Source organism: Lygodium microphyllum, unplaced genomic scaffold (assembly GCF_053477565.2).
Source record: "Lygodium microphyllum isolate KBCC unplaced genomic scaffold, Lygodium_microphyllum_v1.1.10 scaffold_31, whole genome shotgun sequence".
Lineage (NCBI taxonomy): Eukaryota > Viridiplantae > Streptophyta > Polypodiopsida > Schizaeales > Lygodiaceae > Lygodium > Lygodium microphyllum.
Genome location: NW_028229514.1, coordinates 1528389 through 1672567, shown reverse-complemented (window position 1 = coordinate 1672567; position 144179 = coordinate 1528389).

Here is a 144179-nt window from a genome sequence, read left to right as displayed (position 1 = left end):
TGTTTATTGTTGTTTAGTTTTCTTGTTTGTTAGTAGTTTTTTTTTCTTTTCTTGTTTGTTGTTATTGTAGTAGTAGTAGTAATTGTTATTGTTATTATTGTTTTTTCTTCTTTTCTTGTTTATCGTAGTCGTAGTCGTAGTCATGGTTGTAGTAGTAATAGCAGCAGTAGTAGTAGTGGTGGTTTTCTTGTTTGTTGTTGTTGTTGTTGTTGTTGTTGTTATAGTAGTAGTAGTAGTTTTGTTTCTTTTCTTATTTATTGTTGTGTAGTTTTCTTGTTTGTTGTTGTTGTAGTAGTGGTAGTAGTAGTTTTTTTTTTCTTGTTTGTTGTTGTTGTAGTAGTAGTAGTAGTAGTTGTTGTTGTTGTTGTTGATTTTTCTTTTATTCTTGTTTATTGTAGTGGTAGTGGTAGTAGAGAGAGAGAGTTGTTGTGGTGGTCGTAGTCATGGTCGTAGTCATCATAGTCGTGATTGTAGTACTAGTACTAGTAGTAGTAATAGTAGTTTTTTTTTTTGTTTTTGTTGTAGTAGTAGTAGTTTTTTTTCTTTTATTGTTTATTGTTGTCTAGTTTTCCTTATTTTTTGTTGTTGTTATAGTAGCAGTAGTAGTATTTTTTTCTTCTTTTATTGTTATTGTTATTGTAGTAGTAGTAGTAGTTATTGTTGTTGTTTTTTTTTCTTCTTTTCTTGTTTATTATAGTGGTAGTGGTAGTGGTAGTGGTGGTTGTAAATGTAGTCGTAGTCGTCATAGTCGTGGTTGTAGTAGTAGTAGTGGTTTTCTTATTTGTTGTTATTGTTGTTGTTATTGTAGTAGTTTTTTTTGTTTTCTTTTTTATTGTTGTCTAGTTTTCTTATTTGTTGTTGTTGTTGTTGTAGTAGTGGTAGTAGTAGTAGTTTTTTCTTCTTTTCTTGTTTTTTGTAGTAGTAGTAGTAGTAGTAGTAGTAGTTGTTGTTGTTGTTGTTGTTGTTGTTGTTGTAGAGAGGGATATATGTTTTGTTAAAGGAAATGAGAGAGGGGGAGGAAGAGAAAAAGAAAGAAGGAACGAGAGAGAGGGAATAAACATACAACATAATAAAGAAAGAGAAAAAGAGAGAGAGATGGAAGAAGAGGAGATAATGAATGGATAAAAAACAAAGAGAGAGTGGTGGTGAGGTCTGGTGCAATACCATGAGACGGGAAACACTTCGACATACATTAATTTGTGGGTGGGTGGGTGGAGACTTTACATACGTTAGTTTTTATTGAGTTACAAGAGAAGAAATCCCTTCTCAAACAATTTAAGAAAGAAAAAAAGAATGATAACAAAAACAAATTGTTTGTCATAACATAGAAAAAATGGAAAACGATGAAGGTCATGATATTCAACATCGCAAGGCGTATCTTAATCAACATGTCCCATGTTTGCTCTAAATGTAAGCTGGAAATTAGATGAAAACATGGATTGTCTATAGAACACGTACGATGCTTCGACGAGTTTCAATCTGAGATCATTGAACATGCGATCTTTGATTTTGAGAAAATGGTAAGAAAAGTTAATATCAATTATGCATTATACTCGCAAGCCAATTGAATACCATATGCAAAAAGATTGGGCATGGCTGGAAAATTTTCTATCTAGGGAGGTGACGTCTCATCCCAAGGAGAAGTCCACCCTTTGCGGCCAATCAAAAGAGAAAGTGGGTGTGCGATGGATGGAGTGCCTGAGCCAATCGACCACTTGGAAGGTACTACCCAATCTATACCATCAATACCAGAGGAGACAGACAGCCTTCGAGACTTACCTACAATCCTTGAGCCTGAGATGGAGGCAATGATCGATGCATTGATTCCCATGGATGTTGAGACTTCTGATCTACTTAGAGAGAAAGCATCCATACCATTATATGATGGATGCCAAGTATCTCGCCTGAAGACACTGCTTGCACTCCTAAGTATGCAAGCAAAATATGGGTGGAGTGATGCGAGTGTGACCGAGTTGATTAGGTACCTTGTACGTACGCTTTGTTGATTTCTTTTTGGCACTATCATTAAAAAATTTATGCTTTTTCAAGGTGTTTTATAAATTTTTTCAGGTTACTGAAGTATCATATATTACCACTTGCAAATACCATGCCTGAATCTCGTGATGATGCACGACATGTTTTACGAAAGCTTGGCATGGACTACAACAGCTTCCATGCATATATCAACGATTGCATACTGTTTTGAGGAGAATACAAGATTATGGAGACATGTCCAAAGTGTGGTTCTCACAGGTATCGACAGGACTTGCAAGGGCAAACCATCCCTCAAAAAGTTCTTAGAAACTTTCCGCTTATTCCCCGCATAAATCACATGTTTCGTACGTCCGACATGGCGAGCTTGACAACGTGCATGCGTAGAATAGGTCCAAAGATGCACTTCAACGAATATCAGCGGATTTATGCGCATGGAGACACATTGACTCTACCTTCCGAGGCTTTGCCCAAGAGCCAATGAATCTTCGGCTCGGTCTTGCAATGGATGGCGTGAACCCATTCGGTCTGCGCTCAACTTCTTACAGTGTGTGGCCTATAGTCCTTGTCAACTATAATATCCCTCCATGGATTTCTATGAAGAAAGTGTGGGGAGCTTTCGCTCAACCGCCAAGACCCACAGACCGCTTATTGTTTCAAGTGTTCCAACCGAGCACTAATGGCTACCTCTCACATAGCCGACGCGCTATCCATATCTACAGGTGTAGTGAGCTTACCTCCATGCCGATCGAGTTACCTCCTCTCCCACGCACTCCAGTAGCTCCACGATCCAAGTGCAAGCTTCAAGCAAGCTCCATCCTCAAGCTCCATGCTCCAAGCTCCATTGCCGCGAGCAAGAGAAGAGAAGAGAAGAGAACAGAAGAGAAGAGGAGAAGATGGAGAGCTTCTCCTCCTCGGTCCCTCACCCTCACACTCTCACTCCCTCACACTCTCACGCTCCCTCTCTCAAGCACAAGCTCAAGCAACCAAGAAGAAGAAGAAGAAGAATAAGAGGAGAGCCACTTTTGGCCATACACAAGAATGAGCTTCTCATTCACTTTTCAACTTATATACAAAACCCTAAATCCCTTTTGGGTGGTCATCCCCTTTTCCCCTTTTTTACATGGCCGGTCATGGCCTAGGCCCTTTTTTCCATTGTCCTTCTACCTTCCTAGCTTCCTTTCCACCACCCGTCTACATTTACAAATTGCACGGGTGAGAGCCCGATGCCCCTTGAATTAAACCATGATGCGCTTGCGCTCTTTTATAAAAGTATTGACTTGTGTTTTTTCTTGCGCGCCTTTCTCCCTTATTTAGGACTTTTCTCCTTGTGCGTCTTTGTCTTCCATTTCACTTTTCCTTGGCCTTTGTCTTCTGCTTTAGCTTTTCTAGATTTTCTACCTTCATTTGTTTGAGGGTTAATATTACCCCCTCCTAGACGAGTGCCAGTCCCATGGCACTCACCGGCGTAGATAGCAGGCTTTAGCATGCACAAAAGACGTGGGTGGCAAGGACGTCTGTGGTTGCCATGGATGAGTTTTGTTAGTGGTGGGGAGGAAGGTCATTGGGGGCACGTTGGTGGTTGAGGTGGCTGGTGGTAGGGCTATTGGAGTTGGTGGTAGGGCTGTGCTTTGCGGGGATTGCACGGATGGAGTACAAGTGGTTGTGTGTTGGGGATTCTGCACATGACGATTCTTGGCGGGCTTGTAGGATGATAAAGGATAGGAATTCAGAGTCGAGTTTTGATGAAGAGCGAATGACACTTTCGTTGGAGTTTGGTCTCTCCCTAGGGGTAGTGTTAGTCTTCTCTATCGTGCACAAGACATAGTTTAATTAGTTTGGGAGACAGGTGGCACTCTAAGCAAGCTGAGAGTATTGTCCTGCACTTGAGGACCCAAATTGTGTATATATTTTGGTGCAGATATTATGTGAGTGCTCATGCATACTTAGATATTACGTAGTTAGAAGACCACGGGCTAGTTTCTCATAATGATGTGTGGATGAAGCAAAGTTGTCCATGTTGAGAAGAAGTACATGTGAAGGTGTATGCGACATCCTTTGCATTGTGATTGCACGACATAAGATAATTGAACACAGGGACACTGCACTATCGGTAGTTAGCTGGTAGCTATTGGACCTGTGTGATGAGAGGACAGTGTACTTTTCATGGTCATTTATGCAGTGCCTACCACAATTGATTGCAATGGTATTAAGGCAGAGTGCAAGAGGGAATCATGTGAATGGGTTAGGGTGACAGGTCTAACCATAGGCGGGACAAGCTCTCTAGGTATGTCCTACCCTTGATGTGCCTTGAACTATTGTGGGTGATGCTAGGGGGCTAGGGGACTAGGGATGGAGCCAGCCGACCGAGGTCACTGGACGCACCTAATTTGAGGACCCCTAGGTACTGTGCTGTGATCGTGGGTGCTTCTTATCTTTTCGTTCTTTTCTTTTCTCTTTTTTTTTTCTTTTTTTGTTTTGTTTTGTTTTGGTTTTGTTTTGTTTCTTTTTCTTATGCTTTTTTTTCTTTCTTTATATATATATATATATATATATTGACTTGCTTGAGTACAACCATTGCAATATGTTGAGACAGCCTTTCAATGGGTTGGGAAATGTCAAGCTTTGAAGGCTCAGGAAATGGATATTACAGTGATGATTGTGCCCTAGCCTTGTCGTAGAGAAGCAATTGTTAAGATGGGAAGATACACTTGAGATACTGCAAACCTCTTTGTGACATGCGATGTTGATACAATTGAGGTAACAATCATCGTGAGCCCACTATAGAGCTTGACCCAGGAAGAGAGCGTAGCCCATGACTATGCTTTGGTTCATGCGATGTGGCACTTGCAAGGGTGATTTTTACGCTCGGCAGGGTGGCTTTGTTGCAGTTCTTTATGAGGTTGGCGGTCTTGTGGTGGCTTGGGCATTAAACATGTTTGCATGAAGACTTGTGTCATCCTACATCCACTTATCACTTCATGAGGGTATATGCAAGTCACATGCGTCAAGTACAACGAACAAATGCAATCATGTCAAGATATAACTTTTTCAAAATCCTATGATGCTGATTGTGATGCCTATTCCAGTGCTTGTTAAAGACGTGGCATATATTAGCAATAGGTAAGGGAAGTGTGTACAAGTGGGGAGCCTGTCCCTTTAACCATCAAAAGATAAAAAGTTATGGCAAGATGGCTTGTTAAGTTGCTTGTATATCATAGGGGCTACTTGATTTTTACGAGGCAGGGTGAGTCCGGGTAGTCAGGCGACTAAGGCTTTGCTGGTGAGGGGCTCTTGTGAGGTTGGGCAGGGAAGATGTTGGCCGGGACCTGAATGGTGTAGTCTCTGGCCGCAACCGTTCCAAAATGCTTTTGAACAATGCATCAAATTCTTCCTTGTCTTGAGCTACCCTTTCTGCCTTTGAGCACCTGGTGCCCGAGCCTCTGTTGTTGGGGGTTTGCACAATCAGTGTTACCACACCTTGTGTGCTTCTCTGAGCTTCTACTCCCCTGACCTAGGGATTCTTCAGCCTATGTCCGGGGTGGTGTCGCTTGGGACCTCGTTTCTTTGCATACCTTTCGAGGCTAGGCATGCAGCACACCGGCGGAGGAGCTTGTGCTGCATGTTCCCTTTGGCGGGCGGAGAGAGTCTTTGCAAGCCAACTGCCCTAGGTGCTCCATGTCTTCCATGTAGGGGGACCTACAAAATGCAAACCAAGGATTAGGCCTTGATATAGGATAAAACCATTCGCATGGAAGGGATTATAGTATGGGTTATCAAGCATATATGACGAGAAGGGGAGGGGTGAGGCATGCAGTGTTTGTTGTAGAGGAATGGCCCCCACGATGATGTTCATTTGGCATACTCATGGTAGCTTACTCAATATCGATAGATATTTTGCAACATCGAGTAGCATGGAACCTTGTCCGAGTCTACTAGCAACATGTAACTCCTCCTCAGTGAGAACCTTATCAAATAGAGAGTTGTCTTGGCTAGGTTCAGCTAAGTCCACTCCTCGAATGACAATTAGCACTCGAAGGGAAGTTAGTGCCATATAGGTTGGGTCTCTTTGAGACCGTCATTTAGCCAATCGCTCCTCTGAGACTGTCATGATCTGGGCTCTTAGTTTGGCCATTGCAACACGGTTTTCACATCAACATTGTTCAAATTGACTTCGACCCTCTGACAGTCGCTTTAGTTTCTCTATCTCTAAGAGATTTGGTTGGTAGAGCACATCATTGAATGTTACAGTTAAGCGTAGTTCATCGGCTTCCTCGTCAGAGATGAGTCGCATGCATTCATACAGGAGCCTATTATAGTGCTCGTCAAGATGTTCTTGCTCTTCCCAGGATAAGGAAAATGGCAAGTATTCTTCAAGCTACTCTTTAGGGAATGCGCCCATGTCTGCTAGGACATAGACACGTGCGAACACTTTGAGCTTAGCATCCAACTCGGTTAAGCATTCTGTGACACTTCTATGTTCAATGAGGGTTTGCTCTGTTGCTATCTCATGCAAGGTTCTAGGATTTTGCCTGGGCTTTAGCATAGGTGGGGGCTCAGTCCTAGACAAGTAAGTTTGTCCAACGCTAGGATTTCTTATGCTCTTGGAGTTTCCATGTTTCTCCTATTGAGGCTTTGTCATTGCATCATGTTTCTCCTGTTGAGGCTTTGTCATTGCGTCATGGTTCTCCTTGGATGTGACTGGTATAAATTTGTCACCCTATTGTGACAGCGTTGTATCCACTCTTGATTGGTCAATGCGAGTTCTATTGTGAGTGGATTGAGTGTTGCAAGTAGCCGATTGATGGTAACGACTACTTTGATTTTTCGGAGCACACGAATGTGTCTGAGGTTTCACCACTATTAGGAGAGGCATCAATGGGGTCATTGGTGGATGGACTCGATGCTTTATTCCTGAGCTCTTCGGCGCTCTTGGTGTCAATGTTCTTGGGATCCCCAACCACCTGTGACTGCTGTTGTCTTCATTGTTTTCTCCTCTTTTTCTTGGTCAATGAAGGTGCATCTCTAAACTACTCAGGACCCTGGACTAGGTCAATCGTTGATGTGCTTGGTTGGACCTCAGCATTCTCTTTCTCTAGTGTGTCCTCATGGGACATAGGCAAGGCCTACTGAATAGCCTCACTAGGTTGTGGGGGTACAACTGCCTCCCTTTTTGGAGAGTCTATCTCTTCAGTCGATTCCCTTGTGTTTAACACATTCAGCCTAGGCTTTAGGCACTTTGGAAGTGCTGGAGTTGTCAAGGTAGTTGGTTGCGACACCTCCTCCACAGGTAAACTACTAAGGACACGTTCCACAAGGGGCATTGTCACGACCAAGGGCTGTGATTGTTGTGATCCCTCATTGGAAGTAGTAGCAGCTAGTCCTGTGGGTTGGCTACCCTTGGTGGATTGCGGTGTCAAGTCCTTCGAGCGATCGGGAGTGGTCGTGTCTTTTGTTGCCCTTTCAGCATTCATCTGTGTAGATCGAGCATGAGTTGATCTAGTCACATTAGGTTTCTCAGGCATATCTTTGGGCCAAGAGCTATGGATGGTGTCATGTCCCACCTCTTGGACATTTGGAAGCTTAGATGGAGATAGAGATTGGGATTGAGCAGTCGCCCTTGACAATTGCTATAGTGCTTCCTGTGTCCGTTTGGAAAAAGAGGTTGTAGGAGATCTAGGACTCTTAGGTGGACTTGGCACTGGCTAAATGATTTGCTCGAGGCTTTTAGACGATTGTGCTATTTGCTTTGTTGGGCAATCAGCCTTCTTACAAGCAGTGTTGTGCCACTGTGCTCATTATCTTCTTGGGAAGCCAAAAGCTCCTTGAGCACTAATGGTCTTTGTGCACACTCAATGGTTACATATGATATCTTCTTACTAAGCATACTAGGCCGAGGCTCTTTCTTTCGAACACTCATGCTTGGTTTCTTAACTCGAGACCTAGAGTTTCTCTTAGGTTTCCTCCTGTTCTTCATTGCTTCTGATGCAACTTGGCCTTCAGCTTGGTAGAGGTGGTTTAGCAGGGGATTTTGGTACCCAAATCCATCACTTACCTACGTAATACCCTTGAGCACGTAGCAACGCTTTGGATATCCATCATGGCATTGTGCTAACCCTCCATCGATGCCTTTGTCTATAAGGCTTGGGATTCTTTTGGGGTCTTCTACGGTATTTGTAAGTCCAAAGCCCGTCCTTGGCATTGTCTCTTGACCTTCTTGTTTCAGGCATGGCCTCACTCACTAGTTCTCGTTGTTCGACCTGTGCTTGTCTTAGCTCTTCCAAAAAGTCCTTGCTCTTGTTAGTAGGCTTGACTGTTATGTATGCACCCTCCTTGCCTTTCCCTCGAGGTTTGATGAGGTCACCCTTGCTAAAGGTTGTGACTATCCTCACACCCGGTAGTGTCAGATGTATCCTCTGTGCTGCATAGTTAGCCTCACACTTGGTCGCCCTTTTGAAGGGTCTTCCTAGGAGGGTTTCCTTTCCGTAATTAGCACTATTTGGAAGAACATGAAATAGGATAGGCAAGCTTTCAGTTTCAATTTTCGCAAGGATTTTGGACTTCCTTATGAGTGCTTGTGGGTGTCCCCCGTAAGGGCTAAGAGTTGTGTTAGTCGGTGTGAGCTCTGGTTGGCCTAGTAGGGTCCATGATTCATAGGTCAAGATATTAAAATCTGCTCCTTCATCAATCAAAGCATCGATAGTATGCTCTCTTTTAGCGGTGAGTTTGACCCTAAGATAAGCACGCGGTACTATGTCTTCATCTTTTGGGTCTTGACTTGTAAATTTAAGCCTTCTAACAAATGCCCTTGAGTCCCCAATTGCACGACCAGATGTGGATTCTCCACCGATGTCTTGGGTCGTCTGTGCAGTACTGCTCATGGTACATTTGTCGTCAAGAGTGTCATGTCTAGTCATCTTCGCATTTGTAGCTTGCTGATGTTGCATTTTGGTCTGATTAGACACGGTCTGAACACAATATCTTTGTGTTCTCATGGTATGGCCTTTTTTCCCTTGATGGCTAGTTTGCCCCATTGATGTTCTAGGGTCTCTATTTCTCTCTAATCGAGTATGGGCTTTTGGTTGCTCTTTTACAAGTGAGGATCCATGCTCGTGTAGAGCCATTACTACAAACTAGGGTCCAATTTGGAGGACCTTTCATGGCGCGCATTTTCTCTCCAACCTACTTGGGGGAGGTGCGGAGGGGGCAGAGCCCCCTCTGCAGGGGTCCGAGGGGGGGGGGGAGGGCAATCCCCCCGGCCTGCAGGGCCATTACGATAAATGCCATGCACAATTTGGAGGACCGTTTATAGCCAAATTTTAAACTACTTGCTCTAAATTTCAGTCCATTGATGGATCTGTGATGTGCCTTTAGCTCTACGTAGCCTTTGGGGTCAATCTCGGGGTTTAGATGCATCAAAATTTGTGTTCTAGATGCCTGTCCGATTTTGATAGTTTTTGTCCAATTCTCAGATGTCCGATTTTTAGGAGTCCGATTATCAGAATTGGACGTCCAATTTTGGGTTGGTTTGATCGGCTCGGTGGTCCGATTTTGGTCATGCTTGATTTCTAGAATCGGACGCTCGATCTTGACAGGCGTCCGATTCTGAGTGGCCCGATTCTCAGATGTCTGATTTCCAAGGTTCGAGTGTCTGATTCTCAAAATTGGACAGTCGAGTGTTCTATCCAAAAAACAAAGGTGGTCCGATTCTGGGATTGGTCCGATTTTGGGATTGGTTCGATTTTGGGATTGGTCCGATTTTGGGAATCGGATTGGAAGGATGGTCCGATTTTCGGAATCGGACGGTTTTCGGAGAGGTCCGATTTTCAGAGTTGGACAGTTCGATTCCAGAGATAGGGCAATCCTATTCTAGGACTCGGACGAATTGGTTCGACTTCGCGGCCAACAGCCCGCGAGTTGTACGCGATGCCTCTAGGCTGACGTCTACTTCATCGAATCGTGCCATGCCACCAAATTAGATGCAAAGCAACAGAGGAAAATACCTGATGTACTTGAAAACGGTGTGGCGCTCGAATCGATCAGCACCTCCATGATCTCCCTATAGCTCTCTCTCTCTCCTTGGCTCTCAAGCTCACTCTCTTCTCAGAGGGCAAGATGTCAAATGTGGCCTTTCTTGGTTCCCTCGGCCTCTCATTACCCCATCCCAACCTGTTGTGACCTTAGAGGTTAGCTCCTCACACTCTTCCAACTAGAATTTTGAACCTGTGCCTCTATTTCCTTGTTTCAGCCTGTTATATAGCAACAGAAAACCCTACTATTTTCCTTCTTTTTTCCTATCCTAACCTTAATCTAATGCAACAAAAATCAAAACCAAAGATGGAGATGGATGGTCCTACTCTAACATTCAACAACAAATCAAAAACCTACTTACTAAGGAGACCAAATACCTCTTCAAACTCCCTCGCTTCCTACCTATCTACCTCAAGAATCGGTTCGGGAAAAATCCTACTCCAATGCTCGATTCGAAGCACGCAAGCCCTCAAGGCTTGAATCCGTTGGTTCTGGCAATAGAACCAAAATGTGGGGAGCTTTCGCTCAACCGCCAAGACCCATGGACCGCTTATTGTTTCAAGCGTTCCAAGCCGAGCACTAATGGCTACCTCTCACATAGCCGATGCCCCATCCATATCTATGGGTGTAGTGATCTTACCTCCATGCCGATCAAGTTACCTCCTCTCACGTGCACTCCGGTAGCTCCACGATCCAAGTGCAAGCTTTAAGCAAGCTCCATCCTCAAGCTCCACGCTCCAAGCTCCATTGCTGCGAGAGGAAGAGAAGAGAAGAGAAGAGAAGAGAAGAGAAGAGAAGAGAAGAGAAGAGAAGAAGAGAGGAGAAGATGGAGAGCTTCTCCTCCCCAGTCCTTCACCCTCACACACTCACTCCCTCACACTCTCACACTCCCTCTCTCAAGCACAAGCTCAAGCAAGCAAGAAGAAGAACAAGACAAAGAAGAAGAAGAGGAGAGCCACTTTTGGCCATACACAAGAATGAGCTTCTCATTCACCTTTCAACTTTATATACAAAACCCTAAATCCCTTTTGGGCGGTCATCCCCTTTTCCCATTTTTTACATGGCCGGCCGTGGCCTAGGCCCTTTTTCTCATTGTCCTTTTATCTTCCTAGCTTCCTTTCCACCGCCCGTCTACATTTACAAATTGCACAGACGCTCCTTGAATTAAACCATGATGCGCTTGTCCTCTTTTACAAAAGTATTGACTTGCACTTTTTCTTGCGTGCCTTTCTCACTTATTTAGGGCTTTTCTCATTGTGCGACTTTGTCTTCCATTTCACTTTGCCTTGGCCTTTATCTTTTGCTTTAGCTTTTTTGGATTTTCTACCTTCGTTCGTTTGAGGGTTAATAGAAAGGACATCTCATCCTTAGCTTTCTCATTCTCGGCCGCTACAAAGTCAAAAATATGGACGTGTATCTTCGTCATTAGTCAATGAGCGTAAGATTTTGTGGGAGGAGGGGGTCACCATGTAAGATATGAGCAAGCGTGATGGTCGACAGTCCACCAATATTCGAGCCATTCTCATGTGGATGATGCATGACTTTCTAGGATTTGGAGAATGCTTAGGTAAATAGGCTTCCGTTCTTGTTGGTAATATCTATCATAGCTCGTTCAAGTTTGTATTCACTGGATAGAGGTATTGGGACAGGTCTAGTTACCTTAGGTTATCATGCATGTCCATTAGACTCCCGAAGGTCACGGACCATGAAGAAGATGGTATATCAAGAACACACTGCTTTCTTACCAAAGGGTCATGAGCTAAGGGAGGGTTTTCTTGGATGACCTCCAACATGTATGAATGCCCAAAGCTGGTATGAATTGAAAATGGTCCACACGAAATCACATCCAAACGAAATGCGACGGTTCTCAGTTTTCTACGAGTTGCCATATTGGACCCACTTATAGATCAACCAATTGTTGGATCCCATGCATATTTTCAAGAACGTGGGCAGCTTTCTATGGGACTTGATGGCACTCAAAAGAAGAATAAAAACAAGGCACAAAAGAATCCAAGCATGCATCATATTTTTATTTTTTGTCAAGAAAATAATACTAGATTGTTACAAAATCACCAAAAAGAGAGAGAGATATGAGGGGGCTACATCCACATCCACATCCACCATCATAAATAAATGGTATACACAAAAGTGGTACGGGCATGCATTGGTGAAGGGTAGGAATACTCAAAATTAAAGGCCAAAGGCCTTATAATATCAAATGTATCAAAGTTTCAAAGAAATAATAAAAATACGAAGGGGTGTGCTTTTTGGGGAAGAGGTGGGGGGGAGTGCACGAGTGGTTATGTGCCTCTTTTCCTTCCCTCTCTTATCCAATTGCATATTTCCTTTTTGGTGGTGCAAAAAGTTGTTCTCTCTCCTCTCTCCTCTGTCTTTTGTGCAAAAGTTCCTCCTTTTCCTTTTGTTCTTGTATAATGGTTGAAGCTATGGATGAGGATGATGAAGATAATAAATTTGTTCATTATTAAGTGGAAGATTTATGGCTTCTTTTCAGTTTTGAGATTAATGGGTCAGCCATGTGTATAGATTTTGCACGCTTCTACCTTGGTTTCATGTTCAATTTCTGCCGTGGGAGGGTTGCTGTCATTTTGATGCGCAGCTGGGGAAGAAGCTAATCTCAAGTTTTGTGAAGAATTGCAAACACAAAGAAATACAAGTCCAAAAGCTTTTGTGTTGTAGAGGAATCGAGAAAAAAGGCCTCCCTCAAATGAGGGAATATCGAGCAAAGAAAAACTAGGAAATCTCGTGGGGTGTAAGAGGCAAATTCAATCAGCAAAAGCACACTGATTGCAAATACTAGGAAAAGAAGAATGAGATGGAGAAGCAGTCATTGGCTTCCTCACAACCGATCTTCATGTCCCTGTGCCTCATCAAATCGAAGAGAAAAGAGAAGAAAAATTAGTCCAGGATTAGGATGTAGCACATTCTTTGCAAGATATTGTTATAGCCCCCATTTGTGATAATGACAATATTCTAGTTCGAGCACCCAATCGTCCTGATGTTGGCACAACTAATAAGCCATCTAAGATGATAGAGTAGAGAAAGAGGATCCCTCAAACCCCATTGACCCTGCCCAAGGGATAAATGACATCTCTAATGATGATCTGTCCTATCTGGTAGTCTCTTTTTATGAACAGGTAAAAGAAGCCAAGGAAGGGGGAGAACCACTGCATTAGGTATTCCTCACAATGAAAGGTCTTGAACAAGCATGCAGAATCCTCTCAGTTCTATCAAAGACAATCTATGTTAAAGCAGAAGTAACAAAGCCACATTAAGAAAAAGAAGAAAAAGAAGAAGAAAGAGAAGGACAAAAATATCCACACATAGAAAGAGGGGCCATCTTCATCCTTCTAGCTCTCATCAAGCAGGGAAGGGAGACTAGAGTGGTAATGAAGATGGAGGCAAGGATAGTTATGAGGATGGAAGCATGCACATCGCAATGATGTTGACTGTGCTAGCATTAATGAATGAATTTCGGCTCTTGTGTGACGCAAATGAGGAGTTGGAGCTGCATGATGATGTGTGTGGCCAGGAGGAGGACACATTGGATCTAGCAGCATCTCTGGAGCCTAAAATGTGGCAGTTAAATTAGGAACGTGGAAAAAACAAGATAGAAGGATGCAGGAGGGCACAATCCCAAGAAGACGCAGAGATGCACCGATTAGAGAGAGAGGGAGTGAGCGAGGGAGCAAGGCAGAGAAGTAGTGAGTCATTTTACCTACCCCCACCAGTCCTACAAGGATTCTCCTATGATTTTTCCTATCAGGACCATCTCTATTTCAATCCATCTCCAATTAGAAGAGAGAGAGAGAGAGAGAGAGAGAGAGAGAGAGAGAGAGAGAGAGAGAGAGAGAGAGAGATGGCAGGAGTTGGTCCACTATCGCAAGATTGGGAGCCCGTGGTTATCAGGAAGAAAGCTCCAAACGTTGCCGCTAAAAGACACGAGAAGGCTGTGAATGTTTCTTGCAGGGCTGGCAGCCTCGTGGAAACAATCAAGAAGTATAACACTGGCTCAAACAAGGCATCATCCAGCACTCAAAGCTTGAATACAAAAAAACTTGATGAAGAAACTGAAGTTTTTTCCCATGAGAGCTAGGGTTTGTGTTGAGACGATTCTTTGTGATGGAGAGAGAGAGAGAGAGAGAGAGAGAGAGAGAGAGAGAGAGAGAGAGAGAGAGAGAGAGAGAGAGAGAGAGAGAGAGAGAGAGAGAGAGAGAGAGAGAGAGAGCAATTTGTGTTGGGACTGGAGGTTGCTTAGGCGGGGGGGGGGGGGGCTGGTAGGCATGCACTGCATGATGAGGGGTCTGGTGAGGCGATTCTGCGTTCTAGGTTGTCTGTGAGGATCATGACGTTTAGGGAAGGAAACACAGAGAACGAAGAGAAGGGAAGGGAAGAAAACACAGAGAATTAAGGACGAATTGAAGAAGTTTCCATTTAGGGAAACACACAGAATGAATTGACGAGAGAAATGAGGTGACAGGGAAAAAGGAAAAAATGATATTAAGCAAAAGGAGGAGGATTCGCGAATAAGATGAAGAAATTTGCAGGATTTGTTACTAAAATCAAAGGCATGGAGTCGAGATATTCATGAGGCAGACACAGAAAAGAGAGAGAGAGAGAGAGAGAGAGAGAGAGAAGGTAGGATATAGCAAGGAAGAATAAGGGAGATATTGAAGAAAAGAAGAAGGGGGGAAGGGAGGTCACGGGAGGAGAAAGCTTGGTGGGAATGGCATCTTCCTTTCATCTCCATATCTCGTTCTCAGTCCACCCTTTTCATCTTCCCCTCAACGAGAATGGATAAACCCTAAAAAGAACTTAAGTTTAACCATTTATTTTAAAAAAACATAGAAATTTTAATCTTTAAAGGTAAAAGCATTATTCCCATGCTTCATTCCTCCATCCGTTGCCCGTTTATTATGCCTCCTTCCCTCTAGGCTCATCACCCCCTAATCTTATTCTCCTCTACCAATCTCATTCCCCTCCCTTTACCTCATCTCATGTGGCAATGGAGATCACAAAGGACAGATAAGTATTTTTCTAAAATATTGAAAAGAACATTTCTCAAATCCAATAATTAAGAAAAAGCTAAAAGCAATACATTAAAAATGTACAGTGAAAGTGGTTATTCCTATGCTCTACCCTCTTTTCCTACATAACTTCCCCATTAGCCTCACCTACTCCCCAAAGTTTCCCAATTCACCCCCTTATTAGCACCACTAATTGCTTAAGTGGCCCCCTCTTGTTTTTTCCCTCTTCTTTAATCATTATAAACATGCAATACAAACACATTGACCTTTTAAATCAAGCTTACACCAATTACCCTAGGAAGATATCCTATAGAAAATCCAAGGGCATATTCTCATGCTCTCCTCTTTTTCAATACACAAGTAATAGCTTCATTTTGATGAGTTACATAGTGAAGGAAGTCATTATTCTTCCCTTTATTGGATGGAGAGGTTATACTTGTGATTCCATGTGGAAGACTGAACCCTATCCTTTGAAGACTAGTAAAGTTTTTCAGTGTGGGAGTAACCGAGGCATGAGTTACCTTACTTTGGTGGTCATGGATTTGGAGTCCCATACCCTGCCATGGCTAGGCCTAGTGATCGAAGTTGTTTTACTAACAATTTTGGAAGTTGTTTGTGTTAGACAGTGGTTCTTTTTTGATAAGGCTCGCGAGGACGCTTCACATTTTAGTATGGGAGGAATATGATGGCACTCAAAAGAAGCATAAAAAGGAGGCACAAAAGAATCTAAGCATGCATCATATTTTTATTTTTTATTAAGAAAATAATACTACATTGTTACAAAATCACCAAAAAGAGATAGAGATATGAGAGGGCCACATCCACATCCACATCCACCATCATAAATAAATGGTATACACAAAAGTGTTACGTGCATGCATTGGTGAAGGGTAGGAATAGTCAAAATTAAAGGCCAAAAGGCCTTGTAATATCAAATGCATCAAAGTTTCAAAGAAATAATAAAAATACGAAGGGGTGTGCTTTTTGGAGAAGAGGTGGGGGGAGTGCACGAGTGGTTATGTGCCTCTTTCCCTTCCCTCTCTTGTCCAATTGCATATTCCCTTTTTGGTGGTGCAAAAAGTTGTTCTCTCTCCTCTCTCCTCTATCTATTGTGCATAAATTCCTCTTTCCCTTTTGTTCTTCTATAATGGTTGAAGCTATGGATGAAGATGATGAAGATAACAAATTTGTTCATTATTAAGTGGAAGATTTATGGTTTCTTTTCAGTTTTGAGATTAATGGCTCAGTCATGTGCATAGATTTTGCACGCTTCTACCTTGGTTTAATGTTCATTTTTTGCCGTGGGAGGGTTGCTATCAGGACCACATCACAGGAAAGAGAGACACTATAGGGGCATGAATGGATTTGAAGGAGGTAGGCAAGATGGAGGCGCTTTGGCTGTAGTCGAGTGCTGATGGTCGCTTGAACCTACGTCGCGCTCCTTCGGTTTTGTCCACTAAAGAAGAGCGCATTATGAAGCAAATAGTCAAGTCTATCCACACTCTGATGGGTATGATGCATTCTTTCAGGTCTGTGTTTTCTAAAGATGACCAATTATCAGGGCTAAAATCCCATGATTGACATAAGATATGCCAGGTTTGTACTACGAATGGATTGTAAGTGGCCTGCGTATTTTGCTATTTGGAATGTAATCATTGTTCAAAATGCTTTCTCATTTGTGGCTGTTTGTACTACCGATCGCAATTGCAAGATGCCTTACTCCAGAAGGAGATTAAGACGTCCTCTATTGAATCTATGAGGTGGGGAGTAGTGGAGACAGTATGTCTCTTTGAGAAACACCTGCCTACCAGCATGCTCACGATATAAATCCACCTTCTTATGTATCTTGTAAATGAAGTGGAGATTGCTGGACCTGTCCAAACGCAATGGATATTCTTGGAGCACTTCATGAAAACCTTGAAAGGCTTTGTGCGACAACGAGCTTGGCGAGAAGGTAGCATGGATGAAGGTTGGTTGGTGTCTGAGGTGCTAATGCATATTTCACAATGGCTACCAACGGTGGATCCAGACAACAGTATGTTATGGTCGCTGAAGGACGATGATAGACTGACCGAAGATGTGGTGGTTGGAAATGGGGTAGAAAAAAGAATGGATGCTGCAATGGGAGAGAAAGTGAATCGCTTTTGTATGTTGCACCATGCCTCTATTAGGGCATGGCTCGCTAGGTACCATTAAGCTAGGCAAGATCAAGAGAAAGCATGATCTGAATTTCGACATAGTACATGCCATTAATCGATTCGATATCCCGAGGGCATGGAGGAGATGCCGCGGTTTATGTCAACATGATGGTTGCATGGAGCTTTGACCGCAACATCTCGCAAAGGGGAAGAGGTCTCAACCGAGGAGTGGGAATTCTTGCGGGGATGTAGTCCAAAGGTGATGATGTGCTTAGGGTTTTTCGTATCTATTTTTGATATGCGACAAATAATTGCATGTTTCAATGTACTATAAAAAATATATAGTATAGCATGGTTGCGCGGACGGCATTTCCCCATGGAGCGTATTGACAAAATGCGCTCCACAACAGACTGTGGTATCATGACAAGGTTCAAGCAAGAGAGCCGATGACGAGCAATGGATCCAAACACGGTTATAGATGAGATGGAGTATTTTGAAAACTTGCAAAGTATTGTTACGATGGATTACCGTAGCTTCTCCATGATACTATTTGATGTGCAGTGGTTCAAAGTGGTACTTGAAGGAGCTAGAGCAATACTTCGACGAGGTCCATCTGGATTTCTTGAAATAGATTCCAAAAAAAATGGATGGATTTGAGCAACACAATTGTGTTGCCGGCCCATTGTGAACAGGTGCATGAATTCATTTATTTTTTAATTGTATTAGGACATGGTACATGTCAAAATAGTTAAATCTCTCTTGTACGTGTTTGTGAATGGGTAATCTTCTATCCAAACCCCAGACAACCTCGATGGTGGTATGTTATACCTTCAGCTCCCTAAAGTGCGAGAGTATATGATCAAAGCGATGTTCCAAGCATAGATGAGGACAATATGTAAATAGAGGGATGGATATTGCAAGGGTTGGAGGCCACTGAAAGCGTGGAGCATGTAGAGGAGCTAGTATCGGGTTACAATGATGGAAATACAAGAGTCCAAGAATTCTTTGAGAACGAGGTGGACTCATCCTTTTGTGGTGACATGTCTATCAATCTTCTAGTGTATGCCGAGTTGTGTCAGAGATTAACATGGGACCATAAGATACTTCATACTTGGAGCATCCACCTACTCAATTCGTTGATGAATCGCTTATAAGGGTACTAAGATATGCATTTTAAGTAAGATCATTTTTTAAAGATTTATATTACCGTGCTTTGTATGATTTGAACTGATTATGGTAACATCATTGTTTGTCTGTGCAGGTGACCTTTGTGGATACTTAGATCATCAGGATGAGTCGAGGGATGAGCGATGAGGAGCTGCAAGAGATCTTCATACGCATTTCTCCAGATCAAATGGTGAGATTCAGGGACATGGTAGACCAGGAGCTGTCTCAGACATCACCAGGCCGCTCTACTAGATCTACTTCGGCACGAATCTGATACTTCAGTTTTTAGCAGATGAGCTCGACGCTCCATACTTGGGCTAGACGGAGGGAGTTCTTCATGGGGATGCTGCAGAGATCCAGATGTAGTGAGCCCGCAGTTGACTTGGGATACAAATGCTACTCCTCGCTCTCATGGCGATTCCAGAGAGCGTGGCTGAAGTGGTTGCTGTGGAGGCACGGATGTGGTGTCTCCATCTCATCGTTTTGCTGGAGTTGCGTCACCTCCAAGATTTGTCACACCTATGGGAATGTCTACTCTAGTCACTCCAGCTTTTGCTCAACCATCTGTAGGTTGCACCCCTATGGATGCTACTCCAATAGATACTATCCCGGTCGGTACACCAAATATACAGGGGTCTCTTGGATATGCCCAGGAGCGTGGTTGTAGATGGGAGAGGACCCATCTTAGGCATACCCTAGAGGGGTATGCTTACCTTGTAGGTGATAGGTCAGGAGCCATCATCATGAATGATGAGGGGAGGAGGGTGATGGCTTGTATGAGAGAGTTGTGCCAACAAGTTTTTCGGTATAACGTCTTGGATCATTGGAAAAACATACTGGAGGAGAGCAATGACTACATAATAGCATCCTTTCATGAGGAGTTTTCGGTACCAGCCGTAGTAGATAGGTTTTGTATGGGCTGGATGATGGAGTGCATGCATGCATATATGTCACACACACGATCAGACGCACAGCACCAACTCAGGAAGGAGCCTATAGATTTTCCAAGACGTTGGAGACAGCATCGCGAGGCGGCGAGGGCACGACTAGAGGCCGGAGTGGTCCATCATCTTGGGAGTGGTGCCCACAGGACATATCTAGAGGACTTTGTAAGTTTTTCTTTTTTTTTGCTTGCTTATTTTTTTGCAATATCCTTTGTACTGACAATTGTGTTTCTAACAATTAGTATTTTGTTTTCTTTGTAGCACTCCATTACAAATCATGATCCGATCAGCCTTGAGACTTGATATGCAGAGAGGCACGGTCTTACTACATTGATCGACCAATTGTATGGACGCAATGGCCTTCTAAGTCACTCATCTTTCTTGTCCACAGTTACCATGTTTAACTAGAATGAATTATTGTATAGTGGACTGATGTGTAGTTTCTTTTTTGGTAGAGTCGGTTCGATGCTCCTTTGCGGCGGGACAAGGTTTCAGATGGTGATGATCTATAGCTCGCCCTTGGATCCCTAGAGCTCACACACCCTTCTTTTTTGGTCATGTTGTCGTGATGTTATGAGGACACAGTGTGAAAAAGTATGGAATGCATCATCATCTGACTTCTTTATTGATCTAGAGAGTCAATGTGATCTGAGCCATTAGCACTAGTATGAGTTGCATAGATTATCCAAAAATACTAGATTTTTGGATAATTTTAGCCTATAATTGATATTATTTATTGTAAAACTATAAAAAAGTTAGAAAAGCTTCTAGATTAGGATGGAGCCATTGAACCGGCCCAATCGGAAACTAAAGCAGTGTGCAAGTTGATTTTTCAGCCAGTTAGGAGATTTTTCATAAAAAGGGACAAATGGACGAAATCGCGCGCATTGCGATCACTGTAAATAGGTTGAAAACTGCAGATTGAACTGAAAGAAGAAGAAGGAGTGATCTAGGAGATCTGTTAGCAGGTTTCTTGCAGTTTTATCCCCCTTTCGAAGCCAACGGAGTCATCCAATTTGGGTTCCGGGCAGCAGAGAAAGAGCTGATTTTTCTGATCCACGTTTTTTGTCTATAAAGGAGCACCAGGATAACTAATGCTTGGAGATTGCTTCTAAGTAGTGCAAAGATTTCAAGTTCTTTCAATACATATTGATTCAATTCATTGTGATTTGTTTTTTTATAGTGTTTACCACTTGGTTATTCTCTATCTTCTCTTTCATCTCCTATCTCTACTTCCTTCTACTTTTGATCCCCGGTGGATTCGACCTTTCGACAAAAACCCCTCGTACATTGGTGAAGCCGACGTGAAAGGTCGTCCGAAGAAGGAAATACAAGATGGGAGAATCTTTGAATACATTCTCTAGTGATGTTTTGCAACAATTGGTGCAAAATATGAATATGCTTATGGAGGTACAACAACAACAACAAGTGATGCAAACCTCAACTCAAACAGAAAGTGTTATGCTAAATGCTTTGCAAGCAGTTGAGCGTGAGGTGAAGTTATTCAATGGCAGGAATGTATCTACATATGTACATACCTATGCTCAGAAGATGGAATTCTTTGGAGTTGCTCAATCTGCATGGAGCCGGTATTTTGTACGTGTTACTATTCATGAACTGAAAGCATGGATTACTGAATTATACTCGTAGGATGCAGACTGGTAGCCTTCAAGAAGACACTTAGGGAAGAATTTTACATTGAGGACACCAGTTTGATTACACGCAAGACTTTTCAAGAGTGGGTTTTACAACCCAATAAGGGTCTTGTGGCTACGGAATTGTTAAGAGAATTTGAAAGTCGATTTGAGCAGTTGGATCTTGTAGAACATCAAGCTCTTGCAAGTTAGAAAATTGGATTTTTTCTACAGGTAGCTGATCATGAGCTTCAAGAGAAGCTTGATAATTTGCTGGAGGATCAGACTACAGAGAGAGGTTTGAAAACAGAGTGGAGACATGTCAAGGAAGCTGTTACTATGCTTGTGAAGAAGCATATAAGAAGAGAAAGATTGCATGTCTCTAGCTTGCCCACTATTATGGGCAAAACAATTGGAATATCTAGTAAGCCACCCACTTCTGTGGCTAGCCCCTTTCTGTACCTACTATTGTTCCCTCTGTTAGGGAAGATGTCTTGGATGAATTGGTCAAAGGGATGCGGGATCTTCAATTGAAGGTTGCAAAATTGGATGAAAAAGGACAAGAGAAAAGGGGACGGGTAGCAGCCCCTAAGCCTTGAAAAAGATGTATGTGGTGTGACAGTTTGCAACACGAGAGAAAGGATTGTGCTGCCTATCAGGAGGCCTTGGCACGATAGCTTATCTTTTGGAAAGATGGCAAGATCCATGCACAAGAAATGGGATTTCCTCTTGCTTTGAATTTTGAAAAGGGAAGTATGAAAAAGTTGTTGGAAGACTTGGCTGTTCGAAATGCTTATGCGGCGGTACATGCTTCTACTTTTGGTCTACAATTGGATAGAATGCATGGCCAAGTGATGGTTGGTCCAAAGGCTGAAATATGGACACATGCTTTACATGCAGTTGAAAAGAGAAAGGTCACTGATAGTGAAATGTCTCATGCAGGGCAAGACATTTGTGGCATAACTAGTTGGGAATCACCGGTAGATGCATATTCAATGCACACATATTTAGCAAAGGTACAAAACACGGATGTACTTGTGGAAGAAAAACAAAAAAGAGATGAAGATATTGCAGGGACATCTAAAAGAATGACAAGAAGAAGTATGCATCAGCCTAAAGCTGCAAATCAGCCACCTCCCAAGCATGTTATGGAAGAGGTCAATCAGAAGCAAAAACAGGATAACAAACAAGAGGGCAAAAAGAAGGGCAAGCAGCTAGGATATAAGTTGCAATCTGACATTGAGACAGCCACAGATCTTAAGAAGGTTCTTGAAGAATGGATCTTAAATAGTCAGGTGGAATTTACCTTGGGAGAGGTGCTTGGCATTACCAAGTGAGAATTTCATGATGAGATCATTTACATAATTAAAAGGAAGTGTCAGTTTCTTGGTGATACCACTAGTGCATTGCTATAATTTGAAGAGGAAATTGGTTTGTTGGATATTCGGGTGATAATGAGCATGAAGTAAGTACAGGATTGTCTATGCAGGATGCTACTAGTCAATGGACAGCATGTGGAAAAGAGAAGAAAGTGGCTGAAAATGCATTGTCTTGTAGCAATATGCATGGTGGAGTAAGGAAAATGCAACAATATGGAGAAGAGACTCTAGGATTTATTCCTCGAAGTCACTACATAAGAAATCATTGGGCTAGAGCTACCACTGAAACGGTAGTGAAGATAGGGGAGCGTGAAACTCCTTGTGTTGCTTTACTTGACCATGGGTCTGAGATAAATGTCATTGAGCATGGATTGTATGAAAATGGTGCATGGCCTGTAGACACTGATCATGGTTGGCGAATGAGGGCTGAATATAATTCTTCAGAGGAGCTCTATGCTGCATGTCCTAATGTAAAAGTGATGATTGGTGATGTACAGGAAGAGCAACACTTCTTTGTGCAAGATAATTGATGCCAGGAGGCATATTCCACGGTGGATTCCGTGAGGTTTTACGGTGGATTCCGTAAACTTAGATGACCGGGGCTCATACACAAAGAGGATTCTTTGTGCGAGAAGTTGATGGGGACGCCTGTCCTTTTCGGGCGTTTCATTAATTTAGTGTGTACATGGGTGATTCCATAGCGGGTGATTCCGCAAAATGCATATTAAATTAATAAACGTTTATGAGTTTAGAGTGCGCACTCGTAATAAATTAAGGTTAGGATTTATTTCTAACCAGTTGATTTATTTATGTAGCTGAAGACTGCTAGGTATTCACTTTTGTTGGTTTAATTGTGTTATTTTACTAACGATTGTGAATGCTTCAGTTGATGTGTAGAGATAGCAGCAGTGGCGGAGGAAAGCATTGGAGTCTAGCGGGTTTTCGACCTTTGGACTATATTTTGATAGGCGCCACGCCTATATTTTGTTATGTCTATAGAGACATCGATTATTTATTATTATTTTGTATGCGCTTATGCGCATGGACATGTTATTTCTATTTGGACATTGAGATTGGGCGTGCAAAACTCTATGGGCACCGTCCATTAGCTTTATTTTCCTATTTTTGGTAGAAAGCAAACTCAAAAAGCTTAAAGCTTGTCATATTTTTGTAATTGGGCTATTATTGAGCATGAAGATTGGAAATATACATAAAATACATGCTTTGTGAAGCGCTGACACAAGGCATGGGGGAGATTGAACCCAATTTGTCTCTTGCCTCTTGTCGTGCTTGCTTTTACATGGGTTTTTGTGCTAAAAAGTAGAGTACTTTGTTCTTGGGGACCTTCCGGGATTCACCACGTGAGCTATCTGCGTCCGATCTGCGCACCAGTGGTATCAGAGCGGAGCAGAGATCAAGAGCTTCCAATCGCTACCAATCTCGAGCGAAGGCGGAGCTCCAGGAACAAACGGCCTCTACAGTCAATCTCGTCGCGAACCGTCGATACAGGTAGACTTCTGGCGATCAAGAACCCCTGTTTCCACTGTCAGATCGCGAAGGACCAAGCTCTGCAGGCGGAGGACCACTCAAACACCTCCATCAACAAGTCGTTGAAAAACAGTGAGAAAGCTCTTAATCTTCTTCATTAAAAGCTTAATTACAAAGCTTTAAGAGCTTAAGAGAAGCCTAAGCTTCTCAAAATCATCTCGAGGTATAAGAAGATCAGCCCGAAAATTCCGCGTGGGAAAAAACGCCCCCCCCCCCCACGAAAATTGACGACGTGCTGCCATACTTCTTCCTTCCATAACTTAAGCTTATTAAGCTTAAGCTTAATTCATTAAGCTTAAGACACTCCATACTTTGCAAGTTATACAGGGCAGAGAAGTCAAAATACTCCGGGTCTCGCACTCCAGAAGTCAAGTTCAGCAAGTCAATTGGAATCAAGTTCTGCAAGTTCTGCAAGTCGGCCTAAGTCCAGCAAGTCCACAACTCTGCAAGTCTGTTAAGTCTGCAACTCTGCAAGTCAGACTAAATCAGAACTGACTAGTGCTTAAAACTCATAGAAGACTTGTTCGTATGCAAAAACTCTGAACTGGAAAGTTGTTCGCAGCAAGCTGTTCTACCTATCTACAAGTTCGTTGAAGTACTTTCAGCAAACGGAGACAGAAATATTACAGAATTTCTGAAAATTGAAGAAGAAAATACCCAAAAATACATAGCCTTGTAACCCTAAATTTGAGCTACGCTCATCCCGCTAACTGATTTTGAGTGAGAAAGGTTTGTTGAGTTTTACAGGATGACTACTCCACATATGGATGATCCTATGGCTGAAGACGATCTACCTGAGCCTACCATGGAACAAAAGCTGGATCTTATCATGTTGCAATTGGAAGAAGAGCGAAGAGCTAGGCAAGCCTTGCAAGCGCAATTGACAAAGCTACAAGGAGCGTCCGCTGACAAAGAAGAACCTCAAGCTGAAGATTTGATTCGCCGTACCATCGACGCCACTCTTGAAGCACAAACCATTCGCAAGGAATCCAAGATAAGTAAACGAAGTTTCAAGTTTCGCACTTTCAATGGCATAAGAGAAGGAAAGACTGTTTTATCATTCATTAGCCAGTTTGATGACTATTTCCATGAGGAAACTTATCCTGAGAAAGATAAAATCAAGTGTGTTACTAATCATCTGATAGACAGAGCATCACTTTGGTGGACTGTAGTCCGCAAGAGCATAGAATGTCCTGCTACATGGGAAGATTTCAAGAAGAAGTTCATGCAAAATTTCCTACCACCGCAATTTCATGAGAAGGCTATCAAGCAATGGGATTTACTTCAACAGCGCGATCGTGAGCCTATTCCACAGTATACAAAGCGTTTTTGGAATGCACTCCTACAGCTACGCATGCTTGAAGACGTACCAGAGACGACACATAAGCGGAAGTATATGTCTGGACTTCTTGGACACTACTACGCTGAAGTGAACATGTTCAAGCCTGCTACCCTTGAAGACGCCATCTCCTTAGCCCACGACACTGAAGATAAGTTACGCGGAAGAGATCGACGACCACAGCAATTCCAAGCAAACGGTAATTATGGATCTAAACAATTCAATTCCAATTTCAGAAGGTTTAATCCAGGTCGTTTCTCATCACCATCTTTCCGCAAGAATTGGCCTAAACCACCTGCATTACCATCCACTGTCAATCCAAATCCTAAGCCTATTCCACAAGCAAATCCAAATATACCCAGACTCCCAGCCATTGCAAATAATATGACCAAAGCCAAGCCCATCGTATGCTACAAGTGTCACCAGCCAGGGCATCTCGCAGCAAATTGTCATTCAAAGAAGCCATCAGCACATATCAACTACCTTGGAGCTATGGACGAAGACGAGCATGAGGATATGCCGGATTTCACTGAAGAAGAAGATGATATTACTACTACTTCCGACACTTTACCAGGTATGCCTACTTCACATTCATTGTTGTCTATGAAATGTATGGTGCATGGAAAAGAAAGAACTATATTGCATGATGACGGTAGTACGCATGACTTTATTTCAGCAAAATTGGTAAAGGAATTGAAATTGCATACTGTACCTACGCACTATCGCATAAAAGCTGCATTTTTAGGCACTAGGTACAATGGCACACAAGAAGTTCAAGATTTAGAAATTCAAATTGGTCCATATATTGAAAGAAGAAAATTCTTAGTTGTCCCATTACAGTCTAGCGACATTATCCTAGGAATGCCATGGAGACACCAACATAATCCCAATATAGATTATTCCACACACACAATGAATATTAATTTTCAAGGAAAATCTATTACATTATTTGGTATGCATGCATCTCATATGTTTCCACTGCTTTCGCATACTCAAGCAAAACGTGCATTACGCAAGAATACTAAATCATATCTTATTTGGGTGAATGAATTGCACGCAAAAGAAACTCATATGCACCCTAGGCATAAGGAATTTCTTGCATATTTTAAGGACTGTTTTGCAGAAGACCTACCACCAGGTTTACCTCCATCCTGTCCAGAAGACCATAAGATTGACCTAATACCTGGCACACAACCACCTTGCAAAGCCCCATATAGGCACAATCAAATAGAGCAAAAAGAAATCCAGACTCAAGTTGAAGAATTACTCAATAGAGGCTTAATTCGACCTAGCAGTTCCCCATTCGGTGCACCTGTGCTCTTAGTCAAGAAAAAGAATAATACTTATCGGATGTGTATTGACTACCGAGCATTAAACAAGATCACTGTAAAGAATAGGTATCCTATACCTAGAGTTGATGACCTTATGGACAAACTGCAAGGATCTTCTATATTTAGTAAAATTGACCTTAAGTCTGGATATCATCAGGTGAGGTTAGATAGATCCGACATATTTAAGACTGCATTCAGGACACAGTTTGGCCATTACAAATTCTTAGTCATGCCATTCGGATTAACTAATGCACCTGCCACTTTCAGTAGAATGATGAACCGTATTTTTCTAAAATATCAATATTGTGTGATTGTTTTCTTTGATGATATTTTAGTGTTCAGTCAAAGTGAAAGAGAGCATTATGAGCATTCATCATTAGTTTTTCAATTACTGAAAGAAAATCAATTGTTTGCAAATCCTGACAAGAGTGAATTCTTTAAGACAGAAATAGAATATCTAGGTCATATTGTATCAAAAGAAGGAATAAAAGTTGATCCTAAGAAAATTGATGCAATATTGCATTGGCCTGTTCCTAAAAATGTACATGAATTACGCTCATTCCTTGGTCTTGCTAGTTTTTATAGGAAGTTTGTACGTAATTTCTCATTACTTGCTTTACCATTGACCAAACTTCTTAAGAAAGGCATTGTTTATCAATGGACTGAAAACCAGCAGAAATCCTTTGACTTACTCAAACGTGCATTGACCAATGCCCCTGTTCTACAATTGCCTGACTTTAACAGACCATTTTTTTTAGTTGTGACCGATGCTAGCGGATCAGGAATAGGAGCCGTGCTAATGCAAGACAACCATCCAATAGCATATTCTAGTTCTAAGCTGAAACCCTCTGAGCTTAAATATTCCACTTATGACAAGGAACTTTTAGCAGTTGTACAAGCATTAAAACAATGGAAGCATTATTTAATGGGTTCAGAATTCATGATAAAGACCGACCAGCAAAGCATTAGACATCTACTTAGCCAACCCCAAATTTCTGACCGTCATATCAAATGGGCTTCATTCATTCAAAGTTAGACATCTACTTAGCCAACCCCAAATTTCTGACCGTCATATCAAATGGGCTTCATTCATTCAAAGTTTCCATCCTATCATTCAATACCAACCTGGAAAAGAAAATGTAGTTGCTGATGCATTGAGTAGAAGACCTGCCATTCATAATATTTCTATCATATCTTTTGATTCTTTGATTGCCATGAAAGACACCAGGACATTACTTTTCATTCTGATTGGCAAAAATTAGTTCAAAATAATTTCATTCTTGTTGATTCATTGTCATATAATGATGGATTCATGTTCTTTGAAAAGAGACTGTGTGTTACTATTCCATTCCGATCTTTTGTTTTGAATGAAATTCATTGTCCCCCATATCAAGGTCATAGAGGTATCATTTCTACATTACGCATGTTAACTGAAGATTTTTATTGGCCGCATATGGATGCAGATGTATCTAATTTTGTTTCTGAATGTTTGATTTGTCAAAGAATAAAAAGACATCATGGTAAACAGTATGGATTATTAATGCCTTTATCTATTCCATCTAAACCTTGGGAACATATATCTATGGGTTTCATTACTGGTTTACCAAATACTAAATCTAACCATGACATGATTTGGACAATTGTAGATAGATTTAGTAAGCAAGCATATTTCATTGCATGTAAGAAAACTTTAACAGCATCACAAGCAGCACAGTTATTTTTGAAAACTGTTTTTACTAACCATGGATTGCCCAAAGTGATTATTTCAGATAGAGATTCTAGATTTTGTAATAATTTTTGGATTACACTGTTTGCAAATCTAGGCACAAAGATTGATTTCTCATCTGCATTTCATCCAGAAACAAATGGACAAACAGAAGCCACAAATAGCACCATTCTAGATCTTTTACGTGCATACACTATCTCTAAACCTCAGACATGGGATACTCATTTACATTTATTACAGTTTGCATATAACAATACACCGCACACATCTACAAAGAAAGCACCTTTTGAAGTTATTTATGGATATAGATTATCTACACCTGTTGCATCTTTGTCTAATAGAATACAAAGTGCCGATGACATTGCTGTTATGCATAATACTATTTTTGATGAAGTAAAGGATATGATTGCTAAAGCCCAACAATCATATACCAAACAAGCCAACAAGAAAAGACAAGCCATGAATTTCAAAGTTGATGATTATGTTTGGCTTAGAATAGAAAAGCGTAGACTGCAAAGTGTAGATAGACATCCAGTTGTCAAATTAGCTCCTAGATTCTACGGACCATTTAGAATCATTCATAAGATTAATGACAATGCATTCAAGTTAGAATTGCCATCTCATTGGAAAATTCATAATACATTTCATATTAGTTTATTAAGACCATTTAGAGGACAACTACCTATCCACCCTGTCTATGAAAACCCACCTTTACTAGAAGAAGAGACTGAAATACTTGAACCAGAAGCCATCATAGACACTGACTACATGACCACTAGAACTGGCCGAAGGTATTCTAGATATCTAGTAAAATTTAAGAACCATCTTGTAGAGGAAGCACAATGGATGCACGCTAGAGACCTAAATGCTTTCCCCACTCTGTTAGCTCCACATTGAGCTAATAGCAATTGAGGTCAATTGCTATCCCACCCCGGGGGTATGATGCTAGGAGGCATATTCCACGGTGGATTCCGTGAGGTTTTACGGTGGATTCCGTAAACTTAGATGACCGGGGCTCATACACAAAGAGGATTCTTTGTGCGAGAAGTTGATGGGGACGCCTGTCCTTTTCGGGCGTTTCATTAATTTAGTGTGTACATGGGTGATTCCATAGCGGGTGATTCCGCAAAATGCATATTAAATTAATAAACGTTTATGAGTTTAGAGTGCGCACTCGTAATAAATTAAGGTTAGGATTTATTTCTAACCAGTTGATTTATTTATGTAGCTGAAGACTGCTAGGTATTCACTTTTGTTGGTTTAATTGTGTTATTTTACTAACGATTCTGAATGCTTCAGTTGATGTGTAGAGATAGCAGCAGTGGCGGAGGAAAGCATTGGAGTCTAGCGGGTTTTCGACCTTTGGACTATATTTTGATAGGCGCCACGCCTATATTTTGTTATGTCTATAGAGACATCGATTATTTATTATTATTTTGTATGCGCTTATGCGCCTGGACATGTTATTTCTATTTGGACATTGAGATTGGGCGTGCCAGACTCTATGGGCACCGTCCATTAGCTTTATTTTCCTATTTTTGGTAGAAAGCAAACTCAAAAAGCTTAAAGCTTGTCATATTTTTGTAATTGGGCTATTATTGAGCATGAAGATTGGAAATATACATAAAATACATGCTTTGTGAAGCGCTCACACAAGGCATGGGGGAGATTGAACCCAATTTGTCTCTTGCCTCTTGTCGTGCTTGCTTTTACATGGGTTTTTGTGCTAAAAAGTAGAGTACTTTGTTCTTGGGGACCTTCCGGGATTCACCACGTGAGCTATCTGCGTCCGATCTGCGCACCAGTGGTATCAGAGCGGAGTAGAGATCAAGAGCTTCCAATCGCTACCAATCTCGAGCGAAGGCGGAGCTCCAGGAACAAACGGCCTCTACAGTCAATCTCGTCACGAACCGTCGATACAGGTAGACTTCTATGTTGTGTGGCTTCGGCTTCACTGTATGCTTCTAGAGTGGAGGCAGGCTTGCAGGCGGAGGACCACTCAAACACCTCCATCAACAAGTCGTTGAAAAACAGTGAGAAAGCTCTTAATCTTCTTCATTAAAAGCTTAATTACAAAGCTTTAAGAGCTTAAGAGAAGCCTAAGCTTCTCAAAATCATCTCGAGGTATAAGAAGATCAGCCCGAAAATTCCGCGTGGGAAAAAATGCCCCCCCCCCCCACGAAAATTGACGACGTGCTGCCATACTTCTTCCTTCCATAACTTAAGCTTATTAAGCTTAAGCTTAATTCATTAAGCTTAAGACACTCCATACTTTGCAAGTTATACAGGGCAGAGAAGTCAAAATACTCCGGGTCTCGCACTCCAGAAGTCAAGTTCAGCAAGTCAATTGGAATCAAGTTCTGCAAGTTCTGCAAGTCGGCCTAAGTCCAGCAAGTCCACAACTCTGCAAGTCTATTAAGTCTGCAACTCTGCAAGTCAGACTAAATCAGAACTGACTAGTGCTTAAAACTCATAGAAGACTTGTTCGTATGCAAAAACTCTGAACTGGAAAGTTGTTCGCAACAAGCTGTTCTACCTATCTACAAGTTCGTTGAAGTACTTTCAGCAAACGGAGACAGAAATATTGCAAAATTTCTGAAAATTGAAGAAGAAAATACCCAAAAATACATAGCCTTGTAACCCTAAATTTGAGCTACGCTCATTCCGCTAACTGATTTTGAGTGAGAAAGGTTTGTTGAGTTTTACAGGATGACTACTCCACATATGGATGATCCTATGGCTGAAGACGATCTACCTGAGCCTACCATGGAACAAAAGCTGGATCTTATCATGTTGCAATTGGAAGAAGAGCGAAGAGCTAGGCAAGCCTTGCAAGCGCAATTGACAAAGCTACAAGGAGCGTCCACTGACAAAGAAGAACCTCAAGCTGAAGATTTGATTCGCCGTACCATCGACGCCACTCTTGAAGCACAAACCATTCGCAAGGAATCCAAGATAAGTAAACGAAGTTTCAAGTTTCGCACTTTCAATGGCATAAGAGAAGGAAAGACTGTTTTATCATTCATTAGCCAGTTTGATGACTATTTCCATGAGGAAACTTATCCTGAGAAAGATAAAATCAAGTGTGTTACTAATCATCTGATAGACAGAGCATCACTTTGGTGGACTGTAGTCCGCAAGAGCATAGAATGTCCTGCTACATGGGAAGATTTCAAGAAGAAGTTCATGCAAAATTTCCTACCACCGCAATTTCATGAGAAGGCTATCAAGCAATGGGATTTACTTCAACAGCGCGATCGTGAGCCTATTCCACAGTATACAAAGCGTTTTTGGAATGCACTCCTACAGCTACGCATGCTTGAAGACGTACCAGAGACGACACATAAGCGGAAGTATATGTCTGGACTTCTTGGACACTACTACGCTGAAGTGAACATGTTCAAGCCTGCTACCCTTGAAGACGCCATCTCCTTAGCCCACGACACTGAAGATAAGTTACGCGGAAGAGATCGACGACCACAGCAATTCCAAGCAAACGGTAATTATGGATCTAAACAATTCAATTCCAATTTCAGAAGGTTTAATCCAGGTCGTTTCTCATCACCATCTTTCCGCAAGAATTGGCCTAAACCACCTGCATTACCATCCACTGTCAATCCAAATCCTAAGCCTATTCCACAAGCAAATCCAAATATACCCAGACTCCCAGCCATTGCAAATAATATGACCAAAGCCAAGCCCATCGTATGCTACAAGTGTCACCAGCCAGGGCATCTCGCAGCAAATTGTCATTCAAAGAAGCCATCAGCACATATCAACTACCTTGGAGCTATGGACGAAGACGAGCATGAGGATATGCCGGATTTCACTGAAGAAGAAGATGATATTACTACTACTTCCGACACTTTACCAGGTATGCCTACTTCACATTCATTGTTGACTATGAAATGTATGGTGCATGGAAAAGAAAGAACTATATTGCATGATGACGGTAGTACGCATGACTTTATTTCAGCAAAATTGGTAAAGGAATTGAAATTGCATACTGTACCTACGCACTATCGCATAAAAGCTGCATTTTTAGGCACTAGGTACAATGGCACACAAGAAGTTCAAGATTTAGAAATTCAAATTGGTCCATATATTGAAAGAAGAAAATTCTTAGTTGTCCCATTACAGTCTAGCGACATTATCCTAGGAATGCCATGGAGACACCAACATAATCCCAATATAGATTATTCCACACACACAATGAATATTAATTTTCAAGGAAAATCTATTACATTATTTGGTATGCATGCATCTCATATGTTTCCACTGCTTTCGCATACTCAAGCAAAACGTGCATTACGCAAGAATACTAAATCATATCTTATTTGGGTGAATGAATTGCACGCAAAAGAAACTCATATGCACCCTAGGCATAAGGAATTTCTTGCATATTTTAAGGACTGTTTTGCAGAAGACCTACCACCAGGTTTACCTCCATCCTGTCCAGAAGACCATAAGATTGACCTAATACCTGGCACACAACCACCTTGCAAAGCCCCATATAGGCACAATCAAATAGAGCAAAAAGAAATCCAGACTCAAGTTGAAGAATTACTCAATAGAGGCTTAATTCGACCTAGCAGTTCCCCATTCGGTGCACCTGTGCTCTTAGTCAAGAAAAAGAATAATACTTATCGGATGTGTATTGACTACCGAGCATTAAACAAGATCACTGTAAAGAATAGGTATCCTATACCTAGAGTTGATGACCTTATGGACAAACTGCAAGGATCTTCTATATTTAGTAAAATTGACCTTAAGTCTGGATATCATCAGGTGAGGTTAGATAGATCCGACATATTTAAGACTGCATTCAGGACACAGTTTGGCCATTACAAATTCTTAGTCATGCCATTCGGATTAACTAATGCACCTGCCACTTTCAGTAGAATGATGAACCGTATTTTTCTAAAATATCAATATTGTGTGATTGTTTTCTTTGATGATATTTTAGTGTTCAGTCAAAGTGAAAGAGAGCATTATGAGCATTCATCATTAGTTTTTCAATTACTGAAAGAAAATCAATTGTTTGCAAATCCTGACAAGAGTGAATTCTTTAAGACAGAAATAGAATATCTAGGTCATATTGTATCAAAAGAAGGAATAAAAGTTGATCCTAAGAAAATTGATGCAATATTGCATTGGCCTGTTCCTAAAAATGTACATGAATTACGCTCATTCCTTGGTCTTGCTAGTTTTTATAGGAAGTTTGTACGTAATTTCTCATTACTTGCTTTACCATTGACCAAACTTCTTAAGAAAGGCATTGTTTATCAATGGACTGAAAACCAGCAGAAATCCTTTGACTTACTCAAACGTGCATTGACCAATGCCCCTGTTCTACAATTGCCTGACTTTAACAGACCATTTTTTTTAGTTGTGACCGATGCTAGCGGATCAGGAATAGGAGCCGTGCTAATGCAAGACAACCATCCAATAGCATATTCTAGTTCTAAGCTGAAACCCTCTGAGCTTAAATATTCCACTTATGACAAGGAACTTTTAGCAGTTGTACAAGCATTAAAACAATGGAAGCATTATTTAATGGGTTCAGAATTCATGATAAAGACCGACCAGCAAAGCATTAGACATCTACTTAGCCAACCCCAAATTTCTGACCGTCATATCAAATGGGCTTCATTCATTCAAAGTTAGACATCTACTTAGCCAACCCCAAATTTCTGACCGTCATATCAAATGGGCTTCATTCATTCAAAGTTTCCATCCTATCATTCAATACCAACCTGGAAAAGAAAATGTAGTTGCTGATGCATTGAGTAGAAGACCTGCCATTCATAATATTTCTATCATATCTTTTGATTCTTTGATTGCCATGAAAGACACCAGGACATTACTTTTCATTCTGATTGGCAAAAATTAGTTCAAAATAATTTCATTCTTGTTGATTCATTGTCATATAATGATGGATTCATGTTCTTTGAAAAGAGACTGTGTGTTACTATTCCATTCCGATCTTTTGTTTTGAATGAAATTCATTGTCCCCCATATCAAGGTCATAGAGGTATCATTTCTACATTACGCATGTTAACTGAAGATTTTTATTGGCCGCATATGGATGCAGATGTATCTAATTTTGTTTCTGAATGTTTGATTTGTCAAAGAATAAAAAGACATCATGGTAAACAGTATGGATTATTAATGCCTTTATCTATTCCATCTAAACCTTGGGAACATATATCTATGGGTTTCATTACTGGTTTACCAAATACTAAATCTAACCATGACATGATTTGGACAATTGTAGATAGATTTAGTAAGCAAGCATATTTCATTGCATGTAAGAAAACTTTAACAGCATCACAAGCAGCACAGTTATTTTTGAAAACTGTTTTTACTAACCATGGATTGCCCAAAGTGATTATTTCAGATAGAGATTCTAGATTTTGTAATAATTTTTGGATTACACTGTTTGCAAATCTAGGCACAAAGATTGATTTCTCATCTGCATTTCATCCAGAAACAAATGGACAAACAGAAGCCACAAATAGCACCATTCTAGATCTTTTACGTGCATGCACTATCTCTAAACCTCAGACATGGGATACTCATTTACATTTATTACAGTTTGCATATAACAATACACCGCACACATCTACAAAGAAAGCACCTTTTGAAGTTATTTATGGATATAGATTATCTACACCTGTTGCATCTTTGTCTAATAGAATACAAAGTGCCGATGACATTGCTGTTATGCATAATACTATTTTTGATGAAGTAAAGGATATGATTGCTAAAGCCCAACAATCATATACCAAACAAGCCAACAAGAAAAGACAAGCCATGAATTTCAAAGTTGATGATTATGTTTGGCTTAGAATAGAAAAGCGTAGACTGCAAAGTGTAGATAGACATCCAGTTGTCAAATTAGCTCCTAGATTCTACGGACCATTTAGACTCATTCATAAGATTAATGACAATGCATTCAAGTTAGAATTGCCATCTCATTGGAAAATTCATAATACATTTCATATTAGTTTATTAAGACCATTTAGAGGACAACTACCTATCCACCCTGTCTATGAAAACCCACCTTTACTAGAAGAAGAGACTGAAATACTTGAACCAGAAGCCATCATAGACACTGACTACATGACCACTAGAACTGGCCGAAGGTATTCTAGATATCTAGTAAAATTTAAGAACCATCTTGTAGAGGAAGCACAATGGATGCACGCTAGAGACCTAAATGCTTTCCCCACTCTGTTAGCTCCACATTGAGCTAATAGCAATTGAGGTCATTTGCTATCCCACCCCGGGGGTATGATGCTAGGAGGCATATTCCACGGTGGATTCCGTGAGGTTTTACGGTGGATTCCGTAAACTTAGATGACCGGGGCTCATACACAAAGAGGATTCTTTGTGCGAGAAGTTGATGGGGACGCCTGTCCTTTTCGGGCGTTTCATTAATTTAGTGTGTACATGGGTGATTCCATAGCGGGTGATTCCGCAAAATGCATATTAAATTAATAAACGTTTATGAGTTTAGAGTGCGCACTCGTAATAAATTAAGGTTAGGATTTATTTCTAACCAGTTGATTTATTTATGTAGCTGAAGACTGCTAGGTATTCACTTTTGTTGGTTTAATTGTGTTATTTTACTAACGATTGTGAATGCTTCAGTTGATGTGTAGAGATAGCAGCAGTGGCGGAGGAAAGCATTGGAGTCTAGCGGGTTTTCGACCTTTGGACTATATTTTGATAGGCGCCACGCCTATATTTTGTTATGTCTATAGAGACATCGATTATTTATTATTATTTTGTATGCGCTTATGCGCCTGGACATGTTATTTCTATTTGGACATTGAGATTGGGCGTGCCAGACTCTATGGGCACCGTCCATTAGCTTTATTTTCCTATTTTTGGTAGAAAGCAAACTCAAAAAGCTTAAAGCTTGTCATATTTTTGTAATTGGGCTATTATTGAGCATGAAGATTGGAAATATACATAAAATACATGCTTTGTGAAGCGCTCACACAAGGCATGGGGGAGATTGAACCCAATTTGTCTCTTGCCTCTTGTCGTGCTTGCTTTTACATGGGTTTTTGTGCTAAAAAGTAGAGTACTTTGTTCTTGGGGACCTTCCGGGATTCACCACGTGAGCTATCTGCGTCCGATCTGCGCACCAGTGGTATCAGAGCGGAGCAGAGATCAAGAGCTTCCAATCGCTACCAATCTCGAGCGAAGGCGGAGCTCCAGGAACAAACGGCCTCTACAGTCAATCTCGTCGCGAACCGTCGATACAGGTAGACTTCTGGCGATCAAGAACCCCTGTTTCCACTGTCAGATCGCGAAGGACCAAGCTCTGCAGGCGGAGGACCACTCAAACACCTCCATCAACAAGTCGTTGAAAAACAGTGAGAAAGCTCTTAATCTTCTTCATTAAAAGCTTAATTACAAAGCTTTAAGAGCTTAAGAGAAGCCTAAGCTTCTCAAAATCATCTCGAGGTATAAGAAGATCAGCCCGAAAATTCCGCGTGGGAAAAAACGCCCCCCCCCCCCACGAAAATTGACGACGTGCTGCCATACTTCTTCCTTCCATAACTTAAGCTTATTAAGCTTAAGCTTAATTCATTAAGCTTAAGACACTCCATACTTTGCAAGTTATACAGGGCAGAGAAGTCAAAATACTCCGGGTCTCGCACTCCAGAAGTCAAGTTCAGCAAGTCAATTGGAATCAAGTTCTGCAAGTTCTGCAAGTCGGCCTAAGTCCAGCAAGTCCACAACTCTGCAAGTCTGTTAAGTCTGCAACTCTGCAAGTCAGACTAAATCAGAACTGACTAGTGCTTAAAACTCATAGAAGACTTGTTCGTATGCAAAAACTCTAAACTGGAAAGTTGTTCGCAGCAAGCTGTTCTACCTATCTACAAGTTCGTTGAAGTACTTTCAGCAAACGGAGACAGAAATATTGCAGAATTTCTGAAAATTGAAGAAGAAAATACCCAAAAATACATAGCCTTGTAACCCTAAATTTGAGCTACGCTCATTCCGCTAACTGATTTTGAGTGAGAAAGGTTTGTTGAGTTTTACAGGATGACTACTCCACATATGGATGATCCTATGGCTGAAGACGATCTACCTGAGCCTACCATGGAACAAAAGCTGGATCTTATCATGTTGAAATTGGAAGAAGAGCGAAGAGCTAGGCAAGCCTTGCAAGCGCAATTGACAAAGCTACAAGGAGCGTCCACTGACAAAGAAGAACCTCAAGCTGAAGATTTGATTCGCCGTACCATCGACGCCACTCTTGAAGCACAAACCATTCGCAAGGAATCCAAGATAAGTAAACGAAGTTTCAAGTTTCGCACTTTCAATGGCATAAGAGAAGGAAAGACTGTTTTATCATTCATTAGCCAGTTTGATGACTATTTCCATGAGGAAACTTATCCTGAGAAAGATAAAATCAAGTGTGTTACTAATCATCTGATAGACAGAGCATCACTTTGGTGGACTGTAGTCCGCAAGAGCATAGAATGTCCTGCTACATGGGAAGATTTCAAGAAGAAGTTCATGCAAAATTTCCTACCACCGCAATTTCATGAGAAGGCTATCAAGCAATGGGATTTACTTCAACAGCGCGATCGTGAGCCTATTCCACAGTATACAAAGCGTTTTTGGAATGCACTCCTACAGCTACGCATGCTTGAAGACGTACCAGAGACGACACATAAGCGGAAGTATATGTCTGGACTTCTTGGACACTACTACGCTGAAGTGAACATGTTCAAGCCTGCTACCCTTGAAGACGCCATCTCCTTAGCCCACGACACTGAAGATAAGTTACGCGGAAGAGATCGACGACCACAGCAATTCCAAGCAAACGGTAATTATGGATCTAAACAATTCAATTCCAATTTCAGAAGGTTTAATCCAGGTCGTTTCTCATCACCATCTTTCCGCAAGAATTGGCCTAAACCACCTGCATTACCATCCACTGTCAATCCAAATCCTAAGCCTATTCCACAAGCAAATCCAAATATACCCAGACTCCCAGCCATTGCAAATAATATGACCAAAGCCAAGCCCATCGTATGCTACAAGTGTCACCAGCCAGGGCATCTCGCAGCAAATTGTCATTCAAAGAAGCCATCAGCACATATCAACTACCTTGGAGCTATGGACGAAGACGAGCATGAGGATATGCCGGATTTCACTGAAGAAGAAGATGATATTACTACTACTTCCGACACTTTACCAGGTATGCCTACTTCACATTCATTGTTGTCTATGAAATGTATGGTGCATGGAAAAGAAAGAACTATATTGCATGATGACGGTAGTACGCATGACTTTATTTCAGCAAAATTGGTAAAGGAATTGAAATTGCATACTGTACCTACGCACTATCGCATAAAAGCTGCATTTTTAGGCACTAGGTACAATGGCACACAAGAAGTTCAAGATTTAGAAATTCAAATTGGTCCATATATTGAAAGAAGAAAATTCTTAGTTGTCCCATTACAGTCTAGCGACATTATCCTAGGAATGCCATGGAGACACCAACATAATCCCAATATAGATTATTCCACACACACAATGAATATTAATTTTCAAGGAAAATCTATTACATTATTTGGTATGCATGCATCTCATATGTTTCCACTGCTTTCGCATACTCAAGCAAAACGTGCATTACGCAAGAATACTAAATCATATCTTATTTGGGTGAATGAATTGCACGCAAAAGAAACTCATATGCACCCTAGGCATAAGGAATTTCTTGCATATTTTAAGGACTGTTTTGCAGAAGACCTACCACCAGGTTTACCTCCATCCTGTCCAGAAGACCATAAGATTGACCTAATACCTGGCACACAACCACCTTGCAAAGCCCCATATAGGCACAATCAAATAGAGCAAAAAGAAATCCAGACTCAAGTTGAAGAATTACTCAATAGAGGCTTAATTCGACCTAGCAGTTCCCCATTCGGTGCACCTGTGCTCTTAGTCAAGAAAAAGAATAATACTTATCGGATGTGTATTGACTACCGAGCATTAAACAAGATCACTGTAAAGAATAGGTATCCTATACCTAGAGTTGATGACCTTATGGACAAACTGCAAGGATCTTCTATATTTAGTAAAATTGACCTTAAGTCTGGATATCATCAGGTGAGGTTAGATAGATCCGACATATTTAAGACTGCATTCAGGACACAGTTTGGCCATTACAAATTCTTAGTCATGCCATTCGGATTAACTAATGCACCTGCCACTTTCAGTAGAATGATGAACCGTATTTTTCTAAAATATCAATATTGTGTGATTGTTTTCTTTGATGATATTTTAGTGTTCAGTCAAAGTGAAAGAGAGCATTATGAGCATTCATCATTAGTTTTTCAATTACTGAAAGAAAATCAATTGTTTGCAAATCCTGACAAGAGTGAATTCTTTAAGACAGAAATAGAATATCTAGGTCATATTGTATCAAAAGAAGGAATAAAAGTTGATCCTAAGAAAATTGATGCAATATTGCATTGGCCTGTTCCTAAAAATGTACATGAATTACGCTCATTCCTTGGTCTTGCTAGTTTTTATAGGAAGTTTGTACGTAATTTCTCATTACTTGCTTTACCATTGACCAAACTTCTTAAGAAAGGCATTGTTTATCAATGGACTGAAAACCAGCAGAAATCCTTTGACTTACTCAAACGTGCATTGACCAATGCCCCTGTTCTACAATTGCCTGACTTTAACAGACCATTTTTTTTAGTTGTGACCGATGCTAGCGGATCAGGAATAGGAGCCGTGCTAATGCAAGACAACCATCCAATAGCATATTCTAGTTCTAAGCTGAAACCCTCTGAGCTTAAATATTCCACTTATGACAAGGAACTTTTAGCAGTTGTACAAGCATTAAAACAATGGAAGCATTATTTAATGGGTTCAGAATTCATGATAAAGACCGACCAGCAAAGCATTAGACATCTACTTAGCCAACCCCAAATTTCTGACCGTCATATCAAATGGGCTTCATTCATTCAAAGTTAGACATCTACTTAGCCAACCCCAAATTTCTGACCGTCATATCAAATGGGCTTCATTCATTCAAAGTTTCCATCCTATCATTCAATACCAACCTGGAAAAGAAAATGTAGTTGCTGATGCATTGAGTAGAAGACCTGCCATTCATAATATTTCTATCATATCTTTTGATTCTTTGATTGCCATGAAAGACACCAGGACATTACTTTTCATTCTGATTGGCAAAAATTAGTTCAAAATAATTTCATTCTTGTTGATTCATTGTCATATAATGATGGATTCATGTTCTTTGAAAAGAGACTGTGTGTTACTATTCCATTCCGATCTTTTGTTTTGAATGAAATTCATTGTCCCCCATATCAAGGTCATAGAGGTATCATTTCTACATTACGCATGTTAACTGAAGATTTTTATTGGCCGCATATGGATGCAGATGTATCTAATTTTGTTTCTGAATGTTTGATTTGTCAAAGAATAAAAAGACATCATGGTAAACAGTATGGATTATTAATGCCTTTATCTATTCCATCTAAACCTTGGGAACATATATCTATGGGTTTCATTACTGGTTTACCAAATACTAAATCTAACCATGACATGATTTGGACAATTGTAGATAGATTTAGTAAGCAAGCATATTTCATTGCATGTAAGAAAACTTTAACAGCATCACAAGCAGCACAGTTATTTTTGAAAACTGTTTTTACTAACCATGGATTGCCCAAAGTGATTATTTCAGATAGAGATTCTAGATTTTGTAATAATTTTTGGATTACACTGTTTGCAAATCTAGGCACAAAGATTGATTTCTCATCTGCATTTCATCCAGAAACAAATGGACAAACAGAAGCCACAAATAGCACCATTCTAGATCTTTTACGTGCATACACTATCTCTAAACCTCAGACATGGGATACTCATTTACATTTATTACAGTTTGCATATAACAATACACCGCACACATCTACAAAGAAAGCACCTTTTGAAGTTATTTATGGATATAGATTATCTACACCTGTTGCATCTTTGTCTAATAGAATACAAAGTGCCGATGACATTGCTGTTATGCATAATACTATTTTTGATGAAGTAAAGGATATGATTGCTAAAGCCCAACAATCATATACCAAACAAGCCAACAAGAAAAGACAAGCCATGAATTTCAAAGTTGATGATTATGTTTGGCTTAGAATAGAAAAGCGTAGACTGCAAAGTGTAGATAGACATCCAGTTGTCAAATTAGCTCCTAGATTCTACGGACCATTTAGAATCATTCATAAGATTAATGACAATGCATTCAAGTTAGAATTGCCATCTCATTGGAAAATTCATAATACATTTCATATTAGTTTATTAAGACCATTTAGAGGACAACTACCTATCCACCCTGTCTATGAAAACCCACCTTTACTAGAAGAAGAGACTGAAATACTTGAACCAGAAGCCATCATAGACACTGACTACATGACCACTAGAACTGGCCGAAGGTATTCTAGATATCTAGTAAAATTTAAGAACCATCTTGTAGAGGAAGCACAATGGATGCACGCTAGAGACCTAAATGCTTTCCCCACTCTGTTAGCTCCACATTGAGCTAATAGCAATTGAGGTCAATTGCTATCCCACCCCGGGGGTATGATGCTAGGAGGCATATTCCACGGTGGATTCCGTGAGGTTTTACGGTGGATTCCGTAAACTTAGATGACCGGGGCTCATACACAAAGAGGATTCTTTGTGCGAGAAGTTGATGGGGACGCCTGTCCTTTTCGGGCGTTTCATTAATTTAGTGTGTACATGGGTGATTCCATAGCGGGTGATTCCGCAAAATGCATATTAAATTAATAAACGTTTATGAGTTTAGAGTGCGCACTCGTAATAAATTAAGGTTAGGATTAATTTCTAACCAGTTGATTTATTTATGTAGCTGAAGACTGCTAGGTATTCACTTTTGTTGGTTTAATTGTGTTATTTTACTAACGATTGTGAATGCTTCAGTTGATGTGTAGAGATAGCAGCAGTGGCGGAGGAAAGCATTGGAGTCTAGCGGGTTTTCGACCTTTGGACTATATTTTGATAGGCGCCACGCCTATATTTTGTTATGTCTATAGAGACATCGATTATTTATTATTATTTTGTATGCGCTTATGCGCCTGGACATGTTATTTCTATTTGGACATTGAGATTGGGCGTGCCAGACTCTATGGGCACCGTCCATTAGCTTTATTTTCCTATTTTTGGTAGAAAGCAAACTCAAAAAGCTTAAAGCTTGTCATATTTTTGTAATTGGGCTATTATTGAGCATGAAGATTGGAAATATACATAAAATACATGCTTTGTGAAGCGCTCACACAAGGCATGGGGGAGATTGAACCCAATTTGTCTCTTGCCTCTTGTCGTGCTTGCTTTTACATGGGTTTTTGTGCTAAAAAGTAGAGTACTTTGTTCTTGGGGACCTTCCGGGATTCACCACGTGAGCTATCTGCGTCCGATCTGCGCACCAATAATTCCTCATATGCACTGATTTTGGGACAGCCCTACATTACAGGTGTGCATATGGAAACATAGGTGCTTGATGATGGTTCTGCTTATGCAAGAGTTAGAAGCAAGGATGGGAGAAAAGCAGTCCAAGATCATACTATTTGTGTTAGTCATCCTAGAAATCAAGATACGCTTCGAGAGTTTCCTTTGGTTCCAAATGCAAGGGAATTCAAAGACCTAGATTTTCATTAGGCAAGCACTGCTGTAATGCGGGGCTAGAGTAGTGTTGTTTAGAGGGTGTACTCGCCTCTTGATGAAATGAAGCATGTATTTGCTATTGGTAATTCTTAGTTTACATCAAACAGTTCATGTTGGTTTAAATCTATGGAATCTATGTGTAGGGCTGAACGCATATCTATGAAATGGGCTACTAAGAAACTGAGAGCATTGGGGCTATTAGCTGAAAATGATGGCATTTTAGGCATCTTTTATGGGCTGAATATTAATGACACTATGGCTGAAATTTTAGCAACTATACATGCAGAAAATGAGACTGAAAACGAAAGGTCCCCAAGAACAATGAACTCTACTTTTTGCACAAGTTACAAGGTAAAAATCATGAACGACAAGAGCAAGAGACCAATTGGGTTCAATCTCCCCCCATGCCTTGTGTGAGCGCTTCACAAAGCATGTATTTTATGTATATTTCTTCTTCATGCTCAATAATAGCCCAATTTACAAAAATATATCAAGCTTTTAGCTTTTGAGTTTGCTTTTACAAAAATAGGAATAAAGCTAATGGACGGGGCCCAAAGAGTCTGGCACGCCCAATACAATGTCCAAATAAAAATAACATATCCGTGCGCATAGGTGCATACAAAATAATAATAAATAATCGATGCCTCAATAGACATGAAAAAATATAGGCGTGGTGCCTATCAAAATATAATCCATAGATCGAATACTCGCTAGACTCCAATGCTTTCCTCCGCCACTGCTGCTATCTCTACACATCAACTAAAGCATTCACAATCGTTAGTAAAATAATACAATTAAACCGACAAAAGTGAATACCTAGTAGTCTTCAGCTACATAAATAAATCAACTGGTTAGAAATAAATCCTAACCTTAATTTATTACGAGTGCGCACTCAAAACTCATAAACGTTTATTAATTTAATATGTATTTTGCGGAATCACCCGCTATGGAATCACCCACGTACACCCTAAATTAATGAAATGCCCGAAAAGGATAGGCGTCCCCATCAAATTTTCGCACAAAGAATCCACTTTGTGTATGAGCCTCGGTCTCATCAAAGTTTACAAAATCCACCGTAAAACCTCACAGAATCCACCGTGGCACGGAATCCACCGTGAAATATGCCTCCTGGCATCATACCCCAAGGTTTAGATGGAATAGACAAAGGCATAAGTAATCCATACTGTTTACCATGATGTCTTTTAACTCTTTGACAAATCAAACATTCAGAAACAAAGTTAGATACATCAGCATCCATATGCGGCCAATAAAAATCTTCAGTTAACATACGTAATGTAAATATGATACCTCTATGACCTTGATATGGGGGACAATGAATTTCATTCAAAACAAAAGATTGGAATGGAATGGTAACGCACAATCTCTTTTCATAAAACATAAATCCATCATTATATGACAATGAATCAATAGGAATGAAATTATTTTGAACTAATTTATTCCAATCAGAATGAAAAGTAATATCCTGGTGATATGTATCTTTCATAGCAATCAAAGAATCAAAAGATATGACATAAATATTATGAATAGCAGGTCTTCTACTCAATGCATCAGCCACTACATTTTCTTTTCCAGGTTGGTATGGAATGATAGGATGAAAACTTTGAATAAAGGAAGCCCATTTGATATGTCGGTCAGAGATTTGAGGTTGGCTAAGTAAATGTCTAATACTTTGCTGATCAGTCTTTATCATGAATTCTGAACCCATTAAGTAGTGTTTCCACTATCTTAATGCTTGTACAACTGCTAATAGTTCTTTGTCATATGTGGAATATTTCAGCTCAGAAGGTTTCAGCTTACAACTAGAATATGCTATAGGATGATTGTCTTGCATAAGTACGGCTCCTATTCCTGATCCACTAGCATCGGTCACTACTAGAAAGAATGGTCTATTAAAGTCAGGCAACTGTAGAACAGGGGCATTGGTTAATGCATGTTTCAATAAGTCAAAGGATTTTTGTTGATTTTCGGTCCAATGATAAACAATTCCTTTCTTGAGAAGTTTGGTTAATGGTAAAGCAAGTAATGAAAAATTACGTACAAACTTCCTATAGAAACTAGCAAGACCAAGGAATGAGCGTAACTCATGCACGTTTCTAGGTACATGCCAATTCAATATTGCATCAATTTTCTTAGGATCAACTTTAATTCCATCAGATGATACAATATGACCTAAATACTCAATTTCCGTTTTAAAGAATTCATTCTTTTCAGGATTTGCATACTGTTGATTTTCTTTCAATAACTGAAAAACCAATGACAAATGCTCATAATGTTCTTTCTCATTTTGACTAAACACCAAAATATCATCAAAGAAAACAATTACACAATACTGATATTTCAAAAAGATACGGTTCATCATTCTACTAAAGGTAGCAGGTGCATTAGTCAATCCAAATGGCATGACCAAAAATTCGTAATGACCAAACTGTGTTCTGAATGCAGTCTTGAATATGTCAGACTTATCTAGCCTCACCTGATGATAACCAGACTTAAGATCAATTTTACTAAATATAGAAGATCCTTGCAGTTTGCAGTCCATAAGGTCATCAACTCTAGGAATAGGGTATCTATTCTTTATAGTGATCTTATTTAAAGCTCGATAGTCAATGCACATACGATAGGTATTATTCTTTTTCTTGACTAACAATACAGGTGCACCGAATGGAGAACTGCTAGGTCTAATCAATCCTCTATTTAGTAATTCCTCAACTTGACTCTGGATTTCTTTTTGCTCTATCTGGTTATGCCTATATAGTGCTTTGCAAGGTGGTTGTGTACCAGGGATCAAATCTATCTTATGGTCTTCTGGACGTGAAGGAGGTAAACCTGGTGGTAGGTCTTCTGCAAAACAGTCCTTAAAATATGAAAGAAATTCTTTATGCCTAGGGTGCATATGATTTTCCTTTACTTGCAATTCATTCACCCAAATGAGATAGGATTTACTACTCTTGCATAATGTACGTTTAGCTTGAGTATGTGAAAGCAGTGGAAAAACATTAGATGCATGCATACCATATAATATAATAGATTTTCCTTGAAAATTAATATTCATTGTGTATGTAGAATAATCTATATCTGGGTTATGCTGGTGTCGCCAAGGCATACCTAAAATAATGTCACTCGACTGTAATGGAACAACTAAGAAATTTCTTCTTTCAGTGTATGAACCAATTTGAATCTCTAAGTTTTGCACTTCCTGTGTACCATTATACCTAGTGCCTAAAAATGTAGCTTTTATGCGATAATGCGTAGGTACAGTCTGTAATTTCAATTCCTTTACCAATTTTGCTGAAATAAAATCATGAGTACTACCGTCATCATGCAAAATAGTCTTTTCCTTTCCATGCACCAAACATTTCATAGTCAATAATGAATGTGGAGTAGGCATACTTGGTAAAGTATCGGAAGTAGTAGTAGTGCCGTCCTCATCTTCAGTGAAATCAGGCATATCTTCATGTTCGTCTTCGTCCATTGCTCCAAGATAGTTGATATGAACTGGTGGGTTCTTTGAATGACAATTTGCTGCTAGATGTCCAGGCTGGTGGCATTTATAGAATACTATTGGCTTGGCTTTGGTTACATTATTTGCAATGGCAGGAATCTAAGTACATTTGGATTTGGCTGTGGAATAGGCTTAGGATTTGGATTGACATTGGATGGTAATGCAGGTGGTTTAGCCCAATTCTTGCGGAAAGATGTTGAAGAGAAACGACCTGGATTAAATATTCTAAAATTGGAATTGAATTGTTTAGATCCATAATTACCATTGGCTTGGAATTGCTGTGATCGTCTGTCTCTACCGCGTAGCTTATCTTCAGTGTCGTGAGCTAGTGAAATGGCGTCTTCAAGAGTAGCAAGCTTGAACATGTTAACTTCAGTGTAGTAATGCCCAAGGAGTCCAGACATATACTTCCGCTTATGTGTCGCCTCTGGTACGTCTTCAAGCATGCGTAGCTGGAGAAGTGCATTCCAAAAACGCTCTGTATATTGAGGTATAGGCTCACGATCCCGTTGCTGGAGTAGATCCCATTGCTTAATAGCCTTCTCATGAAATTGCGGTGGAAGGAAATTCTGTATGAACTTCTTCTTGAAATATTCCCAAGTAGCAGGACATTCTATGCTCTTGCGTACTATAGTCCACCAAAGTGATGCTCTATCTACCAAATGATTAGTAACACACTTGATTTTATCTTTTTCTGCATAGGTTTCCTCATGGAAATAGTCATCAAACTGACTAATGACTGCTAGAATAGTTTTTCCTTCTCATATGCCATTGAAAGTACGGAATTTGAAACTTCGTTTACTTATCTTTGATTCCTTGCGAATGGTTTGAGCTTCAAGAGTGGCATCGATGGTACTTCGAATCAGATCTTCAGCTTGAGGTTCTTCTTTGTCGGTAGACGCTCTTTGTAATTTTGCCAGTTGCGCTTGCAATGCTTGCCTAGCCCTTCGTTCTTCTTCCAATTGCATCATGATTAAGTCCATCTTTTGCTCCATCGTAGGTTCAGGTAAGTCGTCTTCAGCCATAAGATCATCCATATGTGGTTCCGTCATCCTGTAAAACTCAAAAGACCTTTCTCACTCAAAATCAGGTTAGCGGGATGAGTGTAGCTCAAGTTCGGGGATACAAGGCTTATGTGTTTTTGGGTATATCTTTCTCAATCTTCAAAAAATCTGCGATTTTTCCTTCTTCGTATGCTGAAAATGCTTCAGCAAACCTGCGTAGGGGTAGAATACCTTCCAACGAACAACTTTGCAGTTCGGAGTTTCTGCGTAGGTACAGTCCTTCTAGGAGTTTTGAGCACAAGTCAATTCTGACTCCAGTTAACTAGTCTGATCTGACTTGCAGAGTTGCAGACTTGCAGAACTTAGCCGACTTAATGAACTTGCAGAACTTGATCACAGATTACTTGCAGAATTTGACTTCTTTGGTGTGGGACCTGAAGTTGTTGACCAGAGATGACCTGCAGGAGTAAGCTTAGTTTGATTAAGCTTAATTGCTTAAGCTTAGTGGGGGGGGGGCTTATGGCAAAAAACGGTGCAGATTCATGGGGGGGGCCGTTTTTTTCGCCGCGCGAAAAAATCGGAGGCCCCTCTGAGACCTCGATTAAAAATTTTGAAGCTTTAAGCTTCTATACTCTAAGCTTTGAAGCTTGCTTAAGTCTTGAAAGATATGGAGTTGAGACTTATCTCTCTGATTAACCATGACTTGTTGATAGAGATGAAGGAGTGGTCCTCCGCCTGTACAGCCCGGTCCTTCGCGATCTGATGACAGAAACATGGGTTCTTGATTGCCAGAAGTTTGCCTGTATCGACAGTTCGCGACGAGATTGATCGTAGATCCCGATCGTTCCAGGAGCTCCGCCTTCGCACGAGATGGGTAGCGATTGGAAGCTCTTGATCTCAGCTCCGCTCTGATACCACTGGTGCGCAGATCGATCGCTGTATGCTCACGTAGTGAATCGCGGAAGGTCCCCAAGAACAATGAACTCTACTTTTTGCACAAGTTACAAGGTAAAAAGCATGAACGACAAGAGCAAGAGACCAATTGGGTTCAATCTCCCCCCATGCCTTGTGTGAGCGCTTCACAAAGCATGTATTTTATGTATATTTCTTCTTCATGCTCAATAATAGCCCAATTTACAAAAATATATCAAGCTTTTAGCTTTTGAGTTTGCTTTTACAAAAATAGGAATAAAGCTAATGGACGGTACCCAAAGAGTCTGGCACGCCCAATACAATGTCCAAATAAAAATAACATATCCGTGCACATAGGCGCATACAAAATAATAATAAATAATCGATGCCTCAATAGACATGACAAAATATAGGCGTGGCGCCTATCAAAATATAATCCATAGATCAAATACTCGCTAGAATCCAATGCTTTCCTCCGCCACTGCTGCTATCTCTACACATCAACTGAAGCATTCACAATCGTTAGTAAAATAATACAATTAAACCGACAAAAGTGAATACCTAGCAGTCTTCAACTACATAAATAAATCAACTGGTTAGAAATAAATCCTAACCTTAATTTATTACGAGTGCGCCCTCAAAACTCATAAATGTTTATTAATTTAATATGTATTTTGCGGAATCACCCGCTATGGAATCACCCACGTACACACTAAATTAATGAAACGCCCGAAAAGGACAGGCATCCCCATCAACTTCTCGCACAAAGAATCCACTTTGTGTATGAGCCCCGGTCATCAAAGTTTACGGAATCCACCGTAAAACCTCACGGAATCCACCGTGGCACGGAATCCACCATGAAATATGCCTCCTGGCATCAGTTGGATTGGAACGGGCTGAAGCACTTGTGGAGACAAAGTATAAGATAGTTGACAAAAAGTGAAACCAATTGCTTTGCCACTTCCACCAGAGAATGAGGGTAAGTGTGAAAAAGTGTCAAGGAAGCCAAGCTTACGGGAACCTAAAGATATAAGTCATCAATTTACATTTGAAACATTACAGGAATTGAAAGTTGGTGCAGCATGATCTCTTTTTTCTACTGAGAGAGACTGTTTAATGCAGATGTTGGCTAGACATGGAAAGGCATTTGCATTTCAGCCAAGTGAAATAGGTTGTGTGGATCCAAATGTTGTCTCCCCTATGGTCATATTTACTGTCCCACATGTACCATGGAACTTGAGGCCTATTCCAGTGCCTAAAGCTTACTTGCCAAAGCTGATGGATTTGCTAAATAAAAAGTTTTGCATGAAGATCTTGGAGCCTTCTTCAGCCCTGTACTCAAATCGTTGGTTTACTGTGCCAAAAAATAATGGGGCTTTGAGATCTATTCAAGACATGCAACCGGTCAATAAAGTGACCATAAGAAATGTGGGTGCAGGTCCTGTGGTTGATGAATTTGCAGAGGCTTTTGCAGGCAAAGCGATCTATTCTTTGGGTGATCTTTACTGGGGGTATGATCAGTTTCAGCTTGCAATTGAAAGCAGGGATATCACAACCATGAGGACTCCCTTGGGGTTAGTACGGATGTGTACTCTCTAGCAGGGTGCAACAAATTCAGTGGCACACATGCCAAATGCTATGAATAGGGTACTGAGGGATTTTATAAAACAATTGACAATGCCCTTCTTGGATGATGTTCCAATCAAAGGTGTGCAATGGATGAAAATAATGAAGAGATGGATGCTCATGGATGCAGATAGTTTGTTGCAGACCATATTGTGGATTGTGAGAGGATTTTGACACGTCTAGAAGAGGTGCATTTAACTCTTTCTGGACAAAAGTCTGTCTTTGGAGTTGAAGAGGTTTTGATTGTTGGGCATATGTGTGGGCCTTACGAGTGAAGGCCATCACTAGCAAAAATAGATGGGATTGATAGAATGCGAGATGTATGCACGAATGTATCAGAGGTGCATAGATTCTTGGGTTCATGTGTGTTCTATTGGAAGCATAAAAAAACAATAAAGAAATTGAAGCAACTCTTAAAATTTGCTCCTATGTTGAGAAAGGCGGACTATTCACATGGAAAGCCTATCATTATTACTACTGATACAAGCCCAATTGAGATTGGATGGGCAATTGGGCAAGATGATGAGGAAGGGCAAAGATATGCAATACGCTTTAGTGCAAAATTATTTACTGAACGACAGAGAATATATCCACAAGTAAAAAGAGAATTATGGGGAATTGTGACAGCTCTTAAATGTGATAAGGAGTATTTTATGGGTGCTTATGTAGTCATTGAGACTGATTGTTTGCCGGTATTGGGTATGATTACTAGTTGTGCTACCTTGGACATTGCTATGCTTCGGTGGATTGCATACATCAAATCTTTGAACCCTGAATTTCAGCATATTGCAGGAAGAGATAACCCAGTGGCAAACATGTTATCTCGAGCACGCTATGAGAATGAAGACGGGATGATGGATGAATAGGAAGAAGATGACTTTATTATGACTGAAAATGATGTTGCAAGAGTGAATTTAGCAATGCAAGGTGTTGTTACATCATTAACAAAATCTTGGACAACAAAGAGAAGACACTTTAGATGTTTTGTATCTTGTGTAGAAGTGTTTCTGGAAGACAAATATGTAGGAGAGTGGTTGAGAATTGGTCAATATCTCAATACATTAACAAAGAGAGATGAATGGTCAGATGAGGAGTTTAAGAAGATTAAGAGAAAAACCTATGGATTTTTCTTAAAAGATGGATACTTATGGAAACATGCTAAAAAGAAACAGGGTATGCCATTGTGAGTTTTGGGTGACAGAGCTTCACAAGTAAAAGTAATGCAAGAATTTCATGAAAGCTTGTGGGCTGGTCATAGAGGTGTTTGGGGTGCTTTTATAAAGATCAAAGAAAGATATTGATGGCAGGGTATGTATAAGGATGTTGCTCACTTTGTGAAAACATGTACGACATGTCAAATATATTCAACTGTGAGACATCGGGATGGATTGCAACCCACATATCCATTGTCTCTTCATTTTAAGTGGGTGGTGGATTTGGTCACAATGCCTACAAGTCTTTGGCAAATGAGGTATCTTGTGCTTGCTCGTGAAGACTTGACTAATCAAGTGGAAGGGAAAGCTTTACGTACTAAGACAACAAATGCTATGTGTATTTTTCTCTTAGAAGAGATTTTTTGTCGATATGGCTGTGTGGGAAAAGTTACAGCAGATAGGGGTGAATTGGATGCAGATGAAGCTCATGATTTCTTTGCACGGTTGGGGATAAAGATTGCTTTAACTTCAGCCTATAACCTTGAAGGAAATGGCAAAAGTGAAAGAGGTCATCCACCTATTGTGAAGGAATTGGCAAAAGCATGTGGAGAGAATATAAAAGAGTGGCCATGATTGCTCCCTTGTGCTTTGTGGGTTGAAAAAACAACTCATAGTGCTGTTACAGGATATATGCCTGCAGAGTTCGGACACGCTGATTAAGATACGACTCGCGGTCTTGAACAATAGGACCTTCTTCGTTTGCCATCTTATCTACATTACAGCAAACGAGGCTTAAATGGATAGCTTTATGGAGATGTACGTCAAGTTGCAAGTTGACCATAAACCTTGCATTGTATATAGTAGTCGAGAGATTTTCCGATGTTATATCTTGGCCTTGTATCATGCTCAACGATTTGTTTGTCCCGGTAGATAATTTTTTGTTATATCTCGGCTTTGAGTATAAGTAATCCATTTTAAAATTAATGCGCGCCATCTATGAAATTTTACAACTATAGTAATAAAATTTATTTCAATCAGTTCTACTCATAGTCATAAGACCTGAGAGAAATTATCCTATACTCAATTTAAGGGTTTCTTCTTCTATAACAATAATTTTGGGTTAATTTTGATGAAGTACGTGGCCGTATGCAAAGCACATTGCATACCATTATCGATACGTATATTATCTTAAATTTCCTTCCCTTCCCTCTCCCTCTCCCTCTCCCTCTCTTCCTCTCTTCCTCTCTTTCTCTCACCCTCTCCCTCACCCTCTCGTTCTCTTTCTCTCCCTCTCTCATTTCCTCCCTCCTCCTCCCTCTCCCTCTCCCTCCCTCTTTCTCCCTCTTTCTCCCTCTCCCTCTCCCTCGCTCCCTCGCTCCCTCTCCCTCCCCCTCCCTCTTTCTCTCCCTCTCTCATTTCCTTCCCCTCCCCGTCCCTCTCCCTCTCCCTCTCCATCTCCCTCTCTTTCTCTTTTTCTCCCTCTCCCTCTCTATCTCTCTTTCTCTCTCATTTCCTAAACAAGCAAAAAATAAAGTGATTTAAACATCCTCCAAGCAAAAGGGAGAGGGAGAGATACAATGCACTCTCCCTCTCTTTCTCTTTCTATCCCTCTCTCATTTCCTTCCCCTTCCTCTCCCTCTCACTCTCTTTCTGTCTCATTTCCTCTCCTAAACAAGCAAAAAATAAAGTGATTCAAACATTAAACAAGCAAAAGGGAGAGGGAGGGAGAGAGAGAATGTACTCTCCCTCCTTCTCCCTCTCTTTCTCTTTCTCTTTCTCTTTCTCTCCCTCTCCTATTTCCTCCCCCTCCCTCTCCCTCTCCCTCTATTTCTCTTTCTCTTTCTTTCTCTTTCTTTCCCTCTCCCTCTCTCTCTCCCTCTCCCTCTCTTTCTCTCTTACTCTCATATCATACTTGTCTAACAAGTCATGAGCATATTGCTTCTGTAGCAGCCATATACCTTAAGGCATAGAGATTTTCTCAATCCTGAAATCATTTACATAAACCACTAGGAACACACATCCATGATCTGTCTTCTTCATGAATAGACTTTGATCTGCGTCACCCAATCTAAATCCATGTTGCTGTAAATAACTAGTGTTCTGAGCATTCGATGCTCTAGGTGCTTGTTTTAGCCCATATAAAACCTTTTTCAGTTTATATACATGTGTAGGAAATTTTGGGTAAATATAGTCTTCACACTACTCCATATATACTTCCTAAACCAATTTACCATTCAAGAAAGCATTCTTCACATCCATTTGCCATAATTTCCAACCTTTGCATGCTGCCAAAGCAGTGACAATTCTGACTATTTCCATTTTAGCCATCAGACTGAAAGTTTCCTCATAGTCAAGGCCATATTGATGTGCATACCCTTTTGCAACTAGCCTGGTCTTATAGTATTTTAACAAACCATCTGACTTGCGCTTAACCCTGTACACCCATTTGCAACCAATGGGTACTTTGCCTTCATGAAACTCAACCAATTCCCATGTCTCATTTTTAGCGAGTGATGCATACTCCTCATCCATGGCAGCACACAAGTTATCATATGTAACTATAGCATCAAACTTTGTAGGTTCTTTGTAACCTGTCACACTAGCCATATATGCATAATGGTAGGCTAAATAACTAGTGTATGTAAACATGTCAATTGGTTTTCTGACTGTCTCAAATCTTCGTAACTATGGCTCACTCTGAGCTTGCCTCTCATGAGGCGGTACAAAATGACTCTGCCTTGCTCCAGGCATCATAATAGATGGAATGCCCAACTCACTATCCAAACTGTCACTATTAGATGACTCATAAGCTATTGTAAGTGGGCTTGTCACATCCTCAAGCATCTTTTATTTTCCCTTATCTGATCTCCCCCTCACTAGCATATTCGTGTCAGTGGACGTAGAAGTACAACTCCGCAAGTATCCTAACCAAGGACTTATTGTAGGTGACTGATCACCTGTAGGACCACTCATAGATGTACTCATTGTAGGTGTATTTTCAACATTACTAGTGTTGGCTGATCCATCAGTAGCCATTGCAATAGGATTACCATACCACAATGCCATCTCATCAAAAACATCTCTGCTAATCAATGTCTCATGTGTAGACGATACATAAAACTTGTAAGCTCTCCGATCTTATGCATAACCAAGGAGCACACTTTTGATAGCTTTAGGATCCAATTTCTTCCTCTTTTCATCAGGAACATGCACATATGCAATGCTGCCAAATACCTTCAAGTGTGAAATATGAGGCTTATGACCATACAACCTCTTATATGGAGTTACATCATGAATCCCTACTGAAAGGGTTCTATTTAACACATAGACATTAGTCACTACTCCTTCAGCCCAATAACCATTTGGCAAACTCTTCTCATTTAGCATAGCTCTTGCCGATTCCATTAGTACCCTAGTTTTCCTTTTTGCTACACCATGTTGTTGCAGTGTATAGCTGCAAGTTAATTGTCTTTTTATCCCATATTTAGTAAGGTACTTGTCAAAGTAATTAGAGACATATTCTCCACCTCCATCTAACCTAAAACATGAAATTTTATAACTCAACTCATTTTCAATATGCTCCTTGAAGTCCTTGAATGCATCAAACACATCACCTTTATGTTTCAATATGTAAAGCCAAGTGTACCTGTGCTGAAATCATCAATGAAGGATACATAGTAACGAGCACCACCAATCGAAGAATTATGAGATAGACCCCATACATCTGAATGTACAAACTGCAAGGGTCATGAGTTGTCCCATGCATCCTTTGGGGAACTACATCTAGTAATCTGTATAGCCATAGCATCCTTTGGGAAACTGCATCCTGTAATCTGTGTAACCATAGCATTTGATATACATAAGGAAAACCAATGTAACACCTTGCATGCTCTCTCAGTCCATAGCTTATGAGCCCTTTTCTAATCATTTTTTGGATTCCTTTTAGGCATTTTAGGTTCAGCCTCATCACCTTTACATAAGTCCTAATAACCTCTACCAACCAAAAAATTATTCGTACGGAACCCATAAAGCAAAATTTTTGTTGTCTAGCTTTTCTCCCATGCTTTGAGTGATATTGTCAGTGCCTTGAGCATTTGCCATAGTTGCAGCTTCGGTATTCAGTGATGTATACAACTTGTAAGTATTTGACTCCCTTTCCTGCAGTTCAAGACCAATTTTCCTGCTATTCAGGATAGTTTCCTACAGTTCAAAATAGTTTCCTACAATTCATGATAGTTCTGTGCAATTCATGACAGTTTTCTACAATAATTTTCTACACCAAAGAAACAGGGTATTTCAACCCTTTACAACCTCAGAAATATCCACAAGCACGTGGAAGAACCCGTAGGTGTTTTAGTCAATACATAGACTTTGCAAGCATTGCATCTCTGTCTCATGTATTCTTACTACAATAAAGAGAATATGCAGTCTAAAACCTACAATTTGAAATTCAAGAACCTTTTTGACATTCAAGATATCAACTCCTTTGAGATCCTAAGTGATAAATGATTCTATTTTCTTCAAGAGTGTAGAGAGGCAATGTCATATACTGCATTTACTGTAAATGACCAGCCTAGTAGATGTCAAGGCATTTGTTTCATCTCTAGATGTCAATCCTCAATTTCATCAAATGCTCTCTTCAGTCTACCAAGCATTCAATATACATATGTTAGGTCATACAAATGACAGGAGCTCCAAAATGACATGTAATGCTTTAGTAAAAGATAATGCTTCTTGCCTACATTCAATGACAGTTTCCAGCCATTTAAAAATTCCAAATTTGAGTATTTTTCACATAAAATCCCAGCTTCAATGCATGACATCAAGTCCATATGACTTTGCAGCATATACCTATGCTTCAATGGTACTCCTGAACAAGTTTGAGAGCTCTAAGATCATGTCAAAGGTGCATACAAGTTGTAGGTTGTATGTATACAGCAGAACCACTATTATTTCAGATCTATAATCAATTCTTGAAGCTCCCAGATGAGCTCTCATTCAAGCAATGATGTTATCACCTGATGTTTATTGTAGTTTACAACCACTCTACATAGGATTGTACTGAATGTCTCAAAATATGTGAGGAATTTGAAAAAACTTTCTTCTGCAAAGTTGTAGAGACCACGTCGAAATGGTCAGGAATCTAGGGCCCTTTCTCCAAAAACCATTTTTGTAGCAGGATATAGCTTCTGAAAAAAAAAAACTAGCTGCAAGCACAATCTCCTTTGATGACATTTTCTTTAGATCTGATGTCTTGATGTCAAATGGCCACGGCCAAGCCTTCACGCTTCAGTCATTCAGGCTCTGATACCATGTTGGAAGAGAGGGAGAGAGAGAGTGGAGTAGAAGATGAGCCTCAGCTCATTGTTGTTCTTCTTCCATTATTCTTCCATCATACTCACTGAAAAAGACTCACACACACAGGCATGACTAACCAAGACTAATTGGGGTTAAGTCACTAACTACACTGACTTATTGAGTGTCACACATGTATACAACTGTATCCAGCTAACATCGGTCACACACATAAAGATAGACTGACTAAAGAGTAGCGGGAGCTTAATTTTCTAACAATAAGCCCTTAAACAATTGATGCAAGGGAGAAGGACACATTGCGAAAGACTTTCCTAGTCCAACTCCTCTGAAAGCCAACACCACTGATAATCAATAGAAGACCCAAGAACTTGCATCCAACTAGATGGAGTTGGAAGTTGTTGCGATAACATGTGCCAAGGAAAGAGAACCAAAAATTTCAAAAGAGAATGTTTCCTCTTTCAAAACTGTGAAGTTCAATCTTCCAAAATAATACAAAACAAAATAGTGAAGTACAGAGCACTCCAGTGTCACAGAAGGACATACGGACTATAATCAATCCCTTATTCAATTGATGCAAAGGAGAATGACACACTACATAATACTTTCCTAGTCCAACTCCTCTGAAATCCAACACCACTGATACTCAATAAAAGACCCAAGAACTTGCCTCCGATTTGGTGAAATTGGAAGTTGTTGCGATAACACATGCCAAGAAAAGAGAACCCACAACTTCAAAAGAGAATGTTTACTCTTTCAAAACTGTGAAGTTCAATCTTCCAAAGAAATAAAAAACAAAATAGTGAAGTATAAAGCACTTTATAATCACAAAAGGATATATGGACTATAAGCCCTTATGCAATTGATGCAAGGGAGAAGGACACACTACAAAATACTATCCTAGTCGAGCTCCTTTGAAAGCTAACACCACTGATAATGAACAGAAGACCCAAGAAATTTCCTCCGACTTAGTGGAGTTGAAAGTTGTTGTGATAACATGTGCCAAGAAAAGAGAAACCACAGCTTCAAAAGAGAATGTTTCCTCTTTCAAAAATGTGAAGTTCAATCTTCCAAAAGAATACAAAACAAAACAATGAAGTATAGAGCACTCTAGTGTCACAAAAGGATATAGAGACAATTACAGAGATGAGATAAATGTCCAAGAGATAGAGGATGTAGAAGTACCCCCAGTAATAGAAGTTTAAATACCTCCCTCGCTAGAAGAAAGGGAAAAGATCAAATTGGTTGTTGCTCCATTAACCACATATTCACAAATTTGGTAATTTTCATAAAGTTTGGAAATTCCTAATGTGATTAATATTTGAACACATGGTTAATCTCATCCCCTTACTTGAAGGTGAAATTTTTCCTAGATATTATATAAGCGATCCCTCCAAGTTCCACTCTCAAATATGGGGTTAAGATTGAGCCACTTGGTCAAATCTTTACTCCTTGTTTGAAAGTAGAACTTGGGAGATTCCGAAAGTTTCTAACATGGTATGTATTCCCTAGCCGGTTAGAGAGGATTTTGGATCCTATCATAGAGAGTATGAGTTGGCCAAAGACCTAGATACCGTCAAACCAAATGTAACATTTCAAAAGCTGCTAATGTTGTTTTCTAGATGCTAAAAGAAATTTAAAATCTTACTAACAAGAAGAGGCAACCTAAGAATTGCTTCCACAGCTGCCACTAAGTCCAATAAAGCCATATAGCTTGTGAAAGAAGTGAATGTAGGTAATGCATTCCTAGATCCTAGTATCCTAGACACTGGTGAATGGATTGAGGGATGTTTTATTGTATATGCATTGATTGACGGAGGCTCATTGGTGAACATAATGATACATGGGACAATGAGGTATCTAGGCCTGCAAGGCATGCAACTTACATAGTGGCTTATTAGACTAGTAGACCAAAGCAAAACTAAGCCTTTTGACAATATCCCATGTGTTAGGACAACCTTGGCAAAAAGAGACTATTGGCTAATTACCTATCTGGTGGTGAAACCAAATTCCTATGGGACCTCATATCCTTTGTTGTTAGGAAGACCGTGGCTTTTTGAAGCAAGAACACAAACAGATAGATTGAAGGAAACTCTGACCTTAGGCAGAGGATCCAACAAGGTGGTAGTGAAGTTGTATGGCTTGCAAAAAGGCAATGGATCCACCTCTATTGAAGTCTTAACAAACTCCTTCAACAAAGTTACAGATGATATATTAGCAGAGGAAGAAGCTGTCTCACAAACAGATCATTCCCAATAAAATAGAGGCACAGTCCTTCATAGTGGGCACTATAAAGCAATTCCCAAAAGAATCAAAGTCCTTGTTAATGGTGGGTGAATACATGCCACCTGAACTATGAGTTCTAAAATTACTTCAAATAGTGAGATAGAGGCATGGATATACTGTTCTTCTTGTCACATGGCTACAGTATAGCCAGAGAGAGAGGCAAAGATAGAGACATACATAGAAGTAGAGACAAAAGAGCCAAAGGTAGAAGCACAAGGAGAAACTATTGCAAAGAGTCCATTTTTCTCCTATAAATCCCCTATAGAGGTAGAGACAAATTTTCAAGAAAATGATGATGAAAGTAAAGATGAGAATAATGAAAATGAGATCGAAGTAGCTATCCATGTAGAAGAGGATAGAAGTGAGAATAAAGTCCTAGAGGCTTCAGAAGAAGCTGAAAATTCCATGTTGTTGGATGGAATGAATGTGCTACCCTTTGGACTAGTAAATTGATCACATCATCAAAACAACTTCTATAAGAAATGGATTAAGCAAAATAAGACCTTTTTTAGCAGTGGCCCTTGTTGTCCTAATTTACCCTTCTCAAGAAAGGATGATGATGATGCACCTTGCCAATAAATACCCGTTCTACAACGTGAGTAGAACTTAGATGGTTCCTCTTATGTGACATTATGGAGGCATCCTTGTAAGATCAGTCCTTGATCCAAGAGGTAATTAAATCTCCCGTAAAATTTAAAGTTGCCATGATACCATTTCACCATCCCAAAGAGCCAGCCCTCAAGTCTCTATGGAAAGAAAAAGTTGCTTTCAGTGGAGTATTTGACAAGCAAGCCACTCCCTTGAAGGAGTCACGAATCTATAATGAGAATCAGTCCATGGGACCTTCATCTACGAAGTGGAAGTGAAAAGAAATTAACTTTTGTGGATGTAGCTGGCACTAAATTTCACTTGAAGGTATGTATCAATCTTCTTGAAAGCTCTTGGTCCTGGATGACCTACTGAAGGAGAACTTGAACATCTTTACATGGTCATATAAAGATCTAAAGGTGATTGATCCCATGGTGTGTCAATATCACATCGACCTTCAGCTTGATGCCAAACCTATAAGGCAAAAACAGAGGCACATGAATCCAAATTACTCAACCTTGGTGAAATTTGAATTGTTGAAGCTCTTTAATATTGAGTTCATCTATCTAGTGGCCAATATTGAATCGGTCTCACCCATCCTAATAGTGAATGGGTGTCACCACTCCTAACAGTACCCAAAGAAGAATGAAAAGATGCAAATATGTGTGGACTTTTGTGAGTTGGACTCCAAGACAAAGAAGGATGATTTCTCTATTACTTTCATAGATGAACTATTAGATACAGTGGTGTGGCATGAGCTCTATTCCTTTACTAGATGGATTCAATGGGTATAATCAAGTCCAAATAGTAGAAAAATATCAATCCAAAACAATCTTCATAACAAAATGGGAGACCTATGCTTATAGACTGATGCCATTTGGGCTTTGTAAACCCCTATTGTCTTTCAAAGAGTGATGAATCTGGCCACATTTCAAAATCACGTGCATGATTTCATTGATGTATATAGTTGGATGAGTTCTATGTTTATATCCTAATCTGTGAGCATTGAGGATAAATGTAGTGCTTTGATGTATATTGAGAGTATGGGGCCTCTTTCAATCCCAACAAATGTATCTTTGAAGTCTCTTCAAGAGTTCTTTTGGGAAAAAATGTCTCTACATAAGGAATATCAAATTACCCCACCAAGATTAAGAAGATCATATCTCTAATGGCACCAACCAACCTTAAACAATTGAAGATATTTCTTGGTCATCTTGGCTATTAAAAGTGGTTTATTTCACGTTATGTAACAAAGGAAAGCCCTTGCATAAGCTCATGATGAGGAAAGATATAGAGTTCATTTGGACCATTGATTGTAAATAAGGTTTCAATACTCTAAAGAGCAATGTCTAATTGAAGTACTCATCTTGCAACCTCCTGATTGGACAAAGGAGTTCCATGTGTAAATTGATGCATCTGTAGAAGGATTAGGTACACTCTTATGTCAAGGATGCTCCTAGAAGTTGGATCAAACTATCTACTATGGAAGAAGAAAAGTCACTAATCGTGAAAGGAACTACATAGCAAGAGAGTTAGAGTGCCTGGAAATTGTGTTTGCCTTGGAGAAGTTTCAACACTACCTACTGTGGACATGCTTTAAGTTTTATATGGATCATGACGAAATGTCCTTTAGAATGATTAAGATAGATGTTAAAGGTAGAATGATGAGGTTGCTCCTTCTATTCCACAAGTTTGATTTTAAAGTGGTTACCAAGCCTAGTCGCTCCTTTGTTTTGGTCGATTATCTATGTAGATCTCTCGTATTGAAGAAGAGGAGCATGATTAGCCAAACCTCCCTAATGCTTTTCTATTTTTGGTTGAGATAATAACCCCATGGTATGTAGAAATTTCCAACCTCTTGCCCACACAACATATCCCCTTAGCATCTCTAGCATAGAGAAGAAGAATCTTCTACTAGAATCAAACCCCTACACCCTCCTAGTAGGTGGTGCTTTGTACAAGAGAGGTAAAGATGAAGTGCTGCAGAGATGTGTTGGGAAAGATGAGATCCGGATAGTACTAAAAGGATGCTGTTGGGGATCCCTATGTAAACACTTTGTGAGAGAAGTAACACCCAAAAAGGCTTTACTCGTAGGATATTGGTGGCCTACACTACATTAAGGTGCCTATTACTACTGCAACCATTGTGACGCTTATCAACATTTATGAAAGCCTACTAAGTCCAATGCTATGCCACTACAATCTATGCTTTCCCTAGAGCCATTCGAGAAGTGGGGCATAGATTTTGCAGGTCCCATCCATCTTTTTACTAGAAGGAAGCAAAACCTATACATCTTGATATGTATAGACTATGTGATGAAGTGGTGTGAAATCAAAGCTCTCAAATGCAATGATAACACTACAAGGGATTGGGGCAATAGTGACGCCGATTAGCGACGGCGTTTATCGGCGTCGCAATTGGCGTCGCTATTGGCGTCGCTATATGCGTCGCTATTTGCGTCACATTTGCGACGCAAATAGCGACGCATATAGCGACGCCAATAGCGACGCCGCAGGGAAAAAAAGCGCGGCCGAAACCAGAGCGCCGTTTTCATTTTGATATTCTAGTAAAAAGAAAAGTTGCATATATGTAGTCCATGAACTACTTAGGCCTTTTGTGCATCAATCTTACAAGAAAGGTTATAGGTATATTGCCAATCAATGTAACATATTCGAACTACCCATGGCACTATGGTTTAATAATTTGATGTGGGAATTAGAAGATTTGAAAAGAGTGCTCGGAGTTGTACCTTGGGTTGACCTTGATGCTAGTGTTGAATAGACATGGATCTTTCGCATAATATGAGAATATGTTTGTCACTCTTTTGTGTTGGAGATGAAATGTCACAATGCTAGTTAAGATGGTGCACATTTTTTTAAAACAAATCAAGATGCTAACATTGAGTACTTTAATAGGTGTTTGATAATTGTGACTATGCTAGTGAAGAAGATATGTGTAAATTAATGTGACATATCAAGGTGGTAAATTATTATTTTATTTATTACATGTCCATAAATAAAATAATTTTTCATGACATGGATTTGATGAATAAGGCTAAGTCTAATGGGCATGTCATACATTCCCTAAGAGATCCTTTATAAAGAACCCTCTTAGGTTGAGTTACAAACAAAGAGTTAGAGAATGTGTGCACTAGGAAAAATGCAATATTTTCAAGTTAGAGACAAATTAAGAAAATTTATATATAGAGAAACTATCGTATGTAGGAAAATTCTCCTATGTAGGGAAACATTTGAGAATTTCCTTGTATAGGGAAATTTTCCCACATGGGAAAATTTCCTCATATAGAGAAGAAGAAAATGGATTTTCCTATTAATTGCCTAGTAATGGCATTCCCTTTCAATTCGCAAGTAAAGAATGCACATAAGTAGGAAAAGTAAATAACAAGGAAAATGGAACATTCCCTAGTTAGAGAAACTAGGGAACCACATAGGAAATTAAAATAGGGAATGTTCCATTTTTCCTATTATTTTCTTTTTCTACTTATGTGTATTTTTTAATTGGAGAATTGATAGGAAATTCCCCTTTTTTTTCCTATGTAGGGAATGATTCAAAGTGTCTTGTGACAATACGCATGGAGTCAGTTTTCTCAGCTTACCATGTAGACTCTCAAAAAACAAATTTATGTCTTATATAGAAAAGATTCAAATTGTGTAGAGTTTAAAGAGGCTTTGAGAGAGGAATTCTTCCTAGAAAATAGCATTTTGGTTACACATAGGATGTTTATGGATTGGGTAGAGAAACCTAATAATAGTCTTACAACCGCTCCATTGTTACATGAGCTTGAGAATAAGTATGGATAGTTGGATAATGTTGAGTAGCATGCTCTAGAAGGTTAGAATGTGTAATTATTTTTGAAAGTCACAGATTCCTCCTTACAAGAAAAGGGTAGGAGGTTTTTAGGTGAGAATAAAGACTAAAGCTCTTGAAGATGGTTCTACATATGCTTGTGTTAGGAGTAGTGATGGCAAAAGTGTAGTACAAGTTTTGACCATGTGTGTCAATCAAGTATGAAACGGAGATACTCTGAGGGATTATCTTCCATTGTGGTAGAATGTAAAGGAATTTAGGTTTTTAAAAGGCAATGCTATAATAGGAGGCTATGGTAGTATTGCGTGGTGGATTATCTTACCTCCTAGTGAAGTAAAATTTGTATTTTGAGCTATATTTCATGTATGGATAGTAAACAATTTAGGAAGATACAAGAGGATTGAAGCTATGTGCAAGACTCAAAGGATGTATCTAGAAAATTTGAAAAATAGCTTTAAAAATATGGTGTTATAGCTGAACATGAATGCATTTATGGGTTATTTGATGGGATGGTATTTACAGATACTATGGCTAAAACTATAGTAGCATTTAATGCAAAAAATGTGGCTAAAAATTATGTCATTTAGGTGCGCACCCTAGATATATTTCAAGTCATAAAACAATCTACTCAAGAAGGATGTAAATTGCACCAAGAGAAGGGGCTAAAGCACTTGTGGATAAATTGAAGGTTGGGTATGATGAGCTTCTCCTCCAACAAAAAGATATTATTTCACACAAATATTAGAAAATCATGGAAAGGAATTTTCATTATAGCTAGCTAAATTTGATTGTGTTAACCTGAGTATTGTAGCCTCAATGGAGATTTTACAATGCTACATGTTTCGTGGAATTTGAGATCCATTCCTATACCTCAAGCTTACTTGCCCAAGTTGATGGAGTTGTTAAATGAGAAGATCAGGATAAAATTTTATAGTCATCCTAAGCTCCATATTCAAAATGTTGGTTTACTATACCCAATAAACTTTGTGCATTATAGCTTATTCAAAATTTGCAACTGGTCAACAAAGTGATATTATCAAATGTTGATGTAGGGCCGGTACTATATGAGTTTACAAAGGCATTTCATAGAAGGGCTATTTATTCATTGGGGGATTTATGCTCAGGCTATAATCACTTCCAATTGGAAGTGGAAAGTAGAGGTATCACTACCATGAACGCACCATTAAGAGTGTTTTAGATAAAATGGGAAAAATACCATGTTATGAAAACATTGAAATTGTCAAGGTCAATTTTTTTTCTAATAAGTTTGTCTAGTATCATGAGTTTAGGAAGAGATAAAAGGGTTGAGAAATATCATTTTTAGCATGCTTATTGTCCTTTTATTTTGAGCGTAGCCATGCAACCAAGCCTTCAAGCTGCACATTGAATATGGTTAGCTTACTTGAGTACTATGAATGACTAATATTATTACTTTGTGGTAAATATTGATATTGGCAAGGTCATTGGTGATAGCATATGAGTAGAAGTGTGTTGGACTAGTTAGGCCTCGTTACTCTATCTTTCAATAATAAATCTTAAGAAAGATGGGTAGTGTTTTAAAATACCCTTACACTCCTTCCAATTAGTCTTGAGTATTGTTTTTGGGTTAGCTACTAGATTATTCCATATGAATTCTTCCCAACGAGACAAAAGATCAAATAAAGGTTGCAAAAAAACTAATTAATTTAAAAGGAAACTAAAATATATTTAATGAGATTTTAATATAATTTTACTTAAAAACCAATTAGTATAATATAATTTAATGAAATGTGATGTTGAAATTTAGTTAAAATATATCCCAATAGGGATATATGCTAGATAATCTATTTGGTTCACATTGTTGCTCACTCTTGATGTACTCATGGACTAGAGCTACATGGTCCGTAAGCTTGACTATGCTTTCTCACACACAACCTTTGGTATCTTCACTCTTTTATGTTGAGCCTCTCCATTTAGTTTTCATGCCCAAACATTTGCATCAACAATTTCCATGGACCTTTGGGTCTATCTTATTCTCCATCCTATGTTTATCCCAACAATCATGATAAACCTCTACATCGATCATACCATTTCCTTTTGCACATGGTGCCTGAAATTGCATGAAAATGTTTTGGTAGTTTGGTGATGTCCTATCCACCTAAACATGACTTGGTAAACCACAAGCCAAATGCAATAGATATTACTATCATTTGGGCATAGTAAGATGAAGTCTCCATGCTGCACATCAATGCCACCAAAGGTCTTGTTTGATGTTCATTGCCATGAACTAGGTGCATTGCATAAACCAAAGGCCATCACATGGTACGCAAAGGTATCAAAGACTGTAATGAAATTTTTTTTCAGCTTCTTCTTCTGCGCAATTGCTATATGGTTGTATCCCATGAAGCAATCCATAAACAAATAAATTTTACCTACCCGCCGCTAACTGGTCCAAAAAATATTCAATGAAGAGTAATGGGTAGTAGCCCTTAACTATCTACTTATTCAGCTCTCTAAAGTCTACACAAAGTCAGATTTGATTATTTTTCTTCTTCCTGATAACAACAGGTGAACACCATTCAGTGTGCTGAATAGGGAAGATCAAACCATCTTTTTGCAATTTCTATAACTCCTCGAACAGCGCGTCCCTCAGTTTGAAAGGCATATGCCTTACTTTTTGACACATAGGATGGCTACCTCCCTTTAAAGGAATGGTATGGATAGCCAGGCTGGGAGGAATACCTCTTAGCTCCCAGGCGAAGGACACATAGTCCTCCCTTTCTTCCAAATTGAGCATGGACCCTAATTTAATTGGTTGCAGATCATTTGGCGTACCAAGATCCAACTTAATTACGTTCATGTCTCTTATTCTATCTTGAGATTTTATTAGCTCATTTAGAGTTATTTGATAGATGCCCTCTATAGTGGACCCTTCTTTGGATTCATTGCTCGATGAAGTCTCACTAGCATATACAAAATCTAATAAAGTCTCTGATTCCATAGAGGATAGAGGAGCTCTCTCACTTTGAGGAGACTCAGGATATGCACCTACTACCACACGATTGGCACCTCTACCAAAAATCAAGTGACTTGCAAGTGTATTGACTTGACAGTCGGATTGCAAGATCCATGGCTTTCCCAACAATACTTGATAGCTTGGCCATCCTGCGAACCTAATAACCCTAAAGTCTAAAGTGCAATTCACACTTGCAACTGTCACAAGGACTTTGGTAATACAACCTTCAGGTTTTCTTAAACTATCATCAGTCATTCACAAAATTGTGGAGGCATCCTTTTGGATCGCTAGACCTAGTCTCTCCATCAAATTTAAACTCATGATGTTAACAGATAATCATGTACCTGTGATACCATGATCCACTAGTATTCCATCAACGTAGGCTACAACCCTTGGGCAATTATTTTCAACATACTCCCACCAATCCTCTCCTACTCAAGCTATACCCAAAGGCTCTATAATATACCCAGTATGCAAGATCTTTTCAAATTCATTGTGCACTCCTGGAGACAGCTTAATCAACTACAAGTGATTCACGTCTGGTTTAACTTCACAAAGAGAGCTTCCCAAATCAAATTCGTGATAATTTACTAGAGCTCTCTTCTCTCGCCAGACCATTCTCTCTTTTAGTCATTGAAATAGCTTTGGTACTTTCTTCTTAGATATTTCCTTTCTCCTTGGTAATTCTTTATCCTTCTTGGCATCAGGTTTACTGTCTACAAGTTTTAAAGGTCCCCCTTCCATGTCAGGATTAAGGACTTGTGTCCCTTTGTTGTCTTGCTTAGGGTTTCCATCGATAGATTTTACATTACCTTTGTCGCCTTCTCTACCCTTTTGACCTCTTGTAATGGCATACAAATTAGAGGCTTCAGTGCCATTAACCCGTACAACCTCAATGAGGCTAACTCCACTGCCACTAAGCAGCTCCTCTACAGTAGCCTTACCTCTTTGAATTATTTGCTTTGATCCATCATCTTGCTAAAGATTGTTTCCTTACGCAAGATGGTTAACAGGACCTAGCTGTCTACTACCTCACTAAAGAGAGCTAATCTTACTCCAACAGGTGGCAGCAAAATGGCCGGACTTCCCAGAAATATCACATTTGATATTCATTAGGGCCAAAGATGCTTTAAAAAAGTCACATGTATGAAAATAATTAAGTTGCTAATTATTTGAGATTTTGGAAGAATGAAAATGCCAAATTTGGTTGCTCAAATATGATTAATCAAGGAATATTAAATTCATTGAAGAGATCAGCCATTAATTGTCCCTCATCTTTAATTTATGTTAGGGTTACCTTTTTGGTTGTTTTTTGTCTTGAAACTTGGGAGAATTTTTATTCTCAAGAAATGTCCACCTATATCACGGTTTGTCTACTCCCGCGTCTTCTTTTCACATGCTCTTTCTTCATTCTCTTTTGCCATTCTCTTCTTGGTGCTCACTTTCTTATCACTATGATCGTTGATCTACTAAAATATTTAGCAATACCTCTACAAGTAATACAGATGCGAGCACATGTAAGTATATACTTACCATCCAACTAGATCCAACTTATTCATCTTGGAGAAGTATACATTGTCGAGTGCTAACAGATGAGATGGAGGCCAACGAATTGCGAACTCAAGGAAAGAAACATATAGATTTGTGGGTGGATGGAAATATTTATCCCAAGGATCCTTCAACAGGTAAACCTCCTAATATTTTTAATATTCATGACTATGTGAGATATGTGGGGGAAGGTTATAATGGGATGCTTGGCTATTGTAAAAGGTTATACTCTACATCTTACACATACATGCTCAAATGAATGAAATGAGAAAAGTATTATTTATTGCACAAACAATCATTTCTGAGCTTACAAATAAGATTGACGTTCTGGAAAATACTAATAAGTCATTACAAGAAAAGCTAGCACACTTAAAGAAAACTCCAATAGGATTCAAAGACAGAAAGACACCATTAAAAAATATAACTAGCTTGTGTGAGAGAGTAAAGAAAATAAAATTGAATCTTGTAAAGAAATATGTCTCTAACATGTTAGGTATTAATATTTGAGAGAGTGAGGAAATAATCTTTCATTTAAAAGAGACCATGAATATTAATGATATTTTGAGGATTCTTAGGTCACCTCAGAATATGGATTTGAGAGGCCCAACTCTGAAAGAATTGATCAAGGACTTAAAGGACATAGTAAAACCAAACAAAATTGCAAAGACATGTGATACTCTGGGCATTAGTCCAAAAGGTTATCGAGCTATCTCAAGATTATGGTTTAAAAATCTAAAATGCAATAGAATAACTGCATTTGAGTTACCTCGAGCCCTTAGAGTATCAGTTGCAAGAACTTCTATGAATCGTAAGATTCCACAAGTTTTTGGGGAATAAATTCATATTGAAGCATCTATGCCATATGAAAAGACAAAAAGAAAATCTAGTTTTGAATACAATGCATTTAACAATATATGGGTTGATCTAAGAACAGTGCAGATTGCAATGGTTCACATGTATAGACTCACATTAGAGGAATGTCATGCTATTTTGAATTTTCCCTTGAAGTTAGATTAAGCATATATTCAAAAAGGACAAAAGATGGAAAGAGTTAGTATTTGCATCATGAACAGGGTATTGGAATACAACAATGGTGGGGGTCAAGCACTAGTGCATAAGTTCCAGTCTGAGATAGAGATTTGGTGGGTTAGTACAACCCAGGTACCAATTGAGAATCATCAAACACTGAAATGGTTGTTTACTCATACAGGTATTCCAAACATTATTAAGTCTCAAAGTGAAGGAGAAATGTTGGTTGTTGATTGGGTTGGTAATTTTAATGTGGAATGTCACATGAGCATTGACTTCTTGAAAACTATCAAATGTATGCTTGGAATATGTAATGGGGAAAATGCAAAATATCTTCGTATTTAGTGCATCAAAAGTGTTGGGTCTAAAGATTAGAGCAACTTGCACCTTGCAAGAAGAGCCCCAACTAGAGACTCTATAGATCTAAGTAAAAATAAAAACAAGAAAGATATATGGGATCCAATTCTTTCAATTCCTCTTACAAACTTTCATGTATGTACTTTGCATGCGGAGATTAGAATTATTGATAAACTTGTTGTATGCTAAAATGACTTGGATTTTTGGTTAATTTTTGTTATTTTTGAGGCATGAATGGTTGATTTTTTATGAATTTTGGATGATTATTAGTTCTTTTGAAATTTTTGAAAGTGTTTGAGACTTATTATTTTTTGAAAGCTCATGATGATTTTAAGTAGAGATATGAGGCTCTGTGATGTTCTCATAGGTTTTGTTGAGGTATTGGTTCTCTTTAACTTCTATTTTGTTCAATTTTTCTTTTGTATGAATCATGGATTAATGATTTATGGAAATTGATATCTTTTGAAATATCATTGAATTTTTTTTAATAGTTTGGAATGGTTTTAGTATAAGTTATGTGGTTCTGATGCTTCCTGTTGACCTTCTGTAAACTTCTATTGAGCTTCTGTAGAGCTTCTGTTCCTATTTTATTCTGTTATGTATGCCTGAGTAAGTGCTCTATAGAATGTATGTGTGACTTTTGAAAAAAATTCTAGCCTTGGAAAGAGGTGAATATAAGTTCAAAAGAGGTCAAGGAAGTGGAATAAGTAGCTATTGAAGACTCAAAAGAAGACTAGAGTGAAATGATAGTAGTGAGCTGTGAGAAGTCATTGTAGTGGCTCTCGTAACCTTTCATACCATGAACACCTTTTGGAAGGAGCATCCAAGACCAAATAAGGATTATTATGAGTGACTATTTGAGTATTGTAGTGAGGAGATTATATACTATTTATTGAGAGAGAATGAGAGAGTCAAAGGTAGCTAATTCTATGTCAAACAATGTATATATCTATGAGAGAGTGTGAGAGAAAGCTAGGAGATCTTTGAAGATGAATCATATGTGATATTTTTCCATTCAAAGTGGATCATTCTTTTATGTTTTCTATGTTTGTCAAAGAATCCTATGAATAACATGAAGAGAATGATGGATTTTGTTAAAGTTAAAGCCATGGAAGGATTGTTTCTATGAAGCGAGCTATGAAGTTGTATGATGATTTCTTGTTCGTGGTGTTTTTTTCTTTGTTGTGATTGTATAAAAGATAAATGAGATCATTTTTTATATTATAAGATAGATTTTCTTGCAGTAGAAACCCATTTTCCTTGGTGTCTCTCTCGGGGCACCATGTTTTTGGTGCGCAGCCGGGGAAATCTGCAACATCAACAAGAGGCTAAAAATGAAGGAAATGGCATTGCCAAGAAGAGAAGAATTCAATGGATATTTGAAAAGTTCCTTCTTCCACTAAAAAGTTTGAGATTCTTATTATCAAAGCCACTTTTCACAAAATTTCATCCCACAATGGTAGAAACATATTACCATCATGATGCAGGCTCTATGTGGTGGACTATTTCCTCTTCCTGTTGAAGCAACAGAGACATACATCTTGGTGGCGAATTGTTTGGGAATAAATTCAAGTGCAGAAACAAAGAAAATGACGAGAAGATTTGAAATTCATTGAGAAGTTTCCAAACATCATTAAGTGGGTGATCATGAAGAAGCTTCAAGAGTCATGGTCAGTGGAGGTTTACGAAAACAAGAAAGAAAAGAGTTAAAATTTATTCGTGGATGCTCAACAACATGACACGTGGGACGCATGGTATACTGACAATCTCAAATTTTTCCAATTAGCAATTCACTGGAAGTTAGTAGATAGAGTTTTCTTCACAATATATACTATTGAAACCATCAGAAGCTGGCATTATTATGATGATGGCACAACAATGATCCTTAGAAGAATGAGTTTTGATACCGTCAGAACGGAATATCTCCCCCTCTGTAGTGGTTTGAAAGATGAATTCAAAGATGTAAAAAAGAAGGAGGTGGAAGGAATGTTAGCCAGAGAGTCCCACAAAGACTAAAGTCCCCTTTAATTCTATTTTGTTGAGTATATATCAACTAGTTGGCAAATCCCTGATGAATGACACAATCAAGAGGCAAGCATTAGAACGAGTCCATGTTGAGATATTTGCAATCACACCTACTTCAGTCCCTTTGTGAGGAGCATTGAGGGCTCAGGACCAGAATCCCATATGCATAGTAGGAGAAAGTACCACCACTCAAATCCTATAAAGCATTGTACTTGCACTCTTTTTCTAATGCAAATGATAGTACTCTTTTCTTTCCAGTAAAGTGTCATGTCACTGTCCATACACAAGATTGTGTTTATAAGTCCAAGTCTCAATCTTGGAACCTAATTCACTTGTGTAACAAATTTTCCTAGTCAGGATCAATATCTTCATGAGTTTCTTTTTCCTCTTTCAACCTCCATAGCTTCCGCATCTGCCATGCTCTAGATCCCGCGTATTTCACATGGTATCAGAGCTCAATTGAGCATGGCCCAACTCTCCTTTCACTCCTCTCAGCTCCTTTGCATCTCTACTCAGTTTAGTTTGAGTATTAGACCCTATTTCCAACTTCATTTGCATTTCTATCTTCAATGAAGCTTCCATGGCAGCCATAGCCAGCAACACCCTATCAGCTCGAAGCTTTCATATCTCTCTCCACAGGCCAAACCTCTTTGAACTTCCTTCTAGAAAAGTGTTTCTCTACTTCTAAAGCTCCTCCTTGGCACCTCAATCATTGATATTGGGCAACTATAGCTTCAGCATTGCCTCTTTTCAGAGTTATTGCCATAATTGTGTTTGTGGACAGCACCTAGCTACCTCTATTAGAGTAGCTATATCTCATCAACTAGGCCATATCTCTTCAAGATTTCTTCTCAAGAGTTGTTCTTTAGGTCAAGGCGCAAATTTTTGGCACAAAAAAGCAAGGAGATTGATGCACATCATGCCTGGCATTTCCATTTTTCCAAATCTGGGCGCAGTTTTAGTAGCAACCACTTTGAAGGCTTAGATCTCTTAACTTAGGAAGAATGAGTACAAACCCTCTTAGGCGGAGTTAGACCCATTAGTGAGGGTCCTCTATCTCAAAGGATTTGAGTAGATTCAACATGTGGATCTTGTGGGAGCTCATTTACCAGTCGAGTTGGTCCCTGTTTTGACAGGACAGCCATAGCCAAACTTCACTAAGTTTAAAAATCTCATCATTTTCTCTCTTCTGCCACCCACTGGAACAACCCACTTCCTCTCAGATCTGAAGGTCCCAGCATCAAATCAAGAAGGGAAAGATCTGGACCTGAAAGAACTTGAAGGATTTTTGCAGGTTTGAAAGACTCAGGGAAGAAACATAGTGTCTATTGATACTCATTTTTAGTGATCTAAACACTTGTGTCTCTTGACACATCTCAACCAACTCTTCTACTAATTAAATATGATAATTCTGAAGATGATTTTCTGTTGGTATCTCAAGTCAAACATGGGCAAAGATTCTCCAACTGCCCATTTCAAAGGAGTCGGGTTTCATACCTGGCAGACCTGCATCAAACTGATCCTGATGAAGAAGGGCCTCTGCTAGGTCATTACCACTGGAAAAGAAAAGAAGCCTCGTGATGTGGATCTTGCTATCACTTGGAAAAAAAATGATGATAAGGCTGAGGCCATTATCAAACTAGAGCTAGACAATAGCTATATCCACCATGTGGATAACTGTGAGACTTCATAGGATACATGGAAGAGATTTGCCATTTTGTTCAGTGCATAGTCCAAATCATCAAAGTATGGTCTCCTGATTGAGTTTTTCATGCTTGAAATGAAGTCCAGCGTATCACTCACCACACATCTAAATTACATGGAAGGACTTCTAACCCAACTTGTAGAAATCAACATTAAAATGGAAGAAGATGTTTACATCGGTGTTCTAATTAAGAGTTTTCCTCCTAAATATAATAATGTATCAACAACTTTAATTAATATGCCAAACCCTGAACTTGTTGATATCCAGGCATCACTGCTAGAGGAGGAAAAGAAGCTAAAAACTAAGGAAGAACCAAGTATCTCTAGAGATGAGCATGCATTATATGTTGGCAATATGTACAAAGGCAAGAAGGATCAGCTCTTCTGTGATTTCTATAGAAGGACTGGACACACGAGAAGTTTTGACATGCCAGAAAGAGGTCCCAAAAGTCCTATCTATTTGCAATCAAAGAAGAAGAAGAAAATGGAGAAAAGGAAGAAGAAGAAGAAGACCACCAAGAGAAGGACAAACCTCATCAGTCCTTCTATTCAGACAGAAATTTTTTACCAATGTATTTCCTAGCCCTAATACCTCAGAAATAAACTTGTAAACTCCTTAGTTATCCTTGTACTATAGCCTTTGTACACTTTGTGAGGCCCCTACTACAGCCTCTGGATGTCCATCATGTTTGTGTACCCACACTTAGTATTTTTTGCGAACAATCTTTAGTGTTTTGCCATGTTTATGGTGTGCCCACACTTTGTAGGTATTGCTTTCACTAAAGCCTCTACATACTTTGTACTTTTGGTTGTGATTGAGGAGGGGTGTTGAGGTATTTGCAATCACACCTACTTCGCTTTGAGAGGAGCAATGAGGGCTCAGGACCAGAATCCCATATGCACAATAGGAGAAAGTACCACCACTCAAAAACATTGTACTTGAACTCTTTTTCTAATACAAATGATAGTACTCTTTTCTTTCCAGTAAAGTGTCATGTCACTGTCAAGACACAAGATTGTGTTTATCAGTCCAAGTCTCAATCTTGGAACCTAATTCATTTGTGTAACAAATTTTCATAGTCAAGGTCAATGTCTTCATGAGTTTCTTTTTCCTCTTTCAACCTCCATAGCTTTTGCATCTGCCATGCTCTAGATCCCTCATATTTCATAGTCCAAAGGTATGTGAGAAGAGAGAAGACAAAAATCAAGGCCAAGAATGAGCTTGCAGCAGAAGCCTCCTTTGACATAATAAAAGCACTCTTTACAGAGTTCCCATGGCGACTCAAGGTCCCCTTCCTAGTCAAATCCATCTTGGAAGAATTTAGACAAACCAACAAATGTAGTCCCATTGCACATTTTTAAGGGAGAGTACAATGAAGACCATGATCTTCATGTAGCAGATTTTATGGTAGCATGTGTAGCTAACAATGCCAGAACTATCAAGCATTTGTTAGAAATATTTTCCACCACTTTCAAAGGTGCGGCGTTTCAGTGGTATGAGAGATAAGCAACATGAACTTTGGCACATGGGACGACATGAAGTTGGCATTCCTCACTAAATTCAGGTGTGAAGGTTTTGAAGAGTGGATGCAAGAGGAGTTAATGAATCTAAGTCAGTCCTCTGGAGAAAGAGTAGAAGAGTATGTCTCGCGAATGGAATCCATCTTGAAGAGATGGACCAATCATCATTTGGATGAAGGTATCCAAAAATGAGTGTTCCTCAAAGGCCTACAACGAGAAGTTCGCAAGTTTGTACAATTGAGAAGACTAGTTAATCTCCAAGTTGTAGTGGAAGGTGCAAGACTATATGATGATGTTGAAGCAAGGTTGTCAACAATCTTAGAAAGAGAAGTCTTACCTCTCAGGGGTTCACTATATATATATTCTCTATATAACGTGCATTCATGACCTATTTATAAATATCCTAATCTATGAATTTTTCGTGAATAAAACACAACCCTTTTCTATTCAATCTGTAAGTAGCACCTTTATATGACACCCTTCTATATGTTAAAAATGTATAAATTTGGTATTTTAAAAACCCCTTATTTTGAACTCGCATTATAGATACATATATTCATGAGCGACCCCCCCTCCCTTGATTCTTACCTCCTCCCATACTAGGAATGGTATACCCACCAAATACAGTTCTAGGGACACTTTCCTACCCCTAACGTTAGATGCAAACAATGTCACAATACAATGCACCTAATCTAGAGTGGCTGCAAATGATAATGCCTCAAATGATGGTTTAACCGCAATAACAATCATCTCTAATAGTTGCTCCAATGATGACTCAACAATATTGGAATCCTACCCACTGGAATCAACAACCCCAAGTCTTAATAGGAGCTCTGAATCACAACCAAAAGAGAGGACCTCTTGGATCGACCCAACTAGTGTATGCAGTAATTGCATAAGCTTCTCAAAACCCTACTACAAGTACTCCAAGAGATGAAAATTTGAAGGATTATCTATCCAACTCAGTGGCAAGTATCAGCGTCAAATGGCAAGAATGCCATGTATCAGAACCATCCTTGCCACCTCTCTTTCATTAGACAAAAGGGAAGCCAAAGGGAGGGGAAGGTGGCTACGAGAGGCTATCTGGACGATACCATATCATTAGGAGTGATGCAAGAGGGTTATCAGAATGCATTAGGTAAAGCCATCTCGACCATTGTGCAAAGAATGAGGACGCTATTGGTAATGATTGTCAGGATCCCTAGGGGGGTAATACTTCTTAAGGCAACAACCATTAATAAGAAAGGGATCATTCGAAGCATCGATTGTGTGGACTTGGACTCAACCATTCCGATTGACTACAAGTACCTTCTTAGGGCCCATCTAGCATTGTTGAAGCTTGCTTGGAAACTTACCAAATCAAAAATCATAAGCGAGGACCAAGTCACCTTTCTTGAACTCTTTCTGCTTGATAAAGCTGTCATGATAGAGGTTTCTGCGAGCTTACATGGCTTCCATGCACTAAAGGGCTATCCTACGAATCTCATCAAGATACTCTAAGTGCAAGAGATGGCATTGCAATGACTCTTCATCTCCCAAACATTCTGCGATGTCCACACGTAGAGAGGGTGGATTGAGTTCAAGAAGAAAGACGGCTTCTGTTCCATATACTAACTAGAAAGGAGTTTATAATGTAGCCGCCTTATGGGATGTTCTGTATGCCCAAAGGGCCTCTATAAGTCGATCATCCCAATCATTAAAATGTGCATCTATTATTCTTGTCAAAATCAAGCAAAGGATGTGATTGATAACTTTGACTTGGCCATGGGCTCTAGGGTAATAGGGTGTGGACTTACGATGACAGATCTCAGTTCTATCAACTCCTCCATGATCTTGTTAAGGAAGTGGGTACCTCCAACTCTAAGGGACTGTCAAAATGGGTGATGATGTTCTCATACAGGAATAAGGCCACGCTATTACCATCATCCTAATTTAGAGCTTTAGCTTCACACCACTTTGTTACATAGTCTGTATAGACTAAGATATACTATTCTGCTTCAGTTTGGTTGACAGATCAATGGGGCCAACGAAATCAATTCCCACTTCTCGAATGACGTTATGGGAATAATAGGTTGCAAGGGCATGGCGCTGGATTTGGTAGGCTTTCCCATTCGCTGACAAGGATCACACTGTTTGCAATAATCATAGGTATCTTTATGGAGGGTCGGCCACCAATATCATGTAAGTAAGGCCTTTCTAGCTGTTGCTTCTTGTGCAAAGTGTCCACCACATGGATCGTTATGGCATGCTTTAAGAATAATTCCAATCTCTTCTCTTGCAACGCATCTTTGCAAGACTTTTTCTTAACCTTCCTTGTATAGAGTGCCACCTAACAGGATGTAGGGGGTTGAGTCCAATAGAAGCTTCTTCTTCTCACGGCTCGAGATACCCGAGGGATACTATTGGGTTGCCAAGAGGTTGGCTATGTCTACATACCATGGGGTAACTATTTTGACTAGAAACAAGGAGGCATTAGGAAGGTCTAGATCATCTTGCTCTTCTTCAATATCACTTTGAGGGATTTGAGACAAATGATTAGCCAGGACATGAGAGCGATCGGGTTTGGTAGCCACTTCAAAGTCAAACTGTTGAATCAAAGGGAGTCATCTCATCATTCTTCCCTTCACATTGGCCTTGTTCAATAGGAAGGACAAGGCTTCATGGTCCACACATAATTTGAAATGCGTCGATAGTAGATAGTGTCAGAACTTCTCAAAAGCAAATACCATTGCTAGACATTCAAGCTTCGTCACTGTGTAGTTATGCTCTTTGTCACTTACTTTTCCACTTGCATAATAGATTGGTTCATAAAACTTAGAGGGGCCCTTTTGGCATAATAATGCACCATCTAGACCTTCAACCGATGCATCAGTGTGCACATCAAACTCCTTTGTCCAATTAGGAGGCTGCAAGATGGGTGCTTCAATCAAACACTGCTTCAAGGTGTTAAACGCTGCATCACAATCATTGGCCCATGTAAGCTCGGCATCTTTCCTTAGGAGTTTATGAAAAGGGGATGCCTTCTTCTCAAAGTGTGCAATGAATCTTCTATAATAGTCTACATGGCCAAGAGATCCCCTTAATTGCTTTAGGTTGGTTGGGACTATCAAGGGAGCAATCTTCTCAATCTTAGCAGGATCTATTGCTATCCCTTGTGCAAAGACAATGTGGCCTAGAAGAACTCCTGATGAGACACAAAAGACAAATTTTTCAGGGTTAAGAGAAATCCCATACTCTCAAAATTTGACAAAACACTATACTCATGAGCCTCCATCAATCAATCTATCTGAAATAAAGCAACCTTCAATCCATATGCCAATCTGTGGGGTTTGAGGATCCATGAAGGTGTTAGCCACATCTACTTCCTTTACGGGTTCCAAGGCTCTGTTGGACTTGGTCATCACGGAGTGAACGGATCTTAGGCCTCTTCTTCTTGTAAGTATGCTTTTGAATATCTTTCGACAACTAGGAGATAACATCAACAATTGTTAAGCTTTGTTGATGTTATCTGGAATGTTAAGCTTTGTTTAAAAGTATCTAGGTTATACTCTTTGATAGGATCCACACACTTTTCCAATCGGTTGGGAAATGGAGCCACACCCACTTTTATCTTTCCTTTTTCTTTTAGGAGCGGCAACATCTATGCTTCTTCTTCATGAGGAGGTACTTCCACATCCTCTATTTCCTGGACCTCTAGTCCTGTCTTTGCAATTGTCTTTGTAGCTCTTTGTGGCTCTGTAGTGCTCTGTACTTCATTATTCTGGACTACATTGTTCTGCTTTTCACGAGGAAGGTTGAACTTTATAGTCTTGCTAGAGGGAATGTTCTCTTTTGGAACTACGAGATCCCCTTTCTTTGCCCTTGTTACTACTACCACTTCCAATTCCACCAAATTGGATTTTGTTGGGCATTAAAAGTAGATTTTACAGGGACTAGACTTGGATAATCTTTGGCAGTGTGCCCTTCTCCTTTGTGTCGATTGTATAAGGGCTTGTAATCCATAGATCTTCTAGGGTTTGGAAATTTGGTGAAATATGACCATTTTCTCCACATCTATAACACTCCACTTCTGAACTTTGACCATCCCATCACACTGTCGTCCTTTGTAACTCTAAGAGGGAAACCTCTTTGGACCAAAATTAGGACCAAACTCCCGAGTCTTTGGTCAAATGTCATGTATTATCATTTTGGATTCTAACAAGTTGAATCTTGCATCTTCACCTTTCTTTCTTCGTTCCTGCATCTCTTTCAGAGAGCTAATATCCTCTATATGGTTCTTTCTCAAATAGTATGAACAAAAGACTCCAATAATGGTTGGTTTTTGGGTACATTTAGTGGCTAAATGTCCCGCTTGATAGCACTTTTCGCACCATGTATTAGAACACATCACATCTCTCCCACTTCCTTGAGGAGTGGATATATTGGTGGTATTCACTTCAGCATATGTAGTTGTTCTATAATCACATCCACACTAGTTACATAGAACTAATATGACTAAGGTAAAAACATGCTAAGGGCATAATACATAATGTGTGAAACCATGGCTAACACCTCCCACACCTCGATGGATGGATGGCACAGCCATGACTCCAAACCCTTGCATAATTCATGGTGTCAAATGCCTTATCCAAAAGTCTGACATATCTAGTGAGAAAAATTATGCCTTACTCACAGTCTTGCACCATGAAGTAAGCCGCAAAGAGAAACGATAAGTAGAGCCTCTCTTGTAGGATACTTATAGCCCTCTAATATATAACAAGATAAAGAAGAAAAATAAATAAAATAAATAAAATATATTGATCATGGGAGAAAATAACTTCGGTCCCTATCATGCCGATCTATTCTTCGAGAAAAGGTGAAAACACCCTCAAAAGTAGGGTAAAAGAAAAGAAGAGAAAAAATAATAAAATAAAATATTTTTTTTATGGGAGAAAAGGAAGTGATTTCGTATCATAAGAGGCCTCGTTCCAAGACCAGGTGGCACACACCCTTGGACGGCAAGCTGGCTGTGGGAAAGGTTGTAACACACTATACTCCATGATCATCAAGCCTCTAGCTGAACTCTTGTAGATGAAATTTTTGAGCCACGTCCCTTGGTACACTAAATCATGTAACCTCTCTAGTGCTTCTAGTTCCTACAACAGACTAAGTTTCCAACATGTAATTCTAGCACTGAACTTGTTGGCTACCTCCCTAGGTAGGCCTCTTCATTAACCAATCCACATTGATACCATCACCTACATGAAGCTAATCTTCATCGACAAACTTAGAGTGTCATGAGCTTTTATCCTAACTCGATGGGGATGTGAGTATGGGCTGTTCTTTGTATTCATTAACAAAGTGTGAGACATAGGGGGGGAGGTGAGTGACCAGTCCTTGCCCTTGATATTCAAGAGAGAGGTAAGATGTGTGAATGGAGCATTGTACACACAAGATGGGCCTCTCAATGCACAAAGCACAAAAAAGCATTCATGTGTATGGCACTATAAGGCTCCCTCACCTTCCTTCTTGCAGCGTATGCCAACACATGGTGGGATACACAGTGGCACCATTGGTTGTGCACACAAGGCATACACCCTCTGCATAAGCGAAAGTGAGGATAACGTAGGGTTTCAGGAATGGGCTGCCCTCATGTATCTATCAACAGAGCGTAAGACAGAGGGGGGGCTAAGCCTGACTCGTGTTTTCTCAATAAATTTTTGAGAGGTGAGGATTGAGGGACGTTATAACACTTGGAGTTCGTACGTTCCCATTTCCCTATGCACACATGGAATGGATTTCTTCCATCACCACAGGACACGTCACCTTGTTCTATACACTACACAACAAGGCTCCTTGGACTTCCTGCTTGCACCTATGCCAGATGGGGTGGGATGCACTAATGCACTATCAACTGTGCACCCTGACATACTCTCCTTTTGTACCTTCTCTCCTCTTGACAATTTTTAAACTAGCTGTGCAACTGGGTTTCCATCATTATTCAAATTACATGATGTCTGTAATGGGGAGAGTGAGGCTGTTCTTTCATTTTATTTGAATAACTATGAGCTGAGTGCAATATCCTTCACCATTGACAATCTCCCACAATTCTCTTAACAAAGTTTCCTCCTGGGCTACTTTTGTGTGGTCCCTACATGTTGGATGTGTGCTGTGAAGTTACTTTGGTACCTCCTGCAAAGCCGACAACAACACGTGACACAAGATTTCCAATCAACTTCACTTTTTGACAATATATGTTCCAAGTTTTTCTAACCCTACATTTCATGTTTATTAGTGATGGTCATATTTTAAGTGTGGGGACATCCACGATTGGTGTCTAATATGGGGTCCTAGGACCATGTTGCCCGGTTCACCCTTCATGTTTATTAGTGATGGTCATGTTTTAAGTGTGGGGACATCCACGATTGGTGTCTAATGTGGGGTCCTAGGTCCATGTTGCCCACTTCACCCTCCCCGTCAAAGCCTTAAGTGTGGGGACTGTCCCTATGTGTCAACAATGCATACCCTCATGTATATCTTGATTCTGATCATGCATTTATGCCATGGCTAGATTTTACCCTATCCTGATGGGGTCTCTTTCCCACCCACCTATCCTCTCTCACCCCATTCCCAAGGATGTTTCTTCCCCATTTCTCTTTATCCCCTTATTTGGCGAGTTTCCATGTAAATGTACCCTACGTTCACTAGAACCCATATCCAACCTTATAGACATGTTTGTCCCTTCAAATGGTACTTGCTCAGACATCCAAATTTTATGTTGTTAATTTTTATATGTATTTTTGGGTACCATTTTCTTGTTTTTGCATGTGAATGCCTCCTCATGCCCCTGAAAATGCGTTCTAACCTAATTGCCTTATTACCCACACTTATCCTGACATTTTTTCTTTTTATTGCCTTTTTTTTTAGGTACAAATCTGCCCCAATTCATTTCCGCATCTAGTTGCCGATGCATTTTTCTCTCGTTTTTCCAATGCAAATGTGACTTCCCATCCCCGAAACCTCATTCGATCTTTTTCATCCTATTTGCTCTATCCCTCCAGACATTTTCTCTTTTCATTTCATGGCTATTCAACCATCGGATCATTTTCTATTAATTTTTATGCCTTGTTTTGGATATGTTTTTTTGGTTTTTTCCATGTGAATAGGTAGGTCCTATCCCTAGTGGAACCACATTTTGACATGATAGGCTGGATCGACACATCCTTCTGTACATTTTTCCTTTTTTCACCCTTCCTTCCAACAGATAGATTTTTTGCCAATAATTTTTGTCTATTTTTGCATCCCGAAGTTGCACAGGTTTGCGCGCAAACGTCCTTGTTTCCATCTTTCGATGCACATGTCGTGTTTGTCTCGTTATCCGCCCTCACTGCGCCTACCCGCATCTGCTCCATATTCCTGGCATGGCAAAATTTTTTTACCCCCCATCCGTGCATACGCATGAGACGGGGTGATATTTCTTTTCTCTCTCTATTCTTCTTTTTTTAAAACATTATTATTATTACAAACAAATAATTTTTTTAATTAGTATTTCCCCCCTAACTACCTCTCTCACGTCCCCTCACCCCCCTCTTCCGCTTTCCCCCTCTCTCTCTCTCTCTTTATTATTCTCTCTCCCCGACCCCTCTCTCTCTCTCTCCCCTCTCCTCCTCCTCCTCCTCCTCTTGCCTCTCCTCCTCTCCTTCCTTGCCCCAACCGCCTCAGGTTGGCCACCCCTCCACAACTCCTTGGCCACTGCCCCCGCCCCTGGCTCCTTGCCTACTACCATCTCACCTTTGGCTACTATGTTTGCCACTCAGACCACCGCGCCATCACCAATGATGTTGCCTATGGCCCTAGGGTGCCTGTTGCATTCACCGCCAGCTCCAATCATCGCCGCCAGCAACGCACGGCTGTTGTCCATCATCGCTTCCTCCTCATCCACCTCCACTTCCTTCTCTCTACCACCACTCCCTCCTCTCCATCGCCACCCTTCTCATCCTCCCCACCCCCCTTAGCCCCCCCTTCCCCCCCCCCCTAAACCTGATCCTAACGGAACCACATTTTGATGTGATAGGCTAGACAGACACGTCCTCCTGCAGATTTTTCCTTTCTTCCATCCTTCGTTTCGACAGACGGATTTTTCACAATTAAATTTTGTCTATTTTTGCATCCCGAAGTTGCCCGGCTTTGCATGCAAATGCTCTTGTTTCCGTCTTTTGATGCATGTGCCGTGTTCATCATGTTATCAGCCCTCCCTGGGCTACCCGCATTTGCTCTGTATTCCTGGTATGGCAAATTTTTTTACCCCCCGTCCGTGCATATGCGCGAGAGGGGGGGATGTTTCTTTTCTCTCTCTCTATTCTTCTTCTTTTTTTAACATCATCACTATTATTATTACAAACAAACAATGTTTTTAATTAATATTTCCCCCTAACTACCTCTCTTGCCTCCACTCTCCCCCTTCCCTCTTCTCTCTCCTCTTCTTTCTCTCTTTCTCTTTCTATTTTTTCTTCTCTCCCCTCTTCTTATCCTCCTCCTCCTCCTCCTCTTCTTCCTCCTCTTCTTCCTCCTCTGCCTCTTGCCTCTCCTCCTCTCCTTCCTTGCCCCCGCTGTCGTGAAATTGCGTGTTTACCATTGCAAACCTCAGGGCGGAGTTTTTTGCCAAGATTTTGGAGTGTTTAGTCATCATCATTATGAGTTTATTTGCCATTGTGTATCTTTTGTGTTTGCATTTGCATGATGTAGGAGCACATGTAGTTAGGCTAGGCATGATTTCTTCAATGCATTCATAATTTCTTGTGTGGAAGCTTCGCTTGATTGATTGCATAGCATGGACTCTAATTTGCAAACTGCATGAGTGATTGGGCATGAAGTTCTTTTCTAAATCATGTTCTTGATAGGGCACAATGTATGGTAAATGGTTCACATGAAGGTTTCTGTTTTTGAAGACTTTAAGACTTGAATTCGGATGTTGCCAGTGCGGATCTTATGTCTCTTTATAAGCAAAATTGGATTAATATATAGCAGACTATGGAAGCTAAAATTTATCCCCTCATATTATGGACATTTAAGTGGAATATTGATACATTCGACACTTGCATTCTTTGTGGAGATAGTGGAGACTTCACTATTGTTCTTCTACCCTTTATATATCCTGGCATTAACTTCTTGGCAAGGTTTTTCACGGGCTTGAGATAGCCATGTAAATTGGAACTACCCACTGCAATTTAGAAAGAAAAACATAAGCTAACATAAAAAATGGCTCCGTCTCCCACTACTCCTGCAAGGACATTATATAATTAGGACTCTTTGTATTTTCTTAATCATGAAGGAAATCATCATTTTTTCTTTATCTATGATCATGTCAAGCGATGAAGGTGGCTGATGAAAGCGAAAGGTTTTTTGGTTGTGGCATTGTGGCTCCTCCCTTTCACAACATACGTATAGCTGGAGATGATTTACATAACTTAATAAAAAGGAAGATCCTCAAGCAAATCAGTGGCTAGTGAATCGAGGGCATTATAAATGGAATGGCAGAATGGTCAAAGCAGATAGACATTACCGAAACATATGGCAGCTTACAATAAAGATAACGAAAGAAAAAGTTAAATCTTTTTTATGATCGTGATGGATGATTGACGAAAGTATAATTGACGTCGATAGCTTTTCTTGAGGAAAAAGCTATAGATCGAATTTCCAGGAAACTGCAAGAACTACCTATAAAAGCATGAAGCAGGGCGCGCGGCTCTGGAAGAAAGGCAAGGGAGATCATAGGTGGACGTTGCTGTGACGGAGGACGACAGTAGGTGGAGAAGAAGAATGAATCCTAAGTGAAGGTGACGACAGAAGTAGAAACGTCGGTGCAAAAGAAAAAGTAATTGACTATTAAAGCGGAAAAGAAGGCGAACGAAGTTGCACTAGCAGTGGCAACAGCGAAAGAAGAAAGAGGAGGATGGCAATGGAGAAGCCGAATCCAAAGACGGACGCAGGGTGACGAAGAGTCATCATCGAAACAACAGCCGAACGGGATGAGTGAAGACCAGGAGGGTGTGGAGAAGACGTTGAAGAAGAAGCTACAGTCGGTGATCTGCAGACGACGATGTAGGAGAAGAAGGACTTGACTATGTGTATATAATTAGAGGAGTCCGACGTCTGTAAGAACTTTGGGATGGAGCTCTCAGCTACCACCTTCACCATCAACTTCTAAATTTGTGCTCGGCATCATCGGGCTTCACCGTCGCATTTCTAGCTCATGCTTGCCACCATAATATTGTTGACGATGATTGCGAGTGGCCGTTTCCAAGCTGACGCTCTTGAACTGGACCATCACCATCTAAAGTCGCTGGCCAGATCACGTATATTGTTCATCCAACTATATTTCTTTATTCGTTGTGTGGACGGAGTGTTTATGCAAACATCTGGAACTACTTCAAAAATAATATTTATTTTCTATCATATCTAAAGAGTCTGAAGGTGTCCCGCAAGGACGATCTTCTAGCAAACAAAATTGCTAAAGTGTAATCACAATTGGAAAAGCTAATCGAGAACTATTATCTTCTTTAGTCAACCTGTGATGCCTACAAATTTTGCATCCTTATATATATATGCAATGAAAGATCTTTTGGTTTCACACGTCCTTCTAGGGTGTTTATGTCCCAACGTGGTGGTCGAGGAGGAATTGCAACCTTCTCGGTTGAACAACTTCAAGAAATACATTTAAATGTTGAGTCAGATGACTATTGCTCTAACATCAAAAGCATGAGCGATATCACAACAATTAGGTTATATCTGAAGATCGAAGACTTCTGTTTGAGTATATTGTATTTCCAAACTAAATCTACAGATGAGTTGTAATGATGGTTCTATCACAATTTTCGTAAGTCTTATTTCAAGGTGATAACAACAATAGCCTTATCTCTAAAGAAGAAGTTCTAAAGAAAGGTTGTGATAAAATTTTCTTCAAGGAAAAGGCTTTATCTCTTCCTTTGGGACCTTATTTGGAAGTTCTATCACTTCAATTGCCTCTCTTTCATGCTGAACCATGTAAAAATCCTCTCTTCTAAGCAAGGAGCCTTGATTATCTTTGAGAAAGACTCATGAAATTTATTCTTGAATGCAATTGGATCTTGTGAAGATGGAAATTCTTGTTTTCAATTCCACCTTATCATGTCCTCACATGTACTCGATCGAATGTGAATTCTAGCTATTCTTTTACTTCAAATATTCATCATCTTTTTCTCTCATCTTGCTAAGAATCCCTGTGGCAAGTAACATTTATGAACCCCCCATGCGTATTATTCCGTGCGACACCTGGTGAACCCGATGTGGAAGCGTCGCTTTTGATTGTCGAGATGGGAGACTCTTCGAATACTCCACCCACTTCATCATCGAGTCCTTTTTCCTTTTCGACTAATGATATGAAGACTTTATTGCAAACTCTTTCTTCAGTCATTATGATGTAGAATCAATAGATGCAGTTATCTATGCAACAACAGTAGCAATTACATCAACAACAATTGGATTCACAACGAATGTTGCATCAAACACAAGAGTACACGCATGGTGCAACCAAAGCGATCAAGGCCATGGTAAGTGAGCGTAAATTATTTGATGACCGGAATGTCTCAGCCTATCTTAAAGCTTTTGAAAACCAGATGTGCTTCTTCGGAGTTCCTACCAACTGAAGCAACTATTTCCTACAACTTCTCACACTTGCTTTGCGAGTCTGAGTGGCTAATTTATTTGTGCAAGACTCAAACTAGAATGATTTCAAGAAGGCACTCAAAGATGAATATTTTCTCGAGGATTATAGTATTGCTACACAGAAGACATTCAGAGAGTGAGTTTGTCATGCCAACAAAGGACTTGTTGCTTCTGTGTTATTGTGCGAGTTTGAAAAATGTTACAATCAGTTGGATTCACTTGAGCAAAGAGCCTTAAACTCGGAGAAAGTGGAGTAATTCTTCCAGGTGACTGATCTTGCACTTCAGGACAAGCTAGGTGAGCTTCTTGAAGACCCTACATAGCTTATAGGATTGAAGACGGATTGTAAGATGTTGTTGATGTGTGATTTCCACATTGACGAAGAGGCGGAGATGGAAGGCTCGCTTATAGAACGGTATGCAAACACCTCTAGTGATGTCTTTTCCTACCTTGACTTCTCCTACTTCTCTTGTTGCTCCTTCCACTTCTTCTCCTACTTCTCATCCTGTGTCTATGCATACTTCTATGCCTATGCCTATTCCTGTTACAGTTGTCAGACCATTTGCCAAATTGACTGTTAAAGACATGGTGGAGGAAATTTCAAAGAACTGGAAAGATCTTCAAATTCAGATGACCAGAAGAGAAGAACAACCACTTAACCGAGCTCCAACTTCTATCTCAACTTCTTCTACTCCATGTATTCTTCCATAAATGATTGTGTTCATCGTTGCATATGGTGCAATAGTCCAGACCATGAGTGGAAGGATTGTCAAGACTTTGATGAGGCCAAAAGACTGGTGTTGGTGGCCTAAAAGAATAGGATGATATGCTTTGGAGATATAGAGCAACTGCTTAAAATGAATTTTGGCAAAGTTGGTATGAAGAAATTTCTGGAGGAATCTCTTTTATGCTCTTCTTATGTGAAGCAAGAGGTGGCAAGAGAAGCTACTGTAGTCTATGGTCTTCAATTGGAGCAATTGTTGAAAGATAAGTTTCCTTTATGGTCCTATTCACTGCATGCAGAAAAGACGGGTAAAGATTCATCATCCGAACTTTCATTATTAGGAAATATAATTAGAAAAGGTACTAGATGGAATGATCGCATAGATGTCTTCTCTATCTATGCTTACATTGCAAAATCTCAAGGATTTGAAACACTGGAATTGCAAAATTGAATTTACACTTGGAGAAGTCTTGGGAATTGTCAAAAGAGAGTTTCATGATGTTATTATTGACATTATTTTTAAAAAAAGGAAATTTATTGAAGAGCCAATGCAGGATGTGATCTATCAAGAGGCTTTAGCTATTGCCGAGATGCTATTCTCTATGGGTTGCAGATTGAGAAGATTCATTATGAAGAGGAGATTATTGAGGAGTCTATAGATGGAGCTGTATGTATGCAGTCCAAGAAGTCTTTTCATCCTTTGCTTCAGCCCATATCGTATGATGAGAGCAAAGATGCACCTAGATTGGTGCCTCATAGCCATTTTTCTCGAAGTCAATGGGCTTGTGCGACTACAGAAAGTATTGTCAAGATTGGTGAGACTGAGACTCCTTGTGTTGCTCTTTTGGATCAAGACTCTGAAATTAATGTCCTAGTGTGAGGTTTATATGATACTGGTAGATGGCCAATTGATGTGGATCATGGTTGGCACATGCGTGCGGCCAACAACACTGTAGAAGATTTGTATGTTGCTTGCCCGAACCTAAATATTTCTATTGGAGATGTGGATGAGTCTTATCATTTCTTTGTACAAAACTCTTATTCTTATCCTATTGTTTTGGGGTAGCCATTTATTGCTAAGTCTCGGATGGAGATTAAGGTTCTGGATGATGGATCTGCCTATGCATGGATCTAAAGCAAGGATGGAAAGAAAGCTATCAAGTTCATGACCATTTGTATTTATCATCAACAAAATAAGGATTCCTTGAGGGATTTCGCTCTTCCAGCAGAAGAGCCGAATTTTTGCTAGGTACCACTGTCTTGTGAGACAATGGTGGTACAAGATAGGGGAAGCTCTCGCCTCCTAGCAGTGGCAAATTTTCCTCATGTGTTTATGGTGTAACCACTAAAAGCACTTTGTGTTTTCAGTATATTTTTGATATATCTAGAGTTGCCTGGTAGTATGTTAAAAGAAAAGAAAAAGAATTGATGATTGCAGGTATTTTGCAGTAAGAGGATTGGATAGATGGTCTCTATGATGGCTTTTCATGCTCTGATACCATGGAAGAACTTTTGGTATTGCTAAATGCTAACAATCAAGAGTTGTGATATGTCTTACAGGTCCATTCACTGGCAATGTATTGGAAAATTGTTGATTTCATGCTTCAAAATAATTTGGGTGTTGAGGATTCTCAGCAAAAATTATTCTTTGCTAATATATTTCAGCAAAAAGATTTGGGTGTTGATGTTTATACACAGAAAAATTTGTGTTTACCAAGGTATTTTCATCAAGAGGTGAAATTTACAAGTTATAGGAATGAAGCCAGAGTTCAGACAAAATAAAAGACAATTGATAAGAAGGTTAGACTAGTTGCAGGACCACTACCTTTGGAGAGTGATGAGATGATTAGGAGAGCTACTATGCAACCTCCTTTGCGAGATCCTGCAGTATCGGACATAATTTTTCAACTAAGACATTGAAAGAGATGAAGATTGGGACCGAAGATTTTCTACTTCCTGAAGAGGTAAGATGTTTTGAAGAGATGTTATGCAAACATGAAAAAGCTTTTTCTTTCTTTCCACATGAGATTGGATGCGTTGATCCTAGATGTGACGCCTATGGTTATTTTTACAATTTCGCATGCTCCTTGGAATCTACGACATATTCCTGTACCGAGGGCTCACTTGCCCAAATTGGTAGAGCTTTTGAATGACCGGATCAGGATGGGGATTCTAAAGCCATCTTCAGCTCCATATTCCAACAAATGGTTCACAGTTCCTAAGAAGAATGGAACACTCATATTCATACAGGACCTATAGCCTAGTAAACAAGGTCACTATTCAGAATGTTGGTGCAGGACCTATTGTCGATGAGTTTGCCAAAGCTTTTGCTAGATGAGGTATCTATTCACTTGGTGACCTTTATTCCGGATATGATCAGTTTCAGCTTGCTCTTGAGAGCAGAGATTTGACTACATTAAAGACACCCTCCTTAGGTCTTTTTTGAATGTGTACGTTTCCGCAAAGAGCTACTAACTCAGTTGCCCATATGATGAATGGGATGAACAAGGTTCTATGATATTGTATTCCTAAGCTTACTATGCCTTTCATTGATGATTTAAATCACTACAACAAAAAGGCCTCATAGACGCACTTTTAGACGCGATTTTTGAATATAGAGAAAATCTTACGGGCGCGTCTATCTGCCTGTCTATTTGCACGTCTATCGTGTCGCGTTTATAATCGCATGTATGAACGAATTTACACGCAAAAATAGACGTGCAATAGACGCACATATACACGCATGAATACATGAGCATAATAAACCAAAATTGCTATTTATTTAATTTATTTTGCATGTTTACTAGCGCATCTATTTTGCAGTTAGACGGGCATATAGACACGCTTATAGGCGCGCTTTTACAAGCACTGGTAGACGCAAACGGAAAACAAAAAAATCTCATTTTTTAAAAAAAGATATTTAATTTCTTTTTTAAATTTGAATTATCTAGCGCGTGTATAAGCGGGTGTACTCTGCACTGTAGATGCGCGTATAAACGCGCATGTTCTGCAATTTAGATGCGCTGATAGACGCGCAAAACAGAACTGGAAAAAAAAAACAGAGAGCATGTGGTTGCAAAGCAACCACATGCTCTCTCGTTTTTTTTTTTCCCCTCCCATACATCAGATTGTGCATTTGGAAAAAGACAATGTATCTTACGGGCACAAGAATTGAAAATAAAAGTCCATGTATTCATTATAGATCAAAAGCATTTACATGGGAAGTTTAAGTGCTTGCGACCTAAAGCATGGCCGCAAGCAATAGGCTCAAAGATGGATCATACATATGCAAGAAAACAAGGCCTCATGAGGAGGTATGGTGCTCCTCTACGAATCTGAAGAAGAAACATCTTTGCTAGTACCACCATGGCTACTAGCGTCGCTATCTCCCTCCTCGCTATGCTCCACATCCGGGTTCGCCTACACACACAAAAGATCAAGGTTGCCTACATAGACATGGTGGAGAAAAAGTTATAATTAGCTATACTTTTAATAAGAAAGTAAGAAAAACATACCTCCTCTGGCTATCGAATCCTCATAGCCCGGTTGTATCGGTCCTCAGTGATGAGACCCTCCTCATAGAAGTGAAGCCATGTGGCTGCGTGGTTATGGCCTCGATGGTAACCTACCTCTCTAGGAGTAGGTATCCTACCAACGATAGTAGTCTGCAAAACAATTATGATATATACAAACAATTATGAGACACAATATATTAGAACAAATTATATAAAGAATTGAAAGAAATATAAATTTTAAAAAACTAAAAATCAAAATATACTTACAAACTTTGCCTCCCACGACTCTCTGCCGCCCGATCCGTAATGCGATGATCCCATTGTTTCCATTTAGATTCGTTGCGCCTCTGCGTACTGGCGACTCTTCACTTTCTCTGTTGCTTTCTTCTTGGCTTTCTTCCACTCTATGTGGTGGCACATAGGTGGTTGGCTATAGGCTCCATGCCCCTCCTCCTGCCTTCGCAGTGAGTCCCTGGCGCGTGTCATGAGGTGGGATCTTTTGTTGTGAAGCATATCCCTCACTTTTGTGCATCCCCAATCATCCGAGAATCGCTGACCCTCAGGATTTGGATACCTCCTATGGACTGCCCTCAACACCTCCTGCCACAAGCCGCTTTTCTGATTTTTGAAGGCAATGAAACAATCTTTATACGTCGCATGCATGACGCTCCTCATGTATGCCATTACATCCCTTCCTTCATCATCATGGAAAATGCCACCAGCATCTGTCACTTTATAGTACTAGCGTACAACCTCCTCAATGTGATCTGCTGGTGAAGGTGATCGCTCGCCACCTCTAGGCAACCCCCACACAAGCCTCATCCTCCCCCTCGACTCTCCCTCCTCCCTCTCTATCGAATACCCTTTGCCTCGCTGGATGCACGTGCTTCTGCAGATGCACGTGCTTCTGCAGATGCTTGTGCTTCAGCCGATGCACGTGCTTCTGCAGACGCTTGTGCTTCAGCCGATGCACGTACAGGTGCTGCACGTGGAGTACCTGCATATGGAGTACCTGCATGTGGAGTACCTGCATATGGAGTTTGGGAAGTAGTGCCAGGCAAAGACGTCAGAGGCATTCCAGACATGACACTGAACACCTCGTCCACTATGGGAGAGCGGCCAAGGTGTCTGGTCATCTCTCCCATGAAGTCTTCCTTACTAGGAAAACCTCCAAAAAATGCATTGACCCCCCTACCAAACGAGGCCAATGTATCATTCATGCGATCCAAATCCGGGTCATTGCTAGATGAACCAGGATATGACATCTGCAAAAAAAACACAGGAAAAAGACAAATTTGTTTGCATACAAAAAATCTTATGTTACCTACATTTTCAAAGAGCTTTCTTTAGACATTGAGCATAAAACTTAAGTGCTAATGCTTCTCATAAACAAGAAAACTGATAAACACAAACATGGGATTGGTCACATTCATCATTGCAAAAATATATTGTTTTTTATCAGAGCTGGGAGAGCTGGCGAGTGTATAACCGCGTCTAAATTGCAGGTTAGACGCGCCCTCAGACGCGCTCCCAAAGTCAACCTTTTGTCTAGCACGTCTATATTCGCATCTAAGATGCAGCACAGACGCGCTGTCAAACGCAAATTCCAGGTCAATCTATGCACGCATGTATCCACGCATGTAGATTGACCTGCACATGCACCAGCACACGCGCTCTAAGACGCGTCCTCAGACGCAATGGAAGGACAAATGTTTTCACGTCTATACCTGTGTCTACACTAAAATGTAAACGCGCTATCAGACGGGCATAGTCGGCTAATTTTAGCCCGACGATCACCATTGATGATTTACAAAATGCAATACATAATGGAATCAGAAATCCTAAATACACAGACAGAGCAGAGAGAGAAAGAGAGAAACACACACAGAGAGAGAGAGAGACACACACACAGAGAGAGAGAGAGAGAGAGGAGAGAGGAGAGAGAGAGAGAGAGAGAGAGAGAGAGAGAGAGAGAGAGAGAGAGAGAGAGAGACTCACCTTGGGTGTTTGGTGTGGCGGGTGGTGGCACTTCTTCCTTCTCCTTCTTCCTCTCCTTGGTAAGTTACCCTCCCTTGATGCTTGCTTGCTGCTTCTTCTTGTTCTCCTCTCTCTTGTTCTCTCTTTCTTCCTCTCCTTGGCTTTCCTTTTTCCCTTCTTGTGTGTTTGAAATGAAAGAAGAGGTGAGTCATGAGAAGGTGAGGCATGAAGAGACTGCATGTCGGCTAAACTCAAGCTTCAGAACCACAAAAAACGCAGGAAAGGAAAGGCGCAGTTTGAAAAGAAATGATTTAAGTATGGTTTGAATTTTGACATGTGTGTCTATTTTTGCATGTATATGCGTGTCTATTGTTCAGATAGAGGCGAGTATAGATGCGAACATAGATGCGGAAATAGACGCCAATATAGACGCGTAGGTAAACACGGATATAGACGTGCATTTAGGCTTTATCATAATTTTTTTTTAAAAGATAAGTTTTGATAGTGAATTCTTATCATAAGTTTTAATGTATTTATGATGATTTTTGTGTATTTAAAATTGAGATCTTATGTAAACATATGAATGACAAATATTTTGATGTTGTCATGAATTATGTTTAATCATGTCGACGTCGTCATCACCTAGTGCGGTGCAAGCTGATGAGTCAATGAGCACATCCTCAAGTGAGGATGAAACATTGTGTCTTCATAATCGAGATGCATGGCTACGACGAAAAATTAAATGCACGTGTGATCATTGTCGAGGGTGTATTTTTCGAGCACGTCGAATTGCAATGTCACACCTTAGCTTGTATGGAGAATGGGACCGATAAAAATCACCGGTATTCATTGTTTTTTTTTACCACTAAGATTGCTAGTCTATGTTACGGGAATTATATATCAACGTACATGAAACTCCCTTTTGTGGGGGTTGAGCAGGATGCGGTGCCACATCCTCAGATGCTCCCTCCCGGGCATCGAGAGGCTGCAAAACGTCGAGGTGAGGAGGTAGAGTCTTCAAGAAGAGTAGAGACTGACGACCATGATAGTAGCCCTCATGAAATGCCCCATCAAGTTGTAGAGGATGAGATTTTGGACAACATGGTACACCATCTATTTTCGCAACCGGTTCATGGAGAAGGTCATTCTATGAAGCCAGATGATCCACTATATGTAGCATCATCTACTCCGTTGTATGAAGGTTGTACGTACTCCGTTCTTCATGCGTCCCTCGAGATACTTAACTTGCAAACAATTTATGGATGGAGTAATGTCAGTTTGGATGCGTTATTGAAGTAGGTATCAATTCAGTTTGGCTTATGAATCATAATATTAATTGTTCTATTTTGAAATCAAACAGAAATATATGTTGGTGGTTTTTTACCTCACTTTTAAAAATATATGTAGGTTATTATCACAAATGCTTCCAAAAGGAAACAAATTGCCAACTAAGAGAGAGCAAGCAAGACATTACTTGACATCTCTGGGAGGGTAAACATCTCTGAGAGGGTAAACATCTTCGAACTCAACATATAGATGAAAAGAGAAATACCGAAGTTTGTGGTGTCCTTGCTCACTTCGAGGATGCCAATGGTACCATGGAAGGTTATTGTGGCTTGATCCAAGATATTCTGAACCTTGACTTCAGATGATTCTTTATATATGTACTGGATGTGAAGTGGTTTAAAGAAGTGGTAACAAATGGTGAGCATTGCACAATCAGACGTCATCCAAGTGGTTTTGCAATCATTGACTCTACAAAATTTCACCAAAACAAGAATGACACATTAGTACTACCTCAACAATGCGAGCAGGTATATATGCAAAGGCTACTTTTTTAATATGTATACATGTGATACATATACACAATATAATAAGTATTTAAGTTTCTTGCTTTTGTTTTTCAAATACAGGTTGTGTATCATTCAATGGTAAAAAATAATCGATGGTGGTATGTCATCTCTATATCAAATCGTTCAAAACCAATATATGGTAATATTACCGACATGGAGATAGTAGATGACAATCCAACAATTAATGATGATGTGCATGATGATACCATAATGGATGATATGCGTGATATAGTACAAGATGAACCTCGCAAGGATGTTCAAGGAAACGCAAAAGAAGACAATAATGTGATTGTCAATGATATTAATGAAGTTATTGAGCAATATAGCAATACATCTGATAGTGGGATAGACTTATTTGTTTCGTTACCTCTTGATAACATAGACCTAGAAGTAGATAGTTTAGCAAGGGCTGATCTCATTGAAGATAAGATGGATCATTCACTGTAACATACTTAATTTGGTTAATGATACAATGTGTATTCCTAATTCTATGGTTTTTATCATGCGCACACGTGCATACTCAAGAATCAATAGTCAAATTTAAAGCTAAATTGAATTTTCCATAATAAAAAGGAAGTATTTTTTATAATCTTCAAGTAGAGAAATTACGAGATACATATTGCAATGCTTGCTACTAATTGTAAGGTTTCTGTCGCTTGCCGCTAATTACTTATATCAGGCTTGTCAACTGGAGGAACTGCCATTCATTAGAGAACAATGAAATTATTAACTCTATTTTTTTAATTCAATGATTCAATGTGTATTCTTAATTCTATAGTTTTTTTCATGCGCACACGTGCATGCTCAAGAATCAATTTCAGGTGGTTAAATAATTATTAACTTTGGTTTTTTAAATATGTGAATTGCAATTTTAGGTGGTTAAATAGTTGTGCGTCTGCTGGCGCGTCTATATTGGTGTCTACTTGTCCGGATATATAGACACAAAATTAGCGTCTATTTACACGCACTTTTACATGCACTTATAGATGCAATGATAGACGCACCCGACTTTGCACGTCTATGCCTCGTTTATGTTGTAGTGAATATCAAGGGTTGCTTGGAAGAAGGAAAAGATGATTCTTTAGATGACCATGGATGCAGATTCTTTGTGGCTTCACATATTAGAGATATTGAGAAGATTCTTTGCAGACTGGAGAAAGTGAATTTGACCTTCTTAGGGTTGAAGTCTATTTTTGGTGCCAGAGAAGTTTTGATTGTTGGACATATGTGTGGATATTATGATAGGAAGCTTTCTCCTACAAAGGTTGATGCCATAGAGAAGATTGCGAGGACTTGCTCTTCTACTTCAGAGGTTCGCATGTTTCTTGGAGCTTGTGTATTTTATCTTATTTGAATTTCTCATTGTTCTCACATTGCTAATGATCTCTACAAGCTCTAGAGGAAAGGGCAACGTTTTTCTTGGGAGATCAAAACATACTAAAGCCATGCAAAAACTGAAAATTTTATTGAGAGCTACTCTGACTCTTTGAAAGGTAGATTATGAGTGTGGGAGACCTATTGTTCTTACTGTTGATACTAGTCCTATCGGCATTGGATGGCATGTTGGCCAAGACAATGCAGATGGGAATAGGAATGCTATTCAGTTTGGGGCAAAAGTCCTAAATGAACGACAATGAATGTATTCACACGTTAAGAGAGAGCTCTTGGGAGTTGTCACTGCTCTCAAGAATGAAAGAGAGTACTTCGTTGGAGATGCTGTGGTGGTTGAGACTATTTGTTTGTCTCTTCTCGGTATGATCACAAATTTCTCTACTCTAGACATTGCCATGCTTAGGTGGTACATAAAATTCATGAATCTTGAGTTCTGGCACATATCAGGTAAAGACAACCTAGTAACCGATATGCTTTCACCAGCAAGGTATGATGTTATGGATTTTTCTTGCATTGATGATGCTGATGATGGGGGTAATCTTTCAACCATGCATGCTGATCATATTTGTCATGTGTCTGCTTTGATGAGTCTTTATATATAAGAGAGTATTTACATGTTGGTCATTATTTGAGTACTATGTCCAGATAGGATGGATGCTGAATTGATGCACATTTCAAGAATATTAGAAGAAAAGATTATGGTTCTTTCTTGTGAAGTGAAATACTTTCGAAGCATCCACAAAAGCAAGGAGGAGAGTCATTAAGAGTTGTTTGTGAATGAGCTTCACAAGTGCGGATCATGAAAGAATTCCACGAAAGTCTTTGGGTTGGGCATTGAGCTGTTTGGGCGACCTATGAGAAGATCAAAGAGTGCTATTGGTGGAGAGACATGTATAGAGATATCTCAAAGTTTGTTGAGACATGCCCTGATTGTCAGTTGTTCGCCTTGATGCGCTATATAGTTTTGGCACTAGATCTTTCACAAATCAAGTGGAAGGAAGAGCATAACAAACAAAGTCTACTTTAGTGGTTTGTAAGTTTCTATTGGAAGATGTTATGTATAGGTATGGATGTATTCGAAAAGTTACTGCAGATAGAAGTGAGTTGGATGCTGATGAGGCTAGGGAGTTTTTCTCTCACCTTAGCATTAAACTTGCTTTGACTATGGCATATAATCTAGAAGGCAACGAGAAGAGCAAAAGAGGCCATCCACCAATTGTGAAAGCCTTGCCTAAAGCATGCAGTGGACGGGTCTGAGAGTGGCCTAGGTTGTTGCCTTATGCCTTATGGGCTGATCGCACTACTCATAGTGTGACTACAAGTTATATACCAACTAAGTGGATGTATGGGTAGAAGCCAGCCATGCCTACAAAGACTTTCACACTTACTTGGAGTGCTTTACCCTAGCAGCAAGAAGAGATGTCTAGAGAATATCATTTGGCTTGTCATATTCATTAGTTGGAGAGAAGACTTGAAGATATTGAGAGAGCAATTCAAAAGCTCAAAGAGGCCAAAATTCGCAACAAAGACCACATTGATAAGCAGACAAAGATTGAGGCCTAAAGAGATTAAAGAGGGAGATTGGGTGTTAGTCTATGATACATCCTATGCAGTCGAGAAGTTGGATGATGCGATTTATGATGGACTTAAGCCAAGAGATGATGAAGATCAAGATCTGGACATTGTAGATACTTTTATAGATGATGAAGAGATTGCATTGACCCTCGAGCTTGGCGGTGATGAATATGGGTAACTGTGGCCCATCTAGAGGATGTGCAACCTTGGAGGGGTCAGATGTTGTGACGTTGTACATCTACCACTTCAAACCTGAGGGCGGAGTTTTCTGCCAAGATTTTGGACTCTTTAGTCAACATCATTATGAGTTTATTTTCCATTGTGTATCTTTTGTTTTTGCATTTGTGTGACACAAGAGCACATGTAGTTAGGCTAGGCATGATTTCTTCAATTCATTCATAACCATAACATGGACTCTAATTTGCAAACTGCATGAGTGATTGGGCACAAAGTTCTTTTCTAAAGCATGTTGTTGATAGGGCACAATGCATGGTAAATGGTTTACATTAAGGTTTCTATTTTTGAAGACTTGAAGAATTAAATTCAGATGTTGCAAGTGCAGATGTTATGTCTCTTCGTAAGTAAAATTCGATTAATATTTAGTAGACTATGGAAGCTAAACGTTATCCACTCATATTATGGACATTTAAGTGGAATATTGCTACGCTCGACACTTGCATTCTTTGTGGAGATAGTAGAGACTTCACTAATATTCTTCTACCCTTTATATATCCTGGCATTAACTTCTTGCCAAGGTTTATCACGGGCTTGAGATAGCCATGTAAATTGGAACTACCCACTGCAATTTAGAAAGAAAAACATAAGCTAACATACACAATGGCTCCGTCTCCCACTACTCCTGCAAGGACATTATATAATTAGGACTCTTTGCATTTTCTTAATCATGAAGAAAATTGTCATTTTTTCTCTATCTATGATAGTTTCAAGCGATGAAGGTGGCCGATGAAAGTGAAAGGTTTTTTGGTTGTGGCATTGTGGCTCCTCCCTTTCACAACATACGTATAGTTGGAGATGATTTACATAACTTGAGAAAAAGGAAGATCCTCAAGCAAGTCAGTGGGCTAGTGAATCAAGAGCATTATAAATGGAATGGCAAAATGGTCAAACCGGATAGGCATACACCAAACATATGGTAGCTTACAATAAAGATAACGAAAGGAAAAGCTTAAATCATTTTGAAGATTGTGATGGATGATTGACAAAAGTATTGACATCGATATCTTTTCTCGAGGAAAAAGCTATAGATCAAAATTTCTAGGAAACTGCAAGATTTACCTATAAAAGCATGAAGCAGGGTGCGGCTTTGGAAGAAAGGGAAGGGAGAGCATCAGTGGACATTGCTGTGACACAGGTGACAAAGGACGATAGTAGGTAGAGAAGAAGAATGAATCCTAAGTGAAGGTGACGACGAAAGTAGAAACAACGGTGTAGAAGACAAAGTTAACTATTAAAATGGAAAAGAAGGCGAACGAAGTTGCATCACTGGCAACAATGAAAGAAGAAAGAGGATGGCAATGGAGAAGCCAAACCCAAAGACAAACGGAGGGTGACAAAGAGTCATCATCCAAACAACTTAAAATAGAGCAGGTGCACCAAAAGGAGAACAACTAGGCCTAATGAGTCCTCAGGTGGTTAACAATTCTTCAACTTGGGCTTGGACTTCTTTCTGTTCAATTTGATTGTGTCTATAAGGTGCTTTACATGGTGGTTGTGAACCATAAATTAAGTCTATTTTATGATCTTCAGGATACAGGTGGTAATCCAGGGGGTAAATCAACAACAAAACAATCTTTAAATTGTGAAAGAAATTATGCATGCTTAGGATGCATCTAATTTTTCTTAGATTCAATTTCATTCACCCATAGTAAGTATGATTTGCTACCTTTTCTTAATGCATGTTTAGCCTGTGTGTGACTAAGCAATGGAAAATTATCTAAAGTGTGTGTACCATGTAATGTGATTTGTTTTTTGTTAGAATGAATTTTCATTGAATGTGTGAAATAATCTATACCGGGATTGTATTTATGACGCCAAGGCATTCCTAAGATAATGTCACTAGCTTGCAAAGGCAGAACCAAGAAATTTATGTACCCAACATGAACGCCAATTTTAATTTCTAAATCATGAACTTCTTGTGTGCCATTGTATCTAGTGCCTAGGAATGCAGCTTTTATGCGATAATGAGTTAGAATATATGTACATTTAATTCTTTTACCAATTTTAAAAAAATAAAATCATGTGTGCTCCCATCATCACAAAAAATAATCTTTTCGTGGCCATGCACAAGACATTTCATCGTTAATCGAATAACAGTCCACCATAACAATGCTCTGTCCACTAAATGGTTAGTGACACATTTGAGTTTGTCTTTTTCGGCATACTATTCTTCATGGAAATAATCATCAAACTAACTAATAAAAGTGAGAACAAATTTTCAGTCATGTAGCCCATTAAAAGTACATAATTTGAAATTTCTTTTACTTATATTGGCTTCTTTCCTGATAGATTATGCTTCGAGTGTCGCATTGATCCTACGTCTTATAACATCTTCGGGTTGTTGCGGTCCATCTTGATTAACAAGGAATCGTTGAAAAGTAGCCAGTTGAGCTTGCAAAGTTTGATGTGCTCTTCTATCCTCTTCAAGTTGCATCATAATCAGGTCCAATTTTTACTCCATCGTTGGTTCCAGTAAATCACATTCGGCCATAAAATCTTCCATGGTTTGATCGGACATCCTGCAAAATTTCAAACAGCCTCACACACTCAAAATCTTGTTAGAGGGACGAGCGTAGCTCAAGGTTTGGTTTACAAGGCTTGCTTTCTTTTTTAAAAAAATATAGCTTTTTGTAATCTTTCTTCTTTACGGTTATGATAATTGATGAAGGTCTTCTTTCAAGTAAGAAATAGATTGTGCATGTTAGTTTGCTTGCTGGAGACTGTCTTTGTTAGAGTGCAGATACGGACAGGAGCTTGCTAAAGGTTCAAAATGGGTTCGGAATAAGCTCACTATGAACATCCGCTGAGAAGGAGATTTAAGAGTAAAGTCTTTAAGCTTTAATAAATCTTAACTTTAAGCTTTTAAAGAAAAGTTTTAACTAATAATTTGGCATTGTGCAGGATGACAACACCTATTTGTCGACATCGACTACGATGAGTACATGTTGAGAGTGGAAAAAGACTAAATTTTTGACTGATTTTTATTGTTTTTTAGGACTGAATGATTGATTTTTGATGGATTTAGAGTGATGTATGGTTGTTAATGAAAGTATTTGAGAGTGTTTTGGATGATATTGATTATGTTTTGGAAGTTTATGATGATTCTCAGTGGAGATATGAAGCTCTATGATGTTGTATTGAGGTTCTGATCGGTTTTGTATACCTTCTATATAGCTTCTGTTTTGTTATGATTTTCTTCTGTATGAAGCATGGATTGATGATTGATGAAGATTGATGATTTTCTTCTGTATGAAGCATGGATTGATGATTGATGAAGATTGATGGTTTTCTTCTGTATGAAGCATGGATTGATGATTGATGAAGATTGAGATCTTTTGGAAGCTTATTGAATAGTTTTTGATAGTATGGAATGGTTTGAGGATGAGTTATGAGGTTTTGATGACCTTCTATAACCCTCTGTAGACCTTCTGTAGAGCCTCTGTCTCTGCTCTGTCTCTGTACTGTAGCTGCTCTGGTGCTGTACTGTAACTGTTCTGTAGACCTTCTGTAAGTATTCTGTAGAATGTATGTGTGACTTTGGGAAAGTTTTCTAACCTTTGGAAGGAATGAATCTAAGTTCAAAAGAGCTAAAACAAATCAAAGAAGCAGCTACTGAAGACTGGAGTGACAGTGACAGCAGTGAGCTGTGAAAAGACACTGTAGTGGATCTCGTGACTCTTCATATCAGACATACCTCTTGGGAGGTGCATCCACGACCTAAGAAGGATTATTGAGAGTTATTATGGGATTATTGTAGTGAGGAGATAATGTACTATTGATAGAGAGAGAGAGAGAGAGCCAGAGATAGTCAATTCTATCAAAACAGTGTAACTGTATATGAGAGATTGAGAGAGAGAACTATGAAGACATTGAAGATGAATACTATGTGATTGATTTCCATTCAAAGATGGTGTATTCCTTTTTGTTCTTTGTTATATTTATGGATTCTATGAAGATGTTGAAGATTATGGTTGATTCTATCAAATTCGTGGGAGAAATCTACTATGATGCTGTGTGAAGAATTGATGTTTTCTTTGTTTTGGTTATCAAAAGAATGAAATAAAAGCTTGTTGATGTTACAAGATAGATTTTCTTGCAAGAGAATTCCCTTGTCCTTGGTGTTCCTCTTGGGGCTCCATGTTTTTGGTGCACAGCCGGGGAAACTTGCCATCAACAAGTACTAGAAGAGGCTGAAAATGAAGGAAATGGCATTGCCAAGAAGAGGAGAATTCAATGGATGTTTGCAAAGTTACCTCTTCCACTGAGGAATTGGAGATTCTCATTATCAAAGCCACTTTTCACAAGAAGTTCATCCCACAATGGCGGAAACATATCACCATCATGATGCATGCTCTATGTGGTGGACAGTTTCCTCTTCCTGTTGAAGTAGCAGAAACTTGCATCTTGGTGGCAAATAGCTTGGGAACAAACTGAAGAGCAGAAACAGAGAGAATGACCATCCATGGAATATTTGGCATTCATTGAGAAGTTTCCAGACATCATCAAGTGGGAGATTTTGAAGAAGCTTCAGGAGTCGTGGTCTGTAGAGGTTCATGAAAACAAGATGGAAAAGAGTTGGAATTTGTTCGTGGATGCTCAACAGCAAGATACGTGGGATGCTTGGTGTACTGACAACCTTCTGTTTGTCCAATTAGCAACCCACTGGAAGTTGGTAGACAGAGTGTTTTTCACAACATACACTGTTGAAACCCTCAGAAGCTGGCATTATTATAATGGCACAACAACGATCCTAAGAAGAATGAGTTTTGATACTTTCAGAATGGAATATCTCCCCCTCTGTAGTGGTTTGAAAGCCGAATTCAGAGATTTTGAAAAGAAGGAAGTAGAAGAGATGTTGGCTAGAGAATCCATCAGAGAGACTAAAGCCCCCTCTAATACTATCTTGTTGACTCCAGACGAACTGGTTGAAGCCAACCCCCTGATGAATGACACAATAAAGAGTCAAGCATTAGAACGAGTCCAGAGATACGTGAGAAGAGAGAAGGCAAAAATCAAAGCTGAGAACGAGCTTGCAGAAGAAGCCTCCTTTGACGCCCTAAAAACACTCTTTACAGAAGTCCCCATGGCTACTCAAGGTCCCCTTCCTAGTCAAATTCGTCCTGGAAATATTGATGGCAGGCCAGCAAATGTAGTCCCATTGCCAACTTTTAAGGGAGAGTACAATGAAGACCCTGGTCTTCATATAGTAGAGTTCATGGTAGTATGTGTGGCTAACAATGCCAGAACCCCTGAGCATTGGTAAGCAATATTCCCTGCCACTTTCAAGGGCACAGCGTTTCAGTGGTATGAGAGATAGGCAGCAGGAACTTTTGGCACTTGGGACGATCTGAAGTTGGCCTTCCTCACTAAATTCAGGCGTGAAGGTTTTGAAGAGCGGATGCGAGAGGAGATCATGAACCTAAGTCAGCCCTCTGGAGAAAGAGTAGAAGCTTATGTCTCGCGAATGGAATCCATCCTGAAGAGATGGACTAACCATCATCTAGACGAAGGAATCCAGAAAGGAGTGTTTCTCAGGGGCTTACAACCAGAAGTTCTCAAGTTTGTGGAACTGCAGTGGAAGGTGCAAGATTGTATGACGAAGTTGAAGCAAGGCTGTCAATGACTCCAAGAAGAGGAGTCTTACCTCCTCCTATGCCTGGAATGGTATACCCACCAAATGCAGTCCTAGGGACAGTTCCCTACCCCTATCCCCAGATGCAAATAGTGCCGCAGTATAATGCACCTAATCCAGTGTGGTCACTGTAGACGACAGTGCCTCAAATGATGGTTCAACCACAACAATAGTGGCCTCAAACAGTTTCTCCAATGGTGACTCAACAACAGTGGAATCCTACAAACTGGAATCAACAACCCCAAGTCTCAACAGGGGATCTGAATTAGAACCAAAACAGAGGACCTTTTGGATCGACCCAACCAGTTTATGTAGTAATCACAGACGCTTTCCAAAATCCTGCTACAAGCACTTCAGGAGGTGAAAATCTGAAGGACTACTTATCCAACTCAGTTGCAAGTATTAAGAAAGAGCTTCTGGATGTGATTACAGAGCAGCTACAGATGCTGAAGGTGAATATTACCAATATATCCACTCCTGCGGGAGCGAGAAGAGATGTGATGCACTCTAATACATGGTGTGGAAAGTGTTATCAAGCAAGACATTTAGCCACTAAATGTACTCGAAAACCTACTATTCCTGGAGCCTTCTGTTCCTACTGTTTGTGAAAGAGCCATACAGAGGATATTTTCTCTCTGAAAGAGATGCATGAACGAAGACAGAAGGATGAAAATGCAAGATTCAACTTGTTGGAATCCAAAGTGACAACACAGGATATTGGACCAAAGCCTAGGGAGTTTGGTCCTAATTTTGGTCCAAGGAGGTTTCCCTCTCAAAGTTACAGAGGACGACAATCTGGAAGTGGTAAGAGATCAAAGGTGGAATGTTACAGGTGTGGAGAAAATGGACATATCTCCCCGAATTATCCAAACCCTAGAAGATCAGTGGATTACAAGCCCTTATGTAGTTGATGCAAAGGTGAAGGCCACACTGCAAAGGACTGTCCAAGTCCAGCCCCTGTAAAGGCCAATGCCAATGATAGCCAATAGAAGGTACAAGAGCCTTTGGTAGAGTTGGATGTTGATGTTGTTACGTGCACCAAGAAGAAGGAACCAGTTGTTCAAAATGAAAATAACTCTCCTACCAAGAGTGTGAAGTTCAACCTACCCACAGAGAGACAGAGTAGTACAGAACAGAACAATGCAGTACAGAGCACTACAGTGCCACAGAGAGTCACAGAGACAGTCCCAGAGACAAAACCAGAGGTCCAGGAGATAGATGATACAAAAGCACTTCTAGAAACAGAGGAAGTGCCGATGCTACAATTATTAGAAGAAAAATGAAAGATGAAAATGGATATAGCCCCCTTCCCCAGCAAGTTGGAAAAGCCTATGGATACTATCAAAGATTATGACTTGTTCAAAGACCTAGACACTTTTAAACCAAACCTAACATTTCGACAGTTGCTGATGTTGTCTCCCAACTGCCGAAAGAAATTCAAAAGCATCTTAATAAGAAGACGTGGACTAAGGATCGCTCCTTCAACAATGACAAAGACCAATAAGGCCCCAGAGCCTGTAAAAGAAGTAGATGCGGCTAATGCCTTCCTAAATCCTGGAATCCCAGAGATTAGTGTATGGATAGAAGGATGCTTTATTTCAGATGCATTAATTGATGGAGGCTCATCAATAAACATAATGACAGATGTCACAATGAAGGACTTAGGGTTGCAAGGAATTCAACCTACACAATGGCTTATCAGATTGGCAGACCAAAGCAATCAAACCGTTGGGCATCCTCCCATACGTAAAAACAACCCTTGTAGGAAGAGATTATTGGCTGACATATCTGGTGATCAAACCAAATTCTTATGGAAACTCATACCCTATGCTGTTGGGAAGACCTTGGCTTTTTGAAGCAAGAGCTCAAAGGAAGCCTAACCCTAGGCAGAGGACCCAACAAAGTGGTGTTAAAGCTGTATGGATCGCAAAAAGGAAATGGATCCACATCCATGGAAGTCATAACTAACTCCTCCAATGAGGTAACCGATGGTACATCAGGAGATGAAGAGGTTGTTAAGCAGATCTTTCCTAAGAAAATAGAGGCACAGTCCCTAACAGTGGGCACTGTAAGCCAACTGCCAAGGGAAGTAAAATCCTTATCCATGGGTGAATACCTCCTACCTCAACTAGAATGAACTTCTGAAATCACCTCTGATAGTGAAATAGAAGCATGGATGTAATGTTCTCCCTGTTACATGACAGTTGCCGAGCCAGTGTAGAGACAGTACAGAGACAGTACAGTTACAGAGTAGAGACAGTATAGAGGTAGAGCAGATACAGAGTGGCTACAGAGCAGAGACAGAGGGATACAGAGACAATCACAGAGACAGTCAGATACAGAGCCAAAGCCAGATCCAGAGCCAGAAGCAGAGTCAGAAGCTGTGGGAGAAGCAAAAGCAGATGCAGAGGCAAAAGATCTGTTCTTCTCCTACAGAGCCTCTATGGAAGCAGAGATAGAGCCTAAAGAGGAAGAGGATGAAAATGATGAGGAAGAAAATGAAGCAGGTTATGAAAGTACAGATGAAGAATTCCCTCTAATAGAGGATGATCTTATTGATGTCCCTACAGAGATCTCAGAGGCCAAAGATCTCTGGGTGCTGGATGGAATGACTATGGTTCCATTTGGGTTGACCAATGGACCACAACGTATGTAGAATCTGTATAAGCAATGGATTAGACTATTCAGAAGGAGGATACTAGTTCTAACGGGACATCAGACAAGGATACTACTCTCTTGAAAGAGTCAAACCTCTATCCAGAAGCAATCTTGGGACATTTATCCGCGAAGTAGAGGGTGAAAGACAAGTAAGGTTCTTGGATACTGACGGTACTGAACGTCACCTGAAAGTGGGTCTCAATCTTCCAGAAGAAGAATTAGTGGTCTTGCGAGACCTACTCAAAGAGAACTTAAATGTGTTTGCTTGGTCGTATAAAGATCTAAAGGGGATTGATCCCACAGTATGTCAACATCACATTGACCTAGAGCCTGATGCTAAACCTGTAAGGCAAAGACAAAGGCGCATGAATCCTAATTACTCTGCTCTGGTGAAGACTGAATTATTGAAACTTCTTGAAGCAGAGTTTATTTATCCCGCGGCTAACAGTGAATGGGTTTCGCCCATTGTGGTAGTACCCACGAAGAATGGGAAACTTCAAATATGTGTCGACTTTCGAAAGCTCAATTCGAAGACGAAGAATGATTATTTTCCTATCCCTTTTACAGACCAACTGTTGGACAGAGTGGCAGGCCATGAGCTGTATTCCCTCTTGGATGGATTCAGCGGATATAACCAAGTCCAAATCGCAGAAGAGGACCAATCTAAAACAACCTTCACCATAGAATGGGGGACATATGCCTATAGAGTGATGCCATTTGGGCTTTGTAATGCTCCTGCCACCTTCCAATGAGTAATGATGGATGCCTTCAAGAATCATTTGCATGATTTCATTGAGGTGTATCTTGACGACTTTTGTGTCTATATCTTGATCCGAGAGCACTGGGGACACCTAGAGCAATGTTTTGACAGATGTCGAGAGCATGAAATTTCTCTCAACCCCGACAAATGTGTCTTTGGCGTCTCCTCGAGAGTTCTTTTAGGCCATATTGTCTCTGTACAAGGGATTGCAACAGATCCGGCGAAGATTGAGAAGATTGCCGCCTTAACAACACCAACAAACCTCAAGCAATTGAGAGGATTTCTCGGCCATGTGGGCTATTACAGAAGATTTATTGCACATTTTGCAACCAAGGCAACCCCTTTGCACAAGCTCCTAAGGAAAGAAGCTGATTTCCTTTGGACTAATGACTGTGAAGAAGCCTTTAATACCCTAAAATAGTGCCTTATCCAAGCACCTATCTTACAGCCTCATGATAGGACGAAGGAGTTCCATGTGCACACAGATGCATCAGTTGAAGGGCTAGGTGTTGTCCTATGTCAAAAGGGCCCCTCTAAATTAGATCAACTGATATATTATGCATGTCGAAGGGTCACTGATATAGGGAACGAAACTATACAATGACAGAGCTTGAGTGCTTGGCAATGGTGTTTGCACTGGAGAAGTTTCAACACTATCTACTGTCAATGCATTTCAAGTTCTATGTGGATCATGAAGCCTTGTCCTTCCTGATGAATAAAGCTAATGTTAAAGGACGACTGATGAGATGGTTGCTCCTATTCCACGAGTTTGACTTCGAAGTGGTAACTAAGCCTGGCCGTTCCCATGTCCTAGCCGATCATCTGTCACGGATCCCTCAAACAGAAGAAGAGGGACATGATGATCCAGACCTTCCTGATGCTTCATTGTTTCTAGTTGAAACAGTTACTCCCTAGTATGCAGACATAGCCAACCTCTTGGCAACTCAACAGTATCCTCCTGGCATCTCAAGCCGTGAGAAGAAGAAGCTTCTGTTAGAATTAGTCCCCCTACACTTTGTTAGGTGGTGCATTGTACAAGAGAGGTAAAGATGAAGTGTTGCGAAGATGTGTTGAAGGGGATGAAATCCGCATAGTATTGAAAGCCTGCCATGACGAACCATGTGGTGGACACTTCGCCGGAGAAGCGATAGCCAGAAAGGCTCTGTTAGCAGGATATTGGTGGCCGACCCTCCACAAGGATTCATATGATTACTGTAAGAGATGTGATGCTTGTTAGCGAATGGGAAAACCCACCAAAACAAGTGCCATGCCACTACAACCCATTCTTCCCATAAAACCGTTCAAGAAGTGGGGGATTGATTTTGTGGGTCCCATTGATCCACCTACCAGATGGAAGCAGAACATATACATCTTAGTATGTACGGATTACATCACAAAGTGGTGTGAAGCTAAAGCTTTGAAGCGGGATGATGGTAACAGTGTAGCCCTGTTCATGTACGAGAATATTATCACCCATTTTGGCAGTCCCCTCAAGCTAGTAAGTGATAGAGGTACTCATTTCCTTAACAAAATTATGGAGGAGCTGACAGAATTGTATAAGATCCGCCATCACAAGTCCACTCCTTATTACCCTAGAGCTAATGGCCAAGTTGAAGTCACCAATTGCATTCTCTGCTCGATTCTGACAAGAACAATTGCCGCACATCGTTGCGACTGGGACGATCGACTTACAGAAGCCCTCTGGGTATATAGAACCTCTCATAAGGCAGCTACAGGACAGACCCCTTTTCAGCTAGTGTATGGTACAGAAGCCGTCTTCCCTGTTGAGCTGGAATTGCCATCTTTGCAAGTGGCAGTTAAAGAACACTTGGGAGATAATAAGTCACTACAATGCCATCTCCTGCACTTGGAATGCTTGGATGAGATACGGCGGATGGCCCTACAGTGCTCGGAAACCAATCAAGTGCGAAGCAAGGACTATCATGATAGTTTCATCAAGCGCAAGGAGTTCAAAGAAGGTGATCTTGTTCTAGCCTATGATTCGAGATTTGGCAAGTTTCCTGGCAAGCTTCAACAACCATGGATGAGCCCGTACAAGGTACTTGCTGTCAATCCTAACGGCTCTGTTCAGGTAAAGACCGTTGATGCCTCTTATCATCCTTTCCTCATCAATGGCTATTGCCTGAAGATGTACTTCCCTCCCTGGGGATCTTGACAATCATAGTCGACCTACCCTCTCCCTTTTGGGCATTGCACTGTCCTTCTTGTCGTGCTTCTGATAGCCCTTATGATTCTCCTCATGAGGCGGTCTCGTTCTGCTACCCCCTCGTAGAAACATCTCAACCCGACCTTGTTCTCTTCTCGTCTGATCCAACAATGGTGGTGAGGTTGGTCCTGACACATGGTATTTCTACCATTCGCTTTCTTAATGAAAAAAAAAGAAAAAAGAAAAAGAAGAAAAAAACAAAAAAAACAAAAAGAAAAAAAAACAAACGAAACTGTTATGGGAGAAAAGGACGAAATTCCTTGTCATAACAAGCCTCATTCGAAGAAAAGGTGGAAACACCCTTGGGCGAGCAGTTGATTGTGGAAAAGGTGGTAACACCCCCCGCAGTTCAGGATAGCTGACTCATCACCACAGAACCTCTTCAGAAAGTAATTTGAAGCCATCTCCCTTGGTGTGCTGTCTCTGCAATATCAGTCTGTTTGCCCTTCTTAACAGATGACTCTTTTTACAAATCATTGAAGTATGAGATTTGTAGGCTACCTCCCTGGGTACGCCTCGTCTTCAAGATCTTGATGACAACAATAGTCGATATGATCTTCATCATCAACCCCTTGAGTGATGCGAGCTTCAATCCTAACAGGATGGAGACGTGAGTATGGCCTGCCCTCTGTATCTATCAGAGAGTGAGACAGAGGGTGGGGGGAGTGACCAGTCTTTCCCTTTAAATCAAATGAGAGGTGAAGATGTGTGAATAGAGTGTTGCACACACGGGATGGGCCTCTCAATGCACAAAGCATGATCTGTTCATGTGTACGGCACCATAAGGCTCCTTGGCCTTCCTTCTTGCACTATATGCCAACACAGGGTGGGATGCACAGTTGCACCATCAAAAGCACACAAGGCATACAATCTCTGCACAAAGTGACAATGAGGATTACATTAGTGGGTTTTAGGAAAGGGCTTCCCTCTGTATCTTTCAATGGAGCATGAGATAGAGGGTGGGCTGAGTGTGACCGGTGTTTCTTCAATCAATTATCAAGAGGTGAGGATTGAGGGACGTTACGACAATTGGAGTCAGGTACGTTTCTGTTTCCCTATGCACCCATGGGCTAGGTCTCTGCCATAAGCATAGGACACGTCACTCTGTTCTGTACAGTGCACTGCAAGGCTGTGGGTTTTATTATTAAATCCTCAAGTGATGTTAGTAATGGGGCGAGTGACTGCTCTTTCAATCCATTTGAGTGCTCGTGAGTTGAGTGCAATATCCCTCGTCATCGACAAATTTCCTGTGATTCCTTCAACCAGCTACCTCCCTGGGTGCTGCCACGTGGTCCCTGCCACAAAGGACGTTGGACGACTGCTGTGAAGATACCTTGTTATCTCCTGCAGCTGACGACGACACCAGATGCAACCTCGATAGTCGACATTCCTCCTCGGCAATATGGGCCAAGTTTTTCTAACCCTACACCTTCTCTTTTTTTAGTGACGGTTATGTCTGAAGTGTGGGGACTTTGTGCTTGATCTGATGTGAGATACAAGGTCCTTGATGTTTGGGTTACCATTCTTGCTAAGGTCTTAAAAGTGTGGGAACGCGTCCCTGCGCATCGATGATGTATACCCCCATGCATATACCCTATTCTGATCATGCATCTATGCGGTGATTTCATTTTATCCTGATGGGGTCCCTTCCCCACCCTTCTGTTCTATTTCACTCTGTTCTCGGGGTTGTTTCTTAACAATTTGCCATTATTCTTGGTTTTGTGTTTCTTTTATATGAACGCACCCTATATTCACTGAGAATCCCAATCCAACCTTACACCCCTATTCGTCCCTTTGAACTGCCTATTTTTCCTTTTTACCAACCCCTGTTCCGACAGAGAGTTCTAAAGTTATTAATTTTTGAAACAATTCCCGTAAAATGAACAGTTTTCCATGTGAACACATCTTTATTGCTTTGGAACCTTGATTTGATGTGTCAAGCCTATCCAATCCCTTCCCCTTGACATTTTTCCTTCTTACTCCCTATCATTCCAGTGCACGGTTCATCAGTTATTAATTATTTGCGGGTTTTTAGGCCCTTTTCGTGCTTATTTTTCACATTTTTCCATGTGAACCTGCCCTTCACCGAAATTCCAATTTTGACTTGACACCCATGTCATGCCAGCCTTTTCCTCCACTTTTTCCTTTTTTCTCTACCCTCTTCCGACTGTTCTGAGTGTTTTTGGATACATTTTTCGTGTTTTTTCCACGTGAACCCCTCCTAATTCCTTTCAAACCGAGTTTTGATGCACCAACCTTGTAAATCCCTTTTTTCCATACATTTTTCCTTTTTACCACCCGCTATTTCGACGCATAATTCTTCCCGTATTAATTTTCGAGTCTATTTTCAGGTCCATTTTTGGGGTTTTTTCCATGTGAACGTGTCCTATCTCAATCAAAACTGTGTTTTATCATGATAGGGTTGTTGGCGACCTTATTTTGCACAATTTTCCTTTTTCTTTCACTTCGTTCCGATGTGCGAATTTTCCGATATTAATACTCGTATGTGTTTTCGAGTTTGTTTTGTGTGTTTTTTCCATGTAAACACCCTGATTTTGCCCTGGACCCAGTGTTGCATGTTTCTGTCCTTTTCCCCTCGTCTCCCGGCACATTTTTCCTTCTTACAGATTTTTGATCCGACAAACGGTTTGGATTTTATTAATTTTTCTTTCTTTTTCCCGTGTGACCACGCTTCTCGCCTTGCGCGTGAACGCGCTTGTTTTTGGTTTTACGCGCCTCAGGATGCCCCTGTGGCATCCGTGGCTCGCGCGTCATCGTCCTTGCCCGTTTGACCCCGTCACTGCAAATTTTTTTAGCCCTGCCCGCGCATGCGCACGGGACCGGGGTGTGTTTCTTGCCCCTCCGTGTTTTTAATTATTTATTTTATTTTTCTTTTTCCATTTTAAAAAAACACACATACAAACCACAAGCCCACAAAAAAAAAACAAACAAACAAACACAACCTCATACATAATCATTATAATACATAAATCCACAAAAAACCAAACAAACAAAAAATATATATAAATAAATAAACCAAACAAACACAATAATTTAAAAACAAAAATATATACAAAATAAAAAACAAACAAAACAACCGACTAGAAAGAAAACAAAGCACGAAAAAAAAACAAGAAAAACAGTAAACAGAAAGAATAAGAAAGAAATAGAAAAAAAAAACAAAAAGGAGGGAGAAAAGAAAGAAGAAATAAATAAAGAAAAATGTTTTTTTAAAACAAAAAAATAAGAAAAAAAACAAAAAAACGTACTTATTTCCCATTGCGTCGCGTCCCTCCCTCCTCCTTCTTCATTCTCTCCCTCCTTCTGCTTCTTCCTCCTCTCCCTCCTTCTCTTCTTCATCCTCCTTCTTCTCTTCTCCCCCCCTGTTGGTGATCTCGATCCGCTGCTCTAGCCGCCCGCCCATTGTCCACGCCTGCAGCACCGTCTTTGCCTGTCGTCTACTCGGACGCCGCCGTCTCCTCAGCCGCCACCAGTACCTCCATCCTCCCTCCTTCCTCCTTCCTCCTCCTCCTCCCCCACCGCCTCTTCCTCCCTCTCCTCCTCCACCACCACCACAACCTCCACCACTTCCTCCCTCCTCCCTCCTCCCTCCTTCTCCACTTCCTCCCTCTCCTCCTCCACCACAACCTCCACCACCACCACAACCTCCACCACTTCCTCCCTCCTTCCTCCTCCTCCTCCTTCTCCTCCTCCTCCTCCTCCTCTTCCTCCTCTACCTCCTCTTCCTCCCTCTCCTCCTCCACCACCACCACAACCTTCACCACTTCCTCCCCCTGCTCCTCCTCCTCCCCCTCATCCTCCTCTTATTCCTCCTCCTCTCCCACCACCACTTCCTCCCCATGCTCCTCCTCCTCCTCCTCCTCCGAGATAGGTTAGACCTTAATCTACCATTAACCTAACATTAATCTAACATTAATCTAACCTTAATCTAATCTTAGTTAATAACTTAACCCCAGTTAGTTGACCCCCCACTAACTTAACCCCAGTTAGTTGACCCCCCACTAACTCAACCCCAGTTAGTTGATCCCCCCACTAACTTAACCCCAGTTAGTTGACCCCCCCACTAACTTAACCCCAGTTAGTTGACCCCCCCAACCTAACCTCAGTTAGTTAACCCCCCCCCCCCCACTACACCTGGTTAGTTCCCACCCTTCCTTAACTAACCTAGCTAGACTAGACTAACTAGACCTGCCTAACCTAATTAGACCTGACTAACCTAACTAGACCAGACTTACCTGACTTAATTGACTAAACTGACCTACCTAGACTAACCAAACTTAATTGACCTGACTTGACCTCAATTAACCAACTAACCTAATTTAACTCACTTGATTTATTCAACTAAATTAACTTAATCGACTTTATCAGACTCAGCTAGCCTAATTCACCTAATCTACTCAGTTAGCCCCCGTTCTTGCCCTTTCTCTTCCGTTCTTTTTCTGCTGGCATTCTGACTTGTCCGTGCGGTGGAGTATTGTAGACCCGCCGTTCACATGCAGCCTGGGTACCGCCTTGTATTTTCCAATCCGCAAATTTAAAAAAATACATCAAAATAAACAGAAAAAACATTTAAAAATTTCCAAAAATTCATTTAAAAATTTTTAAAAAGCATTTTTTGGAAAATTTACCAATATTTCTGAAATTATTTGGAATATTTTTAAAGTGAAAATTAAAAAAAAAGTGCAAAAAATTTAAAATCTGAAAATTCATTCAAAAATACATAAAAATGAGTAAAATTCATTAAAAATTAATAAAAATACAAAAATAGATTCAAAAAAATTCCAAACAATTCCACAAACCCCCTACCTTTTTTCCAATAGATTTTCAATTAAAAATATTTACATAAAATGCAAAAATATTATTTAAAGCCAAGAAACCCTAGTTTTAATACTACACTTCATAAACATTCATTTTAAATCCTAAAAATTAGCTCAAAATCACGGCTGAATTAACGTACATTGTTGACACTTGCAAGATGGCTGAAAATTCATTCGTATACTTCATAACATATCCATGTGTTATATATCCTGATTTAATTCTTTTAAAAAAAATAAAACACAACAAAAAAAATAAAACAAATAAAACAAATAAACCAAACCAAACAATATACACAAAAAAAAGACACCTAACATACAAAACAAAGAAAATACAAAATAAAAATTAAAAAAATAAAAATCAACAAAAACAATAAGGTGCTTTATTTTTTTTCAGTCAGTGGTCTTTGTTTTTGTTTGACTGGATTCATTGCTTTTGGGGGACTACTCCATGTGCCTTTAGTCCATTGCATACAGACCCCTACCAAGTATTTATTTTGTGAGCTTTATTTATTTTTATTACCTCCTTAACCATAATTAATTACTAAAATGAACTTTATTCATCCACCTTTTCCATGCGCATTCGCGCTAAACACAAAATTTAAAAATTTAAAAATCAACCAATCATTCACTTTGCATATGCTAGGTGTGCTTAAGAGGCACCTTAATTTGTAATAAAAATGAACCAGCTGTCACAAAAAAGCATAGGCTGGCAAAAAAGTGCTCCACATCACTATTAATTTCTAATTAATGAATTTGCATTTAGAGACCCAGTTTGGGAATCATAGTCCGGATTTCGTTTAAGCATCATTTCACCCTAATAATTTGTAATTAAAATTTTAAGAAGGAAGCGTCATTTTCTTATTAAGGTTTATAACCTAATAAAATGCCACCCATTATTAATAATTTCTTAAAATGAATCCATCATTAAGATAATTTTCCCTCACTGCACTTTTTTTCCCTTTTTAATAAACACGCTTCGTGGGATGGGCGCATAAAAGTCTTTTAGTTGACATTAATGGTCAAGGTTATGGTTCGGTCTTGAGGTACATTTTTATGGTATTATGATTTGTTTATGTGTTACAATTACGGGAACGGTTTGTAGTTTTCTTTCTTTCTTACTTAATATGAGGATTTGGGTGCCTGTTTATTACATCGCATGAAGTTTTCGGTCACATATGTGTAGAGGTCATGCCGAATTTTTCCTAGGATGTGTATTGTTTGGGGTGGTAAATGGGTTAGTTACGTCTATGTATGTGTGTTCTTCTGTTGATTGATTCCTTTTTTATAGCCCTTTGGTTGTTTTACAGGCATTCTTTGTAACTGTTTGTGTTGTGGTGTGTGTTTTTTCCATCTGAATGGCGCCTCACACTCCTGCTCCTATCTAGTATGTCCCGCTGGTCAATAGGGATTATTCTTCCCTACTGGCTTTTGAGCCTATAGCGAAAGCAGGACTTGCGACTTTCGTGGTTGCTTCATTCCCCTTGATTCCAGATGATCCATCCTTGTGTGATGAGTTCCTTGCCTCATACAGCAAGAAGTCGGGACTCGTTCATGGTGCTTCCATGATATTGACACCCCGAGGGTTACGCAAGGATTTGTCTCTTCCCTACAAAGGAGAGCCCTTTGTTACAGCTAGACAATTATTCTCCAACGATGAGATTTTTAAGCTGTTACAGAAGTGGACCAAGGAAATTCTGGATGTCAAGAAAGTAATCAACACTTCAGGAGTCTCTTTTTCCATGATCACTCACTGATCCTCTGTGGAAGTTTGTTTGCCAATTCCTCCAAGACAGGTTTATGCCTGCCAAAACACCATCCCATTACTTGTCCAAAGAGCTCTTCACAGCTTCCAGGATGGTGTTAAAATGAGTGGCTATTGATTGGAGCACTTATCTACTCACAAAGATGGATTAACATTTCGTCAAAGTAACCAGAGAAAATGTGACAAATGTAACCTATGGATCCTACCTGTATGCTTTCTTGACATACTCAGGCCTAAAGAAGGGTGTGCTACCACCTCCTCCATCTGATCCAGTACCTCCCCCTCCACCTTCAGAAGAGTCAGAACCTATTGATATAGAGGATCTTGATTCTCCTCCTCCGCTGGTCATTCAACGAAAATGCTTGAAGCATGTGGCAAATAAAGCTCCTTCAGTTCTTTCTTCAGTTACAATTCCTACTACATCTGGCAGTGACCTTCCTGCTTACCTCACATATAAGAACCTGTTCAGAGCACATAGAGAGGGTTCCTTGGACATATCAGTCCCTTCCCTAAACAGTTTAGTGTCAGGAGATGCCATTCCATTCCTCTGTAAAGACATCCAGAGTTCGATTGAACTTTCAGTGAGACAGCCTATGTTCAACAGCTGTATGCTTCCTTTTACGAAGAACTAATGCAGTCCAAAGATCAGTTGCATAAGGCAACATCAGAGTTAGCCTCTGCTAAAGACACACTGGCAGATCTGTTTAAGCACATGGAGCAACAAACCCAAATGATTGAGGCTCAAAGAGAAGAGATATCTTCTTTGAAGATTCTATTCACATAAGCTCAATCAGAGGTCACTAAAATCTCAGAGGAGAAGGACATGATGTCCAATGAAGCTCAAGAGTTTCAAACTCTTTTAGATGCAAAACTCTCAGCCTTACAGACTGCTCATGACACAGTGGAATCACAAGCTTCCCAAATCAAGCAGTTGCAAGACCAACTGACGCAGTCACGGTCTGTTCCTCCAAGCCCCAATGTTCCACTGATTCCTTCTATCTCTAAGCAGGACTTGGCAGTTCTCCAGAGACAGGCTACCTTGTGTCCATTATTCCAAGATAAAGTGGAAAGATTGCAATCCAGGATGGATTTGTTATGGTTGACATTTGAGCATTTTGAGGATTATGTTCCTCCAGACCATTTTTTCTTTGTCCACTATCAATTGCAGAAGTTTGCCTTTTACATGAAGCTTTCAACGATGGATCTTCCTCTTCTAGAGGATGGTTGGAGTGGGGCTTGGTCTCCTGAGTTACTGACATAAGTGGTCCGTATGGTGTTTGAAGATTCTGTGATGACGGATATCATGTTGCTGTCATATATGTATCTACGAGGTGACCTGTTGATTCCAGATGAAGTAGATATGGCTTGGTATGTGGGAGACGTGGTTTTGCAAGCTGTTTTGTATGTCAAATATTTGGAGTTGTGGATAGATGACATCTTCCAGAGTTACTCTTCAAAAGTGACTACTTGCCCTAACAATTTCTAGCACCCAATGATTGATTCTGTGGTTCTGAATCAACGTCGGAACATAGCTTCTACCTATGTATAGAGCACTAACCAACTGAGGGTGGATCTCTTAGCTCATCTTTCCAAAAACCATCCATTTGATGCAACCTTTTTTTATGCCTATCACAGAAGATCTGTCTTAGGTCCCTCTGTTCCTAGCCTATTGTACTACCAACAAATCGCTCATCGCTATGATACCTATATTTTCCTTTATCAAACCAATTCAACAGCAATCTTACCCCTTCTTTTCCAACCTCAATCTTTTTCTCAAATTCCCATATTTACCTATTGTTCTTTTATTGAAGATAGAGTATTTTCCCCTTCTCCACCATGCCCTTCACCATCTATCCATATACCTTTTACTTTTCCTGTTTATCAATTAACACCTTTCCTAACTGATTCCCCAAAATTTTGAGCCACTCCTTCTTTAACTTATTCCTCCTTTTATGATTTTTCCTACCCATCTCTTCATCCACTTTTACTTATTCCACTTCCATCTCCTACCACTTCTATTTCTCAACCCCCTCAGTTGGTTAGTGAATATGAAGGGTTTGATCAGCAGATTCCCAGAAGAAGAGGATGGAGCTCGACTGATTCTCTTACAAGACCTCAGATAAACTGGCCATTAATTCCAGGAGATTGGACAACTGCCAGTCAAGCATACCAGAACTACCTTCATTTTGCTCACCAATATTCACAATCTCTAGATCCTTCAGTGAGATTGACAGCTCATTTTGCTTGGTATCTAGCATACATGCATAGGCATTCCCATAATGATCAAAAGGCCATACCAAAACTTTGTATGAATGTCAATGTGAACATTGACTCCCACCAGTTGGATGTCCTGTATTTTCATACCCTATGTCTACCTAGCAGATACGTTGTTTTGCTAGAAAGGATGTGCTGCCTGCAATTCTTTCAAAATCCTCCAAAGACATTTGTAGATGAATCCTTCTCCATGGATCGTTTTCGAAACCACCAAGCCTTCAAAAGGGATCATCTTCATTGATGCCTTTGCAATGTATTTTGGATGATTCTTAATGATATATATATATCTCTTTTTGGAGTTGTCATTCAGATGGTTGTGTTAGTGTTTATGTGTATTGTAATAATTGTATGTGATGAGTTTGTGCTAATTGAGAATAATATGTTCGAGAGCTCTTTTTAAGCTATTGATGGTGGATGGACAGCCTATGGTGGAAAGCTGAAGAAAAACCTCTCATATCCTTTACAAATTTGTTATGATTTTTTAAATGATTAATCAAATGAGTTAATGAGTAACGGAAGTTTTCCTTTAGTTGTATTTTTCTATCAGATATAGGTAATAAGTTGGGGTCATGGTTTGGTGAGATTATTGAAGATTCGACGGAAGATAAAATTGAGCTCTTTAATGAACTTATATTCTTCTTTTCCTTAGGTCGCGAGGACGCTTCCTTTGTAAGTGTGGGGATATGTTGAGAGTGGAAAAAAACTAACTTTTTGACTGATTTTTGTTGTTTTTGAGGATTGAATGATTGATTTTTGATGGATTTAGAGTGATGTATGGTTGTTAATGAAAGTATTTGAGAGTGTTTTGGATAATATTGATTATATTTTGGAAGTTTATGATGATTCTCAATGGAGATATGAAGCTCTATGATGTTCTGTTGAGGTTCTGATTGGTTCTGTATACCTTCTGTATAGCTTCTGTTTTGTTCTAATTTTCTTCTGTATGAAGCATGGATTGATGATTGATGAAGATTGAGATCTTTTGGAAGCTTATTGAATACTTTTTGATAGTATGGAATGGTTTGAGTATGAGTTATGAGGTTTTGATGACCTTCTGTAACCCTCTGTAGACCTTCTGTAGAGCCTCTGTCTCTGCTCTGTCTCTGTACTGTAAAACTGTACTGTAGCTGCTCTAGTGCTGTACTATAACTGTTCTGTAGAATGTATGTGTGACTTTGGGAAAGTTTTCTAACCTTTGGAAAGGATGAATCTAAGTTCAAAAGAGCTAAAACAAATGGAAGAAGCAGTTGCTGAAGACTAAAGAGAAGACTGAAGTGATAGTGACAATAGTGAGCTGTGAAAAGACACTGTAGTGGCTCTAGTGACTCTTCATATCAGACATACCTCTTGGGAGGTGCATCCACGACCTAAGAAGGATTATTGAGAGTTATTATGGGAGTATTGTAGTGAGGAGATAATGTACTATTGATAGAGAGAGAGAGAGAGAGAGAGAGAGAGAGAGAGAGAGAGAGAGAGAGAGAGAGAGAGAGAGAGAGAGAGAGAGAGAGCCAGAGATAGTCAATTCTATCAAAACAATGTAACTGTATATGAGAGATTGAGAGAGAGAACTATGAAGACATTGAAGATGAATACTATGTGATTGATTTGCATTCAAAGATAGTGTATTCCTTTGTATTCTTTGTTATATTGATGGATTCTATGAAGATGTTGAAGATTATGGTTGATTCTATCAAATCTGTGGGAGAAATCTACTATGATGCTCTTTGAAGAATTGTTGTTTTCTTTGTTTTGGTTATCAAAAGAATGAAATAAAAGCTTGTTGATGTTACAAATAGATTTTCTTGCAAGAGAATTCCCTTTTCCCTGGTGTTTCTCTTGGGGGTCCAGTACATCATGCCGCCACAGTCGCTGAAATATTGAAGAGCTGGAGCTTTTTCTTAAGCTTTAAAGCTTATAAACTCAAACTAATTGAAATTTACTTATCTATTTCTTTGAGAATAAAATGTCTTGCAAAGGAACTTCCCGAGTGGTCTTCCATCCACAAAGAGTGGTCCTTCGCGATCCAACAACATAGCAGGGGGTTTTTCACTACCAGGAACACGCTGGTATTGATGCTAGCTTGTTTGTTCCACGAGCTTTGCCTTCGTGCGAGATGATAAGCGATTGGAAGCCCTTGATCTCAGCTTTGCTCTAATACCAATGATGTGCAAATCGGATGCTAGATGCAAATGTAGTGAGTGTTGGAAGGTTCCCAATAATAAAAAAACTCTACTTGAGCTCAAAAAGCAAGAAGGAAGATTTGCACGACATGAAAAAAAGAGACAAATTGGATACAATATCCCTCCATGCCTTGTGTGAGCGCTTCATAAGGCATGTGTTTGTAAATTTATTCATCTCAAAGCTCAAAAATAGCCCAATTTTATAATTAGCATGCTTTAGCTTTTGTGTTTACTTTTGTCCAAATAAAGAATAAAGCGATTGGATGGTCCAAGAGTCGAACTATACCCAAATTCAATGTCCAATAATAAAATATTTAAACAGAGCACCCATGTGCATACAAAATAATAAATATTTTTTAAGTGCTTCAATAAATAAGCACGCCTAAATAAATATTAGTGCCACGCCTTTAATAATAAGGCACACGCCCATAAAAAATGGTAATTTCTTCTAGGTAATTTGAATACACGCAATCGCCCAAGTGCTTTCCAATGCCACCGCCGCTTGCTCTACACATCAACTAAAGCATTCACAATTGTAGAAAATAATAAAAATTAAATCGACAAAAGTGAATACCTAGAAGTCTTCAGCTAGAAAATAAATAAATAGGTTGGAACTCTGTGTCCTAACTTTAATTTAATACGAGTGCACTCTAAACTCGTAAACACCCATTAATTTAAATATGTATCTAGCGGAATCACCCATTGTAGAATCACCCATGTGCACATTAAATTAACATGATGCCCAAAAAGGATAAGTGTCCCCATCAACTTCTCGTACAAGGAATCCACCTTGTGTATGAGCCTTGGCAAATAAATATAGTTTTACGAAATCTGTCGCAAAATCTCACGAAATCTACCGTGGAATAAAAAAATCATGGAATCCACCATGGAATATACCTCTTGGTATCATGGACACTAGCACTAATGACTCAGATCACATTGACTCTCTACATTAATAAGAAAGTCAGATGACGATGCACTCTAGAGTTTTTCACACCATGTTCGCATAGTGGCATGACATCCACCCCCTTTGAATCTGCATATCCGTTGGTATGTGCCAAAAGCCTAGTTGTCACTGGATTCTAAGTGCTCCTCATCCTCTACAACTATATCCTTTGCTTCTTGATCTACCATATTTTCTTGGCTAGCCCCTGTATCATGGCCACTATTTTCTTCCAATTCTGGAAACTCATAGGCAATAGATTCCTGCCTCTTGAATAATTTGATTCTTTTTCCTGCTACTGAAAGTTTTATGGCTATCCCATCCAACTCATTTAATGCATAAGTAGCATTATGAAATATATGTCTTACCACATAGGGTCCAAACCATCTTTTGGAAACTTTACACATAGCACTATGTTGGTTTTCTAAATTTCTATCATAAACCAATACCCAATCTCCATCTTGTCTTCTCTTTGTTGTCCAAGCTTCTATTAATATTGTAGCAACACCTTGCATTGCTAAATTCACTCTAGAAACATCATTTTCAGTCGCAGGAAAGTCATCTTCTTCCTCCTCATCCATCATCCCATCTTCATTCTCATAGCATGTTCGAGATAACATGTCTGTCATTGGGTAATTCCTTCCTGCAATATGCTGGAATTCAGGATTCAAATATTTGATATATGCAATCCACCGAAGCATAGCAATGTCTGGGATAGCACAACTAGTAATCATACCCAATATCAACAAACAATTAGTCTCAATGACTACAAGAGCACCCATAAAATACTCCTTATCACATTTAAGGGCTCTCACAATTCTCCATAATTCTCTATTTACATGCGAATACCTTCTTTGTCATTCAGTTAATACTTTAGCACCAAAGCGAATTGCATATCTTTGCCCTTTCTCATCATCTTTCCCAATTGCCCATCAAATCCCGATTGGGCTTATATCAACAATAATAATGATAGGTTTTCCATGTGAATAGCTAGCCTTTCTCAATGTAGAAGCAGATTGATAGATGATTTTTAATGCCGAGAAGTACTTAAAAATAGCCAAAAATTCCGTATTTCAAGGGAAAAATAAACTTCATTGAAGTCGGTGGTGGCAATCAATACAATTTTAAGCGGAAATGCCCGAAAATTTGATGACCATTTCCCACAAACTATTTGGAAATTTCCATAAAGTATAAGCTCTTGATATGTCTATTTGTAATTCCTGAGTATAAATTGTGAGGAACCAAGTTCACTAGTTGTATGGCCTAAAATTTTGTACTATGGTATATTGAAAACATGATTTCCTTAGTGATATGACCTATAAATCCATAGTTTAAGCTATGGGCAATATAATTCTCTATCTACATGACCTACAAATACCTAAGTTAAAGGTGTGGGGAATGAAATTCCCTAATTATATATAAGGAATTCACACATTCTTGCCTAAGATTTCCTAGCATGGGATACAACAAAAGTAATTCCCTAGTTATACATAGGAAATCTATATATACGTACCTAGGAAAAATTAAAGAATTTCCTACATTCCAAGAGTTTTTCTATGTAGGAACTATTCAAAAGCTCTGTGTATGTGAAACCCCAAAAAAATCCATTTTGGATGCATATGATTGCAAATAAGCCAATATATTAAGCCAATCAAACTAGTTCATCTCATACTCAATTGCCTACAAAGCATTTATGGCTTTAGACTCTCACTTATTTGCATCTAACATTTATTGTTGCTAATGTGAGTACTATTGCAGTAGAAGTTTTACACATTTGATGTCATCACTAGACCTTGCAAAAGACCTAGAACCCATGGCATCACCACCCATGCATGCAAACCTTGTGATGGCCTTCACGTCGAATACACCAAATATCAAGGCATGAAACAGAGGGGTTTAAGTAGGTTATAGAGAGTTATAGATTCAAGAGACATAGATAGATGTCACTACAAGATATAGACCTTATACCGACGTTTAAAGCGACGAAAATACAAACAACAAAATTTGCCCCCGTCGTCGCCAAAAGCGTCGTTATTGACGATGCCATAGAAACGTCGCTATTGGCATTGCCATAGAAATGTCGCTATTTGCGACACATATAGCGACACAACCAGTAAATTTGCGATGCACATAGTGATGCCAATAGCGACGCGAGCAGTAAATTTGTGACGCAAATAGCGACGGTAACAGGGAAAAAAAAAATTTGTGGCAGGGCAGCAATAGTTTCTGCACTACTATATACAAAGCGCTTGTAAACAAAAAGAATGTATACTGAAATCATAAAATTGATACATGAAATAAATACATCATCGCATAAAAAGCGATTGTTACAATCATGATATGATATCACTAATACATAGAAAATGTCTACATAGATCAGGCGACTAAAAAATAAAGGTGTGTGAGCTCCAAGGATCCAAGGGCGAGCTACAAATCCTCGTCCTCCGAAAGCTCGTCCCGCCGCAAAGGAGCATCGAACGGATTCTGCAGAGAAAGAAACAACACATCAATCCACCATACAATAATGCATTCAAATATCTCATGGTAACTACAGACAAGAAAGATAAGTGACTTACAGGGCCGCCGCATCTATACAATCGCTCGATCAATGCATTGAGACCGTGCCTCTCTGCATATCGAGTCTCAAGGTCTTGCGGATCGCGATTTGTAATGGAATGCTGCAAAGAAAACAAAATGCTAATTGTTAGAAACATGATTGTCAATACAAAGAATATTTCAAAAAAACAAACAAGCAAAACAAATGAGAAACTTACAAAGTCCTCCAAATATGTCCTGTGGCCGCCACTCCCAAGATGATGGACTACTCCGGCCTCAAGTCGTGCCCTCACCGCCTCGCGATGCTGACTTCAATGTCCTGGCGAATCTGTAGCCTCCTCCCTCAGTCGGCGCCAGTCGTCTGCATCTAACCACTTGGGCTTTGTAGCCCCACTCTTGATTGCCTTGCGTGCATCGGATTGTCTATGTGACATGTATGCACGTATGCAATCCATCATCCAGCCCGTAGAGAATCTATCTACTGCGGCTGGCACCGGAAACTCCTCGTACAAGGATGCTACTATGTAGTCCTTGCTCCCCTCCGGTATGTTCTTCCAATGATCCATGACGTTGTGCCGAAAAACTTGTTGGCACAACTCTCTCATGCGAGCCATCACCCTCCTCCCCTCATCATTCATGATGATAGTTTCTGACCTATTATCAACCAGATATCCATAACACCTAGGAGTCTGCCTAAGATGGGTTCTCTCCCATCTCCGTCCACGCTCCTGGGCATATCTAGGAGACCCCTCTACATCCGGTGTACCGATGGGGGTAACCTCTCTCGGAGTGGCACTGAAAGGGGTGCCACCTGCTGACGACTGCGCAAAAGCTGGAGTAACTGGAGTAGACGTCCCCACAAGTGTGACAAATCCTGGAGGTGACGCAACTCCAGCTGAACGACGAGACGGAGACACCACATCCGTGTCTCCACAGCAGCATCCCCCTGATCCCGATACAGTCCCTCCCTCTGGCCCAAGTCGTGAGCGTCGAGATCGTTTGCTCGAAGATGAAGCATCTGATCGCGCTGAAGCAGATCTAGCAGAGCGCCCTAACGAAGAATGAGACAGCTCCTGGTCTGCCATATCTCTGAATCTCGCGAGCTGGTCTGGAGACATGCGTGCGAAGATGTCCTGAAACTCCTCATTGCTTATCCCTCGACTCATCCTGAAAATATCACCTGCACAGATAAAAAATGGTGTTAGAATAATCAATTTAAATTATACAAAGCACAGTATTATAAATCATTTTTAAAAAATCCCTCCTAAAATGCATATCTTATGTACCTTTATAAGAGATCTAAATAACGAATTGAGTAAGTGGATGCTCCAAGAATGAAGTATCCTATGGTCCCATGTTAATCTTCTGACACAACTCTGCATACACTGGAAGGTCGATAGACATGTCACCACAAAAGAATGAGTCTGCCTATAACCAGACCTGTAAGGCGAGCCACGACCTAGTAAATACTTGATTGAATGAGATAAAATATAGATATTACCAGCGAGAGAACGGAGGTCTGCTCACCTGAGCACTCTTCCAATCTCGGAAAGTCATGCATCATCCACATGAAAATGGCTCGAATGTTGGCTGACCGCCGACCATCGCGCCTTGCTCATATCTTGCACAGTGACCCCCTCCTCCCACAAAATCTTAAGCTCATAGACTAATGGACGAAGATACACGTCCATATTTTTTACTTTGTAGCGGCCTGGGACGAGCAAGCTAAGGATGAGATGTCCTTTCTTCGTAGAAAGCCATGGAGGGATGTTGTAGTTGACAAGCACTATAGGCCATACACTGTAAGAAGTTGAGTGCAGACCGAATGGGTTCACACCATCCATTGCGAGACCGAGCCAAAGATTCCTTGGCTCTCGCGCAAAGCCTGGAAAGGTAGAGTCAATGTGGCTTCATGCGCACGAATCCGCTGATATTCGTTGAAGTCCATCCGTGGACCTATTCTGCACATGCCACGTTGTCAAGCTTGCCATTCCGGACGTGCGAAACATGTGGTTTATGCGGGGGATGAGTAGAAAGTGTCTGAGAACTTTTTGAGGGATGGTTTGCCCTTGCAAGTCCTATCGATACCTGTGAGCACCACACTTTGGACATGTCTCCATAGTCTCATATTCATCTCGAAACAGTATGCAGTCGTTGATACATGCATGGATGTTATTGTAGTCCATGCCAAGCTTCCATAAAACCCGTATTTTGCTTGCACACTTAAGAGTGCAAGAAATGTCTTCAACTGAGATACTCGGCACCCATCATATAATGGTATGGATGTTTCCTCTCTAAGCAGATCAGATGTCTCGACATCCATGGGAATCAATGCATCGATCATTGCCTCCATCTCAGGCTCCAAGATTGTAGGTAGGTCGGGAAGGTTGTCTGTCTCCTCTGGCATTGATGGTATAGATGGGCCTTGCGAGTGGTGGATTGGCTCCTGCAATCCATCCATCTCATGTCCATGAACTCTTCTAATTGGCCGCAAAGGGTGCACTCCCCCTTGGGTCGAGACATCACCCCCTGGATAGAAAATTTGCCAACAAGACCCAATCTTATTATGTATGGTTTTCAATTAGCTTGCGAGTACAATGCATGATTAATATTAACTTCAAATTACCGTTTGCTGAAAATCCGCAATCGCCTGATCAATGATCTCAGATTGAAACTCGCCAAATCGTCGTACGTTTTCTATAAACAATCGGCGTTTTCGTCTAATTACCAACTTGCATTGAGAGCAAGGACATGGGACACGCTGATTAAGATACGCCTTGCGATCTTGAACAATAAGACCTTCTTCGTTTTCCATCTTATCTACATTACAGCAAACGAGGCTCAAATGGATAGCTTTATGGAGATGTATATCAAGTTGCAAGTTGACCATAAGCTCTTGCATTGTACGTAGTAGTTGAGAGATTTATTGATGTTATATCTCGGCCCTATATCATGCTCAAGGATTTGTTTGTCCCGGTAGATAATTATTCATTATTGTAAAAAAAAAAAGCATTAGTTCATAAGGTTCATGAGTGAAGACTAAATGTTTGGACTTGACTAAAAGATTGGATAATGGCTTAGATGCTAAAAGGAAAAGTGATGAATATGTTACTTCATCATTGCAACAAAAAGATTGGTGACAAAGATGCTATGATTAATGAAGTTCTTCACGAGGTGAATATAGAGTTGAAGGGGATGGAACATGATTCTTCTTTGGGATTTAATGGTGATAAGTCAATTATTGAGGTGTCTTCTTGTACAACCATTATACCTTATATACCTAGCTACGGTCTCTACGTTATGTACTTTGAGTATCTTAGAGGGGCTCTACTAGGATTACTTATACAACTGCACTAGAGGGCTTTGAGTATAAGTAATCCATTTATGAGCATCATTGAGGATCTCTTAGTCTAATAATAAATCAGTCTCAACAAAAAGCATCTTAGAAATGTGGTTTTTTTGTCCTAGGATCGCGTATTAAAATTAATGCCATCTATGAAATTTATCAACTATAGTAATAAAATTTGTTTCAATCAATTCTACTCATAGTCATAAGACCTGAGAGAAAATATCCTATGCTCAATTTAAGGGATTCTTCTTCTATAACAATACTTTTGGGTTCATTTTAATGAAGTACCGTAATGACCATTAGCTAGGGTATCATTTTCTTTTAGTCCTTCCGTTGACTAGTTGGCATGATTTCTAATTTGTTATGCCTATCAAGTTAATAAAAAAACAATGAATTATGCATATCACAATTAGATCCCCTACTTGGACATTATGAAGGACATGACCAATTTTAAGCCATCTTAAAGAGTCACCAATGTACGTGGCCCATGGCAAAGCACATTGCATACCATTATCGATAAGTCTATTATCATGCATCTTAAATCTCCTAATTAGACTTTATAAAGTGTATGACTAATTTTTAGCCCTCTTAAGGAGTCGATGTAATGGTACCCATAAAAAAAGCAAAGTGGATACCATTACCATAATCATGGATATGCTATCATTCCAATATATGTTATCTTTCTCTTTCTCTCCCTCTCTCTCCCTCTCCCTCCCTCTCTTTCTCTTTCTCTCGCATTTCCTCTCCCTCTCACAATATATCTTAACACTCTCCAAAAGCAAAAGGGAGAGAGAGAGAGAATGTACTCTCCCTCCCTCTCCCTCTCCCTCTCTTTCTCTTTCTCTCCCTCTCTCATTTCCTCCCTCTCCCTCTCCCTCTGCCTCTCTTTCTCTCTCTCTCCCTCTCTCTCCCTCTCTCTCTTCCTCTCTTTCTCTCCTTCTCTCTCATTTCCTCTCCTAAACAAGCATAAAAGAAAGTGATTTAAACCTTTAATAAGCAAAAGGGAGAGGGAGAGATCAGAGAATGCACTCTCCCTCCCTCTCCCTCTCCCTCTCCCTCTCTTTCTCTTTCTCTCCCTCTCTCATTTCCTCCCCCTCCCCCTCCCTCTCCCTCTCTTTCTCTCCTTCTCTCTCCCTCTCCCTCTCTTTCTCTCTTTCTCTCTCATTTCCTCTCCTAAACAAGCAAAAAAGAAAGTGATTTAAACATTAAACAAGCAAAAGGGAGAGGGAGAGAGAGAATGCACCCTCCCTCCCTCTCCCTCTCCCTCTCTTTCTCTTTCTCTCCCTCTCTCATTTCCTCCCCCTCCCTCTCCCTCTCCCTCTCTTTCTCTTTATCTCCCTCTCCCTCTCTTTCTCTCTTTCTCTAACATTTCCTCTTCTAAACAAGCAAAAAAGAAAGTGATTTAAACCTTAAACAAGCAAAAGGGAGAGGGAGAGACAGAATGCACTCTCTCTCCCTCTCCCTCTCTTTCTCTTTCTCTCCCTCTCTTTCTCTTTCTCTCCCTCTCTCTCCCTCTCCCTCTCTTTCTCTCTCATTTCCTCTCCTAAACAAGCAAAAGAGAAAGTGATTTAAACCTTAAACAAGCAAAAGAAAGAGAGAGGGAGACTCACCAATGAGATATGGCGAGTGTGGGGCGGCTCCTCTTTGCGATGAAGGCTCCTCCTCTCCTTCGCGAACAACGGCGGCGGCAAGTCTTCTTCCTCTCCTTCTCTCATGACGGTCGCTCTCTCCCTCGCTCTCGCTCTCAAAACACACAATGTGCAAACGCGAAATGAACCGCACTCGGTTTCGGCCCGCTTTTTTTCCCTGTGGAGCGTCGCTATTTGCGTCGCTATTGGTGTTGCTATTTGCGTCGCTATTTGGGTTGCTTTTGCGATGCAAATAGCGATGCCAATAGCGACGCCGCTACCCGCCGTCGCTAATCGACGTCGCTACTAGCTCAAATCCTTGTAGTGCGTGAGATCAAGATTTGATTTGATTCTTGTATAGCTCAAGAGAGTAACTCTGCTACAACCAATACTTTTGACTGACACATAAGCATGAACATTAACTTGGGACAATCGCCCAAATCACTCTTATACTAAAGGTTAATAAATTCCCTTATATAAGCTAAGACTCTGCTATATATAAACCATACCCAATGCTAAGTACCTCAAAATACATGTTCAATTCGAGGAAACTTATGCATACCTATATGGGCCTCATTTCTTCACTTTAGGCCTATATTTTCCATTTATTATTATTGTTAAAATTCGCTCTTAAGCTGCCCCAAAAAGTCTTCAAAGTATGCTCAAAGCATAGATCATGCATCTTCTCCTTGTAGGCAAGCAAATACTCCAAGAGGTTGACCCTATCTAAGCTATAGATTGAGGTCAGCACTTTATGTCTGCTATATACAACCTGTAAACCCTTTTATTCTTAGTTTATGATAGCATAAGAATGCATCAAAGTCCTCTTTAGGTTGCCAAGATCAATACCCTTGATAGTATAGTAGTTGTTGCCTCGTTTCTTGGAGTAAGGAGGCATATCCATGCTGAAAATGTCGTGCGAAATCCCTTTCCTTTGCTGCTCAACATTTTTTGTCCACAAAGATTTGACTTTTCCCCCAATTACTCTTAGCCTTACTCCCGATTTCATATACCTTTTGAGCATGTCACATGAAGATTGGCTACTCCTCATTTGTATGATCATGGGCAGCCCACAAACACATTCGCTTTCACACTAACTTACCTTCAATCTTGTTCTACAACTTTTGACCCTATTGGATAGTTTCTAGATACTACCACTTACACCATGTTGGACCTGCATTGACTCTTTTGGCTTCATATCTTGATGGAAAAACAAAAGACTAACACGATATAAACTAAGAACACTCAGATCCTATGTAAGAGGAATCCTCCCTAGGTTTTTGTAACTGGACATGCAATGTCATGACAACACTCACTCTTTGAGATGGAATATTTATAGCCCTCTTGGTTGAAACATGGTCAGGTGATGAAGGGGAAATAGCACAATAATTCTCCGCTAACATCATGAATAATAGCGTTGCACCATAGGTCAAGATCGAAATCATGTTCAACCAAAAGAGTCCCTTAGTTATAGACGCATGATGGCCAAACATCCCTCATGGTGGACCCAATAATGAAACAGGGTTTTGATCGCGAATCCCTGGCCGTTGAAGCTGTCCACGTTGACGTACGCCAACCACCGTTCACTTATTCACAACTCCGACTTATTCTTTCGTCAACCCAACAGCATTCTCGTGAGTCGTGAACAAGAACTTTGGCAATTGTGCGCAAAGTCCACTTGTATACTATACTGCTTGGCCTCTGACCTTCTGCATTTGGCCGTGATATCTTTAGAAAGAGCTTTATTATCTAATTCCCGATCACGTGTTTGCGTGCTGTGAGTTGACAAAATTGTAGTTTCCCGCTTTGCAGATTCCCTTCCTTGACCGTCCCTTCCCTTGACTTTTGGCGGCACGACGTATTCTAGCTGCAAGAAGCTTCAAAAGTCCGAACATGTTGGATAATAAAGTGTGTACTTGCAAGAAACTTCAGAAGTCAATGCATCCAAATGCCAGTACTTCAGTATTTATGTTCGAGGAATGAAGATCGAAGTTTCAAGGAAATTGTTGTAGGAAGCCAGGAGGCCTCCCACTATCAGAGACAGGCAGAGAAAGCATTTTGTTGAGAGGTGTATCAGAGACAGGGTGCAGAACTTTGAAGAGAGAATAGGCACACAGAATTAGTCGAGGTAGATGATCAATTTATCAAAGTATTGCATACATAAATAGAAAATGCTTTGCATGATATGAAAGGATTTCATGCCTTTTCACTTCTCGAGGCTTTCACGTGTATTTACACCAACACCCCCTCAGCTGAATGCCGAGAGAGGATTTTATTTCATTACTTTGAGCCTATTACAAGTGCATGGTTGTGCCTATATGGTATTGAAATGTGCTCTCTTTTTTTTCTCTGCTAAATAGCAAAGGTGCGAAAAGAAAAGGATTATAGTCGATAGCTTTATATGAGATAGCTATGACTATACATCGATTAGCCGGGATCAATAAGAAAATGATGGAATGTTGTGAGTTGTTGTAAGCTCTTCATTTTGAAGTGTGGCTTCATGTCATATTTGCATGACTTGATGATCATTGTCGAATGTCGAGGTCGAACTTTTGCATCAGCAACATCAGCAAATCTTCCCCCCTTTCGACCTTGACATGAGAAGAATGAATGGCTGCATATAGAAGAATTCATTTGGGAAGGGTTGTCAAAAGTGATCACCATCAGGGAGAAGATGTATGCCAATTACACAAGTGGAGTAGCACAACGAACAGCCACTGCTACATGAAAGGTGAGATTGATGAGGGTAGCCACATCAGCAGGAACAGAGACGCAGTAATCACGATCAGCATCAGATATTGGAGAGAAAGCATTTTGTTGTTCTTCATTTAGTTCTTCATTGATTGCTTGGTCAACACTGACAGAAAATGAATGTATTGCAGCAAAGATTGCTGATGGCACTGCTTTGGCTTCTTTGACTTCGACCATATGCTTAGGGTCGGCATCCACCAGACATGTGGTGGGTAGCGGAGGCAAAACACCTATGGATGTGGCTTTATCACATCTGCAGGCTATGAGAGTGGTGACCTCCTGGTCAAGTAGCGTAATGATTCATTTGAGAGGCATGATAGCCAAAGCTTCATCTTCTCCTTCTCTTCCTTCGTTTTTTAACCACTCAGAGAAATAAGTTCCTGCAGTAAAGAATTTTGGGGCAGGAATAGTGTCATCTGCCAAAAAACTTGCCAAGGCCTCATCATCTGCTAGTGTGCTTACTGTGCCTTTGTTAGGGCGCACAAGATTGGTGTTGTGGGTTCCATCCGTTTCTCCCCCGTCATTGGCAAAAGATTGTAGATCTTGTGCATCATCGTTGGCATCACCCTTGCTATGGGTGGGATTGAGAGAAGTGACCTCTCTCAATAGAACTGGAATGGGCATGAGAGTAGGGATGAGCATGAGAGTCGCGGCCTCTCTGACTAGAGCATCATCATGAAAACTATGCTTTAATGCACCAAGAAATGCGTTGATAATCTCCTCATCATCTGTATTACCAAGGGGTATGAGGGCGCCATGACTTGCTGCAAGAATTGCATATTCCTCTGCAGGCTTGGATACTTCATCTTCCTCACTATGGGTGGTGGGAAACAGGCCCCAGGCCGTACTAAGGCCTCTGATACCATGTAGGAAGCGAGGAGGCCTCCCACTATCAGAGACAGGCAGAGAAAGCATTTTGTTGAGAGGTATATCAGAGACAGGGTGCAGAACTTTGAAGAGAGAATAGGCACACAGAATTAGTCGAGGTAGATGATCAATTTATCAAAGTATTGCATACATAAATAGAAAATGCTTTGCATGATATGAAAGGATGTCATGCCTTTTCAGTTATCGAGGCTTTCAGGTGTATTTACACCAACAATTGTTACATGATTCCCGTATGAACTCGGAAGAAAATATGAAATTTTTTTGTAGACGGACTTTTAAAGGAATGAAACGGATGGCTAAAGTGAGTTCTACAAAGGAAGCATAGCTAAAAGGGACTTTCAGAATTTCTAGTATGTTATATATGGTGTTTTCTCAAAACCCCGAATCACATATATAATTTCATTAACCCCCCAAGAATGTTATAGTAAGAAAACAAGTCTCACTACTAGTACCCTAACACACCAATACACTGCAACATGTGGACCACATAAGAATATTTATCTACCTTCAACCGTATGGTTTGTCAAAAATACCAATCATACAACTTTATTGTATAAATATTGAAAATTGCAGCGTTAATTTAGTAATCCTAGAAACTTTAACACTTTAGACACTCTAGAGAGTAGATCCAAGTTTTTGACATGTCTCTATCTACCCCAATTTTGAGGCGAAGATTGAAAGAATGCCAAAATCTTTGACGGTATCATGAGAAATTATGGAAGACACTCTCATTTTCACAAATAACTTTACTGAACACTCTTTTCTTATCTCCAAGGTTTTAGGCTTTCAAGGTAAGGTATCTTCTTTCTCTTTTGTGAATGCTTTCCAATGGCTATTTCCACATCGCTTCCTCCTATCTCTTCACATGGGGTGAAATCAAGGATGGAGGTTTAAGAACCTCCATTTCTAAATGGGTCTACTTTTGTTGTGTTTATTGCATTCTTGGTTGTGTTTGTTGTATGCTTAGGTACATAACTATACAAGATCACTCTATGAGCTTTGTGAAGACACTCACACTGAAGCAACCCATGAGATTTTTACCACAAGTAGGCCCTTAGCTTATTGAAAAGCTATGCCTTTAGGCATAGGGCCTAAGTAGCCCCCTCAAGTTGTTGGTAGATGATGTAAACCAAGTTCAAAAATTGGAGCTTGTTTGACCTTTTTAATGGTCACTGTTCTTTTTCATGATAAAGGGAACCTTAGAAAAAAGCCTATTGAAGGTGATAAATAATGGACACAATGAAGAGGTACATCTTGGTTGATGATAGCCTCCAATGAGCTCTAAACTTGATCTGCTTAAACTTCTTGGACCTCTTGCATAGCTACGAATGCCCTTGACTAGCTCTCACCTAGTGCTCAAGCACAAATGCAAGGTATTGAATAGCAAAATATACACTTGAAGCTTTTCTCCTAACCATGAAACCTATAGAGAGATCGCTATTGCCATAAATATATACACACAAAATCGACTCAAACACACCCACACTAATGAAGAAATAAGATCAAGTAGCTCATCCTTCAAAGTCACACACCAAGAATCCATAATTTGAGCACAAGTATGAGAGAAAAGAGAGCATAAACAAAGAGACTTTGAGAAAGAACGAAGAGAGAAGTTAAAGAGACACCACAAAATAAGTTGTGCTCCAACCTTCTCAAAACCACATTTTCCCAAGAACCTCAATTACATTCTCTTAGATTATTATTAAATTCAAACTAGGCGCTTCGCGCCTAGACTTGCCCCGGCGGGCGCGATTTTTGCGGGGGGGCAGGTGCTAGATGCATGGCACCCGCCCCCACTTTCTCTTTCTTTTTTGTGGGGGAGGTGGAGGGCTACCACGTGGCACCCGCCCCCCACCTCTCCTTAACTAATAGTATAGATGTTTGAAGTTGAAAGTTTTTTGTGTGTTGTGTGTATTTTTGGCAAGTTTTCCAAGGTTTCAAACATCAATATTTTTTTCTTGATATCTAACACCCATTCAAGACAAGTAATTTTTTTATAAGGATAAATACCATGATACTTTGTTTTTGGGATAGATACCATTATACTTTGTTTTTGCGAGGCACACCATCACCATCGCCATGAAGAAGAAACATTGAAATTCCCATGCCTCAATCCCCAAAAACATGTAACCCCAAAAATAATGCTTTAATCACCAAAAATGTGTAAACTGCTTACTTAGACAAAAGAAAATAAAGGATTTGTGATACATTGCATATGAACTACTTGTTGGCAAGGGTGATTGAACCCTAGAGTTCTTTTTCTTTTTGTTTTTTTTCCTTTTAACCTTATATTTTACTTCTTTTTCTTCTCATCATGCAAGTTGCTATGGTGGATATGGCATGAGGAGAAAATAGAAGTCATTATGAATTTGGGACTAGTGAAATGGTAGGCTATATTGTTGATGGCTAAAGGGAGAAGAATAAGCCACCATTTGTGAGCTAAGATTAGCAATCGCTTCTTTTGATTCCTCTTCTCCTTCTTCTACTTATTCTTAAACTTCCATAGTAAATATCTTGACAACACCAACAAGTGCTTGGACAGGGCCACTTTCTCAATAGTGACAATACTTCTTCTTCATCTTCCTTACCCTTTTTTCTTTCTTCTTATCAAATTTTTATTGATAATTCCTACGATAGCCATGGATGATCCAAATTTAGAAGCATGACTCTAAAAGTTGCAAAAATCTTCTCAAATCTTGGCAAGAAGTTGTAGAAATAAAGATTTTGCAATGGGTTAGAGAAGAGGTGGATTGAACATTAGAAGAAAACAAGGATTTGGAATTTGAATTGGGTTGTTGGATATGGATTTCCAACAAAAACTATGTTTTTTCTTGCGCATCCTCTTTCTCTCCTTCTCCTCTTCTTTGTAGAATCCATGAAGCTCCATCTCAACAATGGAACAAAATATGATTGGTTCTTTCTTGTGCATCTTCTTTCTCTCCTTCTCCTCTTCTTTGCAGAATCCATGAAGCTCCATCTCAATAATGGAACAAAAAAAGATTGGATCTCACCTACTGCACCAAGAAGTAAAAAACCAAGATATCGAGCAGTAAAATATATGCTTGAAGCTTTACCTCTCTTGACATGAATTCACACACAAAAGAAAATCAAAACACACCCATGCCAATCACGAAACAAGATCAGATGGCTCCTCCTTCAAAGTTACACACTAAGAATCCATCATTTATGCACAAGTATAAGAGAAACGAGATGATGGACAAATAGAATCTATGAAATAAGGAAGTGAGAAGTTAAGAGACACCACAAAATGAGTCATGCTCCAACCTCCTCAATCACCTTTTCCCAAGGATTGCAATTGCACCCTTTTAGATTTTTATTAAGTTCAAACGTTTTACCATACAGGAGCAAAGGTTGAAAGTTTTATTTGTATTGTGTGTATTTTGGCAAGTTTCTCCAAGGTTCAAAAAATGGAAGACATATGAAATGGCCTTCATAACTCCAAGCCACACATTTATAATGTACGAAAAATATATATGAATTGAATACAACAAAACTCCACTACTATAAATATTTTGGAAAAAATAAATCATTTGTTGATGAAGAACCCAATCTTCTAATATTTTTGGTGATGAAATTGAAGGCTATCAGCTTCTCTACCTCACAAGCCACAAGGATGAGGCTATGGTACCATGTTCCAAAACATTGTTTGAGCTAGGAGATGAGAATAAAGTTTGGGATAAAGAAGAAGAACAAGTAGAAAATCATGATGATATGAAAGTCACTTTCTTACTTGATAGTTAAGTTAAGTACATTTCTTTATAGACTTTTGGTTAGAACACATTTCTCTCTCTTTTCTTTACAGATACAACACTTTATCATGCATTTCATGTGCCTTTAGCACTGCCTCTAACACCATACATTCTAACAACGATCATCTCATCATGCATTGCACAATGCCAATCTGATCAATTTGTACCTTTAAGAGCTTCTTGGATGGTCAAGGTGCATCCACGTCAAGGACAAATGGGTTCAAGATCATTGAGCTATCCAAGTGTGAGTAGAATATGGGCTTAACTAGCCTCAAGAGATGTGTAGCTTGTGGGAGGATGTAGCGTGTCTACCTATTCCCTTCAGGACATGTCTTAGCACTCCATCGAAAAGAGAGTCTAAAAAGCTCTGCCCGGCACACCCATGGAATGTTATAGGGTTTGTGATCTAGGACTTTCCGTGCGTCTACCACGTAGCGGAAGTATTCTGACCGTTCCCACTTAAGACCGACCTGAATCAGGGTTTCCCCTAATGGTCACTTTCCTAAACGACAGCTAGCGTCGAACCCTAAGCGAACTACTTTACGCAGAATCGCCAGGGACGAAGCGGATTCAGGCTACACTTGGTTCAAGGAGAATGGGAAACGAGAGGGATGCAAGGCTCAACCTCTCTGCCCATAAGGCATAGTTCCATTCCGTTCCCCTAAAACGGCATAAATTGGGATTCTGGTAACCTAAACCCTAGATCAGTGCCCTTGCTGTTCATTTACTTTGAGAAGAGCTCCCTGCTGTCCATTTCGATTGAGAAAAGTTCCCGGCCAACTGGGACCACCCATTCGTAGGACGGGACCCATGGCCACATCCACCGCACTTTCCTCAGGGTTGCTTTAATTATTTAATTACATACTACACTTAGTTGGACATGCATCAAGTAGCTTCCTTAATCAGCCTGTTAGACACTGGTTCCTTCACGTAATCTTAGCACTTGACATAGAAAAACAGTCTCAAACAAGTTCCTTTTCAACAGGTTATCATATCTATCTTTGGAATACATCCATAAAATCCAGCCAACAGGCTAATCCATAATCCGCCCGAAGGCTATCCAACAATCCACAGGGATTACTAATCCAAGATTCTGCCCAAAGACTAGTATGCGGGCCTTGAGATCCAATCCCGATTTACGTTGGCCACTTGTGCATGACCCGGAAGGCAAGGGATTTATGGCCAGAGCCCCCCCTGGCACCCAAGTCACTCAATGGAGAGACCTCACACGGTGGGTTCGGTCCACATTCCCAGCGCGGCTAACAACCCTCTTGGTTAGGGTCAGGCAGACAGTCAGGGCTAACTTAAACTGCCTCTCCCTTCAAGCCTTCGACCTGAAGCATTAAATATCTTTCCATCCTTTAATTTCTTGAGCAAACAATACAAATAGTGCTCCTAAACTGTTACAAGCACAATCAATTCCAGTGGTTGTTTATTTGGCCAACTGCTAAGGAGTGAATCCTTCTCTCCAAATGCATGCGGCATTCGATCTGGGATCAATTGCGACTTGGCAAGATCCCCAAGGGTTTGTTTGTTAACCCTTTTGTCCTTGGGTTAGGGCCATACCCTGTTAACCCAACTTGACCAATACCTTAGGTTTTATCGGTAGTAAATCCTGGCGACCGTGTCGCTCCAAATTATTGATTGATCCTTTGCTTCCAAGTGAATACCTAACTTCCCTTAACTTGGCAATACTCCCAAGAAAGGTGATATAACAGGATGACTACTCATCCTCTTGCAAGTTAAACTTGCGAAAGACCCTGCCAACCTCATTCTAAGGAATGGCAACTCTCTTGTGATCAAACCACAAGACCATGCGACATTGCAATTTGTTGCACAAGTGTCACATCTATTCCAAGGGATCATTTCACCCATTGAACGGTGTTTTCTGGTCAAGGAGTTATGATTAGACAAGAAGCAGGTTTAGGGTGTCTTCTTACCCAACCCACTTCTAATTGCACTAGACCGACAACGTTAGGTCCTAGGGATTCCAAACTGAAACTGAGTTTTAACATTTGAACAAAGGATCCTTAGGGTAGAAACCCTTAGATTGTTATTAGCATGAGCGTCCAATTGACCCAACACTCCGCGAATGTGGGTAGGACCTTCAAGGGTTTTATCTTGCAACAAGTGCAAAACTAGGCCGAATCTTTAACGTGCTAAACCCTAGTTGGCACTTGGGGTATTTATCATATCGATTGAGCCATGCCTATGCGAATCCCTTGTGGGTTAAGTGATTTAGATAATTCGATCTACTTGTCTTGCAACAAGGACGAACCATTCCATTGAAAATACCAATGACCAATTTCATATCATGAACTAGTTCTAGTAATTGTTCAAATAGTCAATTTATTTCCAATTGCATTTAGCTAGGTTGATTTGACATGCATAGATGCTTCCTAGTTTATGAAGTTATCGTGATTAATGCAATACTTTTACGTGAAATCAAAATTAGTAAAAACCTAGACTTGTGGGCTCGGGGAAATATCCACGTGAATGTTAGGAGAAGATCCTCCCGCAGGCGCGCCTTGTGATTTCTTAGGGGTCATCATAGGCGTGTTTACGAACTTCCGGTTTGCCTTTATCCTTACGCGATCGGTGAGTCTCCTCCAACCTTGGTAAGCAGCTTCAAGATCTTCCCCTTCTTCCTCATATGTAGGAGATCCCTTTCGAAGTACAGATCCTTGAAAATATCGGCTTGCGAGATTTGGGCTTATGGAAGGCCTTGTGGAGCTTGGTTTGTGGAAATGCGGCTCCTACAAAAGCTCTTAGGAAGGGGGGCTTTTACGAATGGAGTTTCGGAAATTGAGGCCTTATGAGGGGGTTTGTGGAAAAGGGCTCTTATGAATAAAGCTGCGGGAAATAAGCTTATGAGAAATGGGCTTTTCAGGGAAGGCTTTTAACCCCCGGGATAGACCCCGTGTGAACAAGGTCTTAGGTCTTGTTTTTTTTTTTAAAGAAGCTTCCAAAGCTTTAGGAAGCTTCTGCTTCCCCAGGAGTACGTGGATCAACAAGATGATTGAGGGGGGGAGAAAATTACGACAGGCGATGGCAGCTTGAGCCCGTAAAGTGGTAGCCGATTCAGTAGGCAGCAGTGGTGATCTTGGCGCCCTCCACAATGGTGGCAGCCCCAGAGCAGCACGGCGGCTCTTCTTGCACATCGGCCTTCTTGCACGGCGGCCTCCTGCAGTAGTCTTTTCCCTCCTTCTTTTTTGCAGCACGACGTCCTCTCAGTCCCCCTTTTCCTTCCCACTAAGGGGGGTTTATATAGCCCAAGGGGGGAGAGGAGACCTCCACCACGTGGGCTGTGCATGTAGCCCACGACTCCCTCATGTAACCCACCTCTCCTACCTAGCCCATCCCCTTCCCTCCAGCCACGCATCGGCTGGGGAAAATTAGCAAAAAAAATTGGAGTTATTTGAACATTATCCACTTAACCCCCTCCCAAGAGGGTGTTTCCCTGCGGTTATGCGGATTTGAACCCCGGCGTGCTTTGCCAATGCAGAGGTCTCGATTTATCGCGTGCGGGTTCCAGATTAAACTGCTGGCAATTACAATGCGGAAGATAACCTTGCACAGGGTTTACACAGCGTGCGGGGAGTCAATATTTAGGAGCAGGAATATTACATTCTCTCCCCCTTGGAGGAATCGAGATGTCCTCATCTTGAGAAGAACTGGGGGTATTGTCATTTGAGAGTGTTTTCTTCCATCCAAGTGGCATCCTCCTTGGGATAATCTTTCTACTGGATGAGGCATTCTCTCAAGGTTCTGCATCTCAATTGTCTCTCCCTAACATCTAAGATCTTGTCAAGCCGTAGCTCAAGCACTCCTTGGCTAGGCATTACAACTTGTTGGTCATCAAGTACATGGCTAGGGTTAGGTATATACTTCTTCAGTAGGCTGATATGGAATACATTATGAACCTTTAGGTTCTCAGGGAGTTGCAATCGATAAGCATTGGATCCTAGGCACTTGAGGATCTTGTATGGTCCACAATACCTTGGACTTAGCTTCTTGCAATCTCCTAAGGATAGGGAACTCTTCTTTGGGCGTATGCGAATGAAGACCATGTCTCCTTCCTCAAAGGTTCTATCTTGACGTTTGAAATCTGCGTATTCTTTCTGTCTATCTTTGGCGGCTTTGATTTCCTATCTTATTGACTTCATTTAGTCATCCATCTCTTCCAACATCTGCCTTGAAGCTTCAACCCTCAAAGTTGGATCTAAGAAGTTTAAAGGACTTCGGCAATCATGCCCATACAATGCTTGGAAACGGGTCATCTGAATGCTCTGTTGTGGTAAGAAGCATTGTAGGCAAATTCAACCAAAGGCAAGTATTGAATCCACCTTTTTGGTTCACGGCAGCAGTGTGCCCTTAGCATATCCTCGATGACTTGATTGACTTGCTCCATTTGACCATCAGTTTGGGGATGATAGGCTGTACTAAAACATAGTTGAGTCCCAATGGCTTCAAAGATATCTCTCCAGAAGTGTGATGTGAAGAGAGAATCACGATCACTAATGATTCTTCTAGGCAACCCATGTAGCTTGAATATCTCCTTGATAAACAACCTTGCAATGTCTGAGGCTTTATAGTTTGTCTTAATAGGAATAAGCTATGCAACCTTAGTAAGCATATCAACCACAACCATGATAGAGTTGTATCCTCCCTAAACTTGGGGTAGGCCAACCACAAAGTCCATACTGATGAATTCCCATTTCATTTGGGGAATGTCAAGTGGTTGCAACTTTCTTGGCATTTTGACTTGTTTGGCTTTGATACGTTGACAAGACAAACACTCAATGACATATTTGAGAACGTCACCTTTAAGCCTCTCCCAAAAATAGCTCTTCGTGACTACGTTGAGGGTCTTGGCATAGCCGGGATGTCCTGAGAAAGGGGAATCATGAGCTTCCCAAAGTATCTTCTGCTTGAGCGACTGGCTTGCCGGTATACATAATCTCGTTCTATAGTAGACAAGTCCACTATTGATAGAGAATTCATGATACTTAGCTTGTAGCTTTTGGTCTTGATCCTTCATAGGGATCTCCCTTAGCATCTTTTGATAGGTTGGATCAAGGCATGCTTCTTCTCTAGCTAGCTCAAGTATTGGGTTGTTTGGCATGGATACCTTTGTGGCTAGAGATCTAGTTTTTGATGGATTTTGCAAGATTAGAGAATTAAGGAATGCCTTACGACTGAGTGCATCGGCAACTACATTCTTCTTTCCAGGTCGGTATTTGATTTTGAAATCATACTCCTCTAGTACTTCAATCCACTGATGTTGCCTCATGTTGAGCTCGTTCTGGGTAAAGATCCACTTGAGACTTTTATGATCCATCACTAGAGTAAACTTGTTACCCAATAGGTAGTGTCTCCAAAGCTTTAGAGCATGGATGACAGCTAACAGTTCTAGATCATGGGTAGCATAATTCTTCTCATGGCTCTTTAGTTTCCTTGAAGAGTAAGCTACAGGATGACCTTCTTACATAAGCACACATCCTAAGGCAAGCGTGCTAGCATCAGTTACTACTTCGAACTCCTTAATGAGGTCTGGAAGTTTCAGGATAGGTGATGATACCAAACTTTGCTTTAATCTATCAAAGCTAGATTATTTGGCAGTTGACCATGCAATCGATGTTTGCTTCTTCAGTAAATCCATCAGAGGTGCTGCAATCAAAGCATAGTTTTTTATGAAGACCCTATACCATCCTGCAAATCCAAGAAAATTGCATATTTCTTTGACAGTTGTTGGGATTGGCCATTCTAGAACATCTCTGACTTTGGCTGGATCCACTGAGATTCCTTCCGTTGATACGATGAATCCTAGATATTCAATCTGACGTTTGAAGAATGCACACTTCTTCATCTTAGCATAAAGCTTGTGTGCCCTCATTGTCTCAAGGGCAATGCAAAATTGAGGTTCATGATCTTCTTCCTGTTTGGAATAGACTAAGGTGTTGTCGAAGAAGATGAGTATGAAGTCATCAAGATATGGCCTAAAGATATCCTGTATTAACCTATTGAAGGTGACAGGTGCATTCATAAGCCCGAATGACATGACTAGGAACTTAAAGTGTCCATATCTTGTGTTGAATGCTGTCTTTGGGATACCTTCTTCCTTGATCCTCATATGATAGTAACCAAACCTGAGATCAATCTTGGAGAATATCTTTGCGCCGTGAAGACGGTCAAGAAGCTCATCTATTCTAGGAATAGGGTACTTGTTCTTAACAGCTGATTGATTCAACCCTCTGTAATCAATACATAATCGAAGTGTTCCATCTTTCTTCTTCTGGAACAGCACTGGAGCTCCCCATGGTGAACTACTAGGACGGATGTAGCCCTGATCTAATAGCTGCTTGAGTTGCTCCTTCAGCTCAATTGCTTCCGGGATGGACATTCTATAAGGCCTCTTTGCAATTGGCGTAGCTCCCGGCACTAGCTTGATTTCATGATCAACGTCCCTTTGAGGTGAAAGTTCTGTCAGATCTTCAGGAAATACGTCCGTGTACTCCTTTAGCCATGAGGGTCCTTCACTAGACTCCTGCTTCTGATCTAGCTTATTAAGCTTAATCAAGTAGACAGGTAGTCCCTTTCTAACTCCCTTTATAATCCGAGATGCTTTGGCCAATTGAATTTTCCGCTTTCCAATCTCTCCTTGAGTTGTAACAAATTCCCCTTCAGAGTTTCCAAAGAAAACTTGGCCCTTTCCACAATGGATGTGGGCGTCATTAGGTTTATGCCAATCCATTCCAAGTAAACACTCATGGATACCTAGGTTCATGACCTTGAATCTGACCGAAGTCGTCTTTTCTCCCAGAAAGAATTCCATCTTAGCAGTTTTCCTGGTACAAGTGACCTCACAACCATTTGCTAATTCCACAAGCAAGGTAGGTGCTTCTACTGTGGCTATTCCTAGTCTTCTTGCACAAGTTGGTGAGATAAAGGAATGCGTACTGCCACAATCAATCAAGGTTTTGAAACCTTTACCTTGATAGTCCGATGGTGTCTGAATCACTGAAAACTAGCGATTCGGGCCTTTCTTGTGAAGAGCGGCATGGACTGTTGCCCTCTCAAACTCTGCTTCCATGGTCGGGTCTTCTTCTTCGCACATTTTCCTATTGGCAACACAAGCGGATCTTCCTCTGCCTTGAGTGTCAGCTCCTTAGCCACTGGCAGTTCCTTGAAAAGGAGCTTGACATTGTCCTCCGCCAAGCTTGGGACATTGCCTTTTGAAATTGCCCAGCTCGCTACAGTGGAAACAACGGAGATTGTGGCCATTACCTTGGGTAGGGACAAAGTTATTGACATTGTTGGTCCTTGCTTTCTTTCTTTGTCCCCGGTTTTGACCTTGAACTCTCTTGGCTTGCGGCCTATATGCTCCTCTATTCATTATAAGACCAAGTCTTATTACTTCTTGGCCTGGCCTGCACTTCCTAAATTATGGGTGCAGCTTGAATGAGTGCATCTTGAAGATCTATTGGGCGCATTGATTGGAGGTGGGTATTCACAGGTGGGTCCAATCAATTTCGACACCTGTTGTGTCATATCCATTTGTGGCGGATACTTCAGAAGTGAGATGATTTTGAGTAGTATGCGTCAAGAGTCAGACCCAATTGTTTTAGCTTGTAGAACTCATTCATTTTCTGCGTGCGATGCGCAGGTGGTAAGTATCTTCCTTGCACAGCTTTCTTCAGCTTTTCCCAGGTAACGGATCCTTCCGAGATCCCTTGATCTCTGCACCATTGCTTCCACCAAAGCTTGGCTTCGCCGATGAGCTTCAGCTTGGCGAGCATTGTCTCATTGGCGGGTGCAGTATCGGTCGTTTCAAAGTAATCTTCCATGGACTCTATCCAAATCTCAGCATCAGCTTGGATAGTTCTTCCTTTCCCGTCAAATTTGTGCAGTTGGATCTGCTTGAGAAGAAACTTCTCCTGAATCACGGTCGTACTTAATGTAGGGGACGGACTGGGAATCTATACTTGGGGTTGTGCCTGGGTAGAGGATTCTTAATGTTAACAAGTCACTAATCGTTATGATTATATTTCATACCCAACTAAGCTTTCAGCCAAGAAACCTAGCCACTTAACTTTTTATCAATACTCATAGACAAGACAATCATTGATAAAAAGAAGTCTTATTCCATTCATATGGGCATAGCCCTTTTGGAGTACAATATTTCTTGGGATGGTAGAGCAACTGGTATATTAGTTTGGGGAGAATAATGTTGTGTTACATTTAGGCACGGGAATTGGATAATAGTATGGTATTGGGTCATGGATCTTCAGCAATCGATAAGTCATCAAAAGATTAGGGTATCCTTTCCTTTGGTACCCATTCTTCTCATAGCGTCCCAACACCTTGATCCTGTCAATGGAGATTATGTGGGTCACTTCCTCGTATACATATGAGTTCAGCTCGACCCTCCGACCTTCAACATGTAAAGTTGTGTTTACACGAGCCAACAAAAATGAAGAGCTTCACGATCTTCATGTCCTCCAACCACTTGATTCTCTTTAGGTTGGTTCGAAGGTATGCAAACCGGTGGGCAGCTATGTAGTA